Genomic DNA, 107,126 nt, shown 5'->3' with positions numbered 1-107,126 from the left:
GCTGTGTGGAATCCTTTGACACCAAGGTGTTGTGTGGAATCCTTCAACAACAAGGTGTCTACGACCTATTTTTTGTTACCTCCATCAATAGCAAGTACTGTGTGGAATCCTTCAACAGCAAGGTGCAGTTTTTTAGATTTTTCGAGTTTTACAGACAATAATTAGTAATATTTTTTCTAGCCTTCGACAATACTACTATAGAGATCTTTCTTCAATCCAAAGTTTCTTCCTGTTCATAGCGTGTAATATCGATGACTCACGAGACTAAGGACTCTACCACAACCCTTGATGCTAATTTCTCAATCCAGTGTATAACCAATATCCGACTAGATGGTCGTAACTTTCAGTCTTGGTCCTGATCTATGTGACTTTATTTGGGTAGTAGAGGAAAATCTGGTTGACTGTCAGGCGTTATTCCTAAGCCACCCCTTACTGATCATAAATTCGAACAATGAAAAATAAATAATTATACCATTCTTGGATGGTAATTTAATTCCATGGAGCAACCCATCTACACTATGTTTTTGTATCATGAAACTGTCTTTGCTTTGAAGTTAGCTCTCACTCAGACATATGTGTATGCTCGAAATGACTTAAGGATTTATGAGCTTTACTGGGATATTACTCAGGCTACCCAAGAAAATCAAAGTGTTATAGATTAGTTTGGATTCTTTTAGTCCTGTTGGGAGGAGCTCTCACACTATGAGCCTATGGCTGAGTTGTCTGTCGAGCCAACCGAGTATGTGGTTAAGAGGATTGTTCGACTTTAGACATATCAGTTCATCATGGATTTATGACTTGAGTTTGAGGTACTACGGACCCAAATCCTTAATACCACTCCTCTACCTTCCATATTTGAGACATTTGCAACTATTGATAGCGATGAGCGTCGTCGCCGTGTCATTCCTTCTTAAACTCAATCCCCTATCTTTATCTTTGTTTTATATACAAATCAAATGGCTCTTGCAGTCAATTCGGGTTTCTCTAACTCCTGTACTCATGGGTCCAGGAATCGAGGCCCTGAAAGTCATGGATGTGGTAAAGGAAGTGGTCTTATGTATAGCCATTGTGGGAAGATTGGCCATGAGAAGGCCCGTTACTTTCAGTTCTATCCCCACATGTTGAGATCTTCTTAGGGACAGCCTCGTGTTTCTGTTGTAGAATCTACCTCCATTGATCGTGCTTCCCTTGGAACTATTGATTTGCAACATTTCCAGACATAGATTACAGTTATTGTACAGGATCAGATCCAGGCTCAAATTTCTTCATCATTGATAGTCATTATCTGTTACCATACCTCCAAGTACCTCTTCTACATTTTATGTCACTTAGTCTGACTTTACTCCTCTAACCTTGGTCATTTATTCTAGTGCCTCTAATCACCTGACCGATGAGTCCAATCATTTTATTTCTTTCATTTTTTCTACTACTCATAAGGAGATTCGTCTTACTGGTGGGTCTCTTACGCCCATTTATAGTAAGGTACTATTTTCTTTTCCCCTAGTTTCCTCTATTTTTCATGTTCCTCACCTCTTTCTTAACCTTATGTCTGTGAGTAGTATTATAAAATCTTTAAATTATTCTATAACATTTTTTCCCACTCATTGTACCTTTTAGGACTTGACTTCAAGAAGGATTTTTGGTAAGGGGTATGAGAGGGATGGGCTGTACCTGTTTGGTGCTCCACCTACTGCTGCTCCAACTTTGGTCTTCCCAGACTTTAGATTTATGACATGTTCGCTTAGGATATACTAATTTTCAGCATATATGTTCTTTATTTCCTACTTTATAAAAACTTCTTATAATGGACACAAATTTCAATGCTCTATGTGTGAGCTTTCTAAACATACGAGTACCTCCTACTTGCTTCGCATCATAGATTTAATGTTATTTTTAATTTAGTTCATTCTGTTGTGTGGGGCCCTTCTCCTGTTACTACTTTTAATGGTCATAGATATTATGTAACCTTTATTGATGATTATTCTCGTTGTACTTAGATTTATTTAATACGTTCTGACTCTTAAGTACTCCCTATTTTTGTTAATTTCCTTAAAATGATTTAGACCTAGTATAACATTATTGTCAAATATCTTAGAAGAGATAACGGAGGGGAATATATCGTTGATGGGATTCGGTCTCATCTCCATAAGCGTAGTATGCTTCATCAGTTAACTTGCCCATACACTTCTAAGTAAAACGGGGTGACGAAACGCAAGAATTGACACCTCATGAACATCGTCTGTTGCCTTTTACGAGGGATGCATGTTCCCAAGACATATTGGAATATGACATTTCTTACTACTACTTTACTCTTGAATCATATTCCGAGCCACACCTTAAGGGGATAGGTGCCTCTTCATGTTCTTCGACCTAATAGCACTCTCTTTTCCATTACATCACGTGTTTTCGGGTGCACCTGCTTTGTTCAGGATAGAACTCCCAATTGCAAAAAACTAGATGACAAAGTTATTCATTATACTTTCTTAGGTTATTCATATATGTCAAAAGGGTATCGATGCTATGATCCCCTTTCTCATCGTATTATTCATTTCTTGGATGTCACATTCTTTGAAAATGTTTCATATTTTCGTGCTTCATCTTCTTTGCAAGATTATTTTCCTTTATAGGATCCCTCTTCTATAGTGCTATCATCTCTAGTTTTCTCTTCATCTTCATCTTCGTCGCCATTGCAGGTTTACTCTCATCGCCCTCCCCATTTTCCAACCTTGCCAACCTCCTCCTTGGACTCAGGAATACCCCCCCTCTACATTTACTCATGTTCCTTATCTTTTTGACTCTCACTTACCTATTGCATTTCGTAAAGGTAAGCGACGGTGTGTTACTGATCACCCTATTGCCTAATTTATTTTATATCAGAGTCTCTCTCCTTCCTATTGAGCCTATCTTGCCATCACAAACTTTATTCAGGTTCCTCAGTTTGTTTCCGAGGCTTTATATGATCTTAAGTGAACTAGAGCCATAACTACTAAGATAGATACATTGCAGAAGAGTTACACCTGGACACTTGTTACCTTCCATATGAGGAGTGGATTATTGGTTGTAAATAGGTTTTTATTGTGAAATACCTCACAGATGGCAATGTTGATCAGTATAAGGAACAACTAATTGCTAAGGGATTTAAGTAGACTCCATGAAAAAATTTCGACGCCACATTTGCTCCTGTCGCCAAACTTTCCACTATTAGTTTTCTTACCTCTTTAGTTGCTTGTCACTCATGGCCCCTTCATCGACTTGATGTGAAGAACGCTTTTGTGAATGGTGATTTGACTGAGATTATATATATGGATCCCCCTCCTGGGTTTCCTCTTCAAGGGGAGTATTGTGGGAAGGTTGTCACCTTTTCAAATCTTCGTATGGCCTGAAATAGTCTCCGCGTGCTAGGTTTCAGCATTTTCAAAAGTTCTTTTGTTTATGGGGTTTACCAGATACCACTCAAATCATACTTGTTTTGTTCATCGAGGATTGGATGGTCATTGTGCCAATGTTCTAGCATATGTAGATGATATTATCTTGATAGGAGATGATGCTCAGTGGATTAATAGGGTAAAGAAGATATTGGGTCGTGTCTTTGAGATTAACGACTTAGGTCCTCTTAAGTACTTTTTGAGGATAAAGGTAACCCGCTCACGTCGTGGTATTTCGTTATTTCAACAAAAATACATATTAGATCTTCTTTAGGATACTAGTATACTTGGTTGTCATCCTGTCTCTTCCTCAATGGATCAAAATCATCGTCTTCATGTCGAATCTGGAAAACTTTTATCTGATCCTTCATATTATCAGAGACTCGTAGGCCATTTAATTTATCTGACTAATATTAAACTGGATTTGACTTTCGTAGTTAGTGTAGTCAGTCAGTTTATGCATGCTCTACGTACCTCTCATCTTGATGTTGTGTATCGTATCATTCGCTACTTGAAGTCTCGTCCTGGTCTAGGTCTATTCTATTCGTCTACTGCTCAGCCATATTTGTCATATTTCACTGATGTTGATTATGCGGGTTCTCTTATAGATAGGAAATTTATCTCCGATTTCTGTACTTTTTATGGTGGTAACCTTATCTCGGAGAAAAGTAAAAAATAGAGTATAGTTTCTCGTTCTTCTACGAAAGCTAAGTATCGTGATATGGTTCTTGGCACATGTGAGCTTCTTTGGCTTAGATATTTGCTGACAGAGTTAAGACTTACTACTGTTAGTTCTTCATCGTTGTTCTATGACAATAAATCTACTATCATGCTTGCATCTAACTCATTCATTCACAAAATGATTAAGCATATCGAGGTTGATGTTCATTTTCTCAGGAAAAAAGTTCGATTTGGTGCACTTGAAACAGTCTTTGTTTCTTCTTCAAATCAACTGGCCATATGCTTACGAAGTCTATTGGACCTTTTGTCACTAACTCTCATCTTGTCAAGCTGGGCCTAGTTGATATATTGTCCTCAGCTTGATAGGGAGTATTGGAAATATTAGAATAGTTAGTTCTAGTTTGACTAATATTAGTTTATTTCTATTCTTTCTCTATAAAGGCATATATGTCCATTCACTTATTATTGGTTATAAATATATGCCAAGCTTTCATTATGAGACTTGACTTTTTTTTTATTATAAAATTCTTCTCATATATATATGTAGGAGTATGTGGTTTGCCGATTAATCCGAATAATTATATAATATTTACACATTTTATCATAATTGGATATAAAATACATCAAACACAATCTATTTGGACCATCTAACACCCTTACGTTATACAATTGTTACTTTTGTCAAACCTTATGAACTTCACGTCATTTCTTTATTTCTCAGCTTCCAAGTTTACAACTTGTAAATATAAATCAAATTCTCTAGTTCAAATGTCTAGGTTTTTAAATTCTGTTATTCTAAAAATATAGACGCATTCTACATCTCATTAATAAATGCATTCTACACCTCAACGTTAATTCCAAATCCTACGATTAGCCTAATCACAAGTGGTTCACCCCTTGTTTTGCTCAGGTTGGCCATTGACCAAGATATTCCATTATCATGGGGACCCTTATTCACTTGGTCAATCGAGTTGACTACTATAAGCTTCCTTCGATCATGGGGACCAACCGTCTTCATAATGCCTATCAGGCTAGCATGTGAAATATAAGATATCACTAACTTATACATCCTCTTTCCTTTCTAATTATAACCTAAAAAAAAAGTACACATATCTTGGGTATACCTGACCCAAATGTAATTGCACGGGCCCTCTCTGGCCAGAAGTAAACAACATTGGGTACTCCTAACCCAAAATATAAATGAAAACCAAGCACTTTTTTTACCTAAAGTCAATGATTTCGGGTACTAACTAATCACAACTACCCATCCGTTAATATTTCTAGCATAGGAAATCTTATCTAGTAAGCTCTAACGTACACAATCATAATCAGTCTTATAATATAGATTGATATTATCATCCAAAGATTAGGACACCTTAATCTTAATTCCTAGCTAAGTATTAACATTTTCCTGTTAACTTCTTAATCTGTAACTATGCTAACTCGTTAAGTTTGAATCCAAGTTTTCTTTTTCGATAAAAATGCATTTCTTCAAAGATTCCTTATTTGAACTCACGTTCCATATCACACAATCTATTGAAGCTAAACTTACTACTAAAGTATAAGAATAAACATAATAGTATTTTCTAAAATATATTTAATTTTATGCCAACGTATTTGTTCGTATTTTAACAAAAAAATCGATCATTCATAATTATAGTACAATAGAAAAGCAACGAGAAAATTGGATTTTAAAATTTCATTGAGTAAGATGAAATATTTTTAAAATGATTTTACGCTAACCAGGGATCATACGGGTCCCACAGAGTATTTAGCAAAAAAATTCATTTTCTTCCCCCACTAGTCATCTATAGTGGTAGTAGGCTATTTGCTATAGTGGCATCGCAGATTTGCATAGAAACTTCTTATTTTTTGTGTTTCACACATCATTTGTCAATGAATTTGACTAATATGATGATAGTAGACAACTTGAGTTAAAAACAATCTATTTCTTAAAAGAATCAATCACATTTACCAAGCAAAGTCATACATTCATGATTACGACCATACAATCGTAAATAATGAGAATTTTACGTGGAAAAGATATCATATATAAATATGTTTTGTGATATGTTACATACATCACAATCACGTAGTGAATAATATTGAAATTATTTGAAATAGAGAAAAAATTCTATTAGTATAATTAGTATGAAGCAAAAATTGAAAATACTAGTATACCATGATTTTCTTAGTAAAGGAAAATAGCAACAATTAGTTGTGTCTTCTCAAAAATATTGAGTGGTAACAAAATTCTACCTTAGCAATGTTTCAAGCTCTCCTCATTTTCCTTGATCCTTCAATACTCCAAACTTATGGAGTTCTTTGGAATCAAAACTTTAAAAGATCAGTTAGATCTTTGGGTGATAATATCTACAACTTGTGGTGTGAAAGCATTGAATTAGAAAGATGTATGAGCTAGATTTGGTGTATATTTACAAGTGAGAATCTTGTTGAAACATGTGAAGGATTCAAAAGAAGGAGTTACTAAACTTTATGAGAGGTAGAAGAGGCAAGGATGTCTCTAGGAAGGTTTCTTAAATAGATTTTACAATTTAAAGCTAACCAAGGTTTGATTAACTTGAATTAATCATGCATGTGATCCTCATGCCATATGGCATGGAGTTAAGGTAGAAGCTGATATTTATCTATGGGTGAACCCACACATGCACATGGTTAGATGAGGTGTCTTAACCTACTAATGTTTCCTTACCCAAGTCAATCTTAATTAACTTGATCAATTAACCTAGGTATACTTCTAACCCTAGTCCTAGTTTAGTTAAATGGTTAACTCAGCTGGTGGGTTCCACCTTGATCTAGCTAGGGTTTGATTTGTTGACTTTGACTTTGGTCAACACTGGTTGACCAAGTTTGATTGGTTTGGAATCCAGGCTTCCAGACTCTTAACTAGGCTCAATTTTTATCAGATTCAAATGTGTGAATATTCTATTTTGAGTAACTTTCCAAGACCTATCTAATGGTACCATCCATTTTCCAAAACTCCCAATCCATATAGTTCTTGTTAATAAGTGTTAGTCTCACTTGTCTTAGTTTCTTCATTAATTTTTCGAGTACATTTCTTTTTAGCAAATCTTTCAAAGATGTTTAACCCAAAATTATTTTATGATAGACTTTCCAATCCTTTGATCTTACGTACTTATCAAAATATTTCCTCGAGATACATAATATTTTATATGGGTCTTCACATTCATACAATTGGCCAACGACGTTAATGGTGCTCAAAATATTTGTTGAATATTAAAAAAAAAAATTGTTTGTTCATTTTTCAAAATGAATTTCTGAAAATAAAAATTTTCCAAAATATTTGCAAAACATTGAAAAATGATTCCACCAAAAAAATTGTAAAATTTTCATTGTCTTTTCATAATGATGTTTGATTTTCAAAAATGAAAAATGATTTGTTTTTGTTTTCTACTACTATTTCAAAATGAAAACTGAAAAAAAAAATTCTTTTAAATAATTACCTATATTTTATGTTCAATGGGTAAACTTACCAATTTTTGTTGCCTCAACTATTTTCTTTTATACCAATTTGAACTTGAGATGTCAATATCATTAGGGGTCTATGATCATTTTTTCTTTCATTTGAGGGATCATTGCCTCAACCCCAATCATATACAAGTTGTATTCATTTTATTGAGAAAGATATCTCCCAACCCCTTTAATGGTAGTCTCAAGGCAATGATTTTTTTCCCAATTGTTAACCCTAGAATTCTTGTGGCGCCCCGTCAAATGCTAACACAAATCTCAATGTCAAATCTCAAGGTATAAGGTGGCACCTCGAAATTTTGACATGGCTCCCTTTGTTTATGTTAGCGTTCCACGGAACTCAAAAACCTAATATACCCAAAATCCAACAAATCATGTATATAACATATGTCAAAAATATACACGATGTGGAAGATGGTAAATTTTGAACAACATAAAGCTAGGTCAGAGCGCGCAAAAGATAAAGATATATAGGATTACAAAAATTCAACATCATACTAATAGAAACCTAATCCCTCAATCCAAAAGCTATGTTCACCTCCTGGACATGATGACCCCTAGTGGAAGTAGTCCTAGTATTCTCCAGGTAGTGGACTCTGGTCATCAATCTGACCGACCAAATGCTCATCGACTAATGACTCAACACTCACCTCACCAACTGCAAGCTCTGCAACTAAAAAAAATATGGAAGGAAAGGGTAAGTAACAATGGTTACTCAGTAGGTCCGCAAACAATTCCTTCTAATAACCTCACCTAACATGATCGAATAATCATACTGAATTATTTCAATACATGCAAAATTTTACAGAAGAAACTACGCTTAACTGATACATATAGTCAGGGATGAGCAACTAAACAATTTAAAATTTCACATAACATTAGTCATCCATACTCAGTATACATTTTCTATTTTATGCAAATATAATTGACAACATTGAAATAGTAGACATATTTACCAGTTTATAATTCAAAATAGAACAACAAATACATATTACACAGTGGTGGTGTAATGAAATTAGAGAGTTGGGATTCACAACTGGATCGCTCCTAGTTGAGGCATGATGTTACAACGTAATTCTGACTTTTAATTCCTAATTTTGTAGTCGGTCGCTGTGCTTACCACATTGGTGATCATTTATCCGGCTCAGGCGGACCGTTTGACTTGATCATAAGCAATGGATCTATTTTCGATGTGTCAGAATGTTCGACTACTCTAGATTGTTAGTGATCACTAACTAATCATCTTCATCTATGCCTATCAGGCGTGCATGTGATTTCCAAAATAAATACTTCATTCGTATACAACCACATTTATTAGTAAAGATAGAGAAAAATGGACCCGGATTCTAGTTGTGACTCCACTCTCATACGCGTCCCATACCATGTAAGAACTTGGTGGTCCTTATCGTACATCCTAGGATAGTATATCACTTCAGATGATATGACGCATTATCCCTTCAGGCATTCAAAGTTTCTTTAACAGCTCACAAAATAACTACTTATATATATTATTTTTCTTTAAAAATAAAAGAGAAATTAACATAATAAGATTGAGAATGGATATCCAGTTTCCTATCATGCAATTGTGGCCACCCGACATAAAATAAATAACAGTACTCGGAGCCTCTACGCCAACATAATTTAAATAAACATGCAACCATTCATTACACCTGGATATCCTTTCACCAACCTACATACAACATACAATGTAAAATGCAGACATCACCCCTCGGGGTGTGATTCTGACATTTACAATTTCATCCCCTTTCCCATTCTTTTGACATTTTTACTTTTCATTTTTTCAAGCCAAACCTTTCCCTTTTCAAGCTTTCAAATTTATTTTAATTTTTCAATCGAAAAACTATTAATTTTTTTATTAAAATGGGTCTCAATAAGTACGCTGAGGCAAACTGCCAAATTTGAAAAAGTTGGTGAAAATTTGACTAAGTGTCAAAAACTCAAATTTTCAAAGTTCTTGAAACTAAAAATGGGTTTTTGGAAATGAAACCCTTTAACACGAGATTCGGCACCATATAATTTTTATAGTCTAATTCAAAATAACGTGAAAGATATCAACTTTTGAAATTTCATCAAAAACGTCAAAATTTATGTTTTGTTCTTGAAACCAAAATGCGGATTTTGATCCTTTGAGATTTTGATCTTGAAACCATTCCCATTGTTTCGAAATGGAGGGTAAAACTTTAATTTCATTAAAGAACTTAAAGTAAATGTAAATTAAAAATTAAAGAGGTTATGAGGAGAACAACCCAAAGTCAGAAAATAGTTTTGCTAAATTTATATAGGTAATAGAACTTTGATTCTGTAGGTGGGACCAACAGAATGGCCTTTGGCAGGTGTCGGTGGAACCGACGGCTCCTGCCTACAGTATTGAACAATTACACGATTTTTGATTTTTCGATCCATTTTTTTTTTGGGTTTCTCTTCCGTTCTTTGACCCACCCATAAATTTTAATGTTAAAACATGATAAAAACACATCAAATCTCTATTTCTAACATGAATTGTAAATCAAACAAAGATTTCTACAATTTAAAACAAACAACAAATTTTCTTAAAAACCTAAATGCACATTTCGAAATCTACAGTTATTACTAAGAATCGAGAGTCCCTTACATGATTTGTGGCTGTCGATGGTGAGGAGCTAGCACAAGGGTCCAAGTGAGACCGTAAGAAACTTGAAATTTGGCGAACTTGGTTGTCAATGATCGAGTTGATGTTAAAACCCTTGGTGAAGATGTTCTTCTTCTTCCTACGAAGATGAACGACCTCTCCTCTAAATAGGTGAGAATCCGAGTGGGTAATATCGAACTCACTCGCTATTTTTGGGTGAGGGACCAAGAGAAAGAAAAGAAAATGAAGGTTGAATTGGGTGAGAACGTAGAGCTTGATAATGCCAACGACTTTTCGTTCTTCGTCGACGATCAACACTAGCTTGATCGCGATGGATTTGGATGGGATTGGGTTGAAATCTTAGGGTTGAGAAAAGTAATGATTTGGGTTCTTTAGAGAAGAGAGAAAGAAATGAGATAAAAAGAAAGTTAACTTTCTTTTATAAAAGGCCGAGGCACTTTTGGTATTTTCCTTTCGTTTCTATTTTTGACAGTAACCTGACTATCCGGATTCGAAAAATGGCGAATGAATATTCTATTTCGAATATTTTTTCATTGCGGACCTAACGGTATGGTCGAATTTTTCAGGTTCTCTTTCTAACAAAATTTTACTGATTTGGGTCCTACTCAACACGAAATTCAAGGATTTTTTTAACTTTTTCATTATTCAAATTCGGACATACTTACAGGATAAAGTATATGTTTCGATCCTTTTAAATCTAATGGCGAAATCGTTTTCCATTGAAAATAAAAATAATAATATCCGAGTACTCTAATTTAAGTTTTTCCCTTAGAATTTTTTCACAATTTCATTATCAAGTCTCCTCGAGATACAAGTTAAAAATTTGGGGTATTACAGTTCTAATGTTGAGTGAAATTGAGGCAATATCAATAAATCATACTCACTTCAATTCTTTGGTAGTAGTGGCATTAAAAGGTGTTATTAGCCTTAAACTCAATCTATTTCTACCATTTGAGGCCTTTACATTTTTGTCTTATTTTTTGAACCCCACTACCAAATGTTATTGATTTATTCTGAAATTTTACGATGGATATTTTATCATAATGAGGGCATTATTTAAAAGATCCAATTTTTCTTCAATTCAACTATTTTTATTCTTTCTTTATAGAGTTTGAAATGTTGATGCTATGAGAGAAATATTTATCTTCTTTTTCAATTTCTTCACTGAGGGATTTTATGTCTCAATCTCATTTGTTCGTTGTTTCAATTCATGGAAAGAAGATAATCCATGTTTTCTCTATTAGCAATTGCAAGACATTAATGCTTCTCTTTTGATACGTCCATTTTTTTTTTTTTTTTGATAAATGAGATTGAGGTGAATTTTAATAAGTCCTACTCATTTTGTTTTTATTGTTAATGAGGATATTAGAATGTGCTATTGGCCTAAACCTCTATTGATTTCATCATTTGAGGCATAATTTTCAATCCCATTTTAGGAATCCTCATTACTATTAGATATAATGAATTTTTCTTCGTATCCTTTAACCTTATCCCTTAATTTTGTAAATTTTGAATCACAAGAAGAGTTTCAATATTAGCATGAATAATTGCATTTTAATGATTGTGTGTTCACATCGATCCAAAAAAATTTTGCATGTCATTTTTGAACCCATTAGTTGAACTCCATTTTTTTTAAAACTTTAGTTTGTATTGAAACTCTATCTTTTTTCTTGATTTTGTATTTTTTTTCTTTCGTTTTTACCACACTTATATACCATGTTTCCTTAAAAAGCCAAGTGCATACATTTGCATAATTTTATTAAATAGGTTACCTTATATTTTCTTAGCTCAACTGAATATCTTCATTTTCCCTATAACCCGAATTGTTAATACTAAAAAGGGTTCTATTATTCTATTATCACTTTCTTATTTTAAGAGCTTTGTGTCTCAGTTCTAATATTTTGTTATTTCATTTTTTGAGGAAGAATTTATCACTCCCCTTAATTTTTAGTGACCTCAAGACATTGAGAGCAGTCCTGTTGGAAACTGTAAAAATTTATATTTTTCTCATGTAGATATTCCTACTCATTTGATTCCTTTGGGTGATAAAGACAATATAATGTGTTAGTGACATGAAAATCTTTTCATTTTCATATGTTTGATGCATAATCTTTCTATCCTATTTTAGGAGTCTTTATCATCATCTGTGTTTCAATGTTTTCAGCAGTAACTAACTTCATTTTGATAAAGACTGTATTCATGACAATTATATTTAGTTTTGGTGGGGATACTACCCCTTGAGTTGCTCTCAAGTGAGGTAGCATCAAGGGGTTTTTTTTGTTATAAGTTCAAAATGACACTCAACAATATTTAACAGCCTATCTGAGAAGAGATAGAGAAGGTTGATCTAACCCAGGGATGTTATAGTGAATTTTTGTGAGAATGGTGATTACTTCAGTGTTAGTCCTTAAGTTTTACTTTGGTGGACCAACACCAATGAGGCTTTATTGTTATAAGGTAAAATTGAGACATGCATATTTGATATGTAATTCAAGTGATTTTATATTTTTCTTAATTATTTTGGGGATTATTTGCAAATGAAGGGGGTAATTCTTTAATTTTTCTTATATTTTTCAGAATAATTATAATTACAAGTGAAAATTTTATTTTATAATAATTATAATTGAAAGAAAGGGACTATTTCATAATAATTATAGAAGAAGAACTACAGAGGGCATGCTTTGTAATAAGTGAAAGTTGTAAGTGATAGAGGGAGTACTTTCTAACAATTGTAAATTATAAGTGACGGCCTTAGTTGTAATTTTAAGATTCTCTCTCTATAAATAGATGAAAGGTCTTAGAAAATAGGCATAATTTATTTGTATAATTTTTAGAGATCATAGAGAGAGAGAGTGAGAGAATTAGAGAATGAGAAAGAGGATAGAGAAAGTAGATCTAGAAGATGGAGAAGATGGAGAAGAAAATTCTATTAATGAAGCTCCAAATCTTCCAAATGTGTAAATTCTTACTTTACTTTTAGTTATTTTTCAATTAAATTATGAATTTAATGTCAATTTAATCTCTAATTTCTTATTTCTATTTCAATTTCTTGTTTCTTTGATTTTTTTCCTATGTAATTACCTTTCCTTCAATTTCAATCCATTAAAAACAACAAAATTAAATCTAAAATATAATGTAATTAGAGCGGATCACTTTGTCGTATTGCGAGGTTGGATTCTCGATCCTCTTCCTTGTAGTGGGGATGAGATCAACCAAGAACTCATTAATATTCCCCTAAATTTCAGATCTAAGAAACATCCCAAGCTAAAAAGTGACCATTAATGGGGGAAACACCAGGGGATCTTTGAATTTTGGGCGTAACTCAAATTCTCCCATATTATTTTTATTAAGCATCAAGACAATGAAGACCTCCATCATTAACACAAAGAGATAGATCTCCTTGTCTTAGACCTCTCTTACCCTCAAAGTATCCCCTTATACCACCACTTAAATTGATAAAGAAAATGGGGGAAGATATTCACATGGAGATCCACCTAATAAACTTTTTAGGAAAATCCATCCTCATAAGAGTTGTATTTATGGCTTCCAACACACATTATTGTAGGCCTTCTTCAAGTCCACTTTAACAATACTTTTTATAGGACCCATCCTCATAAGAGTTGCATTTATGGCTTCCCAACACACATTATTGTGGGCTTTCTCCAGGTCTACTTTAGACCTGCATTTGTATACGGCATTGCAACAAGAAATGGGTCTGAAGTCATCAAAGGTTTGGGGCATTTCAACCTTGGGGATAAGTGTAATGGTAGTTGAGTTCAGTTCCTTGATAAGATTCCCACTTCTAAAACAACTTTTGATCATTTTGAGGAAGTCCTTCTCAATGATGCTCTGAGTCCTTTGAAAGAAGGTGACTGTAAAGCCATCGGGGCTAGGGGCCTTGTTATCATCCATTTGGAAGAGAGCTTACTTGATTTCATCATAAGAGATTCCCAATTGAAAGTTGTTGTAGTTTGAGTTAGCTTGCCTTGGAGACTAAATAGATCCATTTGGGAATCCATGTTTTCATCATCTTTTCTACCTAGAACATTGGTAAAGTATCTGATCCCCACTCTAGTTCTCGATATTAGGATCCTCAATAAATTGGTTGCCATGCTCATCTTTTATGCAACGGATTATATTATTGACTCTTCTACTTTTAAGGCTTTGGTGAAAAAAACCATATTGGAGTTTCTAGTTGGAGCTAGTTAATTCTTGCCTTTTGCATTGTAGCTGCTTCTTAGCAATGAGAGATGAAGGAGAATTTAGAAACTAAAGCTTTCTTTTGATCAGCCATAACTTGGTAGAGAGAAGCTTCTTGTAATTCAATCTAGATTGAGCTTAATTCTTTGCGAACATGTTGTATCCTTTCTTTAATGATCCCAAATCTATTGGAGCTCCATATTTTGAGAGCAACTTCAACCCCTTTAAGCTTCATAATCAATCTAAACATATGGTTTGCATTTATCTTTTTGCTCCACGCACTTTGAACTACATCTAAAAAATCAGGAATGTCAGCCCAAAAGTAAAAAAAAAAACCCTGAATGGATTACCTTTGGATACCATTGGTTTATCGATTTTTATTGTCATGGATTATGACCAAAAGTTCCTGAAAGCAAGAAGGAGATAACAACTTGGTTGAACTCATCCACCCATTTCGGATTACCTAGAACTCAATTGAGCTTGGAGACTATTCTTCCCTTAGTTTGCTTATTATTTCATGTAAAACGACATCCATCAGCTTTGAGATCAAATATCCTAGCATTGGAGAGGCATGCATTAAACTCAACCATAGCAGTTATTCCCCCTCCAACTTTTTCATTGTTGTTACGGACTATATTCAACCACCCAACATAATCCAAGATGAAGTCATTTGAAAAGAGAAGTTACTAACGTCCCTCCAAAGCTCCCTTCTAAAACTTCGATTATTTGATTCATAAACCATTGACTATAGAATATTAGTGATCATTAACTAGACCAACAAAGACTCCTCGCTTCTAAGCTTATTAAGAGGCAATGCATGTGAACCTCCGTTATCTTTATATCATACAGAGATCGCTTTTATACACAATGGTTCATCAGGAAAGAAAAAAATAAACTCCTGAATCTCACAAGTTGTACTACTCTCAAAAGTATCTCATACTACCAAGGAGTATAAAATCACAAGTGTTATCTTAGATTGACTAGTTACTTCCAGAAATATAGCAACGAATCACTCTTTCTAGGTTTTCGATGACCATTCTCTGGTAAATAAAATAGTTTTGTTTGAGTACATATATATAATTTTTTTCTTTTAAAAATACAAATAATAGTAGTGATCTTTAACTAATGGTATATTGTGCACATTTATCCATCTATTAATCAATCGTATCTCACGTGCTCATGAGAATGTAAGATATCGTTTCCATCAATCTATCAATCAATCATGTCATACATGTACTAGTCATTGAGAATGTTAGAGTCATTGGCCCATCACACAATGGATAACATATATTCTCTATATCCATCCATCAATCAATTGATCAATCATTTATTATTCCTAGTTATTTATCAAAATATATCATTTTTAAAAATATTTGAGATTTTATAGTATCAACTAAATTCATATGATAATTTTAGTTGAGTAAAAAAATATTTGAAAAAAATTAAATAGTTAAAGTCGTGAAAAATTGTGAAAATTTAGTTAAGTGTTATAATTGTAATTTTTTAATGTTTTTCAAGTGTAAAATGAGTTTTTTAAAAATGGAAATCTTAATTATAAGATTTGACATCATATAATTTTTGAAACTTAATTTGAAGGGAATATTAGAAAAAACGGGAATTAAAAATCTTTCAAAAATGCCAAAGTCCGCGTTATATCTTATTTTCTTTAAAAAAAGAATGGTTTTACTAAATTATACTTTTAAATAAGAGATTCTATTGCCACACCAACTTTTGCTAACTCTACCCTAAATCATATGTAAATGGTTGCACTGAATATGATGAAATTTCAAATGGTACATTGTTTATTTTAATTCCCAAAGCATGTTTATGGATTTATCATTTTTATAATCAAAGAATTCGTTGATACAATGCCATCAATCTTGGCATCAACGACCTCGCAACGAATTCGTTGATTATAAAAGTGACGGATCGATTGGAAAAACAGTGTAGCGGAACCGGAATTTTGACATGAGTAGCACACGTTCTCATAAATCTCTCCCTGTAAATGACTATCACACATCTTGAAGTGGCGTTGGCAAAAGTTGGTGTGGCCCTCGGACGGGGCAGTAAAGACATTCATTCCCACCCCTCCAAACTCCAAAGTCATCGTAGGAATGGCTAGCTGTTGCAGATATTCCTGCAAGACTGCAACTCAAACCCTAGAATGGATCAACGCCATCAATGATTTCCTTCGACCTTACAGGCCTCTGTTGAACGCTCATGTCGTGAACTTCTTCAAGGTTTTTTCACCCTCCTCTGTCCTGTTATTTCTTCCGGGAATTGCTTATGATTGATACTAATAGGGTCTTATTATTTACTCCTCCACAGAATAGGCTATGGGAGTCTATCGATAAGGAATGGATGGAATGCCTTCGTGAAGAATCCGTCGAAAATCTTCTCAAAATTCCTTCTGGAATAGTTCAGGTGCTACTGATTCTCTTTCGTCTGGCAAATACTTTTCTCCTTATGACCTTGAGGTTTCTTAATGGAGAATGATACTGTCAGGACTTTATTTATTTAGTTTTCATATTTTAATTTCGGTGCTTCTATTCTTTTCTTTAGTGGATATTTTAAAATAAATTTGCGTTTGTTAAAGAAACATGTCTTTTCTTACTTTGAATGTTTTTGATTATGATTATGATGCCATGGGGATTTCGTTGCAATGTTTTGGACTTCTTTGTTTTTTTATTTTCTTGTGAATTATTTCTGTTCAAGACTCGAATTTCACGAACTATTTACTTCCAATATTTTGGAAGTTGTTTGGTCTGTCGAAGACTTTGCTTATTATTCCTCAATTTTGGGGGTCCAATGTTTTTCCTTTATCTTCCGTAGTTCCTTTTACTTTTAGTGGGCTCATCTAGATGGTGCAATGAATATATTGGAACTTGCATCTTGTGTTATCTTTATGATGGAAGAATACTTACTACGTTATTTAAAAAAAAAAAAAAGTATTATTCTTAAGCTTTTTTTTTTTCTCCTAATGCTAGGACTACTGGCCTGCTTCGCTTAAGGAATTTATACATACTTTGAGGTCTCTTGTTCTCCCTCAAGGGAAAGAGGAGTTACAGAAGGTATGTTTGTCTAAATTTCCATTGCTTATTTGTTTAGGCTGAGCCTTTTTATATTGGTTTAACAGTTTGATTGTATCAAATTATATCCTTTTATTGAAAGTTAGGTTGTTTTACGATAAGGATGGGTCAAGAAGATGTGTGATGACCTAATGCCATCTATCTACGCACTTTGAACTATGCCTTTAAATTTTAAAACAACTTATCTGAAGGAAGCTTGTTTACATGCATGTCTATCACCATTTAATGTTGAAGGCTGTAATGTAATTAATTGAATTTAATTTGATTAATGAGAAGTTCCTTAAATCTCTCTTCTTTGTAATATCATGAACAGTTCCCGTAGGTTGAGCATCTTTTTTAAAGGAAATATAGAATAGCGGGAACGTTTGAATAAGTTTGATTCTTTATCAGATCATAAAAGCCCACTTTCTAGAGATCTCTTCCTTCTCTTCGGGATCAAACATCAATTGCAACGATTCGATCATTGAATCATTGGGTGTTGTTCGGTGCCCTCTTGAGCTTTGTGGTAAAGAATGGAGGCCCTATGGTATCCCATTTTTGGTTTGCTAATGACAACTTGGTCTTCATGGATGTGTCAATCAAGCACTTGAGATTTCTTAGAGATCTGCTTTGTTGCTTTGAGGTTGTCTCAGTATTAGCCATTAGTCTGCAGAAAAATAAAATATTTGGGGTAAGCCCAATGTCCAATATTCAATTGTTTGTGGCCCCTTGGTGGAACATATAAAAGTCATAATATCTAGGTTCCAACCATTGAAAGGGTGGGAAAAAGTGACCTAGCATTTATGGTTGATATCTGTATAGAACTGATATATTCATGTAAATATAAATCCTAAAGCAAGTTAGATTCTAGTAAAATAGTTTCCAGAACTTTATACATCCACCAAAAAGAAAAGGGAATTGATGTAATATAGTGCATTGAATTTATTACAGACCAGTTAATACAATAATATGCTTGGCCATAAAACAACACTCCTTTTCTTAAGGTGCTTATTAGGTACTCTCCTTTATTTTATCCCAGTTGTACCCACTGTTTACGCCTATTTTGTTTTTTCCCCTATTCTGTTGAGGATATTTCATATTATGATGGAGATAACTTGTTTACATATGGTGGTTTCACTTTGATATTTTCAATTTCTTGCAGATTTTACCTGATTTACATGTGCCTTCACTTAGTAGTGTTCTTATCCAAGGCATGAATCTGAAGAAAAAACATGAAGTAGGTCTCTTGCTTATTATTTCCCATCTGCTTCTTTTCTCCATTTTATTCTTCTCTGGAAATGCCAAATGTGATGAAGTTTGAGTTCCTATTAGGTGCCATAAAGACAATATACCAATACCATTCTAATAGATGTAACACATGTCAGGGTATAGGAACCAACATGCAATTGGTTCTACCTTGGAGATTTTCTTTTAAGGAAACAATTGAATTGGATGAATTTGCAACCATCTCATCTCTGGAATTCTCGTTTTTGTCTTTGTCATAACCGTCATGTTATTCATGTTTACCTCCTTCAGTATTTCTGTACTATCTTGCTATGATTCTTGAGTTAGTGAACTGAATGGAAACTAATGAGTCACTCCTCTCCTCTCTCACTAACACAACATAGAGAAGTTTGCAAAAATTTGCAACTTAAAAAAAGTTCAGAAACTAGTATGAAAATGTTGGGGAAACATTACAAGAAGTGATATGGCTAGCATGATAACTAAGTTCGCCATTCATTATAGAAAATAACACAACCATTAGAGTAACACATGCAAGGTGAATTTGTTGCACATATGAATGCAACTATAAGAGAGATTGAGAATCTGAGGGGAAAAATTCGGAAACAATAGTTAATGTTATTTAGGTAAATAAAATTAATCTACATAGGTTTTGTTGCCAAATTTTCAATGACTTAAAATGTGCTTTGCTTTGGGTGAAAAATAGGAGTCTGAATTTCGATATTTACCTTGAAATACTAAATACAAATACTTCATGTAGAAGCATTGTACATCCATAGATCTGTTGCCTTTACACATTTGTGATACGAAAGTATCTTAAATTTTTGAAAGAAACATGAACTTCACCATAATTGTCATCCTTATCCCAAAAATTTGGTATCTGCTGTATGAATCCTTCATTCAATTCTACCAAAAGTTGTCTATTATATTGTGTGTGTGCATATCTGATTTTGCTGCCACTATCTCAATTTGCATTTGTTTTACTCTCTCTCTCTCTTCGAATGTTCAACTTTCATATTCCTTCTAACTGGAGCTGTTATTGATCGTTGTGTATGTTAAATATATCGATATTTTATATATGTGCCATAAGGGAATATGTGTATTTTCATTTGTTTTCTAGTTTTATATATACTCCGGTTCATAGTGAGAGAGTTAAGTTTGACTCCTCCCACTTTCTCCATTCTTTTCTTTTTTCTCTTCTCTAAACCTAATTTGATCTTCTACATGGTATCAAAGCTTCTCTAGTGATCAAATTTGGGTTTTCTCTCCTTTTCCTCTGCATTTTTTTTTGTCTTCTCTCTTGGTATGTATCAGATTTTTCTGATCTGATTTGTACCTGTTATCCTCGTGTGGTTAAAATCCCCTATTTGGAGGATTGTCTGTGTGGTTGAAAAATATTCCTAATGTGATCATAGATCAAGGGATTTTTGTCAATTATTAGTAGTTGTTGTGGTGTGGTGTGTTGGTTAGATTTCAGATCATGTTTCTGGCTTTCAAGTACCTTGTGATTTCATTTTGAGAGGTATTGGAGATTTGCGATTTTATCTGGAAAGGGTTTTGGAACCTTGCAATTTTATCTGGACTCTGGAGGGGTTTGAGAATCCTGCAACTTCATTGAGATATATTTATCTATGTTTTTTAAAGGTTTTTTGTAGATCTGACTATAAGGAATTTGTGTCGAAGAGATTCTTCGCTAGTAGAAATCATTCACGAAAAAGTTAATTTTGTGGGAGAAGCGCCGAAAATTGTAGAACAATTTTATTGATTTTTGGGCAATCAATTGTTTTATTATGGAACAAAAGACTATCTTGAGTATATCTATTGATTTGATTGGAACTCAAATGACTTCCATTCGCTTAAATGGATCTAACTACATACAATGGTCGAAGGCTGTGGAGATCTTTTTGAAGGTCATGGGTTAGAAATCTCATCTAACCAAAGTAAAATCTAATTCTTTTGATGAAAAAGTCATTGAGGTATGGGAACATGAAGATACTCAGATTTTTACTAGGTTGTGGAATAGTATGGAATCGCAAATCAGTGCTAAATTTATGTTTTTGGATACTGTGAAGGAGATTTGGGAACGAATGAGGCACATGTATTCGGGATCTAATAATATAACCTAAATTTATGAGATTACTCAACAATATTTTTCTTTATAACATGATGATAAATCTCTAGATCAGACTTTCTTTTTATTGATGTGTATGTGTCAATAACTGAATCAATATCAATCTATTATACTAATATTCTTCAGATGTAGAAGCAAAGAGAGGATATGAATGTTATTTGTCTTCTTTTATCCCTCTAATTAGAGTATGGTGCAGCAGTTAAATTTCGATTTTAGGAAGACTTGATTTTCTTTCCTTGATAGATGTTTTCTCCAGGTTAAAGAGATCCACTCTACCAGATAGTAGCCAACCTATTAGTTATCGCTCTGCTTTAGCTACTCTTGGAGATTGTGGTGGTCGTTGGTCACAGAGGTAATCGTAGTGGTGGTCATGAAGGTAAAGGTGGTAGGAGAGATTCAGGGGGAAGTTGTGAAGGTCGTGGAACCTAGAAGGTACTCATTGTGGTAAGTATGGGCATATTATTGACTCTTGTTGGGATCTTCATGAGAGATCAGTTGCCTCTCAGGCTTCATTATCTTTAGCTCAGGATGTAATGCAGCTTACTATTTCATTTGATCCGAGTATAGAGAAGGAATCCATTATCTTTTCTCGAGAGGAGTATGACAAACTAGTCTCCAACTTATCAGATACTGCTATTTTAGTTCAGACAGGTAGGTATCCACTTGTTTATTATTATCTACGAGCCCCTGGATCACTGATTCTGATGCCTTAGATCATAGGACAGGTAATTCTCACATGTTATTATCTCTTTCTCCATCTTCTTGTCAAAACGTTAAATTAGCTGATGGGTCATTTTCAAAAGTTGTTGGGTTAGGAATTTCACAATCAATCCTAATCTTTTTTTACTCTCAATATTTTATATTCTTAAATTTCCATTTAGTCTTCTTTCTGTGAGTCAACTTACAAAGAAATTGGATTGTTCAATGACATTTTCCCTATTTCACAGTGTGTTTCAAGATCTAAAGATGAAAAAGATGATTGGTGGCGGGCGTAAAGTAGATGGTCTGTATCTTATTGATAGTGGTCTAGTCCTAGCAATTCATCTTCTAGCACCTTTCAGTGGCATTGTCAACTTGATCTTCCTTCTCATGTTTTACGGAGTGTAATTCTTGCTTTAAATAAAGATTTCACACTTAATTGTGAAGCGTGTCAGTTTAGCAAATCCCATCGAGTGTTTTTTCCTCTTAGTATTAGTCGTAGAGAGTCCAATCCTTTTCGTTTGGTGCATTCTAATGTATTTGGTCCTTCTCCCACTACTTATTTATGTTTTAAATTTTTTTTTGTTGTGGATGACTATTCAATGATGACTTGGTTATTTTTAATAAGGATCGTTCTGAGTTTAATATATTTTAGTAGTTTCATATGGTAATTTGAAGCCAATTTGGTACTTCTTTATGCATTTTACAATCTGATAATGTAAAATAATTTTTCTTGGTTGTTATATTACTTATTTGCAGTCTCACAATAGCGTCCATCAATCATCTTGTGTTCATACCCCTCAACAAAATAGGATAGTTGGATGTAAAAACCACCACCTTCTTGTGGTTGCTCGTGCCTTAATGTTTTAGATGAATATTCCCAAATATTATTGGAGTGAGGCTTTGCTTACTGATTGTCATTTCATCAACCGTGTAGGCCTATTGCTGTTCTTGATGGTCGTTCACATCAAATCTTATTTCCTGATCGTCCTATTTTTCATCTTCCTTGTATTTTTGGGTGTCTTTGTTTTGTTCCTTACCTAGGTCCTGGATTCTTGATCGTGCAAAGTTAGATCCCAAAAATTTGAAATATGTGTTTCTTGGGTATTCTTGTACCTAATAGGGTTACTCAGTGTTATAGTCCCACATTATAGAATCACTTTGTTTGTGCTGATGTTATATTTTTTAGTCTACACCATACTTTTCTACTAGGTCGTCTGTTGATGTTACATTTGAGAGTGTTTCTTTACCTGTTCCTGTTTCTATTTCTGAACCCAATCCTACTCTTTGAATTTATCATAGGAGGATCACCACTACACCGTCAGCACTAACTTCTTTGTCATCTGACGATCCATCTCCACCTCCTATTTTGATATCTCCTTCCACTCAAGTAATAGATGTTGCTTCATCTTCTAGTGAATCATCTATCGCTATTAATAAAGGTACCTGTTCTCGTGTTACTAGACATCCTATCTCTAATTTTGTTTCTTATGCTTCGTTGTCTTCTACACTAGAATGTTTTTTGGGCTAAAAAACACAATGCCATATACCGAAGAGCCATGACTGTTATTTTTAAAGACATGCTGCATAGAGAAGTCGAAGATTACGTTGATGACATAGTAGTGAAAAACAAGCAAATGAGTGAACATCTAGAGACTCTATGCAAAGTATTTGAAAGATGCCATCAACACAATCTCAAGATGAGTCCACTTAAGCGCGCCTTTGGGGTCTCAGTAGGGCGTTTCTTGGGTTTCGTCGTGCGAAAACATGAGATAAATGTGGATCAAGAAAGGACATAAGCCATAAGGACCATGAAGTCACCATCAACACTTCGTGAAGTTTAGAGTTTCTTGGGAAAAATATCATACATTCGTCGTTTTATTCTAGGTTTAGCACAAACAATCACGCATCTGGTTGCGCTTTTAAGAAAAGGAGCTAGTTTTCAATGGTCGGAGGAACAACAAAGGGCGTTCCACAATGTGAAGCAGGCGATGGACGATATATCTACCATGGCGGTACCTTCAACTGATTGACTTTCAAGTTATACCTTGCCTCAACAAAAGAGGCAGTGGGCAGATTATTATGCTAAGAAGATGTTGAAAGCATCGAATGACCAATCTACTACATTAGTGTGCTCTGAGGGGGGTGGAGTTATGATATTCAAGTGTCGAAAAATTTCTTTCCTTAGTCTATGCGGCGCATAAACTAAGGCATTATCTCTTGGCAAAAAAATTCCTCGTCACCGGGGCAGACCCCATAAAGTATTTGTTGTCAAAGCCGACCTTTTAGGGAGATTAGCCAAATAGCTTCTATCATTGTCAAAGTATGATATAAAACGCATATCACCAAAGGCTATCAAAGAATAGGTTGTCACAGACCTACTTGCTGCCTTCCTTAGAAATGAATTCTTCCCCATAAAATCCATTGACGAGATGACCGAAGACTTACCAAGATCTGTGATTGTGGTGTTTGATACACCATTGTAGTGATGAACACTACATTTTGATGGATCATCCACTTCGAATGGTGGAGGCACAGACATAGTGTTGATCGCACCAGCTGGGACATCATCCTCAGTGGTGTTCAGGTTAGATTTCCTTTGCACCAACAATGCAATAGAATATGGGGCCTTCCTAATAGGACTATCTTTAGCTAAGGCGATGAGAATCAAGCACCTAGACATTGAAGGGATTCAAATCTTTTAGGAAAACAAATGACCGGGGAATTCGCTCTCAAAGAAATTACGTTGGCATTAGTTGGGGCGCAAGAATTGTTAAAATACTTCGCGACAATTGCTATACTTCACACGGGGTGTACGTCTCATCGTCATGCTGATGATCTCGCAACCTTGATGGCAAAATTACGTTTTGAATAGGGAGAAGCTGATGTTAAGATACTCAAAAGATCAAGTCCCTATTTGTGATCTCCTACCGAAATAATAGAAGAGGTAGAAGAGGACTGCTGAATGCCCATCATCAAGGACTTACAAACTTTGGCATCGACACGAGAAATTTGCATGAAGAATCTTTAGCCATGTTTCCTATATCAAGGCATCTTATATGATCGTCAACCAGACAAAACATTGGGGTGACTTGACTTTGATCATTTTAGTAAAAGCCATAACTTGAGTGAAGGCAAGGACATTGGTGATCAACACGTGTAAAATGTGCGAGGAAGAGTTGATCACAATACAGCGTGCGATATGCCTGAATTTGGGATAGCTCATACAAAAGCGCATCTTTGGAGAAGAGTTTAAAATTGGCGACAACAACGAACCGACCACTGGAAATACTTCTCGACGCATTATAAGAGTAACACTTTGAATTGACTGGCATGGGTTGGACCTCACCAGTAGGAGGAACTAACGACAATGCATTGTTGAGCGGTTCTTTGTCTTGAACAACAATGTGAGTAGGCTTAGTGCTTGCGCTTGATTCACGGCTTACTTCAACAACTCGCCTTGCCATCCCTAGGGACAACTCCCATTCATCTATATTTCGAGGCTCCTCCAATGAAATCATTGCCTTTAAACCCTTAACCGGTTTCTCTAATAGATTTGTTGCTTCGAAACCCTTAACAGGTTCCTTTGATGCCTCATTTCTATTCTATTTGTCACCACCAAACAAAGCATTAGGTCGATTTAAGAAGATTGGAGAGATGGGTCCAGTCTCCTGTTATTCTTCTATTCTCCTTTTGTATGTGCTGTCGGTGAAGCACTGTCCCTTACTACCCTGAGCAACTTACTTCATAAGGAGTGGGGGAGTTCTCTTTGGGTATGGCGTTTGAGGTTTTAGGAAGCGAGGAATGAGCTGGAACATCACCGTGATTGAAATACCCTCCCATCCTGATGTAGCCTACAACACATCGACTTGAGCTTGATTGATGCCCTGATTGAGGGGGTCAGGTCGCCATTGGTCGAAGGCAACAAAGGAAGCTGTCATCAAATCCATTAGCGCTACTTCGGCAATAACGTCATTCAAATCATCCATGGGTATGTCCAGACTAGTATAAGTGAGAATCAACTTCATCTTGGTCGGTTGAGGCCTTGGTTCTAAGGTCCCTTCATTAGGAAGGTCCTCCGGAGATTTTGGGGGTACCTCGGGTTGAACAGACTTCTTGATCAGTCGACATCAGTTGAGGCCTTGGTTTTAAGGTCCCTTCATTAGGAAGGTCCTCCAGAGTTTTTGGGGGTACCTCTTGTTGAACAAACTTCTTGATCAATTGACATCATGGTTTTAAAACCCCTTTACTAGGCCTGTCCTCTGGAGATTTTGAAGGTGCCTTTTCTTGAATAGACCTTGTTGACAATTGGGAATGGCGAGCTTGAGCGCCCTGGGCAAAGAAAAATTAGAAAGATGACAAAAATATAAAAATAAAAAAAAGAAAGCAAGCAATCAATAAAAGCTGAAGGTGTTTGAAAAGTTATTGTAGATATGTGAGGTTCAATGGGTTTTGACCTCATCTACTTGGGTTTAGGAGTCACCACCATTCAAAGAGTTTAAGGTGTGAAAGGACTCCAAAAAAGGTTTTAAAAGTCTGTTTTTTAACAAATTAGTGAAAATTTGGATTTAACCTAGAGGTTAAGGGTAGGGAGGTTCGGTTGTGAGACAAGGAAGGTCACCTTGTCTCACCTACCAAGTTGGTGGTTACAATTGTATTGGCAAAAAGTGAAATAGAAAACTGTTCTATTTATTTATAGTTTTTTGAAGTTATAATGCTAATAGGTATGTACAAATGCATAGATGTATATGTATGTCCATTCATTTGCGTATGGGTGCGATGAGCTTCTTTGACTCTTAGAATGTTAAGTGGAAATCTTTACCTTCTTTGACTCATAGCCATTTTAGAACTAAAGGAGAGTGGTGTGTGCAAGAGTGTATGCATGCAATGTTGCATATGGAACTTATTCATGGACTTAGAAAAGGGAAAATCACCTCACATTGTGAGGGATTACTCTCTTCCTCCTTAAGCCATTGAAAGAAGACTATGTTACTTGCTTGGAAATGATAGTACTTGAAAGTAAAGAATTGAAAGACAATTGCTATTGAAATTAAATATTCCCTAAGGAATTTACTATGGACTAAGAAAAAGGGAAGATTACTTCACAAGTGAGGGATTACTTTCTTTCTCAAGCCATTAAAACAAAATAAAACTACACTTCATTGCTTTGGAATTTGAAGTGCCTAAAAATAAAGAAAGGGGGAGATAAAAGTGGGATTTGGGGGATGCAACTTAATAAAATCAAAATTTAATGATTCTCTCCCCACCTTGGTCCTCTTTCTTTCTTCTTCCTTCTTGTTTTCGGCCTCTAGGAGTATGAGTAGGTATTTGGATAGAATTTTGGGATGGCAAAAGGAGGCAAGAAGAGAATTGGGCAGAATTTTGAGATCCTAAACTTCTTTTCCCATTTGCCTTGGAGGTCCTCTATTTATAGGCCCTTGGGAAACCTTTGGGGTTATAAGTGTCTAAGTTTCATAAATTCAAAATATTCCTAAGAAAACTTTCATAAATGACCTTGGTTGCCCTCAATCAAATTGCCTTTGATGGTCACTCTTACCTCTTTGAGTTTTACCAATCATGATTATAAAAGGATAAAGGTGTAAAAGCTCACAAGGTTATAGAGAATTCTTTGAGGGGTAGGAATGTCAAGGTCTCTTGAACTTGGTCAAATTCTAGAGAACTTAAGAGCAATAACAAGTAATTAGCTAGGAGATGTTGGGACTTTTGAGTCAATTGCATTGGATAAGCTCCTAACAACTTGAGGGTAAAAGAGTAATTGCGCCTGGGATTCTAGAAAATTCTTGTGGATGGGTAAAATGATCAAAATCCCTTGATCTTAGTCAAATTGCATGGAACTTAAGAGGAAGAGCCTTGAATTAAGAGTAAGAGTGATGGGCTTAAAGGTCAATTATCGTAATTGAGTCTCAACAAATTATGGGTAAGAAGGTAATTGGCGCTATGTGGGGACCAAGGGTTAAGATTAGGAGAATTAGACAATTACTAGAAAACCAAATTTGCAAAATTAACGAAGGCTTCATGCATGGGCAAATTGGAAAATGCTTGGGTTTTCTTGAGAAAAAAACAATTAAGAGGTAATTTTTCTAAGCAAATCTATAGCACTCAAGTGCACTCATTCCAAGCATATCATCGACTAGACTTTAACTGAGTGAAGTTCAGAACAAATTTGTGAAGGACTTTAAGTGAGTGAAGGTCAAGATAGTTTTTACCCTGACATTAGGTAAGTGAAGGCCAAAACAATTTTTGCCTTGACATTAGGTAACCAATGGCTAGAGTAAATTTAACCTTGGTCATTGGTAACTAAAGGTCAAGCTTAAAATTAAAATTCTTGAAAACCTTGAGATTTTGAAATGGGTCCCACTTGGTGAATTTGAAGTCTTTCGGGTTGCACCCTTTTTCGTTGGATTTTGACTAGCTCTTGGGCTCAGTTAAGGTAAATTGGGGTGTCTATAGTTATTAAACGCAAACCTTGAGGAGGAGATCTACCACAACATCTTTTAGGGTATCGACGTCATAGCCGGAAGTTGTTTGCTCATAAAAATCATATAGAACATTCGTCATAATAGGCTCCGTGGACACACCGACAAAGGAGGAAAGTTGACTATGTAGTTCGTTTTCTGGCCACAGGGGGAGCTTTGTTATCTTTATTCCCCTTACCTAAGGCCCTTGAAGTGCGCCTAGAACCACTTGACGGTTTTTGTGGACGAACAACCACACGAGTTTGCTTAGGAGCATGAGAGTCGTCATTATCATCACTTGTTTCATTATGGGTGTTGGTACATTGCAAGAGTGGTATCTTTTTCAACAGAGGGTTCTCGATGATCGTCTTTTCATTCATAGGCTTGAAGAGCGTTGGTGGAGAAGACATGAAAGAAAAAAATGCCATCCAAGGTCGCGTCATAAAAGGTTTAGGCCTCTGTATGCACATAGAAAATACGCTGCCCGGACAACAAAGGAAATGTCGACTACCTGGGGCGAATTCGTTTCACTCCCATTTAAAACAAAGTAATCTAAAAATCTTTGTGGAGCGTGGTTTGGGACCAGGCTGGCAAGGAGGAAATTGATCAAACGAGAAATGGGGAGCACAATGGTCAATACTATATGGTTGGACACCCCATAAACCCTACAAAAAACTAACATACCTTAGGGTGATGTTGAGTAGGGCCACCATGTGTTCGTTGATTTTAGCCCTGTCACCCAAATCTAGCTCAGAATCCGCATTTGGGGGGAAGGTTAATACTTGAGAAACACTGGTGGGAATTCGGGCATATGGCCTCAATTTCACGAGTCCATGACTGTAGTAAAATCGACTACGAACTTCGCACCACTCTATCTCCAGATACGAGGAGAATTAGAAGGGATATTTGTCAATGCCTCCCTTCCATCCTTAAAAGGGTCGCCTGCCTTTAGCACATAGTTGAAAAGGCTGGGGTGAGGGCCACTACCACCAAAGTGCTCCCATACCCACGCTTGAAGTAAATTGGTGTGGATGAAAGTTTGTACAATACAACCGCTGTTGGAGAGCTTCAAGTCTCTTTCAAATGTGTTCAGATAACAATAAAAGTTACCTAAGACGACACCTAGGGGAAAGTGAAGCCCTTGTGCCAATTTGATGGCGAGTGGAAACAAGAAAGGTTGAATCTTCTTGTGAGGATCACATTCGATAGCGTAATGTGAGAACCACTAAGCGACGAAAGCTTCAAAGTTAAATAGCACGTTGAGCCATGCCTTTTATAAACTCAGAAGGTGTCGCCTTGATGGGAATCCTAAAGACCCTAGAAAGACCTATTAGAGAAGGAAGAAGTCTAGTGAGCACACACATTAATGTGGCATGATGTCGTGATGTTTATTGAGTCTTTATGAGTTTGGTCTCTTATAGCAGCCAAGGGTATTTTGGTCAAGTTGTTAAGGAGTTATGGGTATTTTTGGTCATTTTAGGAATCAAGGAAAAATTTGTAATTTTGCCTTTTTAAGTATGGACGCCCTAGCTATAATTCCTTATAAATAATCTCTTTTGTTCTCTTTTTGTTGGCTAATGAATAAAATCTGATTTGTGGTTGTTTAAACAATCTTGGTGAGTGATTCCCAAACCCTAGAAATGATTTCTAGGAACCTTACTATTGGTGAGAGACTTATTGTTGGCTGATTTATTGCTAAATAAATTAGATTAACCAATTTTCATACTCAGTCCAACATCAATTAGTATCAGAGATAGGTTGACACTATGGCCACATGTAGTGGGAGGACTTTTAGGGGAGATGGACTGATGCTCAATGAGAAGAGCTGCTCTTCAAGCTGGTTGGGAAGGTAGATGAACTTGAATTCTAAGTCAGAGAGATGCGAAGCCATCTAATTGGTCCCATCCTTAATGAAGGAACCAATGGTGGAGAAAATGGTGTTGGAGGCTCACATAAGGAGCTACAAATTGACATATCGGTCAATAATGTTGCTGGACAACAGGTTAACACGATAACTAGAGAACCTATGAGGGTGACCCGTACAAGGAATGTTACTCTGCAAGACACTTTAGATGATGTGTTGCAAGATGTGCTTGAATAGTCCAAATCTGGACATTATGATCAACAAGATGACATAAGTAAGAAATTCAAAGTTGAAATATCTGATTTCAAAGGTGACATTGATCCTCAAACCTTCTCAGATTGGCTTGCAGCCCTAGAAAAATATTTTGATTGGTGTATATGGCAGATGATAGGAGAGTTCGATTTGCTAGGATGAAGTTGGTGGGTCATGCTAAAGTATGGTGGAGAAATTTTGAGGAAAGGCACCATAATATGAGAGGTTCTCCTATTACTAATTGGGAAGAGATGAAGGCCTGTCTGAAGGAGAAATATTTATCGGCTGATTTTAAAGATGATTTTTATGAGGAAATGAACTCACTCCACCAAAGCAGCTTATTTGTAGTGGAGTACATGCGGTGCTTTGATGAGTTAGCTATTCATTGCGAGACTACCGAAGATGAATGATAGAAACTTGCTCGTTTTAAAAATGGGTTGAGGGCTGAAATCAAAAAAGATATGACTACTTTAAGGGTTTATGATTTGGAAGATGCATTCCAAATGGTGTTGCGGGTTGACAAGAACCTAAGACAATCTATGACAATGCGGTTCGGAAACCAAACCGGAGAACCATTAACTCGAAAGACTTTTGATGCGGGAAAGACATTTAGGCCAGCATTGCCTAATGCAAACACATCCAAGCCTGGCGGGTCTTTACTTTATGCAGGGGGCTGATGTAAAAGGAAGGGGTGTAACTAAAAATGTAAACAAGAAGGGAAACAATGAAACTGGTTGTCTTAGGTGTGGAGGCAAGGGACATTATGCATTCCAATGTCCTTCCAAGAAGCTACACATGGGAATTGAGGAAGAGAAAGAAGAACTAGTTGCAAATGTTGAGGGACCAACCCTTTTGAGAGCTGAATATATTGAGTCAGAAGAAGATGACGAGGGGGACAACTCCTATGCTTGTGTCACTCGACGCATCCTTGCAGCCCCAAAAGAAGGGATAAATGAAGATTGGCTTCGTACGGAGATTTTTCACAATCTAGTTAAGAGGGTTGAGAAGTATTGCAAACTTATTATTGACTGAGGGAGCAACATGAGCATGGCTTCAAAATATACAGTTGAAAGACTTCAACTCACAGTCCAGCTTCACCCTTAGGCTTATAGGATTGCATGGGTAGATAAGTTGTCGATACAGGTAACTCAAAGAGCACTAATTATTCTTTCTTACAGTGCTTATATTGACTCTATTTGGTGTGACGTTGTACCCATGAATGTTACACATATTCTTCTTGGTCGCCCATGGCTTTATGACAAAGATGTGTATCATTGTGGAAAGGAAAATACTTATTACTTTTTGTTTAATGGGAAACGAGTTGTTTGGAAGCCAATGTCAACTGAAGAGCTTAAAAGTCATAGCAAGAGTCCTAAGAAGCCAACTGAATTGAAGAGGAAAGCTCTCCATTTGCTTACTAAGAAGTAATTTGAGGCTGAAAGCAAATAATTTGGAGTTGTATATGCTATAGTATCCAAAGGGTGAAAGAACCAATTGCTGCCCTACTTCAAGATATACCTCTAGAGGTCACTCAAGTGCTGAATGACTTCTCTGATGTTGCCCTAGATGAGTTACCAAATTGCTGAATGACTTCTCTGATGTTGCCCCAGAGGAGTTACCAAATTAGTTGCCTCCTATGCGGGATGTTCAACATGCTATTGATCTTATTCCATGTTCCCAGTTGCCAAACTTACCAGCTTATCACATGAACCCAATAGAGCATGCCGAGTTGAAGCATCAGGTTGGTGAACTATTTAAAAAGGGATTCATCGGAGAAAGCACAAAGAAGGATGGAAGCTGGAGAATGTGTGTTGATAATATGACCATCAACAAGATCACAATCAAGTATCGTTTTCCAATTCCAAGATTGGATGACATGCTTGATATTATGACATATTTTTCTATTTTCTCCAAGATTCATCTCAGAAGAGGTTACCATCAGGTTCGTGTCAGACCAGGAGATGAATGGAAGAGAACTTTCAAAACGAAGGATGGTCTATATGATTGGCTTGTCATACCTTTTGGCCTCACTAATGCCCCTAGTACTTTCAGGTAAATGATGACTCAGGTACTTTGACCCTTTATTGAGCAATTCCTTGTTCATTTTGATGATATACTTATATATAACCAGTCCCATGATGAGCACATCACCCACCTTTGCCATGTTATGAGAGTTCTATGCCATGAAAACTCTTCATAAACTTGAAGTGTGCTTTCATGACACCCAGTGTTGTGTTTCTTGGGTTTGTTGTATCATCCAAAGGCATAGAAGTTGATCCTGAAAAGGTAAAAACTATTCAAGAATGGCCAATTCCTACTAACCTCCATGAACAACGCAATTTCCATGGCCTAGGTACTTTGTACAGGAGGTTCATAAGAAATTTCAGTAGTATCATGGTTCTTATCACTAATTCAATGAGGAAAGCGCAGTTTAATTGGTCAGGGGCAACAACTAGAGCTTTCGAGCTTATTAAAAATATGATAGAAATGCTGATTTTGCAATTTCCCGACTTTTCCAAGGTTTTTGAAGTGGTTTGTAGTGCTTTTAATGTCGGGATTGGTGGTGTTCTTATGTAAGATGGCCATCTTATTGGTTATCGTAGTGAAAAACTAAATGAGGCGAAACAAAAATTTTCCACTTATGATAAAGAACTTTATGCAGTTGTTCAAGTCCTTCATCATTGAGGACACTATTTGGTGTCTAAGGAGTTTGTTTTGTATTCAGATCATCAAGCACTCCGATATTAGAATTCATAGAAGAAGTTAAGTCATCGTCATGGGAAGTGGGTAGCATTCCTTCAAGAATACACCTTTATTCTCAAGCACAAGGTTGCTGTTGAGAACAAGGCAACAGATGCGCTTAGTCAAGTTATTTATATTTTGCACTTTATCGTTATACAGGTGATTGAGTTCGATAAGCTGAAGCAAGATTATTTTTCTTTCAAGAATTTTGGTGTTATTAATGCTTGGGGCTTAAAATGGGTTAGGTTTGGTCCAGATGTGTGTATATCCATATCCTTATTTTTTTGTTAGGGTCCAATTTTGGATTCGAATCTGACCGAATTAATTGATTTGGATCAGTCGGGTCGGACAATTTCAAACTTTTTCAAGGAAAATTGCTAAAGATGTGGCCAAAAAGTGACTTGAACTCAAGACCTCTCCCTTTTTGAAGAGAGGCCTTGACCTCTACGCCTAATACTTGTTGGTTGATGAAAAATAACTTGAAAAATATAAAAATATAATATACAAAGTAATATATCATTCGGATATAGGGATGGATTCGTATTTGACTTGGGTCAAGGGATATCAACCCATATTCGACCCATATTTTAATTTGGATATACTTGAAGGAATCAAACCCACTAAAATCGGATTCAGATCAAGTGGATTTCAAATAAAATCTGATCCATTTTAAGCTATATCGATGTTGCTTTATTGGCTAGGTAGCAAGCTGATTATCCTTCATTTTCATTACTCGAGGGCTATCTTTTTAGAGATATATGTCTTTGTCTTCCAGATACTTTTCTAAGAGATCATGTATTCTAGGAGTTACATGTAGGTGGTGCAGCAAGTCATTTTGGATGTGAAAAAACTATTGCTATGGTAGAAGATAGATTTTATTGGCCTTGCCTTAAGGCAGATGTCACCATGATCATCAAACAATGCCGTATATGTCAACTTGGAAAGGGGTGAAAGCAGAATGTAGGACTCTACACTCCACTACCCATTTCACATGAACCTTGGCAAGATCTCTCCATGGGCTTTGTACTTGGTTTGCCAAAAACTATTCGAGGTAGCAAGACTTCTGATGCTTTGCATGTGGCCACTCTTTTCTTTAGAGAGATATCACGATTACATGGACTTCCATTGACTATGGTGTCTAAGAGATGTGAAGTTCATGAGCTACTTTTGGAAGACTTTACGAAAGTTGTTAAATATCAAGTTGAAATACTCTTTTTCATTCCATCCTTAGACAGATGGCCAGACTAAGGTGGTTAACAAGACCTTGGGTAATCTACTAAGATGCTTGATTATTGATCACGTTTCTAAGTGGGATTTAATTTTACCTATTGTTGAATTAGCTTTTAACAATTCAGTTAGTAGATCTATAGGCCCATTTTAAGTGGTTACAGACATACAACCAAGATGACCTATTGACCGGATTTCTGCACGAGTCAACATTGAGGTATAGGAGTTTGCTAGGCACATACATGATATACATGACGATGTTCGTAGGAGGATCGCCCTTAGCAACGATGAATACAAGGCTAAGGCAGATTTGCATCTGCGTTTGATTGACTTTTAGGAGGGTGACATGGTTATGATGCGTATTAGGCTTGAAAGATTTCTTAAGGGAACCTATAAAAAACTCCATTCCAAGAGCACTAGCCCTTTCAAAATTCTTAAAGAGATTAGTTCTAATGCTTATGTTCTAGAACCTCCAGATGACATGAGTTCAACGCTATCTTTAATCTGGAGGATCTTACTATGTACCATGGTCACCATGATAGTACTTCGATGTCCGTTCCTAATTTTTCTCCTACTCCTACAATTTTTGATGTTATAAAAGATGTTTTGGATGAGAAGGTGATTTCTACTACAAGTGGTGGCTATCAAAAGTTCCTAGTAAAGTGGAAAGGTCGTCCATTGTCAAAGCGTACCTGGATATATATGAAGAATATCATGCCTTTAACTCGATGGGGTCAAGTTCTTTTAAGTCGGGGAGAGATGGTGGAAATCCTAAAGAACATTGGAAGACTTATTATAGAAGGAAGAAGCCTAGTAAGTAAGCATTAATGTGGCATGAAGATGGGTCTTGTGATGTGTATTGAGTTTTTATGAGTTTGGTCTTTTTATAACAGTCAAGGAAATTTTGGTCCTTTTACATTTTAGTTGTGAGGGTTCAACAATTATTTTATGTTTTTTTGAGTTTTATTTTATGTTCCTTTAAAGTTTTAAGGCATTTGGTCAAGTTGTTAGGGAGTTATGAGTATTTTTTTTTGTCGTTTTTAGTCATTTTAGGAGTCAAGGGCAAATTTGTAATTTTCCTCTCCAGTACGGACATCTTAGTTATAAGTCCTTATAAATAATTTCTTTTGTTCTCTTTTTTGGAGGCTAATGAATTAAATCTGATTTTGGCTACCTAAGTAACCTTGGTGAGTGATTCCCAAACCTTAGAGTGATTCTACGACTTTTCTCTCTATTTTTTTCCTTTCTCTACTATTAGTGAGAGATTTATTGTTAAATAAATCAGATTAACCAATTTTCATAGTCGGTCTTGCATCATGTTTGCCCCCAAAATGCTTGATCCACCTGGCGAAATTGGCCCTCTTTGACTTGGTAGATTTGGTGCGAGGATCTAGAGAAGGATTGACTTTGGAAGTGGCATGTGTCTCATGCAACTTGTCCTCAATCTCTTGTTCTTGGGGGTCTAGGTGCATATCGAATTTAGCAAGCTCTCCCATAGTAGGGAGCCCCAATTAAACGAACACATCATCGAGAGTGACGGTCATCTCGCCCCATGCAAAGAGAAACATTTGAGTTTGAACACACCATCCGCTCATCAAACTAATCAAGCCAAGAACATCTTTTTCTATCCTCAGGCGTGTTGAGATGCATATGACATCATATATACCTGTGACTTTCAAATCCCATCGACGATAGTATGAAGTCGCCACGGCTGGCTGGGAAACGTATAACCATTCTCGGAATTAATCAACTTTTGGTGCATGTTCTATTCTCAAAGTGAAAGGGAATTAGGTGTTGCTTGACTTCCCCTGTCGTCAAACAAATAAGACAATGATCCTTAATGATGCAATCATTTTTCTCTGAATAATCTCCCAAAAAGGTATTAAATTTTGATTTCGATTAGTCTGGAAATGGAAATATTTCGATGAATGTGGAAATGAATACATTTTTGGAAATGACGAAAATCTTGATGAAATTTTCATTAACCTTGTAGGAAACGATAAAATAGGCATTAAAATACACTCATTAAGTCATCAAAATACAATAAAGTACCATATGGAGTGGGAAGTTGAATATCAACAACATTTTGCTACATACGCACATGTATTGAGAGGCTAACAGTGGAAATAAGAATAATAATGTTGCACTAACTACATACAACTTAATATGTAAGACATTAAAATGAAGAAACTATTAAGTATTGAAATCATGTGTAATTATATTTCTTTTATTTTTTGAATAAGTATGAATAAATTGCTAATGTATCGAACTAATTGAAACATGGTTGATAGTATGCGTGCTTATATAAGCATACTAATATGCTTAGAATAGATTAAAATAAGATAACATATATAACTAACTAATCAAAATTCATTTATACTAATGAATGAATGTTCTATGCAACTTTTATTAGTAAAGGCTATATGTAATTTACTAGTTCTTCCTAAACGCAATTATAAGTTTTTTCAAAAAAGGAAATATTTCGGGCAACATTTACTATTCCTTGAAATATTTCGACCAAAATATTGCATTTTTATACCTAAAAAACGACAATTTCGACCGAAATTCATTATTCATCGAAATATTTCACGAAATGAATAGTGATTTCCACCGAAATATATACAAAAAGAAATTGTCGGTTAAATTTCGTGTTGGAACTTGAGGAAATGGAAATATTTCGGTATATTTCGTGGAAATATGTTGAAATTTAATACTATGCCCAAAGCAAGCAAATGTGAAAAAATGATAACATCAGTGCTTTTAAACACTTCACATTTGTTTTTGAGTATTAGTAATGTACATTAAAATTTACAAAACTAGTAAACTTCGTTTCATGACGATATAAATCAACAAAACACAGATTTGTTCTCCAAAAAAAAAATCGGCTAATTTGATACCATGTTTTGACTATCACATCTATAGTTATATTGGTGGGGATCAAAACTCATACAATGATGTTTTCATGAGTGTATGTGTATAACTCACTATGTGTAATGGGTAAGCTGTTGGTGTGCAGTCCCGAGGTTTACATTATGTTTCCAAATTTTATCTTGTGAAAATCAAGGACATGAAGTTAATGACACTTTTGAGTCCATCATTTGGATCCCCTTAATTGTTTCTCGTTCTTCTTAAAGAGCTTAAGTTGGCCATAATTTTATTGAACGGAGTAATTTTTGGTAGAACAGGTAGAAATTCTTGCTGCACTTGTCAATTCAATTGCAAGAACTGTTGGAGCTCAGATGATAATTGATGTTGGTGCTGGTCAGGTGCTCTTCTTTCCTTTCCCCTTCTGTCCTCCATGTATGAGAAAGTTTTGGAATGCTTAATATATTTTCCAGTTGCAATTCTCGTCCCATCTTACCCTCTTAAAAGATCGAGAAATCCAATGGTCTTTGTAGACACCCCATTTTGATCAACATTTTCAAAAATCCAGAAAGTTGTTAAAAAAACTTGTCAATTTTCTGTTGAAACTCTTAATAAATGAATCCCCTACCATTTTTTATTTGACCTTGGACCCAAGGGTGGGACAGGGTATATCAATGGTGAAGAATCTACCAAACCACCCAAACTGGGAGCCAAACAGTGAATGTGGTGCCTCCCCCACAAAAAGGATCCTACTTTCCTCCAAATTTATGCTTAGGCCAAATTTTTTTTTGGAGCAACAAAGAAGGGATCTAATATTTCTTATGGATTGGACATATGGCCTCATGCAAAATAATTAATCATCAATGAATTGCAAATGAGTGACAAATGAACCTTCATTTCCGATTAAGGAATCTTCTAGCTTTATGTAATTTCATTGCTAATGAACAATTGATGAATGATTTTTTTAATTTTATTTTAGATAGATTGTTCTTTTCAAAATGATCACATAACGGATATTTATAGATGTAAGCGGATTTTCTCTGATCTACCGTACACCTTGGGTGTTTCATGGATGTCTGTTGGTAGTTGGAACATTTCGCGATCTAGTCAAGTGTGGTTTGGGTGGTGTGAATTCTTGGCATGACATAATCATTGAATTCCTAAGTTGCATTTTTCATTTCTTTTTTCAACCTTTGTTTGATTCCTAAGGGTTAGGTTTGATGGAAGTTTGGTTTTGCTTTCTGTCACTCCATTACGCTAAAGAGTATCTACACAAGTGGTTTGATGAATAATGTCATGATTAAGTAGGTAAGATCCATCAACAATTTTGTACTTCATTTTTACTAGAATAAATATTATTAGACGAGAAAAGGGAGGACATACTAGTCATGATTGAAGGTCTGTGAGTCAATAATCCAAGACAGATTGAAGGCCCGTGTCGAAACATATATCCTTGTTTGCAAAATGATGTGGAAGAAATATTGGGCGACTCTAGCTTATCCATAAAATGTCTGTGAGGCTCGATCTCGTCACGAGAGAAGCCAATACTGTTTGGGGATGGAGCATGTGTAGATGGAGTAACCAGTAGCAAACACCCAGTATAGACAACCCAACGAGCACTCGAGCACCTCTACTAGTGTAATGGTTTCCTCTTTACCCACCACTAGAGAAATCATATCTCTGTTGTGGACGACCATGGAGATCTGAACATGTGTCCTTTGTATGGAGAGTTCAATCACAATTTCCACACTTGAAGTTATCGTGATCATTTTCAATTGTTCCAACTACACCAAAACCTCTAGCATGACCACCGTCTTTGTCACCTCTTTAAGACATGGAAGCCAATTTTCTGGTGCAGAAGATTGTTGCTTATCAGTACAGCATTGCACCTCATGTCGTAGATAAGAATGCACCCAAGATAAAGAGGGAATAGCCTCTTTGCCCAAAATTTGAACTTGCACTTATCATAATCGAAGTTCATTCCAACAATGAATTCAAACACCCTATTTTCTCAACCAACTTCATATACGCAACAACATCCTTTGACCATTTGACCTGGGAAGTTTGCTAGCTGTCTAACTCTTCCCACAAATGGTGAAGAATAGAGAATAGGTGGGCCATGTCTCTTTGTCTCATTTACTAGAAAATTTCTCGTAGCTCCTACTTGAACAATATTTTAAACTTCCAAATATGTTGCATTCATCGTATCCCATACTTGCTGAGCGGTGGATAAGAACATATACTGATTAATAATAATCAATCGCTTGGAATGAAGAAGCCAAGACATCACGATGGCATTCTCTTGATCTCATTTAGCATGTGTTGTTTAGAAGGGTTAGGGCCAGTGATGGTACTGATCGAGTATCTTGCTTTTCTTTTTCCTTCATCATATAACATAGTAGATTGAGACCAAGGGAGGAGATTTTCACCATTAAACTTCATAGTACTAGTTTGAAGGTTAAGAGCTTCATTTTGAGACACAACCATGCTCCCTTCACCATTCAATCAAACAATCGAGGAATGACTAATCTCCTAAATTGAAACAAACAACTGATTTACTCAAATCATACCTTACAACTTCACTCCTTGTCTCTAGATCAAATACTATACTGGCTAAGGACTAAAAAAAAAATCTCTTAACATCACTCAGATGTATCTAGCGTAATACCTTCAGGTGTAGTTCTGTTAGTGCCTAAGCGCTTTCTGGTTTGGGAGCAAAATTTGTACAACCCCTTTTACCTAAGGTTGACTTACTTTGGCAAAAAGGGGTTGCCTCCAGCCCATTCCATGCCGGAGCTAGTTAAGAAAGATAGTAGTGCATGCCTAGTGGAAATAAAAAAAGCCTTGTAGAAAGATAGGGCAGGTATCATCCACAAACTTATTGTTAGTTTAGAGAGGTAAATGAAGTTTCTGTTCTGGATTTCTTTTTGAGCCCCTCGTTATAAGCGTGGTGGTAGTTCTTTATGGAAGATAGTTCTCGACATGATTAATTGGCTCCAGTTCATGATCGGGGATGGATGGCATGCATACAACTAAACTACAGTGGTAGAATAGGGAGAACAACGACTTCGTTTAGGAGGAGTTTTGTTATGGTGGGATGGTACAGTTTTTCCTCGCCATTAGTGGCAATGAACTTATTGTTAATTAGTATGGTGGGAGGAACCAACCACTCATTCATTTAGTGTCTACGGTGAGCTGTGACCCACAACTTTGAAGGGGGTGCTTGTTGTAGCCCTATTTTAGTGGAATTGGCAACATTGACAGAAAGATCTAGTTGCGGTTCATGAAAAAAGTTGGACTCATTAGGCTAAGACTCATAGTTCAGTTGGTTTTGCTAAGCAACTTTGAGGTCGAGGGATCAAGTTCAGTTTACTCATAAAAAAAAGGCTAGACTTGTTGTATGCCAACTTTTCTCGTATAATATGTGATAAGCCAATAAGCGATGTGCGTATTGAACGTTGATCATGAAATGACTATAGTAGCCCTTCATAATAGGTTTGAATCGAGTGAAGTTGGAGTCATCCTACAACCATGTCGATCTTTATTCCAACCCTAAATAATGTTGTTAAAGCCCCCAATCTCAAACGATAATTTTTTCCTCAATTTCAATAAAAGATTCCACGAAAAATTCCAAGAATAATTGAAAAATAACAAAGAAAAGGACCTAAAATCATCAAATGTAGGCTCAAAGTTACTTACTCAGGCTTCAGTTGTCACGGCCCAAAACCTCAACCTGAATCCTCATGATTCCCAAGTTGAATCTAGAGGCATGATATATAACTCATACCATGATAATCAATATATAGACTTAAACGACAAATAAATAACTATATGTCATACTTGATCATTGCCCAACAAAATAGATATGTATCCTCAAACATCAGCACACTTGACATATATACATAAAACAATAACGACATAATATTGTGTTCATAGTTACATAAGAAAACGACAGCGGAAGACTTAAACTTAACTCTAGTTCAAAACTCATTAGTAGTACCCATGCTCCTTTCCTAGAAGTTTGGACTGATCATCTATGAAGTCTTAGTACTGAGCCTCCTCGAAAAGATCATCTAAATCAGATGCGCATGAAATTTGTGATGTCGTAGGGGTGAGTAATAGGGGAGTTACCTAGTAGGAGAATCTTACAATTCTAAATAATAGCACCCTATATGTAGTTTGAACATTTTAGGCTTTTGTAGAGGGTAATTCTCGGAGCTACTGACATGTGACAATCTCGAGATTTAATTACCGTCTCACCGAGGTTTATGGGAAAAGTACTGAGTTTCATAAATGCAGGACGGGAGTACCTGGAGCTAGATGTAACAGATGTGATAACGCTATCACTGACAAGATAGATAAGACAACACATAGCCTGACAGGTCGGTTGAATTGCCCCAGCCCTGACATGGTAGGTGTAGCAGCTCCTGTCAGGTCAGAGGGCAGGTGCAACAACTCTAAACAGAATCATTGAAATACCTTGGGAAATCCGCCAATCAAAAACTCTATAAATACGATGATGCAACTCAAATAAAAGGTTAGAAAAAATCTTTTCTGAGAACTCTTTTATTAACTCGGCACTAATTCTAACTTGATCGTCGGAGTGGTCCGGTTGTAGGCCGCCCACCGAGCTAAGAGTTTTGAAGGGAGATCTCGAGGTAGAGCGAAAAAACGCATCTACAAATTGGCGCCGTTTGTGGGAAACATACAAGGAGAAAAATGACTAGTATGGTGAGAGCTAGAGGTGAAGCACGCGGAGAACCATCAAACCCCCTACCGGCAGATCCACCTCCATCACCACAAGATCCAATGCTTGCGATGTATCATTTGTTAACAGAAATGAGGAAGGAGATGCGCAGGGGTTTGGAAAAGCAAAATGACGAGATCACGACAATACGAAGAGAAAACGAGGAGCTTAGGCAAAGGTTAGGCGAGGGAATTGAGATTGGAGAAGGGTTAGATGGTGAAGGAAGCCAGGGGCATACAGTCTGGGTAGCGGAGATAACTGAGGTTGATCGGACTATGGATTTTGTAGCAGCAAGGACACAACAAGGGAGTTCTGAAGCCCGGAATCTTATGACTAGGGGAGAAGTTGAAGAGATGCTGAAAAGAAGGGATGAGGAACTAACTCGAGGAAGGGACCCTGGACAGAAAGCTCGAAATGCAATTCGGGAGCTTAGGGGAGCGCCATTCTTACCAACAATAATGAACTCGTACCCCCCGAGAGCCTTCTATTCACCGAAGTTTGAGACGTACGACGGGATGGGGGATCCTATGGACCATGTCCTCCACTACAGGAGTTAGATGGTCTTGTACCAAAGCGATGATTCTTTACTTTGCAAACTCTTCCCGTCCACCCTAAGACACGAGGTTATGTCATGGTTCCAGGGGTTACCAGTTGGGTTGGTAATGTGTTTTTCCGAGCTGGAGGAGATGTTCGTCGGACAGTTTGTCCACTTACAAAAGAAGAAGATCGAAGTAAACACACTTTTCAACTTACGACAGGAGGTCGCCGAGAGCATACGTTCATTTGTCAACCGGTTCAGGACAAAGGCAATAGTTGTCGAAGGTATGGACGAGGCAATATCATGTGTAGCTTATGTGGCAGTAATCATCCTTAGGACATGGTTGCACGAGTCACTAATAAAATCTGAGCTCATGCGGCTTGAGGATCTGTATGTGAAGGTGGAGAAATACATCCTGGTGGAGGAGTCGATGAAGAGCAGGGGTCGGGGAGCGCAGACAGTCGCTAATAGTGAGGGTGGACAGGAAGCCCAAAAAGCAATCACCGAGTTGAAAGAAGGGGGTAGCAGGAAGAGGCGGCGGGACTAAAAGGAGCAGTCAAGATGGAAGAGAAGACGGGTATATACACCGCTAAACGAAAAGCTGTCGGTGATACTGAGGCACATATGTAGTGATCTTGGCTTCATACAGCCACCTCGGGACTATCAAGGGAAGCCATACTGCTAATAACACGGGGCAGAAGACCACTCGATTGAGGATTGCTACAGGCTGCGACATATCATACAAGATGTGGTTGTGGACGGAAAGCTTAGGTACGTGGCTTCTACAGGCAGAGGAAGGGGAGAGGCCCAGAGGGAAGAATATCGAAAACCATCACCTCAGCAGGTGGGGGGAGAAATGCAGCACGAGCCCGAGGGATGTAGAGTGGTGCATACTATCACGAGGGGATACCAGTCAGACAGACAGTCTAAGCAATAGGTAAGGGCGAGAATGATGAAAATACGTCATGAGATTAGTGTTATTCAGATTTCTTTGGAGGTCAGCAGGATGAGGAAATCAAGCCCAGCCACAGGAGGGCGGGTGATAATATTCACTGAGGACGACCTGCAAGGGACAACTATGCTTCATCAGGATGCGTTCGTCATAATGTTTCCAATTGGAAATGTAGACCTCAGGAGAATCCTTGTAGACGCTAGAAGTGCAGTGGACATCCTCTTCCTGGAGGTAGCAAAGAAGATGGGAGTGTCAGAGAGTTTGCTTCCGACCCAGTCCATACTGTTCGGGTTCAACGGGGCTCCCAGTAGATCGGTAAGTGAAATTACTCTTCCTGTAACAGCGGGGGCAAAGGTGGTCATGATGAGGTTTGTAGTGATCGACTTAGACTCAGTTTATAATGCCATTCTTGGGAGAAGGTGATACACGAGATGAAGGTTGTTCCCTTAACTTACCATCAGGTAATCCAATTTCTGAGCAAATAAGGTGTAATGGAAATCAGGGGAGACCAGGAAATGACACAAAGGTGTTTCAACTTGGCCCTAAAGCCAGGGAAGAGTCTTGAAATCGAGCCCTAGAAGAAGATAAATGAGCCACCCATCGAAGAGGAACAGGAATAGCAGTTACAAAATGAACCACAATGAGAACGAGTAGCATCAGTCGAGGAGGTGGAACAAATGGACCTCGGTACTACTGGGGAGCAGTTTGTTAGCATTGGGACGATGTCACAGTCGCAAGAGCAGGGTATGCTAGTGCAGTTATTAAGGGCGAACAAGGATGTGTTTGCATGGTCATTCGAATATATGCCTAGGATAGAATTGCGGCCTTGAACAGATTCATTTCTCGAGTCTCAGACAGGTGCTGACCATTGTTCAGTTTGCTGAAAAAGGACTAAGGGATTTGCATGGAACAAAGAATGTGAGGCCGTTTTCTGTAACTTGAAACAATACTTGGGACAGTCACCCATCCTCAACACTCTAGAGGAAAGGGAGGAATTGGGGATCTATTTGGCTACCACAACATTGTTCATATGCTCGATGCTTTTTAAGACGAACCTTGGGCGAGAGTACCCTATTTATTATGTCAACAAGACACTTGGTCCATCAGAGGTCAGATATACAAAAACTGAGAGAGCCGGCCTGTCCTTGGTTTACTTAGCCCACAAGCTCCGCCCTTATTTTCTATCTCATCGAATCCAAGTGGTAACTGATCATCCTTTGAAAGATATGATTTATAGGTCGGATAAATCCAGACGAATGGCAGAATGGGCAGTAACCCCGGGGGAGTATGATCTGCAGTTCGAAACATGAAAAGCTCTGAAGGGGCAAGTGTTGGTAGATTTCCTAGCAGACTTCCCGGTCGAGGATCATGATTGGGAAGAAGAGGAAGAGGGAGATGAAACAGTTGAGGAGGCAGATGCCTGGAGTAGACAGGTAGGATGAAGGATGTTTGTGGATGGATCATCAAATTATACAGGGTCGGGTGTCGGGATTGTACTAGTAACTCCGAGCAACGGCAGGCTTGAAAAGGTGTTGAAGCTCGGATATGGGGCTTCCAACAATGAGGCAGCATATGAAGCCGTTATAAATGGGCTCAAAATGGCGAAAGGCTTCAAGATTGGCAGGCTAGCGGTGTTTACAGATTCTCAGCTAGTCGCAAATCAATGCAACGGAGAGTATGAGGCAAAAGATGAGCGAATGGCAAAGTACTTGGTGGCGGTAAAACGGGAGTTAGGTTGGTTCACCGAGGTAAGAATAAGCAGAATCCCGAGGGACGAGAACTAACTTGCAGATTCGCTGGCATACATAGCCTCGATGCTCGAAGATTCGGAATCCAGGGCAATACCCGTGGAATATCAACAGAGGGCTTGTATCGACTGTTAGAATGAGGAATGTTTGCAGGTCGACCGGTCCCTAGGTTGGATGTAGAAGTATGTGGAATACCTCCAAACAAAGATGCCCCCGCAAGATAAGAAGAAAGCCAAAAAACTCCTTTACTAGATCGGGAGGTACACGCTCGTCGAAGGAGAGCTATACAGAATGTCGTTTGGAAGACCCGTCTTAAAATGCCTAAATGCGAAAGAGTCCGAGCTTGTGATGGCAGAAATACACGAAGGGATATGTGGAAATTATTCGGGGGAATGGTCGTTAGCGAACAAGGTAATAACTCAAGGTTACTTCTGGCCAAGGATGCAAGAGGATTGCAAAATGTATGTCAGGATGTGCGATCAGTGTTAGAGGTATGCGCACCTGAACCTCCAACCTGCGAATGAGTTTCACCCCATAAAGGCCCCCTGACCCTTTTCCATCTGGGGAATGGACATTGTTGGACCTCTACCTCGGGGAAAGGGGGGTAAACTGTTTATCTTGGTGACCATGTATTACTTCACCAAGTGGGTAGAAGCCACCCCCCTCACTTGCATCAGAGAGGAAGAGGTTATCAAGTTTACATGGGAGCATATCATAACGTGCTTCGGAATCCATTATGTACTAATTTCAGACAAGGGGACACAGTTCAAGGGAAGCCGAGTGCAGTCGTACTACAGGGAGTATGGGATTCGTTCGCTCCAGTCATCTCCAAGGTATCCACAAGGAAACGGGCAAGCAGAGGCTTCCAACAAAACCATAATCTATAATTTGAAGAAGAGGTTAGTTGAGCATAAAGGAAAGTGGGTGGAGGAGCTGCACATTGTACTATGGGCATATCGAACAACACCCAGAAGGGTCACAGGGTTAACACTGTTTGCACTAGCCTATGGGACAGAGGCAGTTATCCCGACCGAGGTACAAGTCCTTACCACCATAACGCAAGTTGCAGAGACAAGCCTGAACGAGGAAATGATAGCGAGGAACTTAGATTGGTTGGATGAAACTCGGGAGAGGGTAGTGGAGAGACTTGCCCGGTATCACCAACAACTAAAGAGGTCTTACGATAGAAAGGTACGGAAAAGAGAATTCAAGGTTGGGGACATGGTTTTGAGGAAAGTTTCTCCAACACAAAGGAACCTAATAGTGGGAAGCTCGTAGCTAACTAGGAGGGACTGTACATTGTCTATAAAGCCGGAGAAGCGGGGGTGTATCATTTGAAAATCGTAGCAGGAGATGTAATCACGGCACCATGGAATGCCTTCAACCTAAAAAGATATTGTCAATGAGGCTTTATCTCTGAGCTTTATTGCGTTTTGTCATTCAAACAAAGCTTCGGCCATTCACTGGTACCGAGCCCAACCGAGGGGTTGGTATAGCGGAAAGCCTTGGCCCTTCACTGGAGCCGAGTCCAATTGAGGGGTTGGTATAGCGGAAAGCCTTGGCCCTTTACTGGTGCCGAGCCCAACCGAGGGATTGGTTTAGTGGAAAGCCTTGGTCCTTCACTGGTGTCGAGCCTAACTGAAGGGTTGGTATAGCGAAAAGTCTCGGCACTTCACTGGTGCTGAGCCCAATTGAGGGGTTGGTATAGCAAAAAGCCTCAAGAGCCTCACCTTTTTCGCTAGCCACGAGGAGGTTTGGTTAGTTGGGAGAACTTAAATGGTTTAGTCGAAGCCTTGCTTTCCCTCCATAGGTACAAGGAAGCTGTGAGTCGGGGTACTTAAACTTGGTTAGATAAGTTAAAAGTGATTAAGTCGAGGTACTTATGCTTGGTTGGATAAGTTAAGGAGATTAAGTCGGGGCACCTAAGCTTGGTTAGTGAATAAGCCGGGGTACTCAGATTAAAATCGGCTCGATTAGATCCTTGTTAGAAGTCTTTTCACATTTACATTTGCCTCGGGAACAAAAATTGCAAATAAAAGAGAAGCACGAAAACACACTTATTTCATTACTAAAGAAATTTGATTACATACCAAAAGGATAATTGTACAAAGCAAAAAGTTACAAAAGTGACAGAGTTGGAAATAAAAATAGAAAAACAAAAACTAGGGGTCGGCACTAGTGTGGCATCATCAGGAGTCTGCTCGGTTGGCTGTTTAGTTGCTTGCTCAGAAGGGGCAGCATTGTTTTCCTCAATTGTTTCAGCCTTCCTCAGCTTGGCCTTGAGCTTATTATACGCATTCTCCCAAGCTGTCTTCAAGGCATCAAGCTAATCCTGGAGGGAAGCAAGCTGCTCTTCGAGCGCCTTTTCCCTCTTCAAGTCCTTGGCTTCAAGAAACTCCTTGGGAGGCGATTTCTCCTTCCACCAACGCCAGGCGATCCTTGTTTTCCTCCAACTTGGACTGCGTGCCGTCAAACCTAGCCTGGAGCCTTAGGGAATTCTCCGCAGCAGCATCCCTCTTTGACTGGAGTTTTTTGGCCTGACCTTCCACTCTTTGGAGGTCGCTTAGTGTTGCATCCCTAGATTGGCCGAGCTTGGCCATGGCATGTTGCACCTAAATAGGAAGATTATTGAGGCAAGTGTTAGAACTCGGAGATATCAACGAAATTATTTCTGAAAAAAAAGAATCAATTGAAGTTCCTTACCGCGGTTAGGGCCTGGAAAGTGTCATTAACGAACTTTGCCGGATCCTCAGCAAAGCCATAGTTAGTAATAGCCAAGTCCCTTGGGAGGGTCGACGCCTCAAAGAAAGCATGCACCCGAGGGTCGGATAGCGCAGAATCTTGGTCGGTGACTGGATTGCCACCCACTCTGGGGTTGATCATCGACGGAGAGGGAGGTGGGATGTTCTCTCTCTGCTGCCCGACCCAAATAACATGGCCGAAGCTTGGGACGGCTCGATAGGGTTCAAGTTGGCGCCAATGGCGACAAGAGGAGGAAGAGAGCGGGTGGAGATGGGGGCCACCTTTAAGGGTTGGTGGTCGGATCCCCTGCAAATTCTTTTCAGAAGAGGTTGGTGGTCGTCCTCTTCTTCTTCATCCCTAAGGTTGATTGGCGGCACCTCCATTATGTCCTCCTTGGAGTTGGGAGTCCATGGTAGGGGCTAGGCGGTTAGAGCGTAGGGCCATGTCCTCACTATCTGAAGGTTGGGGGTCGGTGGCTGAACGATTAGGTCGGCTGGATGGGATAAAGGCTTTTCTGGCGTGATGATATAGTGCCGGGTTGGATAGGAGGTGTGCGATAATCACGGAGTCCCCAGCACTGGAATCTTTCCTCGGGCTTGCATCGTTAAAATGCGAAGAAGTTAAAGTCTCGGCATAATAAAAGGGAGGTCAGACGAAGGAAAAACAAACAAACTCACCTTGGTGATTAAAGGAGTGGAAGGCAAGAAGGGGAAGCTCGTTCCCTGGAGTGTTCTCCCACTGATCGGTTAATTGAATCCGAAATAGGAACCACTCCTTGTCCGAGTCGAGGAGCTCGATCAAGGACAGCTTCCTCTCCTCTTTGTAAGATAGAAGCCTTGCTTGTTTGGGCACCTCTTCAAGGCAAATTGAGCCATGACGTCAGGAAGCCCGAGCTGGAGGCCTTCTTCTAGCCGATCATTCATTTGTTCGAGAGCATGAATGAGGCGGGAGAAGTTCCCGCTCATTTGGCCGGGGGCCCTTCGTTAAAAGTTCAATACCTCCTGAGTAAACCTACTTAAAGGAACTTGGAGACCTGCTTTAAGTTGTCCCCAATATACCATGGTGGTACCTGGGGAAAAATCTCTGTAAGATGAGGGTTCATCCGTGTAGGACATACCCACGTCGTCAGGGATAGCGAATGTACCCTTGATTACATCCAATGGAGGGCGCGCAGGGGAATAGGACTTCCCCCCGGCCATGGCGAAGGCTAAAAAGTAAAAAAGAGGATTTGTAGAGGAGAGGGGAGGGGAGCCTTGATCTTTAACCTTGAGGGAGGTGGCTGGCAGAGGGAACTTGGAAAGCTTGCAATCGTCTCGTTGGGGTCGAGCTAGAGTGCGCAAGAGAGGAAACAAGAGTGTAGAGAAATAGCAGAAAGCGTAAAAGTAAAATGGAAAATGAGGAGGGGTGAAGTATATATAGGCCTGAGAAGCCTCAAGATGCGTAAGCAAATCGATGGCCAGGATGCCCTCAAGAAACAAAGTACTAATGAGGATGAAACACATTCAATGGTGCAAGAAATAAGGAGGGAGTACAAACACGCATGCATAACAGACCATTCGCAGGGTGCCACTTGTAGGCGGCGCATAATTGCTCCGCTCAAATCAACAATCGGGAGCACACTTCTCGAGGGAAATTATTACGTGTGCCGTCTTTGAAACGTGTATGGTCGAACGTCATAAGTTAATTCAATTAATGAGCCAGGGCAGACCAATACCCAATTGAAGTTTGCCACGTGTCAGCTTTTATGTATCTCGGGGTCTCGGATATAGATCCAAGACCTCGAGAGGGGGTATTGTGGAGGGTAATTCTCAGAGCTACTGACATGTGGCAATCTTGAGATTTAATTATCAACCCACCGAGGTTTATGGGAAAAGTACTGAGTTTCATAAATGCAGGATGGGAGCACCTGGAGCTAGATGTGACAGCGTTATCACTGACAAGATAGATAAGACAGCACATAGCCTGACAGATCGGTTGAACTGCCCCAGCCTTGACATGGCAGGTGTAGCAACTCCTGTCAGGTTAGAGGGCAGGTGCAACAACTCTGAACGGAATCATTGAAATACCTTGAGAAATCCGCCAATAAAAAACTCTATAAATACCAAGATGCAATTCAAATAAAAGGTTAGAAAAAATCTTCTCTGAGAACTCTTTATTAGCTCAGCACTAATTCTAACTTGATCGTCGGAGTGGTCTAGTTGCAGGCCGCCCATCGAGCTTAGAGCTTTCAAGGGAGATCTCGAGGTAAAGCGAAAAAACGCATCTACAGCTTTTGTAAATCATTCAACTTTTGATAATCAGAATATAACTAAAAACATAAATATTGAAGTTATAAAGCAGAGTAAATAATTGTAATACTTTTCAAATATTTGAAAAATAATAATAGTTTATAATATAACAACAAATGACAGAGTACTATAATAGAAAGTTGAGTAGTCATAACGATGTGAACATCTCAGTCAAGATACGATTATTCCAATACTTCACCAGTGTGGAACCCCATCGTTAGTTCTTGATTTTATGGCCAGTCTCTGTCACATTTGGGTAATTGTTTTCAGGCTTTGGTTGGCCGTTGACGAAGGCGTTAAAAAAACGGGCCAAATCAAGTATGTCATTCTTTCTTGACTATTCTAGATTATTATTGTTTTATGTATATATGTCAAGTGTGTTGACGTTTGAGGATACATATCTGTTCTGTTGGGCAATAATCAGGTATGACATATAGTTATTTATTTGTCGTTTATATCTATATATTGATTATCGTGATATGAGTTATATATCATGCCTCTGGATTCAACTTGGGAATCTTTGGGTTGAGTTTTTGGGGCGTGACATCAGTCTTGATCCATATCATTCAAGACTACTTCCATAGGCTCTATTGAGAAGAAAAAACCTGTCCTGTTGGGATCATCTTAGAAAAATCTAGTTGAATGGATTTGGGAGCGTAAAAATATCAGTTCTAGAATTTTCGGTATTATTTTTTGGATTTTCACTAAAAACTTTATAACTCACTGAAATCTGCTCTAGATCACTTGAAACTAGTCCCAAAAATTCCAACCATAAATCATTGTCAAACTTCGACGACCTGTCAATCGTCAGATGATGTCAGTATGTACGATTGCTGACATTATTAGGCATAGCATTTGGTTGGATTCTTTCTAGATGTTTTTGTACCTCCTAGGAATTGAAGATTGCTCTAATATCAAGTTGTTTTAGTCTTTTAGGGTTGGGTTTGAAGACGAAGTAGAAGAAAAAGAATTGGAAAAAAATTGTTAGGGAGTTAATTCCACTCTCTACCTCTATTATAATATATAAATCTATCAAAATATGGACTAATTACAAGAATAACACTACTACTTAGAATACACCTAATAACATGAAGTATTCTAAAGCCAGGTAATTTTCAACTATGAGTTTATAGCTCCACATATGCATATGATGTACACATTCTTGAAATAATACGAGAATAGTAGCAAAACTGTAATTCTCCTACGTAGAAACATGTTACGGAGAACAAGAAACACCATAAAGTGGGTTACTGCTCGTAAAACTGATTGTTTGGGCTGAACGTGTGTTTTGACATGCTTAGATGATAAAGGAATCATTTTTTTTTTTGTTTTTTCGAGTTTTTAGAAAAGAAAAACATGACTTTTTTTTTTTGGCATTCCTTTGTTTATGTTGTATCATAATTTCATAACATTTTGCTCTCCAAATGATTTGCTAGGGTTATCTTTCACAAGTACTGTCTTTCCAGTATCAACTTTCTGTTGTTGCAATAGATGCTTCTTCACATCATGTAAAGGTTACAAATGCACGTGCAGAGCGAATTCAGAAGCATTATGTAGCTCAAATTCGTAAATTGCAGTACGTTTAATTATCTCTCCTTAAGTGTTTTTTTCTACAAGGAATCCAAGGTACCTGTCAGGTAAACAAATAACATACATAAGCACATTGCTACATGCTGATCATTGAATCATTTAGGAGTTCGTAAAAACTCAACCTGTAAGATGAATGTAATTTATATTTTATGGAATTTTCTTTTGTGACTCAATTTCCAATTCTTTCAGCCATCCAATTAGGATGGTTTTATTGGGACCCATCAAATTCTAGTCCTCTTCCCTGCATGTGTGCCACATGTATTGCTTTTCCATTAGTAGGCCGATTTTGGAATCCGCATGTCCGGTATCCTGGATTTTTCTTTTCCAAAATTCAGGCACTTTCCTATATGCCTTTTAGTTTTTGCTGATTTTGGATAATTGTGTCAGAACAGGAAACAGGTATTTGAATGTTCCACAGACGGTTACCTGCCGTGTCTTGTCAAGTGACACACTGAAAGCTTTGAGTGGCATTATATCACATAAAGATAATGTTGAGCTGTCAAATGGAATTGAAATAGGTTTAGACATACCTTCTGTTGAAGGATTGGGATCTGATGTTAGTAAACAACCTTCTTTTCGCGATAATCCAGCTATTGAATGTTCATTGGTTCTTGCTGGACTTCATGCTTGCGGAGACCTTTCAGTAACCATGCTTAGGTCACCCAGAAATTGTTTCCTTTTTGAAACTTATTGTTATGTGAATATTTCTTGTTTTGTCGATGCTTAATTCAATCTAACATGTAGGATTCTTTTACAAACCCAGGGCATTTTTGGAGTGTAAAGAGGTTAAAGCAGTTGTTAGCATTGGATGTTGTTACAACTTGCTATCTGAAGAAGGCTTTGATAATACCAGTCCTCAATGTGGTTTTCCTACAAGTGATGGTGTAAATTTAATTGGTTTATCTCTTGGAAAAAATGCACGTGATCTTGCTTGTCAGGTATGTTCACATTTCAGTTGTGCAGTGGTTTGACATTTTCTCTGGTTGTGTGCAACATTAGCATGTAAACATTTGCCATTTCCTCTTAGGGATTTGGAGAAGACCCTGTAAAGCTCTTGGATGAATTCAGATTAATAGCCCAACTGGGGAACAACAACACATCATTCCCTTTATTCTTCAATAAATATGCGCAGGGAGGTTGAAACAAGAACAATAGATGAATTTGAGAACCTTCATAGTTAATTTACGGTCGACAATTCACAACCTAGTGAAGAATTTTTAACTGAGCATAATCAAATCTGTCCAAGTTTAGTTAGATTAGTGTGGTATGTACCCCTTTGAATGACGCACATTTAGACTTAGAAAATGCCAATTTAAGGGCTGTTGGAGAGATGCTCTCTTTGTGAGATGGAAAAGAAGTAAAAATGTCAACAATTCACATGCCCAACTATTAGTTCCTTGCTTATAATGAGGAAATGTGGTACATTATTTTGTTTTACTCCAAGTGAGGCTTAACTTTGATTCCATTTAAGCTTGGATATGGAATGCGTGGAATCGAGGTCACCCGAATACTTCAAAACAGGTGACGTATTCATATCAAATACTTCAATTTTGATGCTATTAGTAAGGTATTAAATGATAGAAACATTAAAGAAATTTTCATTGACCTTATAGGAAATGATAAAATAGGCTATGAAACATGCTCATTAAGTCATCAAAATACAATAAACAACCATATGGAGCGTGAAATTGAAGATCATCAATATTTTGCTACAATTACATGAAAGTATTGAGTCCAACAGTGAAAAATAATAATACTTTACATGGAAATAGAGCAATAGTGTTGCGTTGACTATTTACTACTTAATATGAAAAACACTAAAATGAAGACATTATTCAATATTGCATTCATGTGTAAGTGTAATTATATTTCTAAATCACTTTTGATGGGGTTAGAAGGTTCAGATTTGGCTGAGTTTTGTGAGGATGATTTTCTCATCATAGAGAGCATCCTCACAAAAAATCAGCTCAATCCAAAACTTCTAACCCATATTTTGAAAAATGATCGTTTTTACATATGTTTTTACTTATGTCCCTTGAACGCTCCCCTACATACATCTATATATATATATATATATATATATATATATGGGAAATGTTCAGCAACAAACATTTTGGCAAAACATTTTTCAAAACCTGGGTTAGAGGTTTTGGAATGGGCTGATTTTTGGTGGGGATGATCTCTACAGTGAGGAGATCATCATCACCAAAAATCAGCCCATTCCAAAACTTCTAACCCCGTCAAAAATGGTTACAAAAACTGGACGGTCCACGATTTTTCAACTTGTAAACTGGGGCTAGAAGTTTTGGAATGGGCTGATTTTTGGTGAGGATGATCTCCTCACCGTAGAGATCATCCTCACCAAAAATCAGCCCATTCCAAAACCTCTAACCCATGTTTTGAAAAATGTTTTGCCAAAATGTTTGCCAAAATGTTTGTTGCTGAACGGGACCCTATATATATATATATATATATATATATATATATATTCATCTGTTATATATATATCTTAATTTTTTTTATAATAAGTATGAATTTATTGCTTATGTATCCAACTAATTAAGACATGGTTGATTGTGCTCGTGCTTATATAAACGTACTAATATGCTTAGAATACATTAAAACAAGATGAAATAGATAACTAACTAATCATAATTCATTTATACTAACAGATGAATATTCTATGCAATTTTTTATTAGTAGATACTATGTGTATTTACAAGTTCTTTCTAAAAGCAATTATAAGATTTTTCAAAAAAGAATATTTCGGTTGAAATTTACTTTGAACTTGAAAGGGGCGAAAATATGGAATAAAATTTTATGTATTGGCACACACAACTCTCACAAGTTTACACTGGTTCTCCTTATAGGAGAGAATATAAGCAAAAAATCAGGAAACTGATTAACACAAAATCAGCAAACTGATTAGTACAAAATCAACATTTTCAACAGCTAGCTGGCCCAACTAATTTCCTAATTTACAGCAAATACAACTAATAAAACTCCTAATATTCAGTGATATTATTACTAAATCTTTTCTTTTCAACACTCCCCCTCAAGCTGGTTTGAAGATATCCTCCATAGCCAGCTTACCAATTAGTCTGTCAAACTATCTTGTAGGAAGTCCCTTTGTAAGCACATCTGCAACTTGATCGGTAGTCGGAATGTACGGCATACAGATCAATCCGTTTTCAAGCTTTTCCTTGATGAAGTGTTTGTTTACCTTCATGTGCTTTGTTCTGTCATGAAGCACTGGATTGTGAGCAATCGAAATCGTAGCTTTATTGTCACAGTACACTTTCATAGGCAATGGATTAGAAGTCTTCAACTCTTCCAATAGTCTCTTACTCCACAACACCTCTCAAATTCCATGAGTAACTGATCTAAACTCGGCCTCTGCACTGCTTTTTGCTACCACATTCTGTTTTTTACTCCGCCAGGTGACAAAGTTGCCTCCAACAAATCTGCAATAACCGGAAGTTGACTGTCTATCAATAGCACTCCCAACCCAATCCGCATCAGTATAGACTTCAACTTGTAAATGCCCATGGTTTTTTAATAGTAGACCTCTTCCAGGGGTCCCTTTTAGGTATCTAAGAATTCTATAGACTGCATCAAAGTGTTCTTGTCTAGGTGAATGCTGGCTAACCATGCTGACTGCAAATGCTATATCTGGACGTGTATGTGACAAGTAGATCAGTCTTCCAACAAGTCTCTGATACTGCTCTCTATTAAGAACTTCTTCATCTTTAGAAGGTTGTAGCTTAAGGTTGGGCTCAATGGGTGTTTCGACTGGTTTACATCCTAACAGACCTATCTCATCAAGTAAATCAAGAACATATTTAAGTTGATTAAAAAATATACCTTTTTTGGATCTTTCAAATTCCATTCCAAGAAAGTATTTTAATGCACTCAAATTCTTGATCTCGAAGTTAGTTGCAAGTCTTTTTTTTAGTCTCTCCAATTCTTCATTGTCATCACCTGTCAAGATTATATCATCCACAGACAATTAAGATTGCAACCTTGCCTTCTCTACTGTGTTTGTAGAACATGGTATGGTTAGCTTGGTTTTGACAGTAATCACAACTCTTCATAGCTCTCCCAAATCTCTTATACCAAGTTCTAGGGGACTGTTTGAGACCATATAAATTTTTTTTTAGTTTACAGACTTTGTTTGGTCCCAATTTTCCCTCAAACCCAAGTGGTAGACTCATAAAGACCTCCTCCTCAAGATTTTCATTTAAAAAAGAATTTTTTACATCTAATTGGTGTAATGGCCAGCAGAAATTTACAGCTAAAGATAATAAGTTTCTGATTGAGTTTATTTTGGCTACAGGAGCAAAGATTTCCTGGTAATCAATCCCATAGGTCTGGGTGAACCCTTTTGCTACTAGTCTTGCCTTGTACCTTTATATGCTACCATCAACTTTACATTTCACAGTAAAGACCCACTTGTAGTCTACTGTTCTTTTCTCCTTAGGTAAATCAACTATCTCCCAAATACCACTTCATTTAAGAGCATTCATCTCTTCCATCATTGCTAATTTCCAATTTGGATCATCAAGAGCTTCTTGAATGTTTCTTGGGAAAAACAAGTGTGAGATTTTTGAGGTAAAAGCCCTATACATATGAGAGTTTTTCATAAGAAAGGTATTTGGCAATGAGATATTTGGTGCAAGTTCGGGTTCCTTTCCGAACAGCTATAGGAATATCAAGGTTTGATGGTTCTTGGTTAGGAGAAGTAACATGAATTGAAGATGAGTTAGGAACAATATTTGGAGGTCTAGTTCTGATGGTCGAGATTGATAATTTCCAAGAGGAATAGGCTGACTTTGACTCTTTGATGAGGTCTTCTCCGAGTATAAACCAGAGGCTCAGTATTGGGATTTTTTGGACTTGGTTGTAGTGATTCTCCCCTTATTTCAGATATAGTAATGTTCGGCACTATATGACTAGGATTCCCTTCATTGTTTTCATTGATTCTATCACATTGTTCTTGACTTTGAATTTCGGGAATAACAGTAGGATGAGAAGAATGAGATGAAGTAGCCAAAATCATATTTGGTAAAGGAGTGAGAGATAAATCCCAAATATTTTTTTCCATCACCTCATAAAAATTTTCTTCCATCACCTCGTTCTCCCCTGAAGAGAATTTTTGTGAAAATAGGATTTATTTTCAAAGAAAGAGACATTCATACTCATAAAATTTTCTTGTTTGGGGATTATAGCACTTATATCCCTTTTTATTAGAAGCATACCCTATAAAAACACATTTTTCAGTCCGAAGATCAAGTTTGGACAGAGTATTATTGGGTATATAAACAAAAGCAATGCAGCCAAAAACCTTGAGAGGTAAATCCGAGTACATCCTTAACAAGGGAAATTTTTTTTGGAAACATTCTAGTGGTGTGCTATATTTTAAAACACATGTAGGCTGTTAAAACAGCTTCCCCCCAAAGATATTTTGGAACATTCATTGAAAACATTAAAGCACGAGCCACTTCAAGTAAATGCTTATTTTTTCTTTCAGCAATTCCGTTTTGTTGAGGGGTATCCACACAAGTATACTGAAGATGTATCCCCTTTTCCTTCAAAAAACTTCCCAAAAGTTCATTAAAATACTAGGTTCCATTATCGGTGTGAAGAATACTAATTTTTGTTTGAAACTGAGTTTCAACCATCGTATAAAATTCCTTAAAAAGTTATTCCACTTCAAGAATTTTCATTCATCAAATAAACCCAACACAAACGGGTATGATCATCTATAAAAGTAACAAACCATTTTTTCCTAGAGATAGTAGTGACTCTTGAAGGTCCCCAAACATCACTATGTATTAAATAAAATGGTTTTGAAGAAGTATAAGGTTTTGGCAAATAAGTACTACGATGACTCTTAGATAAGCGACAACTTTCACAATAGAACGATAAACAATCCAAACCCTTCAATAAAGTAGGAAACAAAATTTTAAGATATGGAAAACTAGGATGTCCTAGTTTTAAGTGCCAAAGCATTATTTATTCATAAACAGAATTAGAATTGACACTACTAAGTCCCTGAGCCTTTTTATTACTAGAGAAGTCACCATCAAAGTAGTAAAGTCCATCTATCATCTTAGCACTACCAATCTTCTTCCCTGAACTCCGGTCTTGAAATTCATAGTAAGAATCACAGAAAATTACATGGCAATCAGATTCTTTGGTTAGTTTACTCACAGAAAAATGTTACAGGCTAGTTTAGGAACATGGAGAACATATTTAAGATCTATATTCTCAGATAATTTTATCAAACCTTTTCCTGCAATGGGTGAGAAACTACTATCTGCAATTCTAATTTTTTCAAGGTCAGAACATGGCGAGTAAGTGATAAAAAGATTGGAAAGGCTGGTCATATGATTAGAGACTCCAGAATCGATGATCCATGGAGTAGAATTTGAACAACAAGAAAGGGCATTAGGTGCACTACCTGTTTGTGCAAGAGAAACATTAGGAATACCAGATGAGGAATTAGAATTTAGCAACTTCAGAAGGTGATCCATCTGCTCCTTGTTGAAGGGACTTGTCTCAGCTTCATTGGAGGTTGGAACCGCACGGCTTGTTTCTATCACCAGGCTTGCTGTTCTTCCAATTCGTTGGTTTTCTGTGGATTTTTCAGCAGGTCTCTAGAGTATGGCGTGGTTTGTTGCAATAGTCGCACCAGACCCGTGGCTTCTCTTTAGGTTTTCGCTGAAAATTGGATGCTTTATTAGCAGTAGCCTCGACAACAACAATGGCAAAACTCTCAACAAGCTCGCTAGTAGTCTTCTTCCCCAACATTACATGTTTGCGGCTCTCTTCTCTTCGAACCTCAGCAAACACCTCACCAATTGAAGGAAGTGGAGTCCTGCCAATGATCCGTCCCCGTACTTCATCAAATTCCACGTTGAGCCTAACAAGGAATTTGTAAATGCGATGAGCCTCCATGATCTATTTGTTGTGATTGGCATTTTCAGTGGATTTCCATTCATAATCATTGAACAGATCCAAGTCTTGCCAAAGGCGTTTCAATGAATTGAAATACTTGGTGACCAAGTCTTCCCCATGCCGAATCTCACCAAGTTTCAGAGTCAATTCGTAGACCTGAGACTGATTTCCCAAATCAAAGTACATCTGATTCACATTGTCCCAGAGTTCTTTGGCCGTGGAGTAGCACATATAGTTGGAGCTAATATCCTCGTCCATAGAGTTCACGAACCAAGTCATCACCATTGAATTTTCTGCATCCTAGTTTGCAAACGTTGGATCCTCTAGTGTTGGTGCCTTTTTGTCTCCCGTCAGATCTTTCCCCGTCCTTTGATGTACATCCGAACGGATTGGGACCACCGTAAATAATTGTCACCATTAAGGCGAATAGTGGTGATTTGAACAGAGTTGGTTGGCTGGGTTGTGAGAGACGGGATTGACTCGGAGGAAACATCAGACATGGTTGATCAGCAAAGAAATTATGCAGAATTTTTTTTTTTTTTGTTTAGGGAGGCTTTGATACCATCTGAACTTGAAAGGGACGAAATTATGGAATAAAATTTTATGTATTGGCACACACAACTCTCAAAAGTTTACACTGGTTCTCCTTATATGAGAGAATATAAGCAAAAAATCAGGAAACTGATTAGCACAAAATCAGCATTTTCAACAGCTAGCCAGCCCAACTAATTTCCTAATTTACAGCATTGACTAATTATTCTATTTACAGCAATACAGCTAATAAAACTCCTAATATTCAGTAATATTACTACTAAATCTTTCCTTTTCAACATTTACTATCCATTGAAATATTTCCATTAGTAGATACTATGTGTGATGGAGACCGATCATAGTTCTATTTATAAAGGAATTTTCAGGTTGAAAGTTCTACTAGGCATGGAGAGGCCAGAAGGATGGGCATTGAGAGAATATTTGAGGACACTTGCCTTAGCAAAAGGCATGATTTCAGATATTTTTGAATTGCCCCCACACAGTTAGGATAAGGCTTGTGATTATGATGTTGGGGTTGTGAGTCTGTAGGCATATTATATCCACATTTTGTGTATCATATAACTTGTAGCTATTAAAAAGATATTGTCATTGACTTGGCTTTACTTTGTTAGAGTGCAGAGAGATGGAGAGATCTAACCAGAGATGCTGCTCTTCAGAATTTTGAGTTACATACTTTCCGTGCTGCATTTCAGATGGTATATGATTCTTGCCCTTTTCCATTTATTGTTACTTTTAGTTGTGTGGTCTTACTTATGTTCTTATCCATTTTGGTTTCTAATAAGTCTGGTTACTTTATTATTATTATTTTTTCATGATATTTCCATGGAGTTCTTTTTTCATCTAAACTATCACTGCAATGCAAGGATGATGTGTCTTCTGAAACCTTTTAATAATCTATTTTATTTATGGAAATAGTTCTCATATTATCAACTGTGTTTATTTGGAGGACGTGTAGCCTGTTCCCTTTAGATCAAGGAATCAACAAAAAATGCTCTAGAAATCTCAAGAGAACTTAAAGATAGATGAAGAGCTCGAAACTTGGAGGGAGTATTGTGAAAAAAAACGAGAGTTTGGAATGTTAAAAAAACTTAATAGTGTTGCTGTTTTCGTGCCTTCGATTGATCAGATGTAAGGTTCCATTGATCGATTTTTAATCGCAATTGATCCTTCAGTTCGAAAAGTTCGATTGATAGGTTGATAGGTCTTTAACAGCCTTCAATCGATTGGAATGGATAGGTCGATTGATCGGGTGGTTACAATTTTCAACAAAAAACTCTATTTTTTAAACTCTAAATTGGTATTTAAGCAATTATGTTGATTTAAAACCCTTTAATACCACTTAATTTTTCATCAATTAAAATTGGAAAGTAAAAAATCTCAGAAAAGACTTGAATTCTATTCAACATTTAGAAAGTTTATCACTGAAAACATATCTATGAGAATAGTGTCACCTGAACTACTCTTGCAAAAATTTGACGAGGGCCAAAATGCAGTCCTAGGCACTAATAGACTAATAGTACTTGATCAAAGTAGACTAAGTCAAAAAGTCAGTGTTCAAGGGAGATTCAAATTTTATTTTGACATTTTTGCATATTTCCCCTTATTATCTTATCTCCTTTCTTTTTTCCTGATTTTTGAATTTTTGCTTTTTCAAGAGGATTTTGTTTCCAGCGTATCCACACATTGTATGGTATCATCATTTTTCAACTCATACAAATATTACATGTGATGCTGATTTTTTTTTCCTTGACACAGATGATATCATCATTTTTCAACCCTAAGCTTAATTAGGTAGCCTTTTTCTAATGGCACATACCATTGGTGGCTTCACACTAATTTGATTTTGTTCTCGTAGTTCTCAACCTTATATGAACTAAAGTTACTGTAAATCGACAATCTAATTAGTTAGTTTTAGGGATCCAGACTGTACAATGCTCTTAATACCATTTTTATCAGAATAGTTAGGTTGTGCTGTGAATCCTAACATGACTTCCAATGAAAATCTCCCAAATGGAGAATAATAGCCAATCTAAATTCCAAGAATTTAAACATAAAAAAATATAGGATTTTCATTAAGGTTGTGTTCAAAGGGATATTCTAATGATTTGACCAACCTTAGACATTTTCACTCACATTTTTTTTTTTTATAATTTTGAATGCATGAAAATAATTAACAAAAAGCATGTCAAAAAGAAAAAAAAAAAAAAAAGAGAAGAAAATCTCAACATGTTTTCTAAGAACAAAGGATGACCTTTTTGTCATTCCCTCTCCTCAATCTGGATAGGGCCACAAATTGTCCCACATCCAAAATATGCTTGAATGACAACCCAACCATCTTCTCTAATTGTTCATCATTCGTCTCTCGATTTGCAACTTGCCCCATCTTCCCCTACAATCCAACGTTTGACCCCTGAACATTTTTGCTCTTGATGCCACCCTTATTGACCCCTCTCCAAGATAGTTCACTGGGGAGCAATCGATCTTGCTTCCTCATCAACACCAGATACCTATGATCCCAATTTCTCTTGGAAAGCTTGCCCACTCAGAATGAAACAAAAACCCTACAATGGATTTCAAACGGCTAGATTGAACCTCATTGAGAGAAGCCTCTCCCATGACATCTCCAAAGGAAAGCGACACAAGGAATAAGCACAGGGGCATCAAAAGAGCAAAAGAGTGGTCAACATTCTTAGAATAGACAGACCTGGCTAGGAAACTGATGTTTTGATCCTTAAAACAATCATCTGCAAGTCTGCATATGCATAGCTGGACATCACCACATCTTCTCTGAAGCCCGACGACCCTTCTTATTGCATCTGAGGACATATATGAGAGTATGACTTTGATTCGACACTAAGACCCGAAAGCTTTGTGATCACAGTAATCTCTGTCCTAAATTCTCAAGACAGTAACCTTTCACTATAAGAAAACTTGGGAGTTACAATACGCTAATTGAATTATTTTTGTTTTGAAATGTATTTCCTGCACTTACAATATGTCACTTGAAAATTACTGCCATTCAGATGACAATAAAATAACTTGAGATTTTACATATTCTGTTTCATAAAATCATACACTAATAGCACATTTTGTTACTTCACAGGTTCTTTATAGATGTTATCCAGAAGTCTTAGCTGCAAATCCTTCAATAGGGCGGCAAGGGAAATCTTTGCGCCGCAAACAACTTAGGAAGGTCCAGATTCAACAGCACTTAGAAAATTCTTCTTTGGCTATACCCCAAAAGTACTGTACAATGGAAAAGGAAGTTGGAACTGTTCAAGAACTAATCAATGATATGGTGTTAAGAGGTTTGCCGTCATGCCATCTACCTACGACTGCTCTTAGTTGACAGTGTTGTTTCATTGGTTACCTCATCTCCGTATCCTGCATTTTCTCATTACTTACTGTTAAATAAGTGTATTGCAGATTGTAGGGAATGCTCAACCATAGGCACAGAGACACCATCTCTTGAATTATCTTCCAATTACAATGTTAGACATGGAGGAACCGAGTATCCAGACAAATATTCCCTTTTTGAAAAATACTGCGAGTCTGGACTATGTCGCCTTGGCCTAACACCTTCTCCTGAGATTGATTTCCTTGGATTATGGATGGAAGCTAAACCTTTTACTGTATGTTTCCTTCATACTCATTTGCTTAGTGTTTAAATTTAAAATTTTCATTTTATGATATTAGGACAGGTGATTTAAGTGACACTTTAGGGGGAGAAAGAGTGAGGAGACTTACTAGTAAGTCCCTTTTTCCTTAGTTAGGAAAGAACACTGACTAAGGGCGTATTGTCCAACACTTAATTGTTTTTCAATAATACCCCTCATTTTGTCTTAGAATGGTATCAGAGCCACTGTTTTACGGAATAAATTTATCTAAGGAAAGGATAATAAACCATTTGCCAGATTCTTCATTTGACTAAAGTCGCGTATCTCTTCAAGGCCAGGAGAGCCAAATTTGGGAATAAACCGTTAGACAGTCTGGAAGAATATCTAGCACATAGTTTAGTATGAATTCCTTAATTAAATTTGTGTCTGGAAGACATAGTTCAGATCCAGAAAACCTAGATGTCTTAAATAAGGAAGAAAATTCTATTGTTGATATAGAATCTAGTTTACACAATTGGAATATACCAATGGTACCCATAAAAAACATATATGAAAAAGGAAGTTTTATTACAAAATCTGATTATACAATAAAGGTCTGCGAACAAACAATCCCTTTATTATCAGAACATCAAACTATCGAGTTATTTTCAAAAGACTCAATATTAAAACACCAACAGAAACATAAGTTTCTTCACATAGGACTAGTTCAAGTGGGAATTAAACCTTTACCTAGAATAGGCCTAAAAACCTCAGTCTTGCTATGCTTAAGAGACAAAAGACATTTAGTTTTCTTAGATTCCTTATTAGGATTAGTTGAATCAAGTCTTTGTAATGGACCCGTTTATTTTGATAGTTTTCCCAATTTTACAATAGCATTAACAGATCCTGGAATAATGAAAGTCTTAAGTTTAAATATTCAAACCTATGGATACAACATGATACCAGGATCACAACCATTAGCATTAGTATTCAAGATAGTTTACAAAACCATGCAAACAATAATAAATCCAGGTGCTCTAAATAAAATATCATTAGAAGGAGAAACATTATTATTACAAAGTAATATTTACAAATCAAACAAATTAGTACTAAAAAGGATAACCTAGAATGAAGTCCAATTACCTACGACCTGGAATCTAACAGGTGAAGGCCCAACACAAATACCAGAAAATAAAGAACCTGAATCAATTATACAATACCCAGATGGTAACATAGAAATTAATTTTCCCTCCTTTAAAAGGTCAATAATATTAATAGATGAAACTAGTTCAATCACTACAATACCCTTACAAAATGATATGGTCCCGAGAAGGACATCTACAAGTAGAGCCTCAACCAGTAGAGAATTAAATCTTAAAGGAATTAAAAATGAAACAATTCCAGTTCCATATTACCAAGACCCCAGAAAAATGACTTTTACTCAACATTCTCCTAATTCATCTCTTACACAATTACAAATGCAAGATGATTCTCCCCAAATACATGTAATTGAAAAATAAGAATTTCAGCTTAACATACTAAAAATAAAACTAGAATATGTCAAGTCACAGTTTAGAGAAGAGTTTGAAGATAAGTCAGAAAAATATTAAACACAAGTTTGGAAATTTTATTATGACCATTTAAACAAAAATAAAACAGAAATACCATTTTCAAATTGGTATTATAATTATTTCAAGAAACCTTTTAAAAATAAACATATAAATGTCATAAAATCAAACCTTTGGGATGTTCCAAGAATAGGACAAATAGAATCCATTCATCCACCTCCAATAAATGAAATAGTAATCCCTGTCCATAAGGACACAGTCATAGGTTCCCCTTATAAATCAGTAGAATTTAAAGACTTAGACAAAAAATCAAAACTTAGAGATCTGGATAACATAATGAAACAAAACAATTATACTAACAAATACCTTTCCTCTCTTGGAGACCAATTAATAAGAATAGAAAACCTTTGTACAAAATCTCAAGCCCTTGAAAGCACAACAAAAACAACTACCTACCAAGAAAACAAAGTTCCCATTTTTACCCCTTATGAAATACCAAAAAATTTAAGAATAAATATTCTAGATGAACAAGAAATGTTACAATAAATAAATAAACTTGCTAAATTAAATTTAGGAAAAGGAAAAGAAATAATAAAAGAAATCACAGTTCTGAATCAATTAGAAGAAAGGCAACTCAAGAATTCAGATAGTCTAGAGTCAGAAACAAGTTCAGAATCAGAGACGTCCGAAATGACAGATACAGAACTCCAAGAACTCACTCAACAATTTCAAAAAAACCAAATAAACATGGCAACAACCCTACATTCATCTAGGTAAAATAGACCAATGATGCCTAATTACTACAAAAGGCCTAGCTCGATCGATACCCAATACGAAGAAAGAAGTTTGATGACACAATCAATTTATGATGGGAAATCCCTTTATGAATGGAATGTAGATAGATTGTCAGAATACAACATCTTATCATTACTGCAAGAGATGGCAATAGTCTCTACTGCAGCCCAACCCTATGCCTCTGACCACCAAATAGCCCAAAGACTAGTCTCAGGTTTTACAGGACAATTAAAAGGATGGTGGGATAACTATATCACACAAGACCAAAAAACTTTTATTCTAACAAAAAACAAAACCACAGAAGATGGGAAACCCATTAAAAATGAACAAGGACAAAATATAGGAGATGTAGTCAACACCTTAATTTATGCCATAATAAAACATTTCATAGGAGACCCATATCAATATAGAGATAGATTCTCTGAACTTCTAACCAATCTAAAATGCCCAAAATTCCATGATTTTCGATGGTACGAAGATGTCCTTCTCACTAAAGTAATGATTAGAATTGACTGTAACCAAAGCTTTTGGAAAGAAAAATTTATTTCCGGACTTCCCACATTATTTGCAGAAAAGGTAAGAACAAAAATCAGATCCCTTAACAATGGCAATATTCCATATACTGATCTTACATACGGGCAAATCATTTGTTTCATCCATTCAGAAGGACTGAAACTCTGTAATGACTTAAGACTCCAACACAAACTTAAACAAGATCGTTTTTCCAGCCGTAAAGAATTAGGACAATTCTGTGAACAATGTGGTCTTCCTCCACCCTTTTCTTCTTCTCCTTCTTCAAAAACCTCCAAACGTTTAAAAAAATTTCGCCCTCGATATAGTAGATATAAACACAAAACAACACCACCTTCATCAAAAGGACAGCCTTATAGAAAAACAAGACTAAATAAAAAACATTTTGAACGTTCTCAGAACCAACAAAAGAAATCAAAAAAGATACCTACATGTTACAAATGTGGAAAAATAGGACATTACAAAAATCAGTGTAGAGTAAAACAAAAAATAAGTGAATTAGAAATAGATGAAAATTTAAAAACACAATTATCCAACTTAATGATTAACTCAGATTATTCAAGCGACAAATAGACAATCTCGAAGACTTTACTCTACTTAATGAAGATGACTGTGAAGGGATTCTTCCTCCTTGTCATTATCAGAATTAAGAGTTGTAAATATCTGTCCATTTTATAAACTGTTAGAGCACTAGCCACAGTTTTGTACAGTTTTGAGTTTTGTAGTAGATAAAGATCGATCTTTAGTGGAAAACCACCCAAAGGCAGTCGCCCATGTGCTGTTAAAGATTCTTCTTTATCCTTTTGTCTAGTTAATGGTTGTATGAGTCACTAAATAGTTCTTATCCACTCCAATTAAACCAGTCACTCCAAGTAAAATGGTGAGCAAACTTACGATTTGAAAAAGCCACCAAAGCAGGTGATACCATTCTACTCAGGATCTTAAATCTAAATCTAAATCCTATTCGTTGTTCTTCTGATAAAATTCTTATCTAAGGATTTCTTTTTCAAATCTTAATTTGGAAACTAAATTAACTCGTTTGGTTTCTGCAAGTAAAATATGGTTATTCCAATATCTTTGGTCTCTAGATCTCCCTTGTTCTGAATATGAAAGTTCTATAGTAATTAAATCTGCTAAATAAACTCTAAGCAATTGATATCGTTCTTCAATATTGAAATTATATCTAGGCATGGAATTGAAACTTTAAAACTTTGATATATATATATATATATATATATATATATATATATATATATATATATATATATATATATATATATATATAACACTATTACAAATATTTAAAAGATAAAAGAAAAATTACCTAAGTAGTTCTTTGACTTTTGAAAGCTGGTTTGATGGTCTGAATCGAAAAACGTTTATAGAATGGGTGGTTTGGACTACAGAGGATTGAGAATGAAAGGTTGGTTGGCATTGAAAAGTTGTAGGGAAAGTTGAAGGATTATTTTTCTTTTGAGAATATTTCGATGCCTTCCTCTTTAAGTTTTTGTTTGTTTTTAAAGGCTACGGATTTGAAATTGGAATTCTGGAGTCCGAACAGTGTTGGGACAGGTGGTTGGTTTATGAGGTAATGGAAGTTTCACGAGCATACTATTATGGGTAAGGAGATAAGGATAATTGATTCTGACTCATTGGGACTGGTAGCTGGGTTTTGAAAGAAGTGGATGATTCGAGAATATTCTAGAGAATACTGTTTTGAGAAGAGGCTAAGATTTCTTTTTGGAACAAGTAGTGACAGGTGGTGACAAGTGGCTGGTTTAATTGGAGTGGATAAGAATTACTTGGTGACTCATACAACCATTAACTGGACAAAAGGATAAAGAAGAATCTTTAACAGTACATGGGCGGCTGTCTTTGGGTGGTTTTCCACTAAAGATCGATCTTTATCTACTACAAGACTCAAAACTGTACAAAACTGTGGTCAGTGTTCTTACAGTTTGTAAAATGGATAGATATTTACAACTCTTAATTCTGATAATGACAAGAAGGAAGAATCCCTTCATAGTCATCTTCATTGAGTAGAGTAAAGTCTTCGAGGTTGTCTGGTTCTTCATCTTCATCGACTTGAGATAAAGCTTCTAACAAATGTTTATGCATTTCTGTTTTGGTTGTAGCTCCTGCTAATCTAGAATAGATTTGTGACTTGGATAATGGAAATTCTGAAGAATTTGGCGCAGTGATTCTTGATTGCTGTGGATGGCCGTGGAGCCATGTCATGACACCTACTTTAGATTGTAGGGAATGCTCAACCATAGGCACAGAGACACTATCTCTTAAGTTATCTTCCAATTACAATGTTAGACATGGAGGAACCGAGTATCCAGACAAATATTCCCTTTTTGAAAAATACTACGAGTCTGGACTATGTCGCCTTGGCCTAACACCTTCTCTTGAGATTGATTTCCTTCGATTATCGATGGAAGCTAAACCTTTTACTGTATGTTTCCTTCATACTCATTTGCTTAGTGTTTAAATTTAAATTTTACATTTTATGATATTAGGACAGATGATTTAAGTGACACTTTAGGGGGAGAAAGAGAAAGGAGACTTACTAGTAAGTCCCTTTTTCCTTAGTCAGGAAAGAACACTGACTAAGGGCGTATTGTCCAACACTTATTGTTTTTCAATAATACCCCTCATTTTGTCTTAGTGGAAAAGACAAGGGTATATTGGTCTTTTACACTATAAATGCTTGTTTACATAATAAATGCTTAAAAAAAGTGTTGGACAATGCTAATGTCTCCATGAGGTCTTGGAAGTTAGTATTCCCCTATATATATATAAAATAATAATTGTAATAATAAATTAAGTTATTAAGCATATTATAGGGAAAAAAAGCCTTACAAAGGCCCGTTTTCCTTAGTTAGGAAAGAACACAGTTCCTCGAATATGACCAATGATTAGAATTCGCGGTAGGATATAGCAATACAGCTGCTGCTAACATTAAGTAATCCTCCTTCCGTTCAGGTCTGGCACTACAATGAATTGTAAAATGTACCACAACAATATTCGAATTCAAGGCAGCCAGGCACTTTTTTGACACTAAAGAACATGACTTTAAATAAATTAATTAGGATATTTAATAAAACTAAAATATGTGAATTTATATTTATATTCACACTCTATTTCACCACATTTCCCTTATTACACATTTTTTGAGAGAGATATTTCTATCCAAAGAGTTAATGGATAAGATAAAATATTTATATGTGAGGTGAGGGAACCTCTTATATTAGATATTAGGATCTCTTTGTATTTCTTGTTTCAATGCATAATTGGAATGCGGAAGATGTGTACAAAATTATGGCAGCTGCAAGCTTTACTCGCTTATTTTTTTTATGTTTATCGTAATTTGAGAAAATATATAATTTAATTATTAAAATCATGTTTACTTCTTGTGGAAGTGCTTCCATTTCAGAATATAACATCGAATCAATCAATTGCATTGACTAAGTCATGGTTTATTTTGTCATGCAGGAACTTGTAGGGCCATATTGGTCTCTTAGGGCTGCTTTGGGGCCTTTGGTGGAAACTCTGCTCCTGCTTGATAGGTTGTTGTTCCTCCAGGAGAGAGGCAGCTCAGTTGAAGCAGTTATGGTACCCCTATTCAATCCTTCAATATCTCCTCGGAATGTAGCCATAATTGCTCGCAAGGTTTAAAAATTGCAATTGATCATCCAATAAGGGCACTTTTGGGGTATGTTTGTAGGTGGTACCCATTTATTTTTTAAGTTGATTTGATACTGATAGTCAAATTCTTCACCATGTGAACAAATAATATGGTGCAAATATAATTTTATACATACAAAATAGTTCAGGTTCCAGTGGCTCACGAAGAATGACTTGTCATGATTTCAATCCAAAGTTCGGGATTTATCCTCGGGATGAGTATCTCCGATATATGTGTTATTGGGGTATTTCTCCATCTGATCTTTATTATATTATATCTTTGAATCTCAACCTGAAGATGATAGATAAATTCAGACTTTTAGAAGTAATTTTGCAGCTACCTACTGTTTCATGAGGATGATCTCGGTGGAGATCAACCTCACCAAAAATCAGCCCATTCTGAAACTTCTAACACCATCACAAAGAAATGGACAGTCTAAGATTCTTCAACTTGTAAATTCGAGGGTCTTACTAAAGAATCAGGATCCCTCGACTCCTAAGAATGACTCATGAAAAAAACTCATGATCCCAACCCTTTAAATGCAAAATCCAATGGTTGAGATTTATCATTGGGATAAGTATCTCTGAGATTTATGTTATCAAGATACTCATAAATCTCAAACATTGGATTTTGTGTTTAAAGGGTTGGGATCATGTGTTATTTTCATGAGTCATTCTTAGGAGTCAACGGATCCCAAGTCCCAACCCTTCTACCAAAATACCCTTAAATAAGAACTTCTCTTACGTCCGTGTTTTCTTTCCTCTGTCTCTCTGTCTGTCTGTCTTTTCCCTTTTGTAATCTTCTATAAAAGTGAGACTATTGATCTTTATGGTGTAGAAATTTCTATTGTAGTCTTACTAACCATTACTGGCATATTTTTTCCACTCTCTTAAATATGTCTTCTCTTGATTTCATCTCTTTTAAAAAACTAATGAAATGTTGTCCTAGGTCCCTTTTGATCAAGAAGTCATTCTCGAAGGGATTCTCCAAAGGTTCTCTTGTTGGCATTAACAACTCTTGGATGGACCTTACCCTTTCTGCACGGAACAACATTTCTTCTTGCAAAAGGATTCCCGATTCAATTTCTCCAGCTATGCATACCTCGGAATAATTAGGCCTCAAATATACATCAGTTAAGAGAGATGCCCATTAACCATAGCCCTTAATGTTGCCTAGAGATTTGGTGAAATGCAAATGACTTTGTGATGTGGTAAACTTTACAAAATATGATTTTTTTATTTTTTTAACCAGTTTTTATGTGCACATTTAGGGAATGTTTGGAAATGGGAGTCGGAGTTACAACTCCCACCTTAGAATTCTAATTGGTTGTTTGGTTAAGTAATTTCATGGAGTTGCAATTCCAAGAAGGTCTTCAATTCTCATTTTTAAAGGAGTTACAACACCCACCTCTATGGGAAGGATTTATAATTCTAAATAGAGCAACCCGGGAACACCCATAGTCGATTTAGGTCATGACCTATAGAAAAGTTTTAAACTAGGTTTACTACGTGTAATATAGATTATTTAGCCATCTTTACCCAAATACACTTATATACCTCTTGGACATACTCTATCAAATAGTACAGAATAACTTGGTTTGATATACTGTATAAGTACAAGGTTAGGGTTGTAATTTTCGCAAATGATTTAGCCCACAAGGAGATCGATCATGAGCTAATACTACGTTGGTATTCAAGACATCCGATTTTGCAGTTTACAATAAGATAAAGGCTCAGGTCGTTATAGTGTAGGTGCATCAATATACCTTTTAGGGTCACCTGTGAAAATACCGAGCTTTTTACCTTGTCTAGTCTTAGAGGGGGTGGGGGGGGGGGGGGTGAATAGGATAATTAAATTTTTTTTTTTTCGATTTATCTAATTTTAACTTAGATTGATAATGTGACTATTTCTTCTAAGTCATTCACCTACTTTCGATTTTGCACTTATATCTCAAAAATGCATTTAATGAAAATATATTTGAAATTTAAACATTAATTTCGTCATATCATTCAATGGTCCATTCATATAAGATTTATCTACTCGACATTCATGGCATCTTATGACATTCAAAGCATTTAAGTGTAAGTTGCGGAATCATAAAACATGTACAGCACATACGATTATAATGGTTTAGAAATGTGTCTACATCCATTCTCACGGCAAGTCTTTAGTTTGCAATGCAATAGTTGTTCACTTAGAATTTAAACATCTATGGCATGTCATACATCGCATAATATTCATTCATAGTATGCATTCATCTAAGTATAATTAATAGAGGTATTTCCACAAACACGAGACAAGCATTTTATAGTGGTTCGACAACGTGCTTACATCCACTCCCAAGGTTTCTACCTAGGAACTTGGAGTTCATTATTAAAGAAATTTATAATTCATCTCGAATCGTACATAGAATTTTTATATTTAGGCTAAATTCTAAAATTTTAAGATTGAGGGCATTCCCTAAATTTTTTTGAGTTTTATACTTCGGAAAGTCACCTACCTCTACTATTGTCAAGAATCATTGATTCGAACAAAAGCTTGATTTTTGAGGGTTGAACCAAGTAATCACATACATAGATTTCGAAAGGAAAAAATCAAAATTACAAGGACTTACTCAACTCTTAAGGTTTGTCAATGGCGATCTTGAGTTTTTTGAGTACGTCTCGACGGTTGGATCTTTCAATCAAGCTTCCGAGTTTGGATTCTTGTGATCACTTCTTCAATCTTCTCCTTTTGCTTTTTGCTCCATGAATGTACCAATGTGTATGCTAGGTGAGGTTTGATGGTTAGAATGAGATCAAATGAAAGGTCTAAGAATATTGAAGGGGTTCACTTAAGTTAGATTCTTATGAGAGTAGAAAAAGCTCTCTAAGTGTGGAAAGAGGAGAGTTAAACATCTCTAGGGTTTGATCTAGCCCAGCAATGAACTCAAGAGATGTGTTTTAAAGATATTTGAAAAACAAAAAAATACTTACCGGTGGCGTCGGGTTGATTCTTGGTGGCATCAGGTGCTCCAATAGTCATATTTCCTAGTTTTAAGACTGTTGGAGTAGTCACCTGGCCTGGTAGAAAATAGAACTTGCTGCCAGGGCCCTTGGTGGACAACCTAGCGGTGTCGGGTAAATTACCAAAATGCCCTTTTGGGTCATTTTGGCCCATTTTGGGTATATCTTACACCCTAAAGCTTCGATGAACAAACTACTTAGAGATTTTTTAGATCTTACTAAATAAAAGGTCCTCAAACTTTCACCAAGGGATGGGCCAAGGAAAAATGGGTCAAATTACCAAAATACCATTTTAACCATTTCGAGTTAAATTGAGCTCTCGGAAAGTTCGATAATTAAATGATTTGGGGATTTAATAGATCTTGCGTATATAAGATCTCCAAACACTCACTAAGGACGGGTGATGGTCTAAGGGTGTTTAAATTACCAAAATACCATTTTTGACAATTTAAAACTCCTAAAAGCTTCAATGAATGAATAGATCGAGGTACTTACGAATATTAGTCGGCCTAACAATCATCTAGGTGTTGGAGAATGGTTTAGGTGGTCTCATTACCTTTTAGGTTTTATGAACACATTATGAGCATTTTTTTCTCGATGTGCTCTAGGTTGAGTGGTTTTATCGGGGTCTTCGCATGTCTTTAATTGTAAATCGGTCAAACACACAATTTAACTCTCGGGATTGACAAAATCTGGAACTAACAATCTTCCACTTTGTCAATTACGAGACAAAACTTACTTTAGACCAAATAGATTGGGAAACATTCTCAGAATGACCAACACATTTAAACTCGATTAGAATCTTACAAAAGTGTTTAAAAATAAAAATCTAAGATTCTAATGGCTTCGTTCCCCCTTAGATACTGCTTCCCTTGCTCCCCTTGAATGGTTTACCTATAAGATTTAACTAGAATAGTACACAGGTGGAAATAATATTCTCTTCCTTTTTGTCAATGTTTAATAAATGGTATAATTAACCCAATGTCGACATAATATATATCAATAAGTATAGGGAAACATAAACATGCAAGCAATAATTATGATTATCAAAGCAAGATGCATGGCGGAAGCAAACATAAATTTGCCAAAACTGATATAACTATAAAACATAGGTATGACATGATAACTGACACATGAACAAATTATTTAGTAACTCATGGTCATAACATGCAAACGTGTGCAAAACAATATGTCAATGAATGTTCAAATGCACAAGTGACAGCTGTAAAAGATTTAACTATAGAGAATAATTGTATAAAAAATAAAAGTCAAAAATATTTTACTATTGAAACATTGACATAACATGCTAACAAGCTAGTAAAGATATACAAATAAGAACTTAGCAATTGTAGTATGACAAATGTGTGAAGAATTTAAACGCTAAAAATAGAGATCATTCATGCGATGCATGTTAACAATACATGAATTGTGTCACGTGACCACGTTTGATCATTATGTTCACAAAATGATTTAAATATGAGAAATATATGAAGAAGAATTAAGTAAGGGAGTTCAAGAGGTGAACAAAACACATGGGAAAAGAAAGAAAATATTTTTTTCTCTTTCTTGTCATGTTGCTATCAGGTGCCGTCGGGTGAAAAAACAATTTAGCAATTTTTTTTAATGATTTAAATATTTTGGAGATGTCAAAAATGAAAAATTTTCACCTTAACTCTTTCTCAAGAAGTCTTGAAATTTTTTTAAAGGCCGTGCCAATTTGCAAAATTTTTAAGAATCCAAGAGAAATAAAATATGCTAAAAATGAGTAAAGAGATTTGAGTGAACCTTACGATAAAACTTAGATGGGGTCCATGAGCCCAAATATACCAATAAAATCAAGTTTTATAGTTGCTCAAGTTTTGGCAAAGTTGGTCACAATGACCAAAAGTGACATGAAAAATTTTCTTATAGGAAATTTGACTATAAAACTATTGAATAAGTCTTATTAATCAAAATTTGCCAATATTGGTTCAAATTTGGTAGACCAATGGAATTCTGTGGTGTACACGAGCATCCCATCAATTTATGATTAGGAGCATAAAGGCTTCAAATTCCTCAAATATTCCAATAAAAGTACAACAAAGGTTTTCACATAAGATGTGCAAATTTGGTGCAAAAATCGAAAGTAAAAAATTGTCCAATGTGTGTACGTTTACTTGGGCAATTTGTTGACTAGAAGCAATGGACACCATCATCCTTAAGTGGACTTATTTTAAGAATAGAGTGATGATACAAGTATTCAAATATACCAATAAATAATATGTTCTTGAAATAAGATGGATTTTTGGATGACGTGGCCACACTAACTTCGATGACATGAAAATTTCTAAAATGAAAAATTCTCAGAAATGAGGTCTTAACCTTGATTTTACTAAAAAGTACAAGATAATGAATCAAAAATTCAAATTTACCAATTAAGACCAATTTGTGAGTTTGTGGACTCAAGAGTGTCTCCAATTGCCATGTATTTTACATACCAGTGTGAGGATTTCCAAAGATTTGACTGGGGAGATGATCATTAACTATTGGTGTGTTTTTCGGCATGAGAGACGAGGATGACAATGAGGTAGGGTAGGAAATACTTCCTCCTCAATGTCGTTGAATCAGTTGAACCTATATCCTTTGTTGGTTGATCGTCAACTACAACATTTATGGACTTTTGAATAGAGTAAGTTCTCTAATTGATGACTCGTTAAGGATGACTATGAATATACTAACATATAGTTTCGTCATTTCTCAAATCAACCTTTCCTAGGTTTTCATGGTCTTTGAAGAGTATAATATTTGTTGTTAAAGATCTTGAAATATATAATATTAGGAGATAAGTTGTTCTACAAATCATAGGTTGTCGATTTGTCATGTTCTAAGATATACACAAGAATAAGGTATTCGGCAATGTTTACAACCATGGCTCAAATTTTACTATGAAGTATAACTAGCCATTTTCTGTAGAATAGAGTTGATCTCTCAACACCTCCATAATGCTAAGAGATCTTTAGAGCTGAGAATTTATGTCATCTCTTATGACTGTCACAGAATTAAGTGAATTGACTATTCTCAAACTCTCCACCATGATCATTTGAGATTCGTTCTATTTTTGTTTGAAATTGCTTAATGACATTCTTGAATCTATCAAATGTGTCTAATTTTTTACTTGAAGAATGCAACTAAACAAAATTTAGAGTGGTTATCTACTACTATTAGAAAATGTCTCTCACCTATTAGAATTTGAATTCTTGTGGGATCCACAAGATCCATGTGAAGTAATGTAGAGGATTTAAAGTAGTTAAAGTGTTTATCTCTTTGTGGGTACTACGAACTTGTTTACCAATATGACACTTCTCATGAACATTTCTAGTTTTATTGTCAAGCTTGGGCAACCATTGGCCTAATATTTTTTGAAGTATGTTGAGACATGTTCTTGTAGTAAAGATGGTCAAGATGTTGAAACCACAACTGGACCTCGTCAACTTGAGTCACATTACTCACACATGAAATGGTAGTTTTTCCAGTGTCTTTGATAACATAACAGTCATTGGATGTATAGAAACCTCTCATAGTCATTTTCCTACTAATATCTGAGATCTCACACACCATGCGATTGAAACTCATCGATTGTTCTCTATTGCACATTTGAGATATGCTGAGGAGCTTATATTTCAAACCATCTACAATGAAGACAATTTCAACCTTAGGCATCCCTGGTCTACTGACTATGTCACACCCAACAATTCTAACGATACAATTATCACCAAAGGTGAAATAACCTCCATTGAACTCTACCAAGTGACTGAACTGGCTTTGGTCACTAGTTTTATGTTTGGAGTGACCGCTATCCAAATACCATTGTGTGAAATCTCTTACCTTAAGAAATGTGTGAATCACAAGGTACTAGTTATCCCTAGATTTAAGTTTTCAATTCAAAATAGATTCTTTGGATAGAGGATTATTTTTAGGAGGAGAAGGGATTTTCCTATTGAGCTCATATTTCTTCTTCCTTGGTGAGTTTTAAGTCGAGGACCTACTGTTCTTAGGTGATCTTGAAGGTGGTATCATCTTCGAATTCCTCCTACACACCTTGATTACTTCCACTTGATTTGAAAGGCTCTCAAGCTTTCAAATTTAGGAGAGCAACCTAATTAAATAAATCTCTCATAATATAGTATACTATAGGAGATGAAGAATTTATCACTTCATTGGACTTGGAGGGCTCATTTTTCTTTACAAATGGTTCAATTTCTATAAATGAGCCTATTCTATCTCATGCAACTTTTTTTTTTCTACCACTGAAGATTTACCAAGGGAGATTAGGGTGATTCTGGAGTAAATGGTCTTGTGCTCAAATTTAATATGACCAATTTCTTCGTAGAAGTTATAGATGATCACTTTTTTGAAGTGTCTCTTTGAGTAAGAAATTTTTTTCAAAAATGGCGACCTTCTTGGAGTCCTTCTTGGGATATGAAGTGTTTCCAGAAGTGATTGTTTTCTTGGAGTACGAAAAGTCTCACGGAACAAACACTATGGGAGTGGGAGGCGATAAAGAATTATAACTATCATAGCTTAGACTTCTCTTATCCCCAAATGGTTTCCTTATACCCAAGATTTTTTCATGTTTCTCACTACCTTGGGTATAGTTATGCTCAAGTCTAGCATAATATGACTCTAACTCAAAGATAACAAATTATAAGATTATATTCTCATCTTACAGATGTACCAATTCAATATTTTGATGAGATATAGTTGAGTTTGCCATATTGAGTTGAATTCACAAATGTTGAGATTTAGTGATCAAGCCACCTCTCTCTCCAACAACTCTTGTGCTCTAGAATCTTTTTGAAGGGAAATTTTAAGTTTAACTTTCAAGTTTTATAACTCAATCCCTAAAGAGTATTTTTCTACAACCATTTGTTCTAGAAGATCTATTAATCTCTCATTTCTACATTTTTCTAGACCATGTTCCTTAATGAGTGCAACATGATTCACAAACAAGTAATGGAAGGCATATTGGAGCTCAAAACATTTTGAATGTCTTCTTCGTTATTATCATCAGAAGAGGAGGCTACTTGAGGAGAATATTTATTTACCAATATTTTTTCATCATCAATTTCATCCATAGAAGGCATGGAGATCGTGGTCGATGCCATACGGATCCTGAAGGTATTACAATCTTCAAAATTTGAAGAATTTTTTCTCTCACCTTCTAACTCATCTGAGTCATCGTACGTGGTTTTTGTAGCCATTTTTTCCCTTGTGCCTAGATTTTTGACAATTAGTTGTTCTAGGCTTCGAGGGACAAATTGTGAAAAAATGGCCAATGCCTCTAAATTCATAGGCTTTAGTATCATCCTTTGACTTACAGAGGTTTACAATGGGTCACCTTTTGTCATTAGAATTACTCATTTTACTAAAGTTATGTGATCTTCTCTTTTTATGGACTATCTTATAATTTGTCCTCATCAAAATCATGTCCTCAACATCTAGATCACTCTCATTGTTTTCCTCAAGGATAGTTTTACTATGAATTTTGGAGGAGGAATGAGATGACATGTGAAATAATTATTTAGAGGATGGCTTTGAAGAAGAAAATCAAGTCCAACGTCTACTTTTTTTAGGGAGGGCCTTCGAGATGGAGCTTAACTATGGAGAGCAATCCAATAAGTTCTTCAATACGTATGGTCTGAACATCGCGGTACTCTATTGTCGAAGTTACTTTTAAAGTGAATTTCTTAGGTAGGGATCTAATAATTTTCAAACATATACTACCTTGTGGAACAAGCTCACCTAGACAATACATAGAATGAAAAAAATGTCACAAAGTTTAGCAAAGAATTCAGGGATACTTTCGTTTCCTTCTATTTTAATATTTTCAAATCAAATCCTAAAAAGTTCAAGTTTCGATATCTTAACTATGTTTGTATTCTCATGTAGTCTCTAGGATTTGCCAAGCATGTTTAGTCGACAAACAAGTGCCAGTTCTTTGAAGTTCATTTTCAGTCATAGCCAAGTGAATGACATTAAGTGCTATGAGATTATTGCTATTGTCGGTCTTTTCATGTTCGGTCCAATCATTAGATTACTTTGGAACCGAAGTGGAGACATCTTTTTTCAATCGTCTCCATAGGTGGTTCCCATCCATTTTCAACCATGTCCCAAATGTCATGTCTTAAGGAGTTGATGTATCTCATCATCCTAATTTTTCAAAATACATATTTTGAGCCATCTAATATTGGGGGTTGAATGAAAAATCACTTGGACTTAGATATGATTCAAAGTCTTAGGATCTACTCTAGAATGTTAAGCCTATCAAGAGTAACCCCCTCTGATACCAATTGAAAATATCAGGCTTCGTATCGTGTCCAATCCTAATGGGAGGGGGGGGGGGTGAATAGGACAATTAAATTTTTTTCGATTTATCAAATTTTAACTTAGATTCATGATGTGACTATTTATTCTAAGTCATTCACGCATCCTCAATTTTGCACTTATGTTTCTAAAATGTATTTAATGAAAATACACTTAGAATTTAAATATTCATTTTGTCATGTCATTCAATGGTCCATTCATATAAGATTCAGTATTCATGGCATTTTATGATAATCACAACATTTAAGTGTAAGTTGGGGAATCATAAAACATGCACGAGACGTAAGACTATAATGGTTCGACAATGTGCCTACATCTATTCTTACGGCAAGTCTCTAGTTTGCAATCCAATAGTTGTTCACTTAGAATTTAAACATTTATGACATATCATAATATTCATAGTATGCATTCATCTAAATGTAAATTAATAGAGGTATTTCCACAAACACGAGACAAGAATTTTGTAGTGGTTCGACTACGTGCCTACATCCACTCTTAAAGTTCCTATCTAGGAACTTGGTGTTCACTATCAAAGAGGTTCATGGTTAACCTCGAACCGTACATATAAGTTTTATGCATAGGCTAAATTCTAAAACCTTAATATTGAGAGAAATGCATCCTCTCAAAATTTTTGAGTTTTATACCTCGAAAACTTACCTACCTCTACTCTTGTCAAGAATCATCGATTCAAACAAGAGCTTGATTTTTTAGGGTTGAACTAAGTAACCACATACATAGATTTCGAAGAAGGACTCACTCAACTCTTAAGGTTTGCCAATGGCGATCTTGAGCTTTTCAAGTCCTTGAGTTCATAAGTATGTCTCGATGGTTGGATCTTTCAATCAAGCTTCCGAATTCGACTCCTTATGATCATGATGTTAATATATACGAGAACCTAATTTTTATATCAAACTTAAGGAAGACAAGTAAGGGTCGAACACTGGGAAATGGTGTAGTTACCAAGTTAAAGGAAATGAAGTTAACCTAAATCAATATTCAAACCTATTTTTGTGTTTTGTGTAATCAAAATGAAAGTAAAAGTTGTTGAAAAATAAAGCAATAATAATGAAAATGAAGCTAAGAACAAGAGAAGAGTACCACTAATGATTAGAATTATTTAGGGCTATCATTTAAAATCACATCTAAGTTTTATCATTTTTTTAACTCAACTCCAAGGGCTTGGTGTAAACTCCTTGAGTTGGAAGATATAGCATGAAAGCTTTAATAACACAGGAGTTAGGGCTCCTTCACTCATTAATGTGTGAAGTCCCTACTACCAATTATTTAGATTAAGCAAATTTTATCTTGATCCAATCTAAGTATAAAGTATCTAAGTTAAGCACAAAAGGTGTAAGGATTCATCTAGAGCTTTGATCCATTAGAGTTGGACAAGGTCTTGAAAACAACCCAATAATCATCAAAGAAGTATGGAAGGATAAAGAACAAAAATATAGTAGTAATAACTTACTCCTAAGCTTCCTTATCTCACTAGTAAAGGGAATTTAGCCCATGGTCATTGTAAGAAAATAAGGAGAAGTAGTAAAATTAGTTGAGTAATCAAGGTATACTATCTTCTTTTTAGAGAAATTAAAGAAACTTGTAGAAATAGAAATTATCCTAAAGTGGAAAGTTATAAGAGAAAGTGCTAAGGGCACTAGTGGATAGAAGAGAGAGAGAGAGAGAGAGAGAAAGGGAGGGTCATTTCTAATTTGAAAAATGATCTATTTATAAACATTCGATGCTCTAGTAGGACCCAAATATAGCCGCCATCCTTCTTGCGCGTGTTAGCTACTGAGAGACAAATTGATGTAGTTTTAGGGCGCTTCAATCGAGGTTCATTATGCTACAAAGATATTTGACCGCGTCGCAATCCTATCGAGACTTTTGGTTATTCAATTTGGTATGATTGCTTGATTGGTCGTCCAGATTGTAATGCATACTTGATTGGTTGATTTGGTAGTCCATCTTGATGATTTGATATTTGAACTGTACAATGAATACACGTAATCAAGACTTTCTAAAAAATGCATTAGTTTTATGCAATTATACCTATTTAGCATGGTAGAACATATAACGTGATAATTTAAAGTTTAACATCAATATTTACTTAATTTAATGAAATAGGACAGAAATTGAGATAAATATTTGGGAAAAGTGCGGATAGCTCATTGTTTTGATACACTAATCACACCCCAAACTTATCTTTTTCTAGTCCTTTAGAAAATAAATTGTTACTTTCATAGGCATCTTAACTACATTTAGCATATGCAGTAAGCCCTTAAACCGCTAGGATAACCCTAGTGGATGAGTTTGACTCATGAGGGTTTGTAGAGAATACACCCACAAAATTCAAAATAACTTTTTGAGGTAACAATGATTAAAATCGAAACTTATATTTAAAAGCATAGGTTATTTATGATTTGTCGGTCATTTGAAAGTAACACCGGTATAGAGTCCCAACTTTTATTTCTCTATAAACAAACCTAGACTTAAATTGACCTTTAAGAGATGGTACTTTTAATTTAAAAACTTGAGATTGGTTTTATAGGGTGAGTTCTAACCATTTTTTTAATCAGGAGTAGGTGGATTGACTTGGGCCTGTCTAGGGTAGTGAGAAGTATGGATGTTCATTTTAATACCTTGAAGGGACTTTATCTGTGATATTCTAGTGTACTCACATTTTTATACTTGATGTCTTTCACCCTATTAAAATTCTAAACTTTTAACTTTGAATCTTTGATTCCTTCTTTCTTTCTCGCTTCGAGGGATATTTTTCTCTTCACTTGATCTCGTTTTCTTTTTCTTTTATATTTCTTTTTCACTTTTTTTAAAAAGAAAAATAGACAGTCATTTTCAAAGTATCCAGTTCTGTTTTTCTTCTAATTAACCAACCAAATGAATAAGGAAGTCAAAGTTCATCAAACCTAATTTTTCCTTATACTCTAGGTGGAAAGAAGGTAAGCAACTCATTCAATTCAACCTAGAATCTTGGTAATTTATTAGAAGCAACTCAAAACTTAAGGTAACGTTGCTCTAATATTTGTTTAAGAGAAATATGGATGGGGTTCTAGATCAAAGCTTCCAACCAAAGATTGATCTACGATTTTTAACCAAGTGCTTAAAGATACTGTAGATACGTGATCCTCAATTACGAGTACCACACCTACTAAGGATTGGAGTCGCCACCATTCATATTGTAAGAAGGTGTGAATGGTCACCCGATGTACAGTTTTTGAAAAAGTGTCATTTTGGTGTTTAGTGACTCACGATGGATAAGGTACTAATCAAACCTTGAGATCGGGATAAGCGGTTCATTTGGAGAAAAGGGAAGGTGTTAGGCACCATTTTCTCCCCGCCAAATGGTGGTAACCTCAATACAACTCGATCATTTTTTATTGAAAATGCAAAACTAAAATAAATGCCACGTGTCGGTGACTTGTACTCTAAGTAGGGATTCATTTTTGGCTTTAACTTGTAAGGATCATCTCATCGAAGGAGATGATCCTAGAGAGCATTAGCCTTAGACATAATCAATATTTGAAAAGTGTTGGCTAAGTTCATAGATCCATTCTCATGAATTGAGGAGGATCCGTATTCCAATTGCCTCAAAATAACTTTAGGATTAAAATTGATTTTTATTTTTAATAGGGATTACAACCCCTATACTTTCAACCGAACCAAAGTCCGATCTACTAGAGATAGGGAAGGAGAAGTATTACATCCTAAGTCCTTCTAAAAATAAAATAAAGAGAGGAGGAGGATTATAGAAGAGGGATAATAAGAGGGTAGAGAGAGAGAAAGAGGGGGGGTTGATCCTTTGACCCACCTTGAAGCTTCAATCTTTTTTTTCTTCATTTTTCTTCTTCTTTTATGTCTTCTTGAGTCCTTAGTAATTTAGGAGAATGTTACTTTTTTGTATGATTAAAGGAGTAGAGAAGAGATGATAAGAGAATTGAGTTGAGTGTAGTATATTTGTGTGAGACTTAGGGAGGGGAGAGAATTGGTAACCATTTTTGGGAAGAGGAGGGGGGTATTTATAGGTGTTGGGAGGATATTTTAGGGACATAATGGGGTGAATTATTGGGAGAGTAGAGAATGACGTAGGTTTTAAAAATGAGGGGTATGAAATTTAGAGTGGAGGGGAAGGTAATTATGTAATGAGTGAAAATTGATAGTGTTTGGATCCAAATGGTTTGGATCTTACCCAATCCATTTGGGTGGAGTGTTTGGTGAAATGAGATGAGTGATGTGTGATGGAGAGAATGGGGGTGTAAGGTGTTAGGTGTTTGATTGAGTGTTAGGTTGGTTGAGGAGGTGAGATGTTTAGATTTAGGAGAATGAGTTGTGTAAGGGGGTGTAAGGGATTAAGTGTTTGGAGTTTTTGGGAGGGTTAATGAGATGATGACATATGTTAAAAAAGATGTGGAGATGGGGTGATTAGATGAATTGATTGGTGAGAGTAGGTGTTTGATTGAAGAGAAATGGTATGGGTTAGTTTTGTGAGAATGATTTTTGTAAGAAATGATGGGGGGAGGTGTGGGTTGTGATGTGAGTTGGTGGAGTGATTAGATAAAAGTGATGGGTTAGGGTATAGGGGATATGGGTTGTGATGTGGGTGGTTGATGGTGTTAGAGAAGGTAAGGTGGGTAGTTAGGGAAGGGTATGGGTTGAGATGATTTTTTGAGAGAGATGATGTGGGTAGATGAATGTTAGAGAAAAGTGATGGAGGTAGATGATTAGATAAGGGAGGCAAGAAGGGAGAATGACATGTGTCATTTTTTATGATAAAAGGATGATTTGTTGATGTGGGTTGTTGTTAATGGGTTAGGGTTATGGGTTATATATGAATTGGATATAGATAAGGGTTCGTGGGATTTTTAGTGTATTGGGCTTGGGTTATGAAAGGTTTGGGGATTGGTAGGGTTGTTTTAGGAATGGGTTTTGGAGGGTGGGTATGTTTTAGGGTTTAGGTGATATGGGATTGAATTTGGGTTAGGGGTAAGGTGAGAAATTAATTTTGGAAAGTTGAGGGTTTGTGGGCTTTGAATAGGCTTTGGTTTTTTTCGGGTTTGGAAGTGGAGCGGTGGAGGGTAGTGGGTATCCCAAGTCTTATTTTACAAATTTTTTTAATCTTTTTAGGGAGTTTTGAAAATCATTGGATTGAGCAAAATGCCACGTGTTGGCAAATTGGGCTTTTTAAGCCCGCTGGTGTAGACACCCCATTTTCGCATTCGCCTGATTAATCAACTCGTCAACCAGATTGCAACGGTTCCCCATGATGGATGTTTATTCCAATGATTTGTTTTGTTACTAGATATGTTTCAGAAATTCGGATAAGGTATCTCAAGCAAACAAAACTATAGAAACCATAATACGCTAGGAAAATATAACCCCAAAAGCTTAGAAATCATCATTTTTTAGACAAAAAGAAGCTTCACGATAAAAATCACTAAAAAATAATCAAATTACCAAAATACCCAAACCTTAAAATATCCCTAGAGCCTACGTTATGCTTAGAAAAACCTATTCAAATACATAAAATAACAAATCAAAACCAAATAAATCATTTTACCAATTTTCACAGAATTCGACAAACTTACGAAAATGCCCCTTATAAAGTTCATGACCATTTCACACAAAAAACCTCATAAATAATAAAAACCAACATTCCCATTGAATTCCTTACGAAAAATCGATTCCAAAACATCCTGGAACATTGAAAAACGACTTAAAACGCAAAAAGTCATCTCCGAGGGCAAAACAATAATTTTATAATTTAATAATTAAAAATTTTAAAATTAATAAATGAAACATTAAATAATGTAAAGTGAAACATTAATAAAATTAATTTAAAAATTTGAACAAAAAAATTGATCAATCAGGCTCTCAAGCAAAATTGTTGATGGTTGCTAAGATATTTATTCAAGAACCCCTCCATCTGAGGCCCAAAGAATTAAAGATATAATAAAGCAGGTTCTCCAAAAAATTAAAGTCAATCAAGTAAGACTAAAGTCAAGATCTTAAAGTCAATCAAGTAAGACTAAAGTCAAGATATAAAAGTCAACCAAGTAAGACTAAAGTCAAAATCTTAAAGTCAATCAAATGGGACTAAAAGTCAAAACCCTAATAGAGTTCTAATTAAATAACAACTTTATTTAATAGAATTCTAACTAAATAATATCTCTTTCTCAAAGAATTATAATTAAACAATAATTCTTTCTAAAAGAATTATAATTAAATCTTAACTCTATCTAAAAGGCACTTAAAAAAGTTTATAAATAGGAGCCTCCACGCTCTATTTTCGTATCAAAAAATAAATCCTAAGAGAAGTACGTCAAAAAGCTTTCCTAACCTCCCATAAACCCTAATTTTGAAGTCCTAACTTCTTACTTAACACCCATACATCAACTTTAGCTCGAAAAACACTTAAAAGCCCTTCAAAAACACCTAGAAATCCATAAACAAATCGAAGAATCCAGATCTAAGAAAGAGATACCTTGTCTCGGAGATCAGAAATCAGATCCGAAGACAGAACGAAGCGAAGAATACTATACAAGAAGTTACTCTATAAGATCTGAGGGAACGAGACCATTGTCTTCAGAAAGGTATTTATTTCTTGTTATTTTTTATTACTTAGGTCTTTCAGCATTGTAGTTTATTTGGGAATTAGTAGAGACCGGCGTTTGCTGGGCGGGATTGGTACCTAACACCTTCCAACCCCGTAACATGATCCCCGGATCCATTTTTCTTTTCTTTCGTAGATTAGTAGTATTTACCTTTTTAGAGTCAGTATTCGGTTCCTAGACCGTAATAACTAGGTGGCGACTCCTAAACCTCAAAAGTCAAAAACGGATCTGCGCACCCCGCGGATCGATGGCGCTTTCAGTGGCGACTCCACTGGGGATCATTGATGATCAAATTTAAAAAACCCCAAGTATGGGAGCATTGCTAAAACGATCTAGATTTTTTTTTCTTTCTTTTTAGTTGTTAGTTTATCTATTTATTTTTTATTTTTAATTTCTATCATCCTTTTTGTTCAATTGTTGATCGTGTGTTTGGGTTATGAATATTCTACTTTTGTATGGTATTTGGAATGACCCCAAATAATACGAGATTTCAAAGGAATGGTTTAGTTGAGGATGGAACAACGATTATCGGACCATGAAAATTATTGTTTTTATATATTATTTTTTATTTTTTATTTTTTTTTATTATTCATTTTTTAGGAATGTGCTTGATCTGTCGTTTGAAATTTATTTTATTTTATTTTATTTATTTTTTATCAATTTTTTTATGGACAAGTTTTGCTGTCCGTTGACAGCAAGCAAAAAAAACATAAAAAAATATATAAAAAAAAATAAATAAAAGGGGATCTTTTACCTTTTTATTCGTTATTTTTAAGTATATGTCAATCTATTTTTGGGATAGCAAAATATTTTCATTTTTTTTAATTTGTTTTTTTTTTATGTATTCAGTTCTTTTAAGTAGGCAAGTTGTGCTAACAGCAAGAAAAAAAATGATGCAAAAAATAATAAAAATGAAAAAAAAGAGTTGTGCTACCCATTTGACAGCAAACAAAAATAAAAAAAAATAATTTTTTTTTTTTAAGGTAACAGCACCGTTTCAAACTGATTTTCGGGATGGTGTGCTTATATAAATTATTGTTTTTTTTAGTTCCATCTTCTTCTTCCATAAGAAGAGAAAAAACCAGCAAGAGAGAGGAACGCCTCTCTCTCTCTTTCTCTCTCCCCTGTTTCTCTATCATCTTAGAATCCGAGTTACCTCTTCCCATGATTTTCTGTAGATTTTTTCTCCTATTTCCAAAGAATCCTAGAAAATTCTCTTGCACTTGATCTCCCTTTCCATTCGTTTCTTTGTAAGATCTACATCTCGATTTGTCTCCCTTATCCGTTAGGGTTCTTGATCGATAAGGAAGCATGAACGAGTCAACCACGACTTCCATTGAATTTGTCCAATGTTTCGGGAATAAGAAAACTACAGTTGCAGTGATGCACTGCAAGCGTGGTTGAGGTTTGGTCACGATCAACGGCTGTCCAATCAGGCTCATCGAACCAGATATCCTTCGTTTTAAAACCCCTCTTGCAATTTCTCTTTCTCCCGCCTATGGTTTCACCACTACGATCAGATGGCGCTAAAGAAGAAAAAGCTCTTCTTCTTTCTTACAAACTGTTAAATCTGCTGTAGACAAACAAAAAAAAAAAGAAAAAGAAATGGAACGGTGAACAATATAGTTAAGGTTAATGTGTTACTTGCGCGGAAAGCGATCAGGGAATTGATGGCAAGAGGTTGATTAGGATAGTTCAAGCTAGCAGATTTACACGAGGACAACTAATGCTTAGTGTCTTCCTCTCAGTAACTCTTGTTTATTTTTATCTCGTAGGAACTAGTTGCTTTATTTACGGGTGAAGTATTTTGATTCAACTAAAAATTTTAATGTAATGTTCTGGACTTCTGGTTATCTTTTGATAAAAACAAAAATATAAAAAAAATACAAAGAAAAAAAAATCAAAGGAGTCTCTCTATTCTGCTATCATAAACTTATACCTGAGGAGATTATTGAGAAGCCTTTCATCGAGAGAAGAATCGAGAATAGCCCTTGATGTTCTGATTTTCAAGCCAAAAGTGCCGTCCTTTACACAACCTGCTCTGATTCGGGTTTACATGTTGATTCTATATTGGAGAGGCAAGGAATCATTGTCAAAGTTCGATGCCTAGGCTGTGGAGCCTTTTACTTTTAAAAATAAAAAAAGTTTTACCTTTAATTCCTATCTCTCACAAGAATATCTAGTGAACAGTGGACATCTTCTTTGTTGCTGTCATAGTGTTATCTTGTTTGTTTCTAAATTGAAGATCTAAGTGATTTTTATTATTTTGAATTCGTCATAGACATGGCTATCTGACTCTTTCGATTGAAGTTATTGAACCAGTATATCATGATTCTCATGTTTACAGATTTAAATGACGAAAAATACAGGTTTCATGGGTCATAGACTCGCCTGCTAGCACAATATATTTTTAAGAAATCTCGCTTGGGAGATCCTTTATTACAATTTTTTATCATAAAGATTTACCCATTTTATTGAGTTTGTCACACAAGAAATAGATCATGGTGAGGGACCCAACTTAGTTTAACAAACGGCCTTTATATGTTTGTTATTCAACAAACTTTGAATAGGACCATGACCCACATCTTTGAAGGATCCATTTGATTCTGTTGACATGTAAAATGTGTGGTTGTAATTTTTGTTTAAGATTAGTAAAGGTTCCAGCAATAAATTTGTTGAATCCAAAGGGATTTTCTTTTCTCACTAATTTAGTGAGGTTTCTTCCTTACTAAGGATCATTGACCTCGTCACGTGGCACCCGAAAAAAAATGATCCAATGTCACGTGCCTATGAAAATTGAAATTCTACAAATTTAAAAAAAAATTCAAGAATTTTTTTTTAAATTTAATCTTCTTTTTTAAATTTAATTTCATAGCTGCTCATTTTCAAAACATTGGATCAAAGTTTTTTTTTTTTTTTTTTTTTAAATGCGAATTTTACTTTTGGATCCAAACTTTTCATTAAATCTAGAAGGTTGTGACATTGGATTGCCGACATGATGAACCACGTTGGTTTAATGACCCTTAACAAGATTTTGAAATCTTATTATGATAGTTGAGCTAGTGTAGTCTTCACCTATAGTTTTCTTATGTAAGAAACTTGATTAAAGAGGGGAATTTTTGTGCTAAAAAATGCAACAAGTCTCCTAATAAAAAATAAGGAAAAATTGTTGGTGGTACTTGTGCTCTTGTCTAATCAATAATTGACATTCTTTTAATGCTATTCTAATTGATTGATCATCATTGCTCTTTGTTTCGCTTCCCAGATTGATTACTATTAGATATGTCATGATCCTGATTGTTATACACTTTGATGTACAAGTCTTGATGTGGATTTCGATGCTATGGATTTTATGTGATGTTCATATTTTGATTGGTTTGATCCAGCCCATTTATCTGAAAAATACCCCGAGCACACCCCACCCTGTTTTGCACACACCACTAGCATGTTTACTGTTTTGCACGCTTGCATGTCCCAATAAAGCCAACGTGGCACTAGTGCGTGGCCCGGTCTCTTCGGAAATGCGACGTCATTCATGAAAACCACAAATCCAGTCATGTACCGTAGAGTATATTAAACTGGGGCATCAGTATTGTCTAATCAGGTAACTTTGAAGGGGATATAGATGCACCCAGACTGGAACGACCTGAGCCTTTGACCTATTGTAAGCCGCACAGTCGCATGTCCCGTTTGCCAATGTAGTACTAGTACGTGGTCGGTCCCCTTGTGGGATGCCAAACCATTTATGAAAGCTACAACTCTTGACTCGTACCCATAGGTATATCAAAGATGATCTAAGTACATCAGTTGCACTTCTTGGTCAAAATCAGTGCTTAAGCGAGATCCTACTCCGATGTACTACGGTACTAGGAAGATAGACTACGTCTATTATAGAAAATAGGTGATTTAAGAGTGCATTTGCTCAAGCATCGTGCGCCACCTCTGATCTGGGGATTAAACTGACTGTTTTTGGCTTCAGAGAAGTGAGTTGAAGTTTTAGATTATCACCTATACGGTATATCAAACCAAGTCACCACGTACCGTCTGATTGAGTACGCTCGAGAGGTATATAGGTATCTTGGGCAAGGGTGGCCAGATAAGATTGCATTGCACGTAGTAAGCTTAGAGTCTAGAAACCGTCCCTGTAGGTCACGACTCGAACTTATCGTGGGTGTTCTTGGGTTATTTATTGAATAGGACTTTGTGAATGATGAATGCATGTGAATGATGGGATCAGAACGTATGGTTGTCCTCAAGAATCAAAATTTTTATTTAACCTGACTCGAAATTAAAATGGGTGCACCGACCCAATAAAGAATCCATTTTAAATGTGACAATGATCCATAATGACCCAGTCCATTCAATCCAACAATCATGATAGGTCGGATCACTCAAATCAAAATGATATTCAAACTTTTTTTTTCTAATTCAGGTCCCAACCCATTTTTAAATAAAAAAAGGAAAAATATTTTTCGAAAGAAGAATATTTTTCAGAAAAACATATTTTTCAAAAGAAAAGAAAATGAAGGAAAAATGATTTACAAAAGATCTATTTTTGCATGGAAAATTTTTGAAATATATTTTTTACAAAAAATCTATTTTTTGCATGGACCTTGGAAAATTACCAAAATATATTGTAAAACATAATCAGATTGGTGAAAATTTTTATATAATAAAAACATTATTTTCCAATAATTTTCAAGTATGCAATAAAATTATTTTCCTTCTGAATAATCATTGAACGGATGAATTGTTTAGTGGATTGGTGCACATAATTTAATAAAATCCCAGAATTTATTAAAATGTTATCAAGGGGGTAACACTGGAATTCACTTGTGGTGGGGTTATCATTATACCTAAGCTCAATCGTCTATCGTCTAGCTAGGGGTAAATCCGGCCAGTTAGAAAAAAATGTCAATATCAAGTCAACAGTCATAAATGACCTCAAAATTTTTCAACATCGCCCAGTTGGTCCCTAAAATCATAGTGCCTCAGTCCTACCAGTTGTAAGTAATATCTTGAGTCTGCAGTTCGTAATCAAGCCTGTTGTGGGTACTTGTCTTGAGTTTTCATGAGTCATGTGGGTTAATTTGAATCAATTTGTTTTATCAATCCATCAATGTCAGTTTTATTTAGATCGAGTCTACTATTTCCTTGTTGAGTCGAGTTTGTTTATCGAGTTTATAAAAGTGTCTATCGCCCCATCTGAATTTGATTGGATAAAGGAAATTTTTTAAATACCTCGAGCACATTAACTGATTAACTTCAAGGATAGATTTCTCTTCTGAACAAGAAGATAAAGGTTGGGCTCAACTTTTAATTAAGAAAGCAAAGGTCATTAACCTCGGAACATAATATAATTCCTAAATAGATTCAAATAGACCCCATCTTATCCTTTGAAGAACATGAAGGGACAAAAAATTTACTCAGAAATTTCAAAAGGCTTGTTCGCGTGGTCTAATAAGGATATATTAGGTGCAAGCTTGGGTGTTATCCAACATAGAATATATACTCGCTCGCTGAAATGAAAACACCAACGAGATCAAAGAAGATGTTACAAAACGTTTCAATGTTGTCTTCACTGCATCTATCATAAGTCAATACAAGGTACCTTTGGGATTGATATCTGATAACGAGTCACACTTCAAAGTCAAGGATTACTTTGTGTTCAAAGTTCAAGATCTGACATCATCTCCCTACCATCCTCAAATTAGTGGAGTGGTTGGAGCAAATAACTAATAAGAGTCTCAAAATAATCATCGTGAAAATGTGTCGATCGCACCGGGAATGATCAGAGAAGCTGTCATTCACACTGGGGGCATATTATACTTCAATTCCGTCTTCCACTGGAGTCATTCTCTATTCTCTAGTGTATAATATGGAAGCAATCTTACTAGTTGAGATGGAAATTTCGTATCACAAGGTTTTGTTGGAAAGTCAGTTGTCAGAAGCAGATTGAGTCCGACATCAGTACAAAGAACTGAACTTGACTGAAGAAAACAACTTAGAGTTCTGTACCACATGCAAACTCATCAAAGAAGAGTCACTTGCACGTTTGATAAGAAAATCAAAGTTCGCCATTTACAAGTCAAGGATTTAACTATCAGACTTTAAAGAAAATTGAGCACTCATCCTCAACCATAGGAGAAAGCCTGAATTCAATTGGAGAGATTCATTCATTAAGAAAATATTGCCTGAAAAAACTGTCAGATTTCAAGATCATGATAGAATTGAACCACCAAAGTCAACTAACCTTGATCAAATCAAGCGGTACTACATTTAAAGAGGCCATCTTTGGCCGAATCAATTTTCCTATTACCTAGTTCAATATCTCCTTTCTCAGCCTTTTGCAGTCTTTTAAAAAAAAATAATGCATTTTTCTTTCTTAGCCGATCACCTAACCTAGGGGAGGGAAAAATTCCAACTACATCTTGGTCTGATACCAAAATTATGGGGTACGTAGGCAACCTGAGAAGTTACTTCAGGCCCCACCACATCAAAATAAAAAAATAGATTCTCCGACAAAGAAAACATCTAAAAAGAAAAAAATTCAAAAGAAAAAGAAATATCATCCAAAATGGGGAACAAAATTCAAGGAAAAAGAAAATAATTTAAAAGAAAATGCCACACAAGGGGTATTTGGGTTTTTGAGCTTCAAAATTCCTTTCTTTTTATGTCCAGTCCTAAGCCTACCCATAAAAGTCCTCCTAAGTACTGTGCGAAAAAGTCAAGGAAGATAGCAAAGCATGATCAGACAGCAATTCCAGAAGTTCAAAATGGAAGAAAAAAAAATGAAGCCTACTAGGTTGAAAATCCAAAAGGACAACTTAGGAAAAAATTAGGACAAGCTCGTAAGGTTGAAAATATGAAAGGACAACCTTGGCAACAATCAGAGTAAAGAAAATAGAAAAAATTATAAGCTCGCTAGATCGAAAATCTAGATCGAAGCTCGTGTGAGATCTCGGATTTGCTGAAAATTTGATGAGTTTTGAAAATCTGATATTTTTAATCGCGTTTTGACAGATTAGAGTTGAATGCAACTCGAAAGGAAATTTTTAATTTTTGATTTTTGATTTTTTTGTATTTTTGTCTGATCTTTTTGCTTGCTTTTTGATGGCGTGAAGCTCGTGTGAGATCTCGGATTTGATGAAAATTTGATGAGTTTTGAAAATCTGATATTTTTAATCGCGTTTTGACAGATTAGAGTTGAATGCAACTCGAAAGGAAATTTTTAATTTTTGATTTTTGATTTTTTTGTATTTTTGTCTGATCTTTTTACTTGCTTGTTTTTTTTTAAATTATTATTATTATTATTTATTGACTGATCTGTGCTTGAGACACGGATGGCTTGTGGATCAATTTCATCCGTATTTGAAAAACGAATAGCACTTTCGTTTCTTTCATCCGTTTTGGGGGCATGGATCCAACAAAATTTCCTTTATCCGTGCTAGTAACATGGATAGAATAAACTCTACTTCACCCGTACTGGTAACACGGACTAGTACGAATTTTTAGTGCTTAAAGCTTGCACGCCCTCTCATTTTTCAATTTCTTTCAATTTTTCTTCAGTTTTTCTTCATTTTTTGGCTATTCTTCTCCTTTCCCTTCGTTTTCTCTTCGATTTTCATTGATTTGGACCTTGAGTTCGGCCGTGGGAGCAATTTGGAGTGTGTGTCGCACCTGAACGCTCGTGGAAGAGGTTTAAAGCTTTGAAGAGTTTGATTGGACTACGATTTCGCATCGAGGTAAGTCTTTTCTTCTTTTTCTCTTTTCCTTTATTTTCTGTTCATCTTGATTTGTTTTTTTCTATGATTTTTATTTTCTTTCCACGAGAATCACATGTGTATTTTGATTTTTAATACCATGTTATATCCTGCTATACCATGAGAATTACATGTTCACTTCAATTTTCTGATTGTCCTTTTTATGCCATTATGATATTCTTCTTTTTATGATTGCTTAACTTTGATTTTTGATGGGCATGGTACGGATGTAATGATGATGGGGTGGATGTGAGTAGGGGTAGTAGATTTGGGGTTGGATATTGATTTGGTTGAATTGGGATCAGTGTTTGATGGTGGTAGATGACTAGTGTTTCGGTTTGTAGGGATGTGGTTTTGACATTTGGATTTGTTGGGTATTTGGATCATTTTGGGACGAATGAAGTGAAGTGGAGCCATAATGGTAGGTCTGGTGGATTGAAGGGGCAGTGTCATTGGTGATGAAGGATGAATTGGGTTGTTGGTTTAAAGGATTGTTGGATGATGGTTTGAGGATTATCTTAGGACCTATTTCACGATTTTTTAGGGGTAGTTTAGGAGCTATTTTGGGGTGGGTTAAGGGTGAATAGAGGGCTATTTTGGAGTGAGAATGGGGGCTATTTTGGTGAATCATTGGGGATGGTTCGGGGCTTTTAAGAATGGGTTTTAGTGGTGATTATGGGGTGTTCTTACGGATTGTTTGGAACTATTTGGGGTTGTTTGGGATAGGAATTTAGGTGGTTTATAGGCTGTTTGGAGTGGGAACTTGGGCTGAGGTAAAATAGATCTTTATTTTGTTTCTTCTTAGTTTCTTTCTTGATATCTCATTCATTGTCTGATGCTTTCTTTCTTTTCCTAGATTTTCGTTCACGTATATTTTCCGTTCTACCTGTCCACCCGTAGTCATCCTGACGAGGGTTATCCTTTGGGCACATTTTGGGCTACTAGGTATGCCAATGCTATTAGGAGCAGTCCTATGAGTGCCCGGGCCCACATTGATCGATGTCGTTTCCGAGACGTGAGTACTTGAACCTTTTTTCTCTATTCCTTTAAAATTATATGTTCCTGTTATCTGATTATCTATTTTGTAGATCTTCTCTATCACTCTGCGAGATCTCCCCCGCACTATCAGAGGGAGGTAGGAGGTGAGGAACGCCTACAGGCGTAACACCAGACGACAACGCTACCCCTATTTCATTGGAGAGTAGAGGTACACATTTTATCTAAGGGGACAACTATTTTTTCAGCACGACGGGAGTCTTCGCATTCATGTCGTTCTACTTGAGCCTATCTCGGGGGCTATGACGGTAGATCAGTATCTCGTCCAGTCGAGGGGCGTTGATGCTACTGGACTGGTGAGGGCTGGGAACTATCAGGTTTGGTTCCGAGAGGCATCCATTGGATGCATCATGCCTGCGGTTACTGCCCGAGCTGGGATCACAGAGATCAGAGGGGTCATGTTATAGGAGCATGTTGTCACCGTACGTATTTTGCCAATGTCTCTATTTCCTTATAGCTTTCTACTTCTTATCATTCTCACTTGGTCGGTGTTTTTGCTTTCAGGCCGACGATCTTTGTTGTCTCCGAGAAGGCTACAATGTTATCGAGGCCCAGGCGGTGAGGGCCGTGGAGATGGAGAACAGGTGGAGGGCCTCTAGGGCTGAGGTAGAGGAACAGGTTGCTCGTATTGAGGAGCAAGAGGCTCGCCTTGAGGCACAGGCCGTTCGCATCTAGGAGCTCGAGCTTAAGATGGCCTTACGAGAGTCCTATCTGTAGGTCGAGATGGTATGTCTATTTCTGTTTCTCTTCTCTTCTGTTTCATAGATTGTAGTTCATAAGTATTCTATTTTGATTGATTCTCTTATGATCTTTTCAGGATTATTATCGATGCCGAGACGGAGCGAGCACCTCTGTACGCCCTCCAACACCTCCTAGGGTAAGCATTTACATTTTAGTTGTTCATTTCTCTGCACATTCTGTATATATATATCTCTGCCTGTATTTTAATCTTCTTTATTTCTTTCTTTTCAGGCCTCCACCTTCACAGGTTCCTCTATCCCAGGTGCTGATCTTGCGGGAGAGCAGGATGCTATCCTGGATGAGGAGCTCTTCTTTACAGATTCAGAGGGACGACTACGGATGCATGGTCTACCTTCTTCCGGGGTGTCGGTCTCGGGTGCAGTGGCTGGATCTTCCTCTGGAGCGGTCCCTGAAACTCAGAGTGCCCGGGACGATGCTGGACATCCCCCTTCGACCTGATTTTGCACCTTGTAAAAACACACATATATATATATATATATATATATATATTTGTGTTAGTTCTTTGGACATAGTGATGTAAACATTCAAACCTTTATATATAGTGCACTTACGTCTATCATACTTTGCATTTATTGTATCATTGTGATCATGTATATGACTGATTTGGGCCTCAACAAGCCTTGAAGGAGTGATATCTATCATCAGGGCTTTTACAAGCCCCTTGAGTGTTTGTGAGTTCACGAAAGCAGTAATGGGTGCGATTAGGGTCCAAAGGACCCTTCGAATGTGTTCTTGAGTGGTGTGAGCCGTTTGGGAGCCCCTGGGCCCGATGGTGAGTGATTTGCAACCTTGGGTCTCTAAAGCACTGATAAGATTCTAACATTTCGAGTGTGAGAGAGCTCAGATTATTCTTCACATGACTCTAAGATGAGGTGATCATTAAAATAAACATCTTATGATTCTCAGAAATGAAAGGAAATATATAAGTTAGGTTTTAAAACGTTTTGGTCCATACTTTTAGTACGGGTAAACCAATTCATTCCTTTATCCGTATTTTAAGTACGGATAAGTCATGTGCGTTTTCATCCGTGCTTCCAAAACGGATAAGTCAATTTTGGTTTCATCCGTGTTTTAAACACGGTTAAAATGGCTTAAATTTCATCCGTATTTGAAGTATGGTTAAGCATGTTCTTCCTTTATCGATACTCAAGACACGGACCAACATGATCTACTTCATATTTTAAGCCTATTTCACCATTGATTTTGCCCTAATATTTCACTTTTCACGATTTTACTTCCCTCTTTCACATTTTGGGTAGATTTTTACTCTTCTTCTTCCTCAAAGCTTCTTCTCAAGTTCCATTGAGGTGCTTCCTAACTTGAAAATGTATGGCATTGTTGATCATTTCTTGAGTAGTTGGATAGATAGCATGGATAATGTTGAGAAGGCTCAATGGTGTTTGAATAAGTTGGGATTCATTCTTTCCTTGCCAAAGGTTCCATTGTAATAGGACTTGATTGAGGCAATGCTAGGGTATTAGGTCCCCGAGCTCAATTTCTTTCGATTTGGGGAACATGAAATAATTCTCACCATTGAGGAATTTGAAGTGCTATTGGGGCTTCCACCCTTGCGTGATGGGTATCGAAGCGAGACTTTCGATTTCTTGGGGATAAACTGTAAATTTTTGAAGATTCTAGATGATGGATTAGTTTTGAAGACAATGTCCAAATCCTTCTTGATTGAAAGCCTCATGGATCCCTCGAAGCCGTTGATTCAGTTTAATGCCCTCACTTTGATGGCGGTGAGTCAGTTCTTATTTCCGGGTGGCGGAGACATCGTGGACCTTTCTCTTATTCACGTGATTCAAAAGTCCAGGAGGAAAGCCGGTTGGCACCGATACTTTTGAGCGAGATGTTCTAATCTCTCACGGCTTGTTCGTCCGATCGTGATCAACTTTTCCGAGGATACGCTCTACTCCTGTAGGTAAGTCCAAACTTAGCTTAGATTTAAATTTAAATTTTAACTTTCAAAAGTTCAGAATGCTTCTGTTCTTGTAGTTTTGGTTTATGAATCATGTAGACACCCCAATTTGAACGGGCCCTCACTCGAAAGGGCCCAAAAATAGTGATTTCCCAATAAATTTGGCCAGCGGGCCTCGAAGGCCCGAAGCATTAAAATGTGACGTTCTAGCCCAAAATTCGAGCCTCTAACACCTCTCAATGGGTTAGTAGGTCCACCAAAGGGACTCGGCAAGCTCACATCTACCTCGCTCCATGAGAAATGTTGGTTTTTCCAACAAAAAGGCCAACGGGCCTCTAAGGCCCAAAACGCTAAAAATGACATTTTGAATTGAACCGAGGTCCCTAAGACCACCTAATGGTCTAAAGGACCCACAAGAAGGGTTGTGACCCATCCCACACGTGTTCAACATCACCGCTCCACGCTTACATCCAAAAATCGATAAAATCCTTCAAACGGACCCAAAAAGCCCGATTCGCCAACACGCGGCATTTTGATCAAATCAATGATTTCAAAAATTTCAAAAGAAAATAAAAAAATAAAATTGTGAGACTTGGGATACCTACCCCTCATCTACCTCCCGTCGCCCCACCTCGAGATCCGCAAACAGCCTAAGCCCCTTTGAGGCCCACAAACCTTCACTCATTTCCTAAAAATAATTTCTTACCTTACCCTTAACCCAAAATTAATCATATATCACCTAAATCCTAACACCCACCCTCCCTCAAAAATCCAACCCACAAACAAACCTTATATAACCCACAACCCTCCTAAACCCAAGCCCAACACTTAAAAGCCCACTAACTATTACCCATATCCAACTCATTACCTAACCCATTACCCATTACTCACATCAACCAATCAACCCCTCAATATCAAAAGATGACACATGTCATCACCACCCTTCACCTCTCTCATCTAATCACCCACTCCCATCACCATTCTCTAAACACTCCATCTAACCCACATCACCTCTATCCAAAATCACCTCAACCCATACCCTACCCTAACCTAGCCTATCTTCATTCTCTAACATCATTAACCACCCATACCTCAACCCATACCCTAACCCATCACCATTATCTAACATCATCAACCACCCACATCACTACCCATATCCCTTACAAATCAACCCATCACTTTCCCTTAAAACACTCCAACAAAATCACCTCAACCCATACTTCCTTCATCATCAATCAATTAACCCACACTCCTCTCTCTAATCAAACAACCCACATCAACCAATCAACCAATCTCATCCCTTCACCCTTTCATCATGATTGCCACATGGCATCATCTCTTTTATTCTCCCAAAAATCAATTTAACAACCTCTTACACAACCCATTCTCCTAAATCTACACACCTCACCTCATCAACCAACCTAACACTCTTCCTCTAAACAATCTTCTTACACCCCCACTCCCCCCATCAACCATCACTCATCTCATCCCACCAAACATTCTACCCAAATGGATTTGGGTAGGATCCAACCCATTTGGATCTAAACCTCACCCATTTTTACTCATTACACATTTACCCTCCATTCCACTTTAAATTTCACACCTTTCACTTCAAATACCCATGCCATTCTCTATTCTCTCAACTCTTCACCCCATTATACCCCCAAACCTCTTCCAAACATCTATAAATACCTCCCCTCTGATTCCAAAAATGGTTACCAAGTCTCATGAAAAAAAAATCTAATCCTTACTCATCTCTTTACTACTCTCTTAACTCCCACAATAACTTTCTCACACTTCACTAAGAACTTAAGGAGATCTAGAAAAAAAAGAAAGAAGAGAAAAAAAGCTTCAAGGTGGGCACTAGACTTCCCCCCCCTCTTTCTCTAACCTTCTTCTCCTCCCTTTTCTAATATCCCCCTCTTCTATTTTATTTTAACTTTTTTAATGATTGGACCCCAAGGCTAAAGGCTCATAAGGGTCATTTTCATCAATGAAATGACCCTATGATCAAGCCAAAAGTGAATCCCTATCTAGGGTACAAGATACACACACGTGACACTTTCATTTTTTTCTTATTTTTAAAAATCAAAATGATCGAGTTGCGTAGAGGTTACCGTCACTTGACGGGGAGAAAAGGGTGCCTAACACCTTCCCTTCTCTCCAACGGAATCGCTTACCCAAATCCCTAGGTTCGATTAGATTGGCCCCTTATCCATCTCGAGTCACTAATGCCAAAAATGTCATTTTAAAAAAAAATGTACATCGGGTGACCATTCACACCCACTTACCACTTGAATGGTGGCAACTCCAATTCATCATAGATGTGGCCGTCCTAACGATGAAAACCACATGTCTACAGTTAGCAACTCCACTGGGGACTTTGGTTCATCCTTCGTGACAACTCGGTTGTTTTGAAAAAAAAAAGAAAAACAGATTTTTATTTTTATTATTCACTAACATCATTTGTTTGTTGCCTATGTGTTAGTTGTTTTTCTTTGCTTGATCAAGATTGTAATGTTTATTTACTTTCGTTCCTTTTGTTACATATTTGTAAGGGGGTCGATGAAAAGAAATGAAAAAAAATGCACATGTGCACTTGCGAGCATAGCCTCACTTCCAAGCCACCCTACCCTCAATATACATAGCCCCGATGCTTAGTAGTTCTACGGCTTGAGATCGTTATTTCAAGTGTCGGGAATGAACACATCAAACCCGATCACCAACCAACGACGTGTGTATTTTGGTATGCATCGAGGTTTGAAGATCGGGTAGCCGTGAAGCCACCTATTAAACTCATGCATATGCCCGGCTAGATTAGCTAGGACACAAAATTTTAATGTTACATCGACCCCCAAGGCAAAGTTGTACGTGTTTGATGTATTCGGGCCTCGAAGCCCAAGTTGTAAGCCCAAAGAGGCACACGTAGACCGTAGGATTTATCTTTGTTTCCTTCTCATCTCCCCTTAAGTAAAGGGGAGGGAATGCTTGTTGCATCATGTTAAAAAAAAATAGTGAGCAAAGGGTTTGAAACAGAGTGACATGGAAAACAGGGGCAAAGAAAACAGTTCTGTGAATTTTCAGAAACTGAATTTCTTTCTGGTCCGTGTCCATGACACGGATGGACAAAAATGAGCATCATCCATGTTTGGAACACGATTGGAACAGTAATTACTTTACCCGTATTTTGAGCACGGTTGAAATAGTAAATGTCTCATCCGTGCCCAAGCCACAGATGCCAGAACGAAGGTTATATCCGTGCCATTAACACGGATCAGAGTGAACTCGACCTTATAGAGTGAACTCGACAGTCCACTTTTGAAGGGGCCCACTTACAACTGATCAAGCATTGACGACACCTTTAGAAAAATCCCAAGTTTTAGACGAGTTAAGTAAAATGGATTTTGATTAATCAATGTTTTCGAAACAAATAAGAATAAAATCAAAGCAGAAAAAAAAAAAAGGGGGAAGGGGAGAATTTGTGGATTTTCCAACTCGAAATAATTTTGTGAACTGGGCCCACAATCCAAACCATTCCAACTGGGTCCACAACCCGGATCCAATCCAACTGGGTCCACGACCCAGATCCATTTTCAATTGGGTTACGACCCCGATCCGATCCAACTGGGTCCACGACCCAGGTCCACTTCCAACTGGGTCCACGACCCAGATCCGATCCAACTGGGTCCACGATCCAGATCCATCACAACTGGGTTCACGACCCCGAACCAGTTCAATCGGGTTCACGACCCATATCCAAATCCAATCCAACTGGGTCTATGACCCAGATCCATTTTCGACTGGGTCCACGACCCAGATCCAATCCAACCGGGCCCACGACCCAGATCCATCTCAACTGGGTTTACAACCCAGACCCGACGCACCTGGTCCATGACCCAGATCCAACTCATTTCAACTGGGTTTACAACCTAGATCTGCTTTCAACTGGGCTAGCAACCCAGATCCAGATCCGATTTCGAACCAAGACCATGATCCAACAAAGGTAACAACCAATCGATCGACTCAAATGCATTCAACTTTTCAAAAAAAAAAAACCAGATTTAAAAAAAAAAGCACCAATTGCAGTCCATGATCAAAGTCGGTGCCTAGAAAGATCTTACCCTGTTGATACGAGGGGGATAGACTACGTCTATTCAGGGAACAAGGTGATTTAAGAGTGCCATTGTGCGCCGCCTTTTCCTTGGAGATTTGCCTGGCCGACGATGATTTCAGAGAACTGGATTGGAGGCTACTAAAAACATGGGTTATTCCAAATCGATTTATCTCAAAAATTACTTTTTCAAAATGTTTTCCCGACTCCATGTTGATGCCAGCTCCGTGCTGATGAAATTACCTTTTCAAAATGTTCTCCCGACTTCGTGTCGATGCCAGCTCCGTGCTGATGAAATTACCTTTTCAAAATGTTCTCCCGACTTCGTGTCGATGCCAGCTCCGTGCTGATGAAATTACTTTTTCAAAATGTTTTCCCGACTCCGTGTCGATGCTAGCCCCGTGCTGATGAAACTACCTTTTTCAAAATGTTTTACCGACTCTATGTAGATGCCAGCTCCGTGCTGATGAAAATACCTTTTTCAAAATGACTTCCCGACTCCGTGTCGATGCCAGCTCCGTGCTGATGCCAACTCCGTGTCGATGCCGACTCCGTGTCTATGCCGACTCCGTGTCGATGCCAGCTCCGTGCTGATGTAATTCTTTTGAAAAATATTTTACCAACTCCGTGTTGATGCCGGCGCCGCACTGAGAAATTACTTTTGCGCTAAAACTCATAATAAACAACTTTACCTGACTTAATAAAACATCATGCATCTTTATAAAAAAAAAGGATAGTAACACTTGGTCATCTGTACACACAGGTGGCCAAACGAAAGAAATACAAGCAGTCAGAAGTGCCTCCCTATTTTCTCAGATCGTCTACCGTCACCAAGACCACCAGGAAAGAAGAGGGAAGAGACTCAGGTCAATAACGTACAGCCAAATCGACCCCTCTTCATCCCTTCACCAGCACCAAGACCACCAGCACCGACAACTTCATGGGCACCAGCACCGTCAACATAGAACCCCCCTCCTCAAAACCAATTCAGGGCAAATCCCCCACCAGTTGCACAGCAGGCACCACTATACGGACAGAACCAGCAGGCACGACCCAACAGAGTGAATAGAGTGTTTACCAGGTTACCCATGACATTATCAGAATTACTGGCAATCTTACTCAGGGGGGAGTATCTTGTAAAACGTCCGCCAAATCCAGAGGTTGCCAAAGGGCCAGGGTACAACCTCAATTTATGCTGTGAATTCCACATGGGTGCACTAGGGCACTCTACAGACCAATGCTGGCTGCTCAAGCATCAAGTACAGAACCTAATTGATAAAAAGGCTCTCATCCTAGATTGCCCTGCTGAAAGCGCCCTCGATCCGCGGGGTGCGCGGATCCGCTTTTGACCCTTGAGGTTTGGGAGTCGCCACCTAGTTATTTTGGTCTAGGAACCAAACTGACTCTAAAATGGATAAAAACTAATCTATTACAGAAAATCTGAATCCGGGGATCATGTTACGGGGTTGGAAGGTGTTAGGCACCAACCCCGCCCGGCCATTGCCAGTCTCTACTTATCCCAAATAAAGTTACATTGCTAATGACGAACCTAGATTAAAAAAATAATAATAAAAAAAGCTTACCTTCGATCTGCAAAAGTACTATTCCCTCAGATCTGGTGAGAATGGCTCCTTGTACTGTATTCCTTACTTAGTTCTATCTCCGGATCTGATTTCTGATCTCCGAGGTAAGGTATCTCCTTCTTGGATCTGGGTGCTTCGAATTTGTTGTGGATTTTTGGGATGTTTTTGAGAGGTTTTCGGGTGTTTTTTAGGCTAAAATCGGAGTAGGGGTGTTAGGGAAGGAGTTGGGGCTCCAAAATTAGGGTTTTTGGCAGGTTATGGAGGCTTCTTCACCTACTTTTTCTAGGGTTTTTTTTTTTGATACGAAAATAGGGTGTGGAGGCTCCTATTTATAAAGTTTTTAGAAGCATTAGGGTTTGATTAGGGTTTCTTTTAGGGTTTCAATTAGGGTTTTGACTTAGTCTTTAGGGTTTTAGGGTTTTGACTTTAATCTTATGAGATTGACTTGATTAGTTTTAGATTAGGGTTTGGATTTAGGGTTTTGACCTTAGTCTTATGAGATTGACTTGATTAGTTTAGATTAGGGTTTTGATTTAGGGTTTTGACCTTAGTCTTATGAGATTGACTCGATTAGTAACCTTGACTTCAGTCTTGCTTGATTGACTTTAATTTTGACTTCAGTCTCACTTGATTGACTTTAATACCTTGACTTCAGTCTTGCTTGATTTACTTTTAATTTTTGGAGAACCCCCCTCTAAAATATCTTTAATTATTTGGACCCCCAAATGGAGGGGTCCTTAAAGAAATATCCCACGAACCCTCAACAATTTTGCCTAAGAGTCCAATTAATCGATTTTTTAGGTTCAAAGTTTTAAATTAATTCCATTAATGTTTCACTTTAATTATTTAATGTTTTATGTATTAATTTCGAATTTTTTAATTATGAAAATTGTGAAATTACCGTTTTGCCCCCGGAGAGGACTTTTCACGTTTCAAGTCGGTTTTTAATGTTCTAGGATGTTTTAGAATCGATTTTTCGTAAGGAATTCAATGAGAATGTTGGTTTGTGTCATTTATGAAAATTTTTATGTGAAATTATTGTGAACTTTATGAGGGACATTTTCGTAATTTTGTCAAATTCTGTTAAAATTGGTGAAATGATTTATTTGGTTCCGATTTGTTATTTTATGTGTTCGAGAGAGTTTTCCTAAGCGTAACGTAGGCTCTAGGGTTGTTTTGAGGTTAGGGGTATTTTGGGTAATTTAATCATTTTTAGTGATTTTTATCGTGAAGCTTCTTTTTGGTTTGCAAGATGATGATTTCTATATTTCTGGGGTCGTATTTTCCTAGCGTAGCGTGGTTTCTAAGTTTTGTCAGTTCGAGATACCTCATCCGGATTTCTGAAACATATCTGGTAACAAAATAAAGCATTGGAATAGACATCCATCATTGGGAACCTTTGCGATCGGGTTGACGACTTGATTAATCAGGCGGATGCAAAAATGGGGTGTCTACACCTGCCAACCCGCCCTAACAACAGAACATCAATCAAAACCCCCTACCTACTCACAATGGAGAGGGGAGTGGGCATAGGGTAAATGTCATTTGTGGAGAACTCGATTTCAATCCTTCGAATCTGATAGCACCTATCGGGGTAAAAGTTAGGGTCCACTTAACCCAAGAATCAAGGACATCAACGGTTAACACAGTCAACCACCATACAACAAATCCATCACAAAATTCACTGCCACCACTCAGATTGGCCGACCTCACCATCCATCCCACTCATCAAAATACCACTACCCGACCACCTTTAGTCATACCTTACGGATCACCCCATCACCAGAATCTGTCCCGACCTCCCCTTGTCATACCATACACGCCGCTGACTCTTCCAGGATCAACTCGACCCCCTCTTCACATACCATACACTTCGTCAACACATCCACCACTCGTCATTCCATGTACTCCATCAACTACTCCTACTACCACTAACTCTAAATCACCACCACCCCTCATCCTCAACATGAAACCCGATCCATCTCCCATAACCATACGCTCACCTAAACCATTCCCCTATAGCTCCGATTAGGCAGTCCCCTGGAGCTATGAGACTACTATCACCACCACAACAGGGGTTGAAACAAAGAAGGAAACAATAGTGGCTGACATTGACCATATGACAAGGGTAGGAAAATGCCAAAAATTGTCAGAAATGGGGTGAATATCAAGGAAGAAACGGAAGAGACTGCAAAAGAGGTAACTGATGAAGAAAAAAGGTGAGCTAAGGGAAAGGAGAAACTGTATAAGGATGAGAAGATGGAAGAAAAGATAAAAGTGATAGATAAGGAAGCTGCAGACTTTGTTAAGCTTGTTCTCAAAAGCGAGCATAATATAGTAGACAGACTGAACAAGCAGCAAGCTCAAATCAGTATTCTGGGACTGATGTAAAAATCAAAAGAGCACCAGGAGGCACTGTTGAGAGTTCTGGGAAAATCACATGTACCTTCAACCACGACACCATCACAGTTGGAACAAACAGTCGGCCAGATCATGGCCCCCAATCCTATTATTTTCATAGAGAATGAATTTACACCTGAGGGAACGGGGCACGTCAAACCACTAAACATCATGGTCATATGCAAGGGCATGATGGTCGCCAGAGTATTGATTGATAATGGCTCAGCGCTTAACGTCTGTCCACTTGAAACCTTCCGGAAACTCAACGCCGATTGGTCGCATGTGAAACCCAACAACAAGGTTGTTCGAGGTTTTGATAGCTCAAGAAGGGACTCGCTGGGAGAAGTAGACCTACCGATCACAATAGGTCCTTGCACCTTCAAAGTGACATTTGAAGTCATGGAAATACCAACGGCCTTCAACTTGTTACTGGGCAGACCTTGGATCCACATTGCCGGAGCTGTACCTTCTTCATTGCACCAAAGAGTCAAGTTTATCATGGGGCAGAGGATGATATCAGTATTGGCAGAGAACCTTATTCTAGCTGGGAGAGCTCCAGATGTGTCATTTATTGATATAGAAATGATGAAAGACAAGGTACTCTACCATTCATACCAATTCGCTGCTGTCAATCACATCGAGAAAGGAAATGAGAAGATAAAGGCAAAGCTATAAAAAATAAGTCTGATGATCGATCGGGTCATGAAAAAGGCAGGCTATCGACCTAAGCAAGGGTTGGGACCGGGACGAAGAGGAAGAGCTACACCGGTTGAAGCGAGAAAGCATACTCCCTATTTGGGTCTGGGGTTTAGGCCCACGAAAAAGGATATTGCAGAAATGAATGATAAAAAAAAAGAGTTTCGACTAGCGAGAAGGTAAAACCGTGAATCGAACATCTGGAATCTGGGTCAAGTCCCTCACGTCAATGTTAGCTTACCAAGATCACATGCCAGACCCGACAGCTTATCAAAACCACCATCAGCAAAAAAACCAAAAAGGGTAAACCCCAAACCAGTACACATTCAAGAAGACCCAATCGTAGAGTCCCAATCATCCTTCGAAGAAGGCATTGATGTTCTATTCAATAGGGATTCCGATGAAAGTCCATCAGAGACTGCTCTAAAATCCACTAAAGTGGAGAACTACCAACCAAGAGAACAACTCACCATTTTCCTCAGGAATTGACTGGGCATCAGTCGTCATTCCGTCGAGCTTGGGAGGAACTATGCCCCAATCTAACAACAACCAACCGGAGATCATGGTCATCTCCGAACCACCATCCAAATCATCCAACAAATCCCTTGCTCATCTCATCCGCCTCCTCAGAGAAGGGGAAACATTGCATAACTGGGAAGAATTCTCATTGACACTTGAGGCTGCTGAGGCCTCCAAAAAAAATGCCGTTAGGCGACATCAATTTGCCCGAGGATCGTAACGAGCCCTCGTCCTCGGGTAAAGACTATTTGGGGGGCTCCTTATCTTTATTAACAAATTTGCATGATTGTTCTTCTTATTTCAGGTATTCAGAAAATCACAAAAAAATAGATATTCCTCAAAAGGCAAAAAAATCAAAAACCTTTCAAAAAATAAAAAAAATCAAAAAGCTTTCAAAATCATAAAAAAATAGATATCTTTCAAATACCAAAAAAAGAGTTTTCAAGGGATCTGTCTCCATCAAATGAGTACTCGGACAAAATAGAATTTGAAGGGGACGAGTATGATTTCGATCTCGAACTTGACTTCGACCTAATGGGGATAGAAGAAGAGTCTGAGGACGAAATGGAATACCCTCCCAAAGAGATCAAAGACTTGGTAGAACGTCACGAGAGAGGTGTTCAGCCAAACATCGAGGATACAGACTCAATTAATCTTGGTACTGAAGAAGACCCACGAATTGTCAAGATTGGAGTTCTACTAACGTCACAACAGAAAGAAGAAATGGTCGAGTTCCTACGGAATTATCAGGACGTCTTCGCATGGTCATACAGAGATATGCCGGGGTTAGATACAGATCTCGTTGTACACAAGCTACCCATTACTTCGGGAAGTAAGCCAATCAAGCAGAAACTGAGAAGACTAAAGCCAGAATGGACCCTCAAGGTCAAAGACGAGGTCATGAAGCAGTTTGAAACAGGATTTCTTACAGTCTCTATGTACCCGAAATGGCTAGCTAATGTCGTCCCAATACCAAAGAAGGACAGGAAAG

At 36.9% G+C, this 107,126-nt stretch overlaps 1 protein-coding gene across 6 annotated transcripts; it reads left to right on the top strand.

The window, feature by feature from the left end:
* Positions 1–16,279: 16,279 nt before the first annotated feature.
* Positions 16,280–70,758, top strand: LOC147391196 (S-adenosyl-L-methionine-dependent methyltransferases superfamily protein). Of its 6 annotated transcripts, XR_015182618.1 has the most exons (14): positions 16,280–16,706; positions 16,795–16,890; positions 17,454–17,537; positions 18,697–18,775; positions 37,357–37,433; positions 51,484–51,623; positions 52,025–52,294; positions 52,401–52,575; positions 59,761–59,844; positions 62,253–62,457; positions 62,576–62,781; positions 69,138–69,357; positions 69,479–69,574; positions 70,279–70,758. XR_015182618.1 is itself a non-coding variant. In XM_086457810.1 (13 exons), the coding sequence occupies exons 1-12, from the start codon at positions 16,581–16,583 to the stop codon at positions 69,318–69,320; spliced, it is 1,725 nt and encodes a 574-aa protein (XP_086313936.1). In that variant the 5' UTR covers positions 16,280–16,580; the 3' UTR covers positions 69,321–69,357; positions 70,279–70,757. The 6 variants fall into 6 exon arrangements, 5 of the variants coding, with proteins under 5 accessions (XP_086313936.1, XP_086313937.1, XP_086313935.1 ...); XM_086457810.1 differs by lacking the exon at positions 69,479–69,574 and having other exon boundaries at positions 70,279–70,757; XM_086457809.1 differs by lacking the exon at positions 70,279–70,758 and having other exon boundaries at positions 16,281–16,706; positions 69,138–69,492.
* The last annotated feature ends 36,368 nt before the right edge of the window (positions 70,759–107,126 follow it).

Source organism: Akebia trifoliata, chromosome 11 (genome assembly GCF_017979445.1).
Source record: "Akebia trifoliata isolate Shusen 1 chromosome 11, ASM1797944v1, whole genome shotgun sequence".
Lineage (NCBI taxonomy): Eukaryota > Viridiplantae > Streptophyta > Magnoliopsida > Ranunculales > Lardizabalaceae > Akebia > Akebia trifoliata.
The sequence above is the reverse complement of the archived record's forward strand: the minus strand, read 5'-3'. Positions and strand labels throughout refer to the sequence as shown.

Coding starts and splice junctions, on each gene's coding strand:
- LOC147391196 (XM_086457810.1), top strand. CDS start 16,581: ATGGCTAGCTGTTGCAGATATTCCTGCAAGACTGCAACTCAAACCCTA. Junction 16,707..16,794: donor ATGTCGTGAACTTCTTCAAG/GTTTTTTCACCC, acceptor ACTCCTCCACAG/AATAGGCTATGGGAGTCTAT. Junction 52,295..52,400: donor CTTTCAGTAACCATGCTTAG/GTCACCCAGAAA, acceptor TTACAAACCCAG/GGCATTTTTGGAGTGTAAAG.